General features: G+C 49.4%; 4 protein-coding genes across 14 annotated transcripts in view; 2 read left to right on the top strand and 2 right to left on the bottom strand.

Moving 5' to 3' along the window:
* The first annotated feature begins 16456 nt into the window (after nucleotides 1-16456).
* Gas6 (growth arrest specific 6) lies at nucleotides 16457-45618 on the top strand. Its single transcript, NM_019521.2, has 15 exons — nucleotides 16457-16731; nucleotides 16980-17146; nucleotides 25297-25321; nucleotides 27256-27318; nucleotides 31863-31985; nucleotides 32618-32740; nucleotides 33826-33948; nucleotides 34759-34880; nucleotides 35835-35953; nucleotides 36146-36335; nucleotides 39379-39543; nucleotides 40605-40773; nucleotides 42628-42800; nucleotides 44137-44365; nucleotides 45092-45618. Exons 1-15 carry the CDS (start codon nucleotides 16653-16655, stop codon nucleotides 45244-45246), a joined length of 2025 nt encoding a protein of 674 aa, NP_062394.2. The 5' UTR covers nucleotides 16457-16652; the 3' UTR covers nucleotides 45247-45618.
* Nucleotides 17558-75879, bottom strand: Tmem255b (transmembrane protein 255B). Of its 11 annotated transcripts, XR_003947296.1 has the most exons (12): nucleotides 75325-75562; nucleotides 69712-69854; nucleotides 66943-67005; nucleotides 59877-59966; nucleotides 56751-56831; nucleotides 55778-55863; nucleotides 54920-55079; nucleotides 53898-54041; nucleotides 27062-27789; nucleotides 26191-26294; nucleotides 22240-22414; nucleotides 17558-17640 (listed from the first exon to the last, which is right to left on the bottom strand). XR_003947296.1 is itself a non-coding variant. In XM_030243600.1 (9 exons), the coding sequence occupies exons 3-9, from the start codon at nucleotides 66943-66945 to the stop codon at nucleotides 27763-27765; spliced, it is 591 nt and encodes a 196-aa protein (XP_030099460.1). In that variant the 5' UTR covers nucleotides 66946-67005; nucleotides 69712-69854; nucleotides 75745-75879; the 3' UTR covers nucleotides 26332-27762. The 11 variants fall into 11 exon arrangements, 9 of the variants coding, with proteins under 9 accessions (XP_030099460.1, XP_006508878.1, XP_030099459.1 ...); XR_003947295.1 differs by having other exon boundaries at nucleotides 26191-27789; XM_030243600.1 differs by lacking the exons at nucleotides 17558-17640; nucleotides 22240-22414; nucleotides 26191-26294; nucleotides 75325-75562 and adding an exon at nucleotides 75745-75879 and having other exon boundaries at nucleotides 26332-27789.
* Nucleotides 75880-89040: 13161 nt separating this feature from the next.
* Nucleotides 89041-105911, bottom strand: Grk1 (G protein-coupled receptor kinase 1). Its single transcript, NM_011881.3, has 7 exons — nucleotides 105176-105911; nucleotides 103064-103191; nucleotides 101557-101714; nucleotides 101094-101177; nucleotides 97819-97943; nucleotides 96467-96668; nucleotides 89041-95038 (listed from the first exon to the last, which is right to left on the bottom strand). Exons 1-7 carry the CDS (start codon nucleotides 105872-105874, stop codon nucleotides 94740-94742), a joined length of 1695 nt encoding a protein of 564 aa, NP_036011.3. The 5' UTR covers nucleotides 105875-105911; the 3' UTR covers nucleotides 89041-94739.
* An 8302-nt stretch (nucleotides 105912-114213) lies between these two features.
* Nucleotides 114214-121896, top strand: part of Atp4b (ATPase, H+/K+ exchanging, beta polypeptide) — a 10570-nt gene continuing 2887 nt past the window's right edge. The window contains exons 1-4 of the mRNA NM_009724.2: nucleotides 114214-114350; nucleotides 117428-117556; nucleotides 120889-121002; nucleotides 121127-121326. Coding sequence (NP_033854.1) covers nucleotides 114239-114350; nucleotides 117428-117556; nucleotides 120889-121002; nucleotides 121127-121326 — 555 coding nt within the window. The 5' untranslated portion in view covers nucleotides 114214-114238. The remainder of the gene's footprint in view (nucleotides 114351-117427; nucleotides 117557-120888; nucleotides 121003-121126; nucleotides 121327-121896) is intronic.

Below are 121896 nucleotides of genomic sequence, written 5' to 3'. Positions count from 1 at the left end.
GTGTGTGTGTGTGTGTGTGTGTCTGTATGTATATGTTGAAAGATGACAAAGAGTTAGTACCAATAAAGCCTTTCTGTCCAGTATTAAGCAACTAAGAATTGTAGATGAGATGGCTTTTCAGTTAAGCCTACCCAGAGTCCATTCTTGTACTTTAATATATTAAACTCTTATTATAATAAATGTAATAATTTTACAATGTTATATTATAAAACAATATAAAATATTACAAAATAATAAATATGATAAAATGCTGTATAAATATATTATTATATAATATATTAGCTCTACAAACTTCTACACAGTGCATAAAGCTCGTGTGCACATTTCTATGCATTTCTAGTCATAGGGTTAAACATACTAAAGTCACCTAAAAATAGTTGTTTACAAAGTGGTCATTTAGAAAACTTTACTATAGACCCTTAAAGAAACCTTGACTCTATTAAGATACAATCAGTAAGAAGGAAATAATTGTATTAGTATAACATAAAATTGGGATAACTAAACTAGATACTAAAACATCTAATCTGATAACATTATTTACAATAGCATCTCTCTGCAATGAACTAATGTTGAACAATAACTATTATCCCAGTAGCACAGTTAACCCTTCTCAATACTGTCAAGACGTATATATATGTCATGTGGGGCAAAGCCTAGAAACTATTAAAGTGTCTCTAGAAATAAGCCTTTCTTAAAATTAATCCTTGAAATTTAAGTTTGCCTTTAAAAGGCAATTTTAAAATTTTTTCCAAGCCTTAACAAAAGCATAATTTAACAATGTAGTTACATATTTTGTAATTTCTATAACAACATTTTTCTCAGCTTTAGTTTCCAAAATTAATATTGAAAGTATCAGACACAAACCATTTTGCTAATAACCTCAAAATTAACATTTCAGTTAGTGAACATTTTAGTTAGGCCTGACTGAGATATTTATTTACATAAATGAATATATAATTAGATATTATACAAATAAAATATATGTAAATATGCCATGAATATTATATACATTACATAATTATGTGTTATATATTATATTACATAATATATAACATACACATACTGTGTAATATATTATGCATAACATATTTAATATATAATTATATATAACATTACATATTATATATAATGCATAAGCAATAGTTTCTATATATTATGTTGCTCCCAAACACTGATACTCATGCATAAATAAATTATATTCACCAGTAATGGTGCTCTTGCCTTGTACTAAGTTCAAAGAAATTTAAAATGATGTGTTATCAGAGGTCCGCTATTTAGTTACTTTCAGGAAAATGAGGGATAGATTGAGGGTTTTTTTCCCCATGTTCCTTTAGAAACAAAATGACACAAAAGAACATTAAACCATCACACGCTCGTAACAGCCTTGTCAACTAGCTGTCTCCCTAGGGAGCACCAAAGCACCCCGACTTCATGTTATCCATGGCTGCACAGGTCACCACAGAGATTCCCTCAGCTTGGTTTCCTGTCAAAGGCTCAACAAAACCCCTGTGACTCAGCAGGGTCCCAAAAAACCAACACCGGTTAACCTTCCCTGTCACGCCAGGTCACCGAATTAGTTCAAAAATCTTGCAAATTGATAAAGCCAGTCACATAAACACTGCAATGCCCAAATTCTTCAACAGAACCCCAGTGGCTCAGAATAAAACAGAAGACAAAGACAGTCACCAAATGACAGTCGTCGAATTGATTCAAAGTGAACAGCAGCTCCACAGAGCCCTGCACTAAAAGGATGAAGTGCTCAGAGTGCCCCACCCACCACAGAGACTCACCAGGGCCAGATTCTCTTGGGTCTGAGACCCAGCCCCGATCCCGTCTCTGCATCACCAGGCGTTGGCTGGGTGGTAGAACAAATGATCTCACCACTGTGGGAACTTTTCAGTCTTTCCTGTCTACTCAGGGTCAACTTGCTACAAGTGACTGATACCCAAAATGTGACCCCTCTCCCGGCTGGCTCACCAAGATTCTTATGAGCATTGATTGCCTCAGAGACCAGACCCTGGAAGCCCAACAAGCTAAACTCAGCCTCACATCCTCGGTCCACCGATTAGACAGACAAGTAATGGTGAGATGCAGAGAAAAGAGAATTGTTTAATGTGGCCACGTTGGGAAGAGGAATAAATGAAGAATTCAGTGTCCCGCAGACCCCAAAGCCCCTTCCCAAGTCCATCTTGAGCAATCTGTAGTGAAGTTCAGGTTTAAATAAAGGGAGGTTTAAATCCTGGTGAGGGTGTGGTCCACCCCTCATTTGCATCAATGTGTAGGCTCTAGATGTGCCTGCAAGGTGCTCTGAGAATTGTTTGAAATGTCTTCTGAGAGACAAATTCCTCCTCTAGCTAAACACAGGCTTCCTCCTCTCCCTTGTCCCAGTGTGAGATTCCTGGAATAATTCTAACTTCATGGGATCGTTGTTTCAACAATCTAATAACCCCAGGAGGGGCACAAGTGTTTATATTCACTTCCAGCCAAGCGTATACAAGGAGAAATGTCATCACACCCCTCCCCTGGTCTGCACAGGGCAGGCCCAAGCCTGGGGACCAAAATGACACCTGTGATGTGCACAGACACAGTGTAGAAGTCCAGGTAGTAATGTGGTAGCAAGAAGACAGGGCAAGCATCTGTGTTCTATGCCTGTGGAGTTTGTTTTTGTTTAAAAAGCATTACTGTTGTGGAAAAATTAGCTTCCATGATCACTCATTCCTGGAGTTTTATCCTCAAAACCCCCAGTCATGAACATCACTACACATAAGAATCGCCTATTAAACTCTATGCGGAACAAAGACCAAGTTACACTGAAGGCTCTCATTGGCCAAAGCATGTAATGACCTCCTTCCCGTCAGTAAAGGAACCAGGAGAATGTCTGCAGTGAATAGAGACATTCCTGGTGCTGCAAACCTCATGAGTTCATGACAGTTTTGAAAACAGCATCAACACGAGTCACCACTGGGGATGCTAAGAACTTACCTTTGTGAAAACTGGTAAACAGAGAGGGACAGCTGCTGAGAAGTACTACAGCCCATAGGACAGAAGAGGAAGGACAGAAACCAGCCTTGCTTTACACCTGTGCAATGGAGCAATTGCACACAAAGGATGCCCTGGGCACTGTAACCAATAGGAACAGCTGATGCGCTAGCATAGGGCTTCTGGCAAACAAGCCAGACCACAGGCAAGACACAGGACCCATACCAGGCCCAGAGCCAAGACAAGAGTCAAGGCATGCTCAAACACAAAATAAGACATAGCTGCCCTGAGGTAGGGAGCCGCTGACCAGACATCTGGGGCACACACACACACAAACACACACACACACACACACACCTGCTCCATTGCCATGTTTACAGAGAAAGTGCCTTCTTAGATCCCCACAATGCATGGTGGGAAAAGCAGATAAAAACTGGGCAAGAGCACCTTCTGCCAACATTCCAGTTCTGCTATAGCCAGGTACCTGTTTGTTCTCAGGGAAGCAAGAGAAAGCAGCCAACAGCCTTCTTGCCTGGTAGGTTCTATAGCAGTACTGAGACTCCCACATTTTTTTCAGCACAAACACATTTGATCCCAGAGACCACTCCCTCAAGGTATAAAGGCCAAACCCACAGTGTCAAACAAATGTAAATCTTTACTATTATCCTCCTTCTTGGTTAATGCCACCCTCCTTCCTTATATAATATCCTGCAGCGATGCAGGTGCCAACTACACTTGAACTTACTGCCCCTCTGTTAGTTTTTCCAAGTTCAGAGTCAGAAGCAAGAAGCCAAATCTGTGACCTCCTCAGTCAGGATTCAGCTCTTGATTTTGCAGCCCTGGCAGACAAATATAAACACACACACACACACACACACACACACACACACACACACACACACACACTGTCCAGGATGGCCTAATACCAGCCTTGCTGAGTCAGGATAGCACGTGGTAGGGCTGGCGGGTGGCCAAGGGCAGGCTGAGGTGCCCTCCTGAGCCAGCCAGCAAGGGAGGCAGTACTGGGGCACTGGCTGTCAGAGGTAACGTGTGAGTGGGAGCCCTGGGGAAGTCAAGGTCGCCATAATCCATCCTGTAGCCTCTCCAGCATGTCCCTGATAGCAAAGCCCCTATGACAAACCTTGCTTGGTAACAGAGAAAAGCCAAGCACAGTGACCTCAGGAAATATGGAATTGATTCTCAGTATCTTTACAAGGTTGCCAATCCCACATGGTCACCCTGACCCAGTCCTTCATGTCTTGCTGCTCTCCCATTTTTAGGGACACTTCTCAGTAGTGCTGGAGGCTATGAGCATCTGGCTCATAGCAGAGGAGTTGGGTGAGCCTGTGGCTCAGCCTTCAGTCCACAGCTCCCATCCCTTCCAGTTTGTGAGAACTAGGTATTGGCCATAACTCCCTGCAGCAAGAAGAAAGGACAGGTGCCAGGTCTAGCTCAAACCACTACTGTATCCAGGTTGCCTGTCACACTCCCTGATGACAAAGGCTGACTGTACAAGGACCAAAAAGATTGATGGGCAGGTTCCATTACTGGTCAGATCCGCATCTACTGAGTCCCATGATCTGATCATTCCTGTGTCCTTCATTTTATAAATTGTAGGAGTTAGGCAGTGACAAGGGACATTGTGCTTCTGAAGGGCACCAGGATACTGTAGCCACCTTTCTCTTAGAGAAAAGCCCCAGAATGAGGAGTTCTACAAAGGGAGCTAGACCTAGGTAGCATGCTCCATCTGGGCAGAGGATGCGCAAGCTTAGAAAAGCTGGAGTCAGGCTCTCCTTCCCTGCCCGGAGATGAGAGTTCCATGTGTGCTCTGCAGGGTGATGACAGGGGTGGCTTGGCTGGCTTACCCTAAGAACGTGACCAAATTAACTTTGTCAAGCTAGATTTTGGACACAGCCTTTTCCATGCCTGCCCTTAGCTTCCAATAGCAGTTTTAACAGGAATCCCTGATTCTCCTTGAAGATGGAATGCAGCCCAGGGACCTGGGGAGAAGAGTGGTCACCAGTGGTATTTCCACGCGTACCTGTATAGAATTCACCAAGCACATCAGCACATTTTGAAATTTGTAGATCAAGAATTCGAGGTTGGGTTTGGAGAGATGGTTCAGTTGCTGACAGCTCTTCCAGAAGACCCTGTTCTGATTCTCAGTGCCCGCATTGGGCCTTATGGCCAATTCCTGGGTGTTTGATGCCCTCATCTGACTTCCATGGGCACCAAACATACACATGATACACAAACAAATATGCAGAAACAAAACAAAACAAAAAACACCTATACACATAAAATAAATTTTAAAAACAGAATTTGTAGTTAAGGAATAAAACATGAAAATAGTATCTTCATGCCAGGAATGAAAAGTTCTTTCACCAAGGGTGCAGAGCTCATCCAACATTATGAAAAGTTCCCCAAAAGTCTGTGTGACAGGGACAATGGCCTCTTAGGTAGTGACACCCTTGTCTGACTGGGAAAGCAGACACAGCCCTGTCCCAGCCCACCAGGATGTTTGTCTCCTGGCAGGTGCCCTTGTTCACCTTGATACTTGCTATAACTACTTGCTAACTTTAAGTTACACATTAATCCACAGATCTTTTCCAGTAAAGAGTCACTTAATGTTTGCTCTCAGGAATAAATAAGCTTACAGGCCATGTCTCTATACATACAATGTCACTAAAGGACAAGAAGCCCTTTTGTACCTAACCAAGTGATCTGGATCTCATAGTCCTTTTTTGAATCTGGAGAACAGCCATTTATGCCTCAATTCACCTCTGGGACTACTTCTGTTTGCTCTCTGCCTCCTTCATTATCCAGCAAGTTGATAATTCTTCCACACCTTTTCATGCTATGTGCTTGAGAGCCAAGTTGAGGATCATAAACATGTACTTTTGTCCCTGAGAAGGAAAAGCAGACAAGAGCACAGCAATTCCTGGGCAATAGTGCCCAGAGGACCATTCACATCCATCCCAGCCAACCCCAGGAAATAGAGTTATAGATCACATCTTTGAGGCAAGCAAGGTGAGGATCCATACCCATGAGTCCTAGACCCCACAGCAGGGTCCTTTCTATTGTAATTAAAGTGAACTCATACTAGGATAAGATGTCACTGATCCAATAGAACTGTTGCTTTAGGAAGAGGAGAGACAGGTGCACCTGGAGAGAACACATACAAAAAGAGGCAGAGACCAAGTGTGAAACTAGGAACACAGAGGCACTTGGATGGTGGATGGATGGAGATGGAGAGGCAGAAAGGACCTCCTGGGAGATGTGGATTTTCTTGACTTTCAGCTTTGGGGCTACAGAACTCACAGAACAAATTTCGACTGTTTAAATATCCCCTACTAAATGCATCACTTGACTGTTCCAGGGCATTGGCATACCCAGAGCCTGTGTCCTCAAGGATATAGGTCTAGTTAGCAGAGCAGAGCTGCCCTTGAGCAGCCTAGCATTGACTGCCCATTCTAGAAGGAAAAAAAAAAAAAACCCACTGCTACACCAAAGTAGCTGTGTCAGTTCCAAAGATGTGTAGAGTTTCTGTAAATACCTTGGATACTCTCCAAATAGTATCTGTAGACCTCTTCCGGCTCTGCGTGGAGCCAGGTTCCTTTTTCTAAACCAGCGGATGCAAAGCTCATCACTTTGTTTTAACATGAGATGTCAGCAAACCACGGCCTCTACCAGGAGATGTCCACTACAGTCGAACCGCTTTCCTTACAGCTGCTCTGTGTACATTCTCCCAGCATTCATAACCCATGGCTTGATTCCTGTGGGCACTGGCTCTACTGGGCAGCATGGCTTAGTCACTGCAGACTCAATTCAAGCCAGGATGGCCTCCAGCTGGCCATGAAGGGCATTTCAGACTCAGCACAGCTTCACACAATGCCTGTGCTGGCTGCCCCGAGTCCTTCCCCAAAGGACAGATGACATGACAAACACATCGTCATGGGCAGAGAAGACCAAGGCCTGACCACATGGCCTGTGGATGCCCCTTTCTTCCAGATCACAAGGGCAGAGCTGAGCACAGCTGCCAGCCTTCCCTTCCTGGACAGAGGGAGATCTCTGGGCCAGAGCCTGGATGTATTCTTTGTAATTCTGTCCTGTATTCCTGTTATGCAAACTGTAGATAAAAAGCTGGCTTTTAGTCCATTGGTCTATTCAAGGAAACCTTCACCTGAGCTCCTGTCCCACAGACTCACAAGTGACCTTGATCACCAGGTTAGAGCTCAGAATCCCTACTCTGTAATGCTTTCATCAAAAAAGCCTCCAAATCTCACCATGGGAGCAACATGGCACACCTGATCTTTTCCACAAGTGATCTTCTTTCCTACATGGTGAGTCTTCAAAGACCTCTGAGGTCCACTGCAACAGGAGAGTGGTGCAGTCTCTACCAGGTGCAGTCTCTACCAGGTGCACTCTCTACCAGGTGCAGTCTTCACCAGGTGCACTCTCTACCAGGTGTGCTCTCTACCAGGTGCACTCTCTACCAGGTGTACTCTCTACCAGGTGCAGTCTCCACCAGGTGCAGTCTTCACCAGGTGCAGTTTCCACCAGGTGCAGTCTCTACCAGGTGCAGTCTCTACCAGGTGCACTCTCTACCAGATGCAGTCTCCACCAGGTGCACTCTCTACCAGGTGCAGTCTCCACCAGGTGCAGTCTCTCCCAGGTGCAGTCTCCACCATCTCCAGCTCTCCATCATTGCTAGGCCTCTTCAGCCCAAGACCAGACACACCAGCCACCTCAGCCCTAGAGAGCTGTGGGCATCTATCTCCCTTGAGTTTCTGTGGGATACTTGGGGCTGAGGTCCTCTCTGCTTCTATTGTGACTAACATGCCCTCGTTTCTCTCAATATCTCTTTCTGCAGGAAACATCAAAGCTTACTGCTGAGCTGCCTGGGTCTTTTTAAATCATGCTCATTAAAATGAAATACTTGGTCATTATAAAAAGAATTCAGATGAAAGCATGAGAAATGTCATAAAAATCCAGTTTCTTCTCCCTGGTAATGTGGGTGCAAGAGGTCTTATTAGCTCTGTGAGTGTATGGGAGTCAGAGCTCTACTCCCCAAAGGACCAGCAGAGACAACTTGTTTCTGCCCCTTGCCTGTGGGGCCACACACAAAGCTCCTTCCATATCCACAGGGGTTACTTTTCCTGTACTGGGCCCCTGCCTCGAGAGCAGGTACACTAGTCTGAACCCTCCCTTGCTCTCAGCTGTAACCAGTGCTTCTGTGTTGGAGGTACAGCCCTGGCTAAGTCTCTCAGGCAGCTCTGGGAGGCACGCCTCACTTTGAGGAACTTCAACAGGGTATGCTGTGTCTCACCTAGACTGAGCCTCTCCCTGCCTACTGCTGTCCACCCATCTGCCTTTGGCTAAGAGTTCTGCCTGCTGCTCTGCCTTGGCCCCAGCCAGTCTGTGTTTGAATTATGTTCCTCTGCTGAGGCTACCTAAGGCACAATTATTTTCATAAATCCTCTCCCCAGATCACCTCTGGCCTCTATTTACAATATTTTGATGAAGTGACCAGCGCAAGGAGAAACCGTTTATTACGACCACATTCACTGACTCCATTCTTCCAAACTCTGTAGAAAAGGAGACCTTGGCCTTTATTCTTTACATATTTGCCTCATCCTTGGCCAGGGCTCCAGACTTGATAGTCCTTAGAGGAGGCCCACCCTCCTCTAACCTCTGAGACACAGAGCTCCTGGGGTTCCTGCTTTCTTAGTATGCTTGGACCGCTGATGCAAATTATCACAGACCACATGGCTCAAATGTCACTTCTCATGGTGCTTGGGCCTTGAAGTCCAAGACCAAAATGTCAGGAGATTGGGTCTGGAGGCTTCCTAGAACATCTGGGTCTGGGTTAAGAGGCTACCTGGTTCAGAGTGGGAACTTTTTGGTATGTCCTCACATGATGGGAGGAAGTTTCAAGTTTCCTGTCTCCTCTTCTATGACATCGACCCCACCAGGGACTCTACCCTCATGACTTACACTTACCCCAACTTGTTACCCTGGTGGCTCCACCAATTGGCACCATCGGTATGGGTAACAACTGAATATAAGCATTTATTTGAAGAACACATGTATTCATTGCACAGCATTATTTTGATGTTATTTTGATGCTATTCAATAAGGACATTTTCCTGGACAGACCAGTTATCCTGGTTATCATATCTCCCAATAGAGAGCTGCTGGTCCTTTTCTAGCCGGAAGGCAATCTAGCGTTGGGACCCAACTATGCTGATGGTGAAGAGTCCTAGCTGCAGCAGGACTGGTGGGCATAATGTCTCCCATCACTGTACATCAAGGAGTTCATGTTTGCCATCTCCTCTAATTATCAGACTGAAACCTAAGCAAGGACATGCCTTACAACTTTCTTCATATAAGGAAATTTGGGTATGAATAGGGAAAATGGCTTTTAAAAGTCTAAAACAGTTCCTACTAGAGCCAGGACACCCCCACCTCCATCTCAGTCGTCAAGCACACAAATGATTATAGCCTAATCATTACTTGCACACAAGCAGACAGAGGGAAGTGGAAGATTCCCTCCCAGCTGGGAATAAGCCTTGTGAAGTGGAAGTTTCTGGTTGTGTCACATGATGCAGACTCATGTGGTGTTTTGCTGAGGCAAGACCCATGGGAGGACATGTGGTGTTTGGAGAAAATATAAGTAGGACTCAACGGATGGTGACACAGTGACAGGGCACTTCCATAGCTAGCTTTGCAATGCTTCATCGGTCTCTCATCTTTGCTTATCTTCACTGCTTCACTGAGAATCATGGCAGAGAACTCCTGGTGTCCTGGCTGATTCAACGGAGGCCTGGCAGTTTCTGCTGGATCGTGCCACAGCTGCTGATTGTGTTCAGTATCCTAACACTACTGAACTGGACTGCTGGTATCCTGACAAACAGAGATTGGAATCACCCCCAAAAAACCAACAGGTCCATACCCCCTTGTCCTATTAACCATCATTTCTCCCCTACCTTTGGATGGTGGGCTAGAAAGCATTTGGGAACCCTTATTAAAAGTAGGTTTTAAAAATATCTAAGCCTGCAGCCCTGTGGCTCTGCTTTGCACCTTAAGAAACCTATTAGTTAAGGACCTGTCGAGATGGTTCAGCAGTTAAGAGCACTGTCTGCTCTTTCTGAGAACCCAGGTCCAGTTCCCAATACCCACATGGTGGTTTATAACTGTCTGTAATTCCAGTTCCCAAAGATCTAATGCTCTCTTCTGGCCTCCCTGGGCACCAGACATGCATGTGATATGCAGATACACAAGCAGACAAAACACCCATGCACATAAAAATAAAATGAAATTATATTTTAAAATCACTTTTTAAATTCTACTGATTAGTAAAACACTAAATTAATTTTTATACTAGGCTGAGAAAACTGGCTGGGAAATGTTTTTCATTAAAACATGACATGGGGCGGAGGGGCTCAGAGGTTAAGGGTTCAAGACCTCTGCTCTTCCAGAGGTCCTGAGTTCAATTCCCAGAAACCACATGATGGCTCACAACCATCTGTAATGGGATCCCATGCCCTCTTCTGGTGTGTCTGAAGACAGTGTACTTACATAAAATAAATAAATAAAACCCATGACGGGGGATTTTTGCCTCTAGACAAGAGATAATATCAGGGTCTAGAGCTGCCTTTAAGTAATTAACAATAGACAGTCACAGGAAAGGACCACGGTTCAATTCCCTGCAGTCTCACGACAGCTCACAGGCATCTTTAGCTCCAGCTTCTAGACGTCTCAGTAGCTGGCGTCCATGGCCACCAAGCACACAAGCAGTGTACATAAACACATGCAGGCAAAATACTCACATACATAAAAATTAATTCTTTAAAATCCATGCTAGGCATGGTGGCACACACCTGTAGTGCCAGAACTGGAGCAACAAAGGAGGACCAGGGGGTTAGGTCTGGAGAAACAGCTCAGCAAAGCGTTAGCTGGGCAAGCATGAAGACTTGAGTTTGATCCCCCAACCCCGTTAAAAAGTGGGGCTTGTTTATTTGTTGTTTTGTATTCTTAATCCAGGCATGGAGTCAAATGCTTTTAATTCCAGCTCTAGAGACGTAGAGATAGGAAGATCTCTGGGGCTTGCAAACCAGCTCAGCTATTGGAAAATAAAAGACCCAGTCTCAACAAGTTACAAGTTAGACCTCTCCTGAAGAGGTTGACTTCTGGCTTATACACACACACACACACACACACAAGACAGGGTGGAGGTTTTTGAGGTCAGCCTGAACTGCATAATAAAACCCTGTACTAGGACTAAAACCCACTGAAACAGGATGAAACACCCAGGAACAAGTCTTGCTGAATACGCGCCACTTCTGACAATGAGCACTATGAAATGTTGCTGGGATAATAATAATATATTAATAATAATGTAATAAATATATGATGCTGACCATATCTACAGATCAGGAGATGGGAGACTGAAAAATGTTTTCTCTCCAGAAACAATTTATAGATTCAATGTAATCCTAATTAAAATTCAGCATATCTTTTTAGGAGAGCTGTTCTAAAAATTCATATGCAAATGAGAAAACAGACTAAACCAACAGTTTTAAGGAAGGAGGGAACATTTAAATATTCATACTACCTGGCTTCAATTATTATCATAAAGAAGTGTGGTATTAGTCAACTGTGGTGCACACCTTTAATTCCAGCTCTCAAGAGGCAGAAGCAGATGGATTTCTAAGTTGAAAGACAGCCTGGTGTACCGAAGTGAATTCCAGGACAGTGAGGGCTACACAGAGGAGGAGAAGGAAGAGGAGGAGGAGGAGGAGGAGGAGGAGGAGGAGGAGGAGGAGGAGGAGGAAGAGGAAGCATGGTACGAACTTTAAAGAGAAATAAATTTAATAGAACAGTCAATGAACAGACTCACACATGTAAAATCAATGGGTTACTGGTGACACAAAGACAAGTCACTAGAAGTAGAATAGTTTTCAGTAAACAATTCTGGGAGAGTTGTACCATCACACCACACCACACACACACACACACACACACACACACAGAAATCTACACCTCGCTCATCTATTCAGAATGCTACATAATGGGTCAACACTATTGATAACCAAATGACTATTCAGCTGAATAAAGTTTCACTAATTTAAAACAGATCATGTTCCTGAACACAAAACTTACCTTTGCAATAATATCTAGGATAAAACCTTTATGACATTTGATTGGACAAATATAACACCAGAAGCATAAAAGGGGGAGCCAGTAATTGACGAAGACCAGCTTCGCGAACGCCTTAAAGAAACAGACGGACTACCGCTCTGGTGGCAAGTAGCAAAGCTTTACTGATTCCTACAGCTTAAAAACATGGGGTATGACTTTGCAACTTTTGCTCAAAAAATAACATTTTTACTTAGTTGCACCTGGCAGACAATATTATCATTTTTGGAGTCATTTTCTCATAACAAGAACAAACTTCAGAAGAAGAAACTGTTATCTGAAGACCCAAGGACATCCTCCTCTCAGGGTAAATATTAACTCTTGACTAGGAACAAGGAAAAACTCTGGCCCACAGAAAGGCATGTTAGGACATCCCTCCCTTTCAGGAGGGACGACCCCTGAACTTTCTCCCAGTTAAAGGCTCTGACCCTTTCAGGCCAGAACCAAAGGTAAGCCATTGTTCTCCTCAAGTAATCTCAAACTTAAGACACCTGCTCTTTGAAAGACAGTTTGATAGAATGAAAACACAGGTACAGGCTGGAAATAAATATTTACAAACCACACATCTGATAAGGACCTTTTATCTGGACTATTTAAAGAATTCTTGAAACAATGATTAGAAAAGCAAACATCTCAAACAGGAAGGAAAGAGGGAGGGAGGGAGGGAGGGAGGGAGGGAGGGAGGGAGGAAGGAAATTTAAACATACACTTCAGCAGAGAAGCTATTTGGATGGCACAAGGCACACTAAGCTCTACTCAAAGTCATTAGTTATTACAGAAATGTGATTTTAAACAATAAGAGAAAGAGAGATTCCTACAGGTTATACACACACATACATGCACACACACATGCACACACACATGCACACACACACACACACTAAACAAACAAAATGTTTAAAAACCTTCAAGCTGCCCCTTCTGCTGCTGCCTGTGTGCGCCGTCAGTGCAGACCTGGCGCCTCGCTTGTGAAGTGGCAGCTGAGGAGACTGGTGCTCACCATGGCTGACCAGGAACTTGAGGAAAGAATCGGATTTGATCGACAAGCAGTCAATGAAATGGACACACCTGCACAGTTGGAAATGGCGGTGAAGATATGATTGGTGTGTTTCAGCAGCAGACAGGAGGCCTCTACTAAACAGGGAACCTGCTACTTCCTCCAGAATTTTGTTATAGACCAAATGCCACAGGAGCCACGGGAGCCACGGGAGCCACGGGAGCCACGGGAGCCACGGGAGCCACGGGAGCCACGGGAGCCACAGGAACTCTCACTCTCAACTAGAAAGCTGAGATTTGGTTCTGCCACATCCTGGCTACTACAGTACAGCTTTCTTTATTCCTTCATTTCCCTGTCCTCATTTCTTTATTGCACATAAAGTAACTGGTGTGTGTGCACAAGTATATTGCTTTTTTTTTTCTTTTTTAAACTAAGTGGCCAATGTTGTTTTGGTTGACATCAGATGGGGCTGGTCTGGGGTCGGTACTGGGTCTGTAAAAACATTCCCCCTTTCTCCATTAGTGGCTCCCTCATTCCACTCCTTGTGTTGCAGTAAGTTATTTTCTTCTCATCGTTTTGACAAAAGAACCCAACAACATAAAATCCATTCATACCTTGTTTGATGGGAGAATTTTAATGTTTTTACATCTACCATTGTAAAGCCAAGTACACTTTTATAACTTTTTTGTACATTATTGTTACAAGCAGGGCAATTTGTCTTTAAGTAGGGGTAAATTACTCTTGGACAAAATCATCCCTTCAAGTCAATCCTCTTGTTTAAATAAAGTTTTTATTAAAGTAAAAAGAAAGTTCAAGAGAAATGAAACCATATTGGCACGTGATAATTTATGCATAAATGGCCCATAAGTGTTCACAGTCTATTGTCTGATTTAAGAAAATAAGACAACTTGGGCTAGAGAGATGGTTTAGTGGTTAAGAGCACCAACTGATCTTCCAGATCACAACCATCTGTAATGGGATCCGATGCCCTCTTCTGGTGTGTCTGAATACAGCTATAGTGTACTCATACACATAAAATAAAGAAATAAATCTTTTTTTAAAAAACCTCTAATGTTCATCAATAAGTATATCCATAAAACTGAATATAGTGAGCAAAAATGAAAATATGCTGGTTGAAAAGGCCAAGCAAAAAATGTGGTTAATATAGATTTATGTAATGCTAGAAATTATGAGTTAATCTGTAGTAGCAGAAGCTGTTTTCTAGACTATGGGAACACAGGGGATGGGAGGGACATTGGGAAGGAAGAATTAGCAAAGGGGACAGGCACTCTTTGGATCCTGCTGTGTCATCTTGCTACACAGGTAAACACCTGGGCCTCAGGTACATCAAAAGCTATCTTATAGACACAACTTAAAGGCATTTCCATATATCGATAAGGCTATCGAACCCCAAACAGAAACCAAACTGAATGTTGGTTTGTTTCCAGGACAACTCATTTTAAAGAAGAACAAGAGCAATCTCAGTTCAAGTGTATTGCACAGAGAAGTGGCCTTGGGGACTGTGCAGAACTGGTTCCATCCAGACACAATGCTTCCACCCAATCTCCACAGCCCACCTGAGCTTATTCCTGACAAGAGAAGCAACCAGCTTTCCTTTCTGTAGCCAGATCATTCGCAACACCCCAGATGGCTCCAACCTCCTGCCCTGTGGGGCTGAGCCTCACCATTTCCATTGCAGGGCACTTCAAATGTGAAATATTTACCCGGGTCGTTTCTTACAGGTTTCCCATGGCTGCCTTGGAAAGGGAATTGTTTGTTTGTTTGTTTGTTTGTTTCATTTGTTTTGTTTGTTGTTTGTTTGTGTTGATGACTCGGTTGAGTGCCCTCCATCCAGCCTTCCACTTCCCTCCACATTTGCTTCCTCTTTGCTCTGTTTTCTAAGCCAAATCCAGGAGGATGCTCTCTCTTCATTAAACCAACGGTCTGTATAATGTGAGGCATCTTTACTGGGATGCCCAGCAGAAAGAATGCACTGGGAATGTAGGGGAGACTGAGGTCAAGGCTAAAGGAAGCCAAAAGATCTGGATAACTCCATCGAGCTGAGGTGGTGCTGGGTCCTGGTTGTCTGAGTCACGACCACACCATAGAAGCCAGAGAAGCTGTCTCTCATGGGGGGAGGGGGGAGGAAGGGATTCAAGTAACTAGAAAAATCAAATCATCTTTCCTCCAACCTTCCACAGGTGTACAGGCAGCAGCAACTGCAGACATGCAAACCACCTGACCTCCACCCATGCCCGTTCCTCAGAACCTTCAGAAATGGCGGACCTCTACTTGGCTTGGAATGAGTGTTCGTGAATAACCAACACCACTTTTGAAAACAGTGTTCCTTCTTAAGAAAGAGCAGAAAATTAATACGGCAAATATTCATTCCAAGCACATGGTGTCTGTAGGCCTGGGGCAGCCTTAGGAAATTCGGGGTGCTCTCTGGCTTCTGAAGTTCTTGGCTTGGTTTCCTGGGAGTGCCGTGATTCTGGTCTGGAAGCAGGCACAGCTTATCCAATTTTTAATTCCCTTTCAAGATGATTCCCATGGCAGTCATTTCTCTGAAATTAAGATATTTGTTAGCCCCACCTTCAAACGGATGACCTTAAAGAAGAATTCCACCAGTATTGACCTTGTGTGCTCCCAAGAATCTGGGTTGCATTCACCCAGAAAAGAGGGGGAGGGTGACTCCTTATCCTTTTCTATCAAAATGCTGAGGTAAGGATGTCTCAGGAACATCTACCCTATTGGGTTTTGGCAGGCTGCTGCATATCTGCATTCTGTGATTGGTCTGCAAGGTGTGTGTGTGTGTGTGTGTGTGTGTGTGTGTGTGTGCATCTATGACCTTGCAAAGTGCCCTGAGACAAGAGCCAGAAAGCTTTGGTACTGGAAAATACACAATGCTGCTTTCAGCCTGTGGTGTGGAAATCAGATTTCAGAGGGAATAACATCTTGCACCGTGGACCTCCACGCCACTGGGTGTGGCCACAGTTATTGTTTCCTTAGTGGATGTTGCATCTCTTTAGAAAATGTGCCCAAGAATGAAGATTCCGAAAACGATGTCTGCAGAGGAGGATAGAAAACGGTCAAATTGTACCTGGGCAGATGCCCAGATACAATTCTCCTTTCATTTTACCGCATTCTAGCAGTGAAATTTTGAGGATACTGGAGTCGAACCAGTCAGCCTGCCTTGCCTCACCCAGCTCGGCCCCGCCCCCAAAGGCCCCGCCCTACTCACACTAGGCCCCACCCCCACCCGCCCTAAGCCCCGCCCTCACCCGCTGCCTCCTTCACGGCCCAGAACCGCAGCGAGCGCCGGGTGCGGCGCTGCCGCCGCAGGGATGTGACCTTCACCGTCGCTTAGCCAGGATGACCGGAGCCCGTGTCTCGCGGCGTCCGCGCCTCGCTTCAGCCTCCCGGGTGCTCTGACCGCACGCTCCCGGCTGCTAGGCTCCCCGGCACCGGCCTCGCCATGCCGCCACCGCCCGGGCCCGCCGCCGCCCTGGGCACTGCGCTTCTGCTGCTCCTGCTGGCTTCCGAGTCTTCTCACAGTGAGTACCGCAGGGGTCCCCCAAACCCACTACCCCGTGGTGTGGGGCTCCAGGCCTGTACCCCGGCGCAGCATCCTGGTGCCGGGTACCCCAGACACCCTGGCATCCTGTCCCCGGACCTCTGAGCTCTAGGCATCACGGACCCGGAGCATCCCAGACACACAGGCATTACGATCCCCAGCATCCCAGACCCCCTACATTCCAGCCCCGAGTGGGTGTAGGTTGACCGTACACCCTTCTTTCTGCAGCTGTGCTGTTGCGGGCGCGTGAGGCGGCGCAGTTTCTGCGGCCCAGGCAGCGCCGCGCCTACCAAGTCTTCGAGGAGGCCAAGCAGGGCCACCTGGAACGGGAGTGCGTGGAGGAGGTGTGCAGCAAAGAGGAGGCCAGAGAGGTGTTCGAGAACGACCCCGAGACGGTGAGCGTGCGCCAGGGGTCGCGGGGTGGGTCCTGGGCGTCCCAGAACCCATACTTTTGGGGGCCGCAAGTTCCGACTCCCACCCTGTGAGGGTCCAGGAGACCCGGGGACTGTCGAATCCCAAACATCCTTTCTGGAGATGTAAGGATCCTTGTGTGGACCGCACCACCACGTGCACCCCAGAACTCTTAGACACTGAGCCTTCTTCGCACCCCCTTGCACTTCTCCATTCTTGAGCCCAAGTTTCTCAGTTGACCCACAAGTCCTCTCCTCTTCAGGAGTAGAAAGCGTATCCTTGAGTGGGCTCCACTGAGATCCCTTCAGTAGACTCTGAAACTAAATCTTCCCCTACCCTCGAAAAGAAAGTACCCGTGGGAAAAATCCGCAGTGATTTGAAACTCAAAGGCTTCCTAAGACTGCCAGTCCCTTTATTGGATTGGAGGTGAGGGGTGGGGCTCCTCTTTGGTCTTCCTCCGGAGGGACCCAGGGTTTTCCTGAAAGAGGAATTGAAAGATCTCAAAGCTGGAATTGCTTGCTGCAGCAGGTCCAAAAATACGATGGCTGGAATTGTGCTAAGAACATGCATACGGGCGGGTGGGGAGCAACGTGAGGAAGAGGGCCGGCACCTGCCTCTGCAAGGGCTGTGCTGGCCCAGGACAAACTTCTATTAATAATGTCCTTGGGGAATGGAGCAGGCGTACAGCCAACTGCAGCCAGCAGCCTATGTATGCACAGGACTCTCCCCAGAAGGTGCGCGTGGGGGCTGAGTGGATTCATGAGGGGAACACACCCCAGCGTAGGGCATGCGTGAGGTTGATTGAGATCTGGACTGGCCCACGGGTCTCCGTAGTGATGCAGAGCCCCCCCCCCACTCCCCCCCCCAACACCTGCCAAATCGGTATGGTTTCACAATGTTGGGTTCCGCTGGCATTTTCCCTTCAAAGAATTCTTCTGGGGTGAAGTAAGGATCACATGATGTTAGGATGGCGCTGTGTGAGCCATTGGGGCCTTTGCTTTGACTTGTGTCTAATCGGCTGACTGGACAATCCCTGTCAAAGCTGCTTTCCTGATAGCGGTGCTACAGCTGTTGAGTGTCACCATAGCTGCTTTGGCACTGTTACCCAGTGTGGAAGCCAAGATCAGGTGACAAGCTGTGCCCCACCCCTGCTCCCCCCTCCCCCACCCCACCTCCCACCCTCCCCTCACCATGGTGCTGCCCCAGGCATCTACAGCAGGATGGGGCAGATGGCTGATCTTTTTCTACCCTTGCTGCTGCTTCTCTGTTTTGATGATTGCTCTCGACCCAATGAGTTCTGCCATCGGCATTCTAGGGTAAGTCCCAGTCCTTGGTCACCTGGGCTGTGGGCTTAGGTGACTGGTTCTGTGTGTTACAACTCCACCCTCCCATGAAGCTTCCTGCCATTCAGTGTGGACAGGGCTTGTGGTGACAAGAGTTGAGAGAGAGCAGCAAGGCCACCACCCAGCGGTGGAGTCCCGCCCCTCTGCAGCCTGCCTGCCAGGGCAGACAGGCCCAAGCTGGCCCTCCTGACTGCCTGGACAGGGAACTGCTTTTCTTAGTTAGAGTCAAGTCCCTCTGGTTTTAATTGCTTGTATGTTTTAATTATGATCTTATTTGCAAAGGTCTGAAATGAAGACATGAAAGAGAGTAATGTCCTCAGGACCCCCACCTCCTCCAAATAACTTCTCTTCGGCCATGGGAGGGTTTCCCTTTTCTGTCAGCTTTTGGGTGAAACTCCTGACTATAATGCTCCAAAGGACAGACCCCTCTGGTCCTGTCAGAGCCTGTCTCCTTCAGGGCTTGGCGTACACCTCTTCCCATCAGCGCTATCTAAAACTGTCCCTCTGTAACCCCTACACCCTAACACGTGGACTTTCCTCTCATGAGCCAGCTTGGATACCTGACCTGTGCCTCTTGCCTGCAGTATGGAAACTGTTAACCCCGGCATCCAGTCCGCACGCACCTCACGTCACCTTGCAGAGTTCCAAATCAAAGCTCTTTCCTAGCTGCTAGCACCTTGATCTGGCTGCTAGTCGCTTTTCTCCTGGCGCCACAGATACCGGGCAAGCCTCAGGAAGAGGTAGTACCAAGCTGTGCTCTGGAGTCCCCGTGATCCTCTGCAGGGACCCATGGCTGGAGCCTCCCCTACTCCATACCCCTGGGGAGACCTAAGACCCGCGCCAGTGGATATACAAGCGCCAGTCACCTTCATAGCCTCAGAAGGAAGAGTGGGAAGAGATGTAACCTTCCTGTGAAAATGCTAGGTCAGCTTTCCTGGCCTTGAAATGTAGCTCATTGTAAGATGAGGCCCATGAGATGGTCTTGACAAGAGGCGTGGCTTCGGTTTACCTGCCCCACTCTTTGTGACAATGAGAAGCTGAGGTCTGCAGATCACCTACCAGAGCAGATTCTCACAATGGTCCTCGGGAATCCTTACTGGGCTGATCTGTGAGTGAAATTTTAGGGTAAAAGGACCACGTCTGGGAATGCCAAAGATCCAGGCTGTGCTGCCTGGGTAACTCTATCCATAGAGACTAGAAGTAGTGAGAAGCAGAAGGCAGAGATATAATGAGTCAGTGCACACCGAGGAAAGGAACAAGAGGCCCAGTGGCCTCACCTCAGGGCTGCCTTTGGGACGTGGATGTGAGCTTTAAATTTAAATAGACGGATTGGGCACAGTGTCTGAGATATGCTGAGCTGAGCAGGGCGTGTCAAGTGTGGTCCGGCTAATGCTGCCTCAGTACTGGTACTACAAAGTGATTAGAAGGAGTCCTTATTCCTCGAGGGGACAAGGGCGTCCTCAGGAGTGCAGGTTCCTTCATAATAACAGTTCTCAGTGATCTCTAAGACTCTGTTGTCCCTCGAGACCCTTAACTTCCCTTGGGGATCTGGGACAAGACAGAATGTTAACACATCCTTCCTATCTGCTTATCTGTGTGGTCAACCCTGCAGGGGGACGAGATGGGTATGCGGCTCCAGGCTTATGTAGCCGGTGCCCGAGGGATTAGCATGCCTCCATTGCAAAAAAAAAAAAAAAAAAAAAGCAAGTGACAGACTCATAATGCAAATAGAGGTGCCAGGCTTCCATCCAAGTCCTCTTGTCTCCTGTGGGTCTGAATGAGGAGTCAGTGTGGTTTTAGTGAAAGCTCTCAGTACTTGTTAAAACCCTGTTGTGTGTTCCCTGATGTTGTGGACATACCGTGCTGGAGTAGACCAGCCAGCCTCCTGTGGCTCCGAGTGGTATCCTGGCCAACTGTAGCTGATGCACACCTGCTCCTTATATCTGCTATTTCCAGGGCCCCCAGGGAGGGGATGACAGTGTGGTCCTGCCCTCCATACTGGGTGGGCCTAGATCGCTGGAAACAGGCCGACTCCCACATGATGAACCACATGGTTGTTTTGTTTTGTTTTGTTTTGTTTTCTCACTTTGTCTGGGAAGAGTCTGGCTCTGTTTAGTTAGCATTTCTTCTGACATTAGGAAAAAAGGGGCCAGATCTGAGCCCTCCAGTGGGCGGATACTGGTAGCTTCTTCCTGACTTTCTCTGGGGAGGAAATGCAGGATCCAGACAGCTACTGTGTGCCTCCACCCGCATTCCTCAGTGGCGGTGGCAGCTCCCCTGTGGTGGCAGCCCTGGCCACGTCTAATCTCTCTGTCCCTTCTCTCCACCACAGCCTCTCTGTTATCTGGTTTCCCTTTTTATTGTTACTGTCCCTTCCGGGCACTTCCTTCTCACTGGCTGGGTTCCCTGTCCCAGTTGCTAATTCCAGAGAGGCCCTGAGGTTGTAACTCTGCCCCAAGTGATCCTTTCTGCAGACTCTTCAGTAATATACCTAAGCCTTAAGGCTGCTCCCCAGCTTAGGATGCTGGCCTCTAGAGGTTCCTAATCAAGAAGTTAATCCCAGCTGGAGCCTCTGCCCCATACTTTGGTACAGGAAGGAAGACCTCAGGCCTGGTTGCTGATTCTCACCTTCTTTTTAAATTTTAAGATGCAAGATTCATAGTGGGTTGGCTGGCTGCTGCGGGGATTAATACTCCGGAAGCTGAATGAGAGACCCCCCTCCGCCCCCTCCCTCCCTGACTGTGTCTCAGCTTTCAGTGGTGGCTCTAATTCATTCTCCCTGCCTGCCCCCCAGACCCTTCTCTGCTGCTACTGCTGTACTCTCATGGGACTTTGGGGCACTGTTAGTTCTAAGGGTCTGGGACCTGGGTGACCATGTTTAAACCATGTCTACCCACTAAGGACATTTGTCCTGACATGGTGGGTTCTCCAAGGACAGCTCGGGGAAGGCCAGTGCCAGGGCAGGTAGAACACCTCCCATCCCATTTCCTTTTAGAATACTAGACAAGAGGAACGAGGCCCAGTGTGGGGAGGGAAAAATAAGAAAGGGGTGTCTTCTCAGGAAAAGAGACCTGAGAGTTGGAATTTGGACTCTTGGCAGAGAAGGGACATCTTAGGTGAAATACCTTGCGGAGGTGTCCCCAGAATTTGAAAGCTCTCCCTCGAAACTATGTCTTCTTGTCTGTGCTTAGAATGTTCCCCAAACTCAGATGAGCAGTACTGTGTACATCTTCAACTGTAACGCTCTGTGTGCAGAGCTGGTGAGGTAGAACATGTGTTTCCACCACCCTGAGCATCTGACGCTCAGAGTTCCCTGGGAGTGTGCACTCCACAAAGCCTGTCTATGAAGCAGCAAACAGCTAGGTACCCATGGCCTATGAGAGTCAGCAGCCATAGGGCAGAGGCACGGGTGTGAGCATTCTGTAAGCCCGATGCTGCCTGTGGAAGAGAGTTTGTGGTGGGCTTGTCATGTATGATGAGAAGTCAAAACTGAGGATGCTAGTAACATGCTCCCCCGACTACAAAAAAAGCCATTCCACTGCCTCATTTCGCTAGGCAGAGATGTCTTGGCCTCTAAGAGTCTGAGAGGACTTACAGACACAGGTGAGAATGGTGTTCTGCAGGTGGCAGCCGCAGTTTACTGTGCAGAATAATCTAGAACCTTCCCAGTTGTGTGGCATGGGCTGGCAGTTGGGCCATCCCGTTTGCAATCACAGGAAATGATGTCAGTTTACCTGCACCCTGCTTTGGGCTCAGATGTTTCTCCGTCTTGATAATGCGTGCATCCAGCATTGTCCTCTTGTGTGGGTTTTGTCTTTTGGGACATGAGCTGCCTTCAGATGTAGTCTGATCAGGCAGCCATGGAAGCTATCCAGCTTCAGCCCGGCTGGTGAGTTCCTCCAAGGAGGCCTGGAAGAAGGATTGATAGATAGCTGGAATCCAAGGGCAGGATCCTGCCTGGTCCTGGGCAGGGGGACAGGGAGATCAGTTCTGATCTGTCACTCTCAGGCAGCTGCAAAAGACACTGGGTCTTTCTGAGCTGGGTGTTAGAATTGCTACATCCTTCCAGGAGTCAAGTTGGCTTGTGCTGGCCTCAAGACAGACCTACAGCAGTACTACTGGAGTGTGGTTGATGCTTTTACCTTTGACCTTTCCATGTGTGTGGCTATGAAAGGCTCTTCCCTAACCATGTAAACACCAAACACACGAACTCCACCTCACGCCCGCTGGCTGCATCCCCACACTTGACTCTGTAACATGAAGGGCATTTGGTCATCTAAGTTCCTTCCAGATATTCTTTCTAAAACTGTAGAAAAGCACACCATCACCCCCTAGTCATGGGGACCTTCCTCCCACATGCTCCGCCCCTGTTACCTCTGCTCTCACCCACGTAGCCCCTCACTAGTGAGAGAGAGGTGAGAGAACACAAACAGGGACGTCTGTCACATTGCAGGTGAGGTGGGCGCTCTGCTGGGAGTCTGCAGCATTGGCCTGTTTGGCTGCCTGTTGCGTATATCATCCCTGAACAGGCCTCTACTCATCTGGTCACTGGCCTGGAATAGCCAGAGGGCTTGTATACACTGTACAGTGTGGGGATACAGAGACAGGAAAGAGCTCTTGTGAACAGATTTGTGCCTCGACTAGAAAATGTGTTTTTCCAAGATATTGTATGAAAATCAATGACTGGGGGGGGGGCATCTGAGGATGAAGAGAACTGTGCTAGATAGTTCTATGTCAACTTGACTCAGCTAGAATCATCTCAGAGAAGGGACCCTCAATTAAGAAAATGCCTCCATAAGATCTGGCAAGCTTGTAGGGCCTTTTCTTAATTAGTGATTGATATGGGAGGGCTCAGCCAGTCACCCTGAGTTCTATAAGAAAGCAGGCAGAGTAAGGCACAAGGAGCAAGCCAGTAAGCAGCATCCTTCCATGGCCTCCACGTTAGTTCCTGCCTCCAGCTCCTGCCCTGTTTGAGTCTCGGTCCTAGTTTCCTTCAATGGTAGATTATGATGTAGAAGTGTAAGCCAAATAAACTCTTTCCTCCCCAAGTTGCTTTTGGTCATGGCTTTTCATCACAGCGACAGAAACCCTGACTAAGACAAATTGGTACCAGGATAGTGGGATATTGCATTGACAGACCTGACTGTGTGTTTTGGGGAGGAGTGTGGAAGGACTTTGGGCTAGAAAAGCCATTGAGTGTTGAGGCTCAGTGAGCTGTTCTGTGGGAGCTTGGAAGATCATACTGTTGAGCACAGTGGAGACAACTTGTGAAGTTTCAGGGGGAAGGTTAAAGGCTCCACTGGGGCCTCTTGTTATTTTGAATTAGATTCTGTGGTTCTGGTTAGCTGAAGAGATACTGATGTGAAACCTTTGCTTTGCTGGGATACTCTCTTGATGCTGGTCAGCTGGTGCTGAGAAATTAACAGTGATTGAGCAGAGACCAGCATCACTGAGGTGAAATCTTCTGGAAAGTGTTTCCTGAGAGTCAACACACAGAAGCTCTGTTCCAGAGCTGTGCCTTGTGCTGGCAGGAGACCTCGGTAGTGTAAGAGGCAATGGGTGGCGCTGGTGTTGAATGTGTGACAGGGACATGGAGAGCAGCTGAGGCTTGACAATGTGTAGTAGAGTTGGCGTTTCTGAAGAGAGCACAGGAGAGGCTATTGGAGATAATGCAGCCCACTGCAGAGACCCAGCATTTGGGAGATCAGTACCATGGGATGACCACCAAGAACAGCAGCATCGGCGGAGTGCAGCCAGCTGGAGCCTAGACAATCTAATCTGTAAGTGCTGCAAAGGGCAGAGCCAGAGAAGTGACCTAAGCCCCTAGGAGAAGCCCACAGCTGAAAAAAAATTTCAAACATTTTTGGATTTTGAAGAGTCTGGGTATTTTAAAGGGACTGAACTTGTAATATCTTTGAATTTATAACTACTGTGGGACTTTTTAAAGTTATTTATGTTTTTAATGTGAGATCATGGGGATGAATGAGAGAGAAAGGGTTGGGACTTAAAGTGATGTGTGTGTGTCAGTTTGACAAGGGGTTTTATGTCAAGTTGACACACACTAACGCCATCTGAGAGGAGAGAACCTCAATTAAGAAAACGCCTCCATAAGCAGGGCTGTAGACGAGCCTGTAGCACGTTTTCTTAATTAGTGATCCAAGATGGAGGGCCCAGCCCATTGTAGGTGGTGCCACCCCTGGGCTGGAGGTTCTGGGTGCTGTACGAAAGTAGGTTGAGCAAGCCAGAAGAAGCAAATTAGCAAACACCCCACCGTAGCCTCTGCATCAGCTTCTGCCTCAGGTTCCTGTCCTGTTTGAGTTCCTGTCCATGGCGTGTAAGCCAAAAAATCCCTTTCCTTCCCAACTTGCTTTTGGTCATGGTGTTTTATCACAGCAATGGAAACCCTGAGACAAGAACTCTCTCTCCTTGGACTGAAACTGGGCTCCTACCTGGACTGTGTCTATCCTACAAGCATTTTCCCAGAAGACATGTGGAGAGTCACCCTCTATTTAGGTCTAGGTGACACCGATTTGCCTCCTCCTGAAGGTGACTACACAGTCATGCTTTGCAGTCATCTTGCAGAGGCTGAGTCAGCAGAGGCCTCTGGTTCCTCTGCTTCTTTCCGTGACATCCTTTCTGGACAGTGGCTTCCAAGCCCTACCTTTGAGGGAGCCACAGTGCAAGATTCGTGCTTCTGGGTTCCTGTCTCCGGGCTTGATGAGCCAGTAATAGCCCTTTTCAAAGGCCTCATGCTGTGCTGGTTAACTGTGTCCTTTCTTCTCTTTCCACAGGAGTATTTCTATCCACGATATCAAGGTGAGTTAAAGTTACTATAGTAGCTTCGTTGTCATACACACATATTTCATGCTGGGGAAATCCCATTACCATGTTACTTCTAGAAGAAGGGAGCTGTGAGATTAGAGCTGTCAACAATACTCATGTGTGAGTATTATACATGAATGTGTTTTTTATACCATCATTTTATTCTGAGTTGCCTGAGCCTCAGACTAATGCTGCTGTTTTGCAGATATCTTCAGTTGATCGCAGGCCCTGCCCACATCTGGAAGTATGGCTAATTGAGTGCTCTCCAACTTACTGGTGTCAGGACTTTGTACTTCTGAGATTATTGAGGACCCCACACACACACACCAAAAAAAAAAATAGTTTTGCTTGTATGTTGTGTGTTTATCAACATTTGCTCTATTATCAGTTAAAACTTAGAGCTTTACAGAAGGCTTTGTACATAGTTTGATGAACAGGAACACACACATAACTCTCAGCCACTGGAACAAGCACACAGTGACAAGGAAAATATCATAAGTTCTTTTGTTTGTTTATTTCCCTCTGTGGTTTCTCTGTGTAGCCCTGGCTGTCCTGGAACTCATTCTGTAGACCAGGCTGGCCTCAAACTCAACAATCCACCTGCCTCTGCCTCTAGACTGCTGGAATTAAAGGCATATACTAGCACTACCCTGCTCCAATATGCTTTTATAGGAGAGACAAAAAAAAAGATTAGGGTCCTAGTTTAGAGGATAGTCACCTTGCTTCTTTAAGAAGCCCTATATTCCCCTCTGAGCACTGTTTGTCTGGTGAACACCTGAAGTACTTTGGATCTATATTGCTTGTAAGAACTGTATATTCTTGGACTTTGGAGTTTTTACCACACATTTGGGAAAGATACTGACCTTCTGTTCCACAGGCACCTGCTTATAAATCCTATCTGGCAACAGCACAGGAGACCAGTGACTAGCCTGCTGTGACTCTCCAGGCTTGGGTACCACAATATTGGCTAGAGGAGACAAGAGAATAAAGAAATGACAGACATATACAGTCAAGCTGGGATTCATGGGGTTCTCCAAGACATAGACTATGACCCAGCACTTCAATCTATTTATTAGCTAAAACGCAGGGGAAGGGCTAGCTAATCTCAGTAGGAAGTCTCTGTAGATATCAGGCTGTAGACATGAGAGGAAGAGACCACAGTCGCTAGTCTTTATACACACTGATCCATCATTTGTAAACACTCGTTTTCAGAATCCCAAGAAAGCTTTGCCATTCCTCTTGATCCTGGCCCGTGGGGGTAATGGCTTTACCAATTTCCCATGGGTCAGTTGGCGTTGTAGTCTTCAGCGAATTGTGCCCATGTCACAATACACATTTACTCAGGGTGTCCTCTGAAGCCCCACACCAGCCCAAGAGCCTTGGGCCATCTCTCTGTTAACCTACACATGCATCCTAACTGTGCTTATGTTGTCCATGCTGCCTTCCCACATGTGGCCTACTGAAGGACCAGATAGAGTGGCTGAGCACACACGGCCATCACGTGTTGTATCTGTTCCAATGTCAATCTCCTGGCTCCCCTTGAAGAACACACTTGTGTGCCAGATCTAGTGCCCTCCAGGCTTAAGGTGCCTTAAGAGTGTTTCTGCCTGCAGACTAAGAACAGTACCCTTAGTTCTGCCTGAACCATCGTGATCTTGAAGCTCAGCTTTGGCCCTAATCACACTTGCACTGTAGCTTTTGCTGGTCTATATGGTGGGAGATTCCAGCACTCACCGGTCTGGGCCCGGTGTTCGGTCACACTGGTACACCTTCCTGCTGTCCCTGCCAGGCACTCCGTACTGACAGATTGGCATGCACTCACTGGAGATCCACGGTGTCCGCATGAAAAGAAACTGTCATCTGGCCCCAATTTGGATAACTGCTCCACCCCAGGAATGAAGAGTGACTGTGTTGTCTGTTTCTTGCAGAGTGCATGAGAAAATATGGCAGGCCTGAAGAAAAAAACCCAGATTTCGCCAAATGTGTTCAGAGTAAGTGTGCCCTCCTGCTTCACCTGAAGCATGTGCTGGGTAGCCAGGGGTAAGGCTGCTGAGGGAGAAGCTGTCCGACCCTCCCCAGTCAGCTTCTTGCCCTTTTAACTTTCTTTTTAACAAAGTGCATCTCGGTTTTGTTTCTAATGAACAATACATGTACACATTATAGAGAGTTAAATAGTCCGTGGGGTGTGAGGTATGTCCCCTACTACACATCATGTGGGCAAAACCCTCTTTCAGCTCTCTGCCTGCACCCGGAAATGCAGACATGGCTTTTGCACACCGGTGTCACCCTGTCCTTAGTCACCCTGATAGGAGTCCCTTCCCAGGCAAGTACAGTCACATCTCCTGTCAGATGTCAGCTTCTTTGGCTCAGCTTAAAGCAAGTTGATTGACCAGCGTTGGGGATTTGTTCCTGTTATCACAAGCTAGAATGATGTCCTATGCTTCTGTCCACAGTTCTGGTTCCTAAGAAAGGGTCAGAGACAATTTTTTTAATTAATGAGTTTATTTATTTACTTATGCACTTTACATCGGGCTCACGGCCCTTCTCCCAGTAAGCCCGCCCCACAACCCTTCCTCCACCCAAGGACGATCATTTCTTTCCTTATACTTTCTAATTTGTTGGTACATATGAAATTATTGTCCCCAGGCATTCACCTTTGCCCCCAGTGCTCTGAGGGATTATTCTATTGCTTTGGTTGGTGGCTAGAATTATGGCTTCGAACCCTCTTAAGATGTTTTGGATTGCAGTGACACCTTCCGGTGGGAGGGGCACATGATGTTCTGCTCCTTAGGTGGTAGGTGGCCTGGAAGAGGAGAATGGGCGTGTACTTCCAGAGCCTGTCCCTGAGCTGAACAGAGAAGAAAACCTCTGTGTCTGCTGGTGACAGATATGTTAAATTCATTTGCCAGATGCCTTGCTGGATTAGGGCTAACACAAAACTGCCTCCTGCCTGGCTCTGCTCGTCACAGGTCCCATGGGTGCCCACCTCAGCTGTCATTGTCTGTGCCCCTCCTGAAGGCTGTGCAAAAGTGCCCAATGACCCGCATATCCTCTTGCTGAGGCATGGGAAGATAAGGCCAAGGCCAAGCCTACCAGCTCTGCAGGCTGCTTCTCTTTGTACCTGGCTCCTCACCCTGCTGCCCATGGCATGTCATAGCCTGAGTTCTCTGGTTACCCATTTTCTGTTAAAAATTAAAGCAAAAGTTTTTGCAGGCCATCATTCTGGCAATTTCTAGAGAGCTCAGACCTAGCCCTAAACAAACCCTGGCCTGAGCAGGTCTTCTGGAAACCCATTACCTCACCCCATGGGAGCTGGTCACCATGCCAACAGCAACTAGAGTGACAGAGAGAAGCCATAGTCTAAGCATGGACTCTGCCCACTTGGTGCCAGGAAGAGCATTGGCTCCCATTCCATTCCTTTCTCACAAGCCATTCCTGGCTCCCTGTCATGTCCAATGTGATCCTCTGACAGACAACATCAAGCAGTGGTTGGTGAGTCAAGCCACTGGGATTTCCTAGGGGTCTGGGCTCCTTTCTGGGCCCACAACATAGGACCTGGATTGGACAGGATGGGTACCCAGGTCCTAACTTGCCACCTAGTGAGCCAGTTCACACTTCACACTCCACCTACAGCCACAAAAAAGACCCAGGGTAAACTGACAACGTAAGAATAGCTTGCCTGTGGAAAGCTAAGGGGGCTCCCTCAAGGCCTGCAAAACAGTGTCCACTCTTTCACCTTTCTGGAATGTGTCTAAGGAGAAACTCTGGGCACCTGCCAAGGGTCAAACATGGGACTTGGTAAATTCCCAACAGGAAAAGAAATGACATGTCGTGGGTGGTATTTCTCTAGGGACAGAGGGACAAAGGTTTTGGTATTGGCTCTGTGTTGGGACTCTCTTAAAAATAATATTACTCCATTGGAAGTTGGCACAGCGTCATCCCTCGGCCTAAGGACAGATTTTGCAATGGGTAGATGTGGCTCTCTTGGCCAAGTTAACCAACCCTTGTGCCAAATTTACCAGTGTAAACTTTAGAAATAAATTTAGGCCTCCAACCAGATACTTGAGTTAGCCAAACACCACGTCTTGGCCTCAGGTGGGCTTCCACAAGTCCACAGCAGTTGTAGAACAACAAGGCCCTCCAGTCCTGACCCCTCACTTACAGGCCACTCTGACTTTATCCAGCCAACACTTGCTTAAGGAAAAATGACATTTTATAATAATCTTCCAACAACCACTCTGAAGAAATCAAAAGTCGTTGAAGACTCACAGGCACACTGTTGGCTGTAATTTGTGCAAACCCAGCAGACTTTGGATGTAAACGTGGAAGGGCCATGGGGGGAGGGGGGAGGGGAATCAGATCGCACAGCTTCCCTGAGAAGCCTAGACTTGCTTCCCATGCCTGCCATGGGCTCGGCACCCAGCCCAGCTGGCTCAGGACAAGTGGAGGCTGCCAGGAATGAAGCTGACCTGAAAAGCCTGGATGGGCTCCTGCGTTGCATCTGGGAAATCCAGAGGTTGGCCCCTGCCTTATCTTACGCCTGGTGTGCCCCCGTCCCTGCCAGGCAGCAAGATTACCCTCTCTGTCTAGAGTTTAGGTGTGGGAGGCACCTGTGGAGAGGCCCCCAGGAATGGAGCAAACATGGTGTGGGTGACCTAGAAGACCTTCTAGCACCCTGCTAGGATGACCTCCTGGAGACAGTGGCCAGTGTTTCCAATCCCCCTCTGGCTTGGCCCGAAACTGCTCCCTGTAACTCAAGAAGGAACAAATGCTGGCTTCAGACCTATGTCGGCAGCAGATAGGCTAGGGATGCCCAAGAGCCGACACCAAGAATCAAAGTCAGAGATGTGAATTGTCATGACTCTCAAAATGGCTGCCTACTACCGAAAGCAGAGGAAGACCAAGGAAGCATCTCAAGGCTGCCTCCTCAGAGAGGGACAGCTCAGGCTTCCTATTGGTCCTAGGCTCTGGGGACAGCTCAGGCTTCCTATTGGTCCTCAGCTCTCGGGTCTCAGCTTTTCGTGCACCACAGAGGGCCCACCCAGCCCGGAACTTCCTGTTAGATACCCTTAGAGTGTAGCATCACCTGCCTGTGTGAGGCATGAGCTGATGGCAAAAAAATTTACAAGTACAGCTATGCTCCAGGAGTGCTGGATCACGTGTGACTACTGCCCTTGGATGCAGCTCCTGCGATGGGGGCTTGGGTGGCCAGCTGATGCTAACCACACTCTTGAAGACAGACAGGAGGGAAATGGGGTTGGTTACCTTCATCCAGTCAGAGCTCAGCATGTGCCGTCTGGAGGCAGCCCTATTTTATATCTTCTACTAGTGAAACTTTAGAGCCAGTCTTTGGTCTGGCAACAGATAGGCATACATACATCAAGGAGAAGGAATCGGGCAGCATGAAGATGCTTACCAAGTGGCATAAGATCTCTGGGTGAAAGAATGCCAGTTCACGTGGGTGACTAGTCTGGACTGATTAGGGCTAAGAAGTGGCACCCCTTGTAAGAGTGATAGGAGCTGATACCCCCATGTATCTAGACCCTCAAGAACAGCAGTTCTCAACTTGTAGGTTATGACCCCTTTGAGGTTGGATGATGCTCTCACAGGGGTCACCTAAAACCATCGGAAAACCTAAGTACTCATATTCACAACACAGCAAAATTACAGTTATAAAGTAGCAATGAAAATAATGTTATGGTTGGGGAGGGGGGTCACCACAACATGAGGAACTGTATTAGAGGGTCACAACATTAGGGAGGTTGAGAACCGCTACTTTAGAATGATCTAGCTTGTTGGTAGACAGGAGACCACCCACCCCATCCAGGCAGACTGTAGACTCCTTCAAATGGAGCAGAGTGAAGGGCCCAGGGTTCCTATCCTCTGGGTCATGCCCACATCTGTTCAACCTCTGAAAGGGTTCTTTGAGAACAGGATATAATAATGGCTCTCTCTTCCCAACCTTGGGGTTGAAGCACACGCAGAGTTTTCCTGCCTCCACGCAAGGCATGGTGCAGGCTGTGTCCGGAGGTCTCAGCCATGTTCCTAAGGTACTCTGTGGAGGGCGGTGACATTGAAAGATCTTTTAACTGCATGCTAGAAGCTAAAGACTGACGCTCTATGGCTCAGTCACCCCTGTGTCTTGTTTGTCTGACCACTGCACGCCTGACGTGATGCCCCAGTGCTGAGATCCTGTGTGTTTGGCAGTGGGCTCCACCAGTGCTGTGGAGAGAATGTGCCCAAGTCCTTCTCGGGGATCTTGAAGACCCATTTCCTGGGAGGCAGGAGCCAGCAGTCTCTCTTTGCATAGCTCAGTAGATCTGGGTGGTGGTGCTGGAACCGATCCCAGGGCTTTAAAAGTTCCTCATATTTGTTTCTGTCCCAAGGTAGGACCCTCCATCACAGCTCAGCCTTTTTTGGAACCCCTGGGAGCTTCACTGCCCCCCCCCAGGCTCTGACCACCCCCAGCTATATGAGACGGTGAGGCTTTCAGAGATATTCTGAGTGGTTTTCGTTTTTGTATTCTCCAACTCAGACTTGCCTGACCAGTGCACCCCAAACCCTTGTGATAAGAAGGGTACTCATATCTGCCAAGACCTCATGGGCAACTTCTTCTGCGTGTGCACAGATGGCTGGGGAGGCCGGCTCTGTGACAAAGGTGAGTCCACACCTTGCCCTCTCTCTGCCCCACCTACTCCTCACCCTCTACCCAAGACTGGGAGCTCAACCATCCCTACAGTCTTTTCTGTATCAGCATCCCTCTTGGGACCCCTTTGCAGGTCCAGGGTGGGCTGGTGCTCTGCCTGAGAACCTCCTGAATTCAGCAGCCCTGAGGTTCATCCTCTAGAGCTGCAGGCTCCTCAAGAGTTGAGGCTCCAGGGAGCTCTTTGGGAACCAGGATTGGAGTGAAGGAAATAGCACATGGCTCTTAGCACCCCAGCTGATGGGTCCCACCTTGATCTACTCTGGAGCAGGTGTGAGGTATTAGGTAAAGCTGCAAACAAGATGGCAGAGTCTGCCAAGCTTCTCACTCAACACAGCCCTGCGGTGTCCACAGGTCGTCTGGATAGATCTGTTCAGGGTGCTAGACTAGGCTGTGCATTGGTCTCATGACTGCTGGGCACTGATTGGTGGGTCCATTTTGTCCTTCACCCTGTCCCCTTGTGCACCTAGGGACCTCTAGAACCAAGTCTATGGCTTTCCCCACCAGCAGCAGCAGTTCATGTATTTACCATGAGGCCAGCAGGGAAGTGCCCGGGTAGGAGCCCCTCACTCTTTCTTCATGTCCAGATGTCAATGAGTGTGTCCAGAAGAATGGGGGCTGCAGCCAGGTCTGCCACAACAAACCAGGAAGCTTCCAATGTGCCTGCCATAGTGGCTTCTCGCTTGCATCAGACGGCCAGACCTGCCAAGGTAAGGCCCTGGCTGTGCAGTGATACCTCGCCTGACTTCCTATCCTGGGGAGGGGTGGTGGGATGAGTGTCCTTTGGAGATGGTCCAGTCCAGCATCATGGGCGATTCCCTACATCTGAGAGCAAGGGCAAGAGCTGGAGATGCCCATCCACACTTGTGCTTCCAAGGCACCTTCCCACCCACAGAACCTACAGACAGCCTGTGTAGTCACAAGGCCTAGACCCCTGCATGTGACTGCAGAGACCTCGAGGGGTGACAGTCCCCAGTACCTCTGTGCATCTGCCATACCTCCCAGCTCCCCTTACTCTACTCCCAAGAACACAGAAGCAGATGGGACCTCCCCACTGTGTGGTCCCATTTCCATTCAGTCCAGATCACCCAGAAAAACCATCTCAGTTGTCCATGTTTCAACCCTGTATTGATTTAGGATCTAGAGGAATGACAGTCCAACACAGATAGACCCAGAGTATCTGAGTCACTGAGGCTCACCAGGACCAGTGCACAGCAACCTTTGTGGGTGTTCCAGATGAATGCCTGGGTGTGAGAGGAACTCAGGATCTGAACACAGACATCATCAGACAAATGACGATTTCCCAAACCCAACGTGGGAAAGGGGGAAAGGTTTTATTTTTATCTTCCACAGAGTTCACCTCTGACCATCCCAAAGATTATTCTTAGGAGGTGTGATTGTAGGAGAACTGTCAATCACTGTGTCCTCGTAACTATGTGTAATATACAGGAGATGCATCTGGGGAGGTATAGGCCTCCCCTCCCATGTCCTCTCCATTCAAGGAACAGAGGTCCTCTCATTGTGGCTCTCATCCCTGGCCTTGGCCAAGGCTCATAGCTCCCACACTTTAGTAGCAGGTTGAGGACACCTGCCTTGCATTGTGAATCCTGAGCAATGACGTCTACAGTGTACACAATGTGGATGAGCAGCATGTGGTCCTTGGGCTCACTATCACTTGACACCCGTGGTGAAGGCATCGTGCCTTCCTCCCGTTCTCTACCCTCCTGCCCCAGTGGCTGCTGCAGCTGTCCAAGACCGACCTGTACTGCCTTAGCCTGGCTGCCTTTGCTTGCAGATATCGATGAATGCACAGACTCAGACACCTGTGGGGACGCGCGATGCAAGAACTTGCCAGGCTCCTACTCTTGCCTCTGCGATGAGGGATATACATACAGCTCCAAGGAGAAGACCTGCCAAGGTACCCAGGGTACTTCCTTCTTTGATGCTTAGCCTAGGACACATGTTGGTCACTGCCTGAACGTAGACCACCTTGCTTCATTGGTGGCAATCATTGGTCCAGTGTTCCAGGAAGTCTTTGTACACAGGAGGGTTGGGAAAATGTCAGAACCTCCTAGGAGAGTCTGTGTAGCTTCAATGAAGAGGACCCCTAAAGTGAGCCCTCTGTCTCATCCCCTTATCTGGCCCTATTGTATCCATGCATGTATGCACACAGACCATGCTGTCATGAGTGTGTGTGTGTTCCCATATGAACTCAAATGAGCACACACCCATGTGTTGTCAGCCTTCTCTAGCATGCAGTAGACAAAGGGAAGACCTTGGTAGACTTGTGTTGCACCCACAGTGGATGGAGAGTAATGTGGGCCTCTGCTCTCCTCCCACTTTGGAGGTTCACCATGTCCCAAGGGCAGAGACTCCCTCCACAGTCACTCCTGTCTAGGAGTTGCAGGAGACTCCAAAAGATTCCCTACAGGAGCTCTGGAGAAAAGCTGAGCCCTCAAGGAAGGGAGCACGGAGCTAAGAACTTGTGGGGATCCTGGCTCTGTACCACTCTCCACAACCTTGGTCCCTCCATGTCTGGGCTGGTCAGTCTGAGCACAGTCCTCAGACATCTTCAGTTCATTTCTCTCTAGAAAGTAGGGCCCTAAGAGATAGGCCTCCATGATAACAGGATAAACAGTGATGTCTACAGAGTCTCTAGGAGGAGTCAGGGGGTTGCACCGAGTGTTTGGCGCCTTCCCGTGCCTACTGTGAGTCCCTTTGTCGACAGATGTGGACGAGTGCCAGCAGGATCGCTGTGAGCAGACCTGTGTCAACTCCCCAGGCAGCTATACCTGCCACTGTGATGGGCGAGGGGGCCTAAAACTATCCCCAGACATGGATACTTGTGAGGTAGGTGACCGTAGTGTCCACTAGATGGCCTCGTGAAGCCCCCAGTGCCTGGCTTTGAATAGGACCCTTTGTTATTAATGGGTTATGGGAAGAAAGTTTCTAGAGACTTGGTTGACTGAAAACTCCTACTAGCTCCTAGGACCACACAGCTAGCAGAGCCTCTTTTGTTTTGTTGATGAAATTTCCATAGCAACTCCCCACTCTCAGCCACCTGGCCCACTGGTGTAGATCCAAGGTGTGATGTGTTCATACCAGGATAAGCATCATATGCATACACACACACACACACACACACACACTGTTCAGGGCTCTATATCAAGTAAACTGCAGGGCAGTTGTTCATTGATGGCATTTTCTGAACAACAGGAGCAAGGACTCTGGGTAACCAGGTACCATGATAACTCTGCAAGTCAGAGAGACCTATGAAGCTGGAGAACCATTTTTCAACTATGAGCCTGAAGTCCAAATCGTTAAGCTCAGTGTGGCAGTTCAGGGCCATTGTGTCCCTCAGGCTCCTGGAAGCCAGCTCAGCCTGCTTTAATTCCATCCTCGCTCTGGTCAGTGGGAAAGCCTACAGCAGAAAGCAGGGAAGACTCCAAGGTCTTCGTGTTCTGTTCGCTTTTTAATAGTATACTAAAAAATGATTTTATTATTCCCTGTGTTCCTCTGTGAGCTTGTCACATTTCATAATTTAAGCTCCAGTAGCAAATAAGAATAGATGAGACAAAAGGGTGATAATGGAAGGAAGAAATCAGAACCCTGGTCCCTGCCTGGAGGCACCGACATGAGCTGGGTCATATGGACTCTGTGATTTCTGGGAGCGGGCTAGCCTTGGGATTCTAGAAGGTCAGAGGAGACCTTCTAGACATCCAATGTGACCTAGGACCTCAAAGGTTACTTGAAAGGCATCCACAGGGCATCCCCACCCCCCAACACCATCCTATCTCATGGCAGGACATCTTACCATGTGTGCCCTTCAGCATGGCCAAGAGCGTGAAGTCCTTGTACCTGGGCCGCATGTTCAGCGGGACCCCCGTGATTAGACTACGCTTCAAGAGGCTTCAGCCTACCAGGTGAGAAGCGAGGCACACGGGACAGCAGAGCCCAGGTAAGAGAGCTGATCCAGGACCTCAGCTCCACCTCTGAGAGAACCAGCTCCCCATGTGGAAAGCACCACAGGGGCCAAACTCTACCTGGGCTCAGGGCCCAAGCAGCCCTGCACCATCTGCCTTGGGCCTCAGTTTGTCTCCTGGGTCTGTTTCCAGGCTGCTGGCTGAATTTGACTTCCGCACTTTTGACCCTGAAGGAGTCCTCTTCTTCGCTGGAGGCCGTTCAGACAGCACCTGGATTGTCCTGGGCCTAAGAGCTGGGCGGCTTGAGCTGCAGCTTCGGTACAATGGCGTTGGGCGCATCACCAGCAGCGGGCCAACCATCAACCACGGCATGTGGCAAACTGTAAGTGGAAGGCCAAGGCTATCCCTAGCATTTGGGGATGGGTGTGACCCATGGGCGGGGCTCCTGCTCTAGTTAGTCCAGAGCCTCTGCTTCATTGGCTGAGTGTGACTTACTCAGAAAGGGAGATATGTCGATGAAATCTCCATAGCAACTCCCTACTCTCAGCCACCTGGCCCGCTGGTGTAGACCCAAGGTATGATGTGTTCATACCAGGATATGCAACATATGCGCACGCGCACATACACACATGCCGTTCAGGGCTCTATATCACGTAAACATGAAGCTTTGGCCCAGAAGATACTGGAATAACTGCTTGAGGAAGGCCAAGCATTGTAAGATACCAGAGGACATAGATAACCAACTCAAAACACCCATGGGCCTGAGCTGGTGGGGCCAGACTCCTCCGTTCATCTGCTCATAGGCAATTCTTCTGCCCTCAGCTCTGACGGCTGTTCCCACCAGAGCTGGGGTGGTGCACACATGCGTGCACGAATGCACACACACACACACACACTGGAAACACATCCTATACTCCAGGCAGTAAAACAGGCTTGGAAGAAAAACAGACATGAGTTTTCCTCTTAGCAATGAAGAAAAAATGTTCCACTTTGTTGACAAGTAAGGACCCCTGCCGTCTCTCCAGTCACCAAGTGCTGTGTGTTCTTCTTCCTGGCATTGAGCAATTGGTGTCTCTGCAGCAGAGGAGGAAAGGGTCCACAACAAAAGAAGCTTGGGGGGGGGGGTCCCTCTACACAGCCCTGGGGACAACCCTGGAGTAGAACCCAGCTCCCAGCTGTCTGGGAGCAGTCACTGTGGCATGGTTCTGTCTAGGTGGCAGCTCACACACCGTCACTCATAGCTCAATAATAGAATGGCCCAGGAGGCCAAGGTCTGCCCCTTCCAGTGCTCCCTGACCAGCCATTCATAGCACACTCTGCCCTTCTGATAGATGGGGGCAGATACTAAGTACGCCCCCACCATATCGTATATAATTTAAGTTCCCACACAGGAATCTTCACTTCAAATCTTTCCTATGTGCCAAGTTTCTGAGGAATTTGCTTGATTATTCAACATTACTCCATCCTAGACACTAAATTGTTAGGGGGTTAGAAAACTTAAAACTACATATGCTCTTCTAACTACAGCAGCCGCATGAGTATTGCCACTCTGTAGACAGCTCATGGGCTGAGCGGAGGTGAGGCCAGAGGTGTTTAAGGTTGGGTACCTCAGGGCTGAGAGGATGAGCTCTGCTTCAGTAAGCATCAGAACCTTGTAAGTAGCAGAGATGTCATATAAGTTGAGGCAGGAGGTTACATAGGCCACAGTCATGTATACCATGGAGGTAGACACACCAATGAGAGAGCCAGAGTGAACTGACATTCAGGCCTAGACTGCACTGAAGAAATATTGGGGTTTCTGCTATAGAAATCTGGAAGCCAGTGAAGGCTGTGGGCGGGTGCAGGAAGTGATAGCTCTTCTTTAGCAATAATTGTCCTAGTCCCTTGGGCCATTATGGGCACCTAGCCACAGTCACCTGTGCTGGCCAGGTAGACCGACAGACCAGGTAAGCAAAAAGGTGGGGCCATGTCCTGGGTATGGGATTTACCTGACACCTTGGTAGTGAGCACAGTAAACACTCGCTTCTCATCAGAAGAAGAACAACAACAACACAGCATCTACTATCTAGACACAGTGCACACTGGGATCACCTTGGGCACAGCCAACAGTGCCTCATCCACTTTGGGATAAAAATCTTCCAGATTGGGATTCTCTGCAATGAGGGGCTATTCCTGGATCCCAGAGTCAATGTCACTCTTGGGTGGAAATTTCTCATCTGCATGACACTGGGTGAGAGGTGGCCAGGAGCTTCATTTTCTGGTTCTGGTCATCTAGAGCCTAGACAGCAGAAGACCCAGGGCTGAATCAAATGCGATTCAAATGTCAGCTTAGTACTGACATAGGACACACAGCCTGTGTCCAACCCATACTGATATCCTTCCCACAGCAGCTGTACTGGTGAGGGGGTCAAAGCTGAGAGACCCAAGCTTGTTTAATCAGGGAATTTTAGCTTGGTGACAAGCCTCTACAAAAGCTAGGGTCATAACGCCCTTGACAGTGTAGTCTGTGGCGTAGGCCGCAGGGCCTGGGCTGCAGCTGTTGGCTCTGTGAGGCTTCGCTGGGCTGTTATCTGACACCGTGTTTGTGTCACGTGTGTTGAGAACAGTTCAAACATGGAGCTGGCATTAGGTTCAGTCTGGCTCTGACCCAGCACTCTGCTGCCTTCAGGTTCCCCTTTGTAGCCTGGAGGTTCCTCATGGACACACAAGCTACCGAGAGCAGCTCTCTGTGCCAGTCCACAGTGTCCAGGGTCTCAGGTGTGAAGGACATCTTCCTTAGAAGAGAGACTGAGTGAGCAGGTCTTATCTCACTTTACCCGAGACCAGTTGGACTGTGGTTGGTACCCTGTGCTTGTCTTAGAGCAGGGACTGTATAGACAGCCAGGCTCCAGTTTCTTGTGAGGCTTGTGCCCCATCAGACACGACTCTCAAGTTCTTTTAAACCAGAATAAGCATCAATAGGACCTTTCTATGACTTCCTTCTGGAAAAAGCCGTGTGTTGTTTAATGCCAAAGGTATTGGCGAGACTAGCCTTCTTCACAGGATGATCCTGCCTCCACTTTCAGATCCCTGACCTCGTGAGGGGAGAGCCACAGTAGTGACTTCCTCTGAGGAAAGAAGGGTGTGGGGATAACCCAGGCCACAGTCTGAGAAAGGTTTAGCTCCTCCTGGACACAGGTGACATGGTGTGGTCTTGTGAGGTCAGACTTCCTAGACCAAATAACTTGGACATTGTTTCCCCTGAGGTCAGGTACCCTTGGCCCTGTAGACACCAGCATGGTCTCGTGGGTCAGGCTCCTTAAACACAGATAACGTGGGATGCCCGGCACTGAGGTCTGGTGCACTTGGTCCAGGTGATACACTCTGGGGCCTTACAGAAGTGACCGTCCACTTGATTCCCTCCCACCCCGCCTGACCCCCTCCAGATCTCCGTGGAAGAGCTGGAACGTAACCTTGTCATCAAGGTCAACAAAGATGCTGTAATGAAGATCGCGGTAGCTGGGGAGCTGTTTCAGCTGGAGAGGGGCCTCTATCACCTGAATCTCACCGTGGGCGGCATTCCCTTCAAGGAGAGTGAGCTCGTCCAGCCGGTAAGTCCATTCCCGACACGGGGCAGGATGCAGCTCAGGCTTGGCAGGGCCTACAGGGGTTTGTTTGCCCTGTGGCTGAGCCCAAGTCTTACAATAGCAGGGTTCCACCGAATCTTCCTGCTGGCAGCCGTTCATTGGACAGCAGTAACTATTGATGTATTATGCATCAATCACTGGCCACCTCTCATGATACTCATTTAAGTTTTCTTCTAGCTTGATAACAACCAAAAAAAATTTACTTTGCAGTAAAGATAAAACATGCCATTTTGACAAATGGAATAATAAATGCTTTGGATTGCTATCATTTTAGCTTGCTAGCCATACCTAGATTTCTAGTATGCTCTAATGTTTGGCCTTTTTTTTTTTTTTTTTTTTTTTTGCCATTTTTCAAAGTTCTGCTTCTTTCTGTCCTATGCCATGCCTGGCCTTTGTTCTTCATCTGTCTCTGAGCCCCATGGTCAGAACCCTCGTTTGGGGGATGACAACACCTGCTGCAGATGGAAACCTGCTTGGTAGCTCATAGTGACTCGGTCACCAAGAGAGTCCCAAGGGGGTAACATCCAACACACCGTTGCAGATCTGTGACACGTAAGGGTGGCCTGATTTGATGATGTAACAGTTTGCACACCGTAAGCATGTGGTTAAGCTGGGACTGGCATCCCTTCCCCTGGGCTGACTTCTCTACCTATGCTTTGTCGGCCCGAGTAAGGCAGAGGCAAGGTACAATCACAATAAAATGCCCCCGACTTACACAGTCAGGTGGCAGGTACCTTGTCCCTCTGCCCACAGTGACAGACAGAGCAGGTGGCTGCCTCACTGTTACGTGTGCCCCTGCCCTGCATGGATATAGGTGTCCTGAAATGTTCTGAAAACTGAAGAGCTCTCGTGAAAAACTCCCTAAAGTTGTGTTTACAATATAGATGCACACACACACACACATAAGCCAGAGGGCCCTGCCTGTAGATCCTGTAGTGCTAGGCTCGAAGCCTCTTTTGCTCTAATCTGCCATTATAGTGTCCTAGCTCTGGAAGCCACCAGGAGTCAGTCACCTGTCTTTCCAGATTAACCCTCGCCTGGATGGGTGCATGAGGAGTTGGAACTGGCTGAACGGGGAAGACAGCGCCATCCAGGAGACAGTCAAGGCAAACACAAAAATGCAGTGCTTCTCTGTGACAGAAAGGGGCTCCTTCTTCCCGGGGAATGGATTTGCTACCTACAGGCTCAACTACAGTAAGTGGGTGCCGCCCTACCCCTATCTGGGGCTGGCCGTGGTGGGACTGCTAGGCAGCTGTAGGCTGAAGTATAAGATCCATTTAAATGCTTCCTGTCTCCGTGAGTACCAGTGATGAACTGGTTACCCACAGGCTGGGGCAGGCCTCAGCAGGGCCAGCAAAGCCCAGCTCCCAGGACAGCTGCCTGGACCTCACATGTTAGCCATGGAAGAGAAAGTGATGGAGACACGGTCCAATAGTTAGAAGTGGACAGTCAACCTTGGACATGTCCAAACGCATGACATGTGCACAGAAGTGTGCCAAGCCTTCGCTGGCCAGGGACTTCATGAGGGTTGTAAATCAGAAATAAGTTTAGAGGAGGAAAGAAGATATAGCATGAAGACAGGAAGGAGGTCAGCCTTTATCACCCTTGGAAGGGGCCTGCACGGGTGCTCAGGCCCACAGGGAGACAAAACAGAAAGGGCCTGCAAAGTGTATCCTGCTGTGCTTCTCAGGCATGTGGCTGAGGAGGGGGGATGCATGGGGCCTGCCGTGATGGAAACGCTGTCCACCAGACCTGGGCGTGACCAAGGAGGCTCAGGCAGGTCTGGTACTCAGCTCGTAGGCTCCTTTATGCAAGAGCCCATAATTTCTTAAAGTACAATAGCCATTGAGGGTCATTTGGAGCCGCCCAACCTCAAGTTCTGAGAGAGAGTAAGGATGCCTGGTGACTCGCCAGGCTGAGAGAATGCACCAGACAGGCAGGGTCTGGTGTCTTGTCAGGCGCCTACCAGGTGAGATACACTTGGCCTCTTCTGTGAGGACAAAGTGTTTTTATTCTTACTTTTTTTTTCAATCTGTGTTCATACACTCGACAAACTATTGAGAATTAATCCTGTAGATGTCATCTAGTACAGAATAGAGGACTTGATTTGACCGTGGTGGGTGGAGAGATCAAGCTAGCTTTAGCACCCTCTAGTATACTACAGAGGGCAGTGAGGTGGACCCTGTCTCTGCCAACAACCCTGATTCACAGTGGCTTCCTCTATTCTGGAGTTGGTGAGGTACAGATGTAAATATCAAGACTAAGGGTTTTATGCGGCCTCCTGTAATCAGGACTTGCGTCACGCAGCTGCGCCAGCACCCACATGTGTTATATGGGAATATGTTCATGAGGCTCTGGAAGGCTCAGCCAAGGCACCCAGACCACAGATATACATAGGGCCTGCTGGAGCGATGCCTCCCACAGCATCTGTTCTCAGTCACCCACGAGTATGACCTCAAGTTCTCCAGCCAACTTGCATGCTGTAGGGTCTCCTGGAGCCAGCAGAAGGGAGGCTAGCGCATTGGCTGAGGCTGTGGACAGTGCTTTGAGAACAGCAGGGGGAGACGTGGGAATGAGGAGGCGGCAGATGGCCCTTTCTGCTGGGCTTGTAGCTCCCTGGATGGGTTGTTACCCAGAGGACACTTCGAGGTGAGGAGCAGCCATACTTAGGCATCCCCCGTGCCCACGGGTTGATAGTCTACATACAGTGCTGGAGTTCTTGACCCTGTTCTGCAGGCTGAGGAAATAAGGGTTGCAGCTCAGATTCACCTGACTGACTCAGGAGTGCTGCTAGCACTGGTGGGAGGGACAACGATGTCATCCCCCTCTCTGTGGCCCTGGCCGAGTACCACTCAGCAGATATGTTGACACACTGGCAGGTCTTGGGGTACAACCTGGTTGCATGCTCCCCACTCGCCTTCTTACCAGGAGGTGCCCTCCCAGAGCGTGCAGAGCTGTCGTCCCCTGTGATCGCTCCGGTCTGGGCTGCCACTCACTCTCGCCTCTCTGCCACTTGGATTGCCTTGTGATGGGCCGCTTTCATTGCAGCCCGAACATCGCTGGATGTCGGCACGGAAACCACCTGGGAAGTTAAAGTTGTGGCTCGGATCCGCCCTGCCACGGACACGGGGGTGCTGCTGGCGCTGGTGGGGGACGACGATGTCGTCCCCATCTCTGTGGCCCTAGTCGACTACCACTCTACAAAGAAGCTCAAGAAGCAGGTAGAATTGAATGGGGCCAGCTTTGACTAGGACACGCTGATCACCGAGCACCCCATCTCCACCCCCTTTGACCTCGGTGAAAACCTGAGACACACCCATTCATCCCTGGTACCAAGTAGCAAGGAAAGGTCCCCAGCCCCCACCCACTCTCTGGGATATTGACTTGTTGAACCCTGCCCTGCCCTGGAGACTCCTTCCCAGACCCAGGTCTGAGTGCACACAGCTAGGTGTCCCCTCTGGCTTTGGGGACATGGTTGCCATGCAGTCACATGGGCACAACTGTACAGCATGGGCTAAGGTGGCTGGTGGGGCAGTGAGCCTCTGCGGGGCCGTAAGCATGGAGTGTCTCACAGGGAGCCGTACATACAAGAGTCACATCATGTCACTAGCACTAGGAGATTTCCATATTCTTCCAGAGTCAGCTGCCCCTCAGGCAGAGCTCTGCTTCACCGCAGACTATGTCCAGTGTCCCCCAAGCCAGGCAACTATATCAAGCCTCCGACTCCAACTATTTGCTTATAGGAAACGAGGCTATTGAGAGAGAAAGGAAAAACCTTCCTCTCTCCCATGTTCCTAAGAGGGGTGTGCGTCAGACAGGAGGGTTTCTCTTTCCATCTGCCCAGGCCGTAGAGCCCTGCTTGCTACTTATACTAACCAGCAACAGGGTTAATTTCCATGATGCATACCACCAAGGGGTCCAGGCTTCATGCTGCCCAGCATCTCGACCCACCCCTAGCATGTGTGATCAACAGACCAAGGCCCTTGCTAGCAAAGACTGTTCACCCCAGAGAGGGCAGTGTGTCTGATCTTTCCCAGTGCTGGTACCACAGCGCTACAGCTGTATCCTGTTACATCCTTTTTGAGAAGTCAGCTCAGGCTGGGAAAGGGTAATTCAAGCCCTCGGTTTTCCAGGGACTGCAAAAGGTTTTGCATGTATGGGTGTTTGGCCTGCATGGCATGAATGGGCACCATGTGCCCGTGGAGACCAGGAGAGGGCAGCAGATCCCCTGGAACCGGTGTCAGAGATGGTTGTGATCCATATGGATGATAGAAGAGAACTCAAGTCCTCTATAAGAGCAGTATGCGCTCTAACCACTGAGCCATCTCCTCCTGTCACCTTCTGGCTGTCCCCTGCTTTACATTCAAAGAAACCAAGCCCAGGGGAGGAGAAAGCACAAGGGTTCCTAGACATCCTCAGAGCAAGGGTTACCAGACACCCTAAGAAGGGACTAGTGTACAAAGAGACTAGTAAGACAGGACAGCTAGCCTACGGGGCCAGCCTCGCCCAGGATAGGCAGACCCCTCTATAACTCCTCTGCCTCTCTATCCCCTGCAGTTGGTGGTCCTGGCAGTTGAGGATGTTGCCCTGGCACTGATGGAAATCAAGGTGTGCGACAGCCAGGAACACACGGTCACTGTCTCCCTGCGGGAGGGTGAGGCCACCCTAGAAGTGGATGGCACAAAGGGCCAGAGTGAAGTGAGCACTGCCCAGCTGCAGGAGCGACTGGACACACTTAAGACACATCTGCAAGGCTCTGTGCACACCTATGTTGGAGGCCTGCCAGGTAGGAGCACTCTGCCTGACTGGCTTCACATAGGGGCTGTGGTGCTGACTGGGAGACAGGGTTCTGCTCACAGGAACTATAAATGCAGGTTGCCCTATACTAGGGTTAGAGTGAGGGGGTCTTATCAGTTCAGTCCTTCATCTGGCAGACATAGCTCTAAGTCATCCATTGAAGAGTGTGTCTGAGAACCCAGGAGCCCAAACACAGAGGAGAAGGTTACCAGGCGATGCAAAATGAGGTACCTGGATACTGGCAGGCATCTGTAGCTTTAAGTAGCTGGCAGTGTAACTGCCTGCCCTTCGCACACTTCTACCAGAAGCTAGCAAGAGCAGCCAACAGCATCCTGCTTGCTTACACAGGCCCACAGGTGGGACTGGAACAGGGGTAGCAGGTATGCACAGGACTTGAGTTTTAGCAAACAGCAGACTCTCTGCCCCGCCTGGTAGGTATTTAGTTTTAACCAATCAGAATCAAAGGCATGGGGACTCACAATATAAGATATTCATGCATGCCTGGTGTGGGGGGTCGCGGTTAAGGGATGGGTTAAGGGATGCCGATGATGTCTTATGCCTCTAAGATCTGTGCCCCCATGGGATAATAACAGAAAGGGGACACACATCCTGCAGAGTGTGGGCAAGGCTGGCCCTCAGCTATATGGAGGGTGGGGAGCATCGTGTGGTCAGGATCAAGCTCCTTTGGTTCAGTGTTTGCCCTCCCCCTGCTCAGAAGTATCGGTGATTTCTGCACCCGTCACTGCGTTCTACCGCGGATGCATGACTCTGGAGGTAAACGGGAAAATCCTGGACCTGGATACGGCCTCGTACAAGCACAGTGACATCACCTCCCACTCCTGCCCGCCTGTGGAGCATGCCACCCCCTAGACCGAGCTGCAAGAGGGCTCCACACCTAAAGACAAAAATGAAGCAGGGTTTGGACACACAGCACTGGCTCCTCTCGCATGGTCCTGCAACACTGGAGCAGGTGGGCTACCGCCCTTGTGGTTTTTTTTTCTTGAGATCTTTCTTTTTGCCTTGTAACATATCTGTACATAATGGGACGGGTGTCGGGTCACCGGCTGCTCAGAGAGAGCCACGTGACCTGGTGGGAGCTGGCTGGAAGGGGCTGGGCTAGAGGGGCTGGCAGTTTGCAGCAGAACGGATGTGAAGAAAATAATTCTCTATTATTTTTATTACTACATGCTTCTTTCTGACTCTAAAATATGGAAAATAAAATATTTACAGAAACCTTTTTAACCCTGTGTTGGTCACTGTCTATCCTAGAAGATCTGTTTTGGGGGTAAATGCATTTTGAGAGCATTTGGGGCATAGGCCCCACAGCTGGATGTGTCTTTCCTGGGACCGCCAAGTCCCAGACCAGGCAGCTGTGGACTACCTAGGAGCCTCTCCTCACATGAATGATGGAAAGAGGTAAAGTCAGTGTTCACAGCAAACTGCAGACCCTCCATTTACTCTGCAAATGGAGACCAAGTTCTGCCCGGCTCTGTTGTCAGTCCCACATGTAGAACCCTTCTGCCCCTGACAACCAGAATGTGGGGAGGGCACCTGCATAGATTCTCCCCATCTTTCCCTATACCAGCCATTTGCCTCTTGGCTGCTATAGGGAAAGCCCCTGTTCCGTCTAGTTTGTTTCAAGGCTATGAGCACTGCCGAGAGAGCTAAACCCTCCCCAGACTACAGGACACACAAGAACACAATCGCTTTCTCAGTGTCTCCAAGTTGCAGTTTTTCTGAAAAGTTTGGGGAGACTGATTTTTAACCCTAGCACCCTGTAAGCTCTGGTGAAGATAGGGCAGGAACAACATTGTTGAGCACAGCTCCCAAAAGCACAGTCCTGCCCAGAACCCTGAGCCTGTCCGTTTGTCCTCAGGCAGCCTCAGAAGCCTACAACCCTCTAGAGGTCAGCTCTGTCTTCAGCTGGTGAGGCCGCATCCCCCTAGACCTTCAACGGTTTTCCCTTGCATTGGAGGCAACTCTGGAATGTTCTCATGGAATGTTCTCACGAATGTCCTCCAACCACCCCCAATTCTCTCCAGGTCATGGGGGCAAGAAAGAGTAGGAGGCATGCCGGTTTGGAACTAGACCACACAGACATGCAGGGAGCGGGGCACATACTTGGCATACCTTATCTGCCTTGGGGAGGCACCACTGTGGGAAGAACACAGACACCTCTCTTCTCTGATGGGGCATCCTCAGCCTCGGCTGGCACTAAGCCTTATACCAAAGAAAGCCATAATATGTCTGCCAGCTGCCTATCACTGGCATCTCTCTTCCCTAAGTTCAGGTGGCCAAACTACGGAGCCCCAGGGGGGAACATCAGAAACCTTTGAGGAGAGATGATGCAGACTTTGAAAGAAGAGAGTAGACTGAAGTGTGTGGTCTTTGTGGTCTGAATTGGTTACAAATTTGTCTTTTTAGGAAGGGCTTTTATCGTCTCCTTTGAGCTATATTCATTGTATCCTTGAGGTTGCTTTCTTGGGCCTGGGGCTCTCCCCATGCACGCAGGACCTTTGTCAGCACCCCATCCTCCCCTGGGCTCCATTACACCCCTCTCACAGACACTCTGATAAATATGTCTCCAATTTTTTTCCAGATGTACCCAGGGCAAAGTCACCTTTTAGGAACCACTGCTGCAGGGCTGACCATTTTACTGTGTTTTCCAAAACGCACAAAACCTGCAGGTCATACATTGAAACGGAAGGCTAAGTGATCTCACTGGAAGATACTGGAGACACCCAGGATCACATTGTCCAGAATAGACGATGACTTCCTACAGGTAGAGGGGCCAAGAGAGAAGCAAGTAGAGGACCCAAGCAGGCCCAGTAGAACAGCCTCGGCTGATCAGAAGGGACACGCACACAGAGGCATGCCCTCAGACCGATGCCGTCCATTGCCACACTATTGCTCCTGGGTCTTAGCAGAGCTATTATGGCGAAGTGACCCAAGAGAAGATAGATGGTCCAAGTGGAACCCCAACTCCAGCTGATCTGGTAAGGTGAAAGAACTCAGCTCAGTGTCTTTCACCAGTGGAGCATGGCCCACCCCATACTTGCCCCCCGCTCTCTCACAAGAGCAATCAGCAGGTGCCATAGCACAGACCCAGAAGCAACCCCATCTTCCATCAAACCAAAAGCAGCAGCAACTGATAGATTTGGTGACAAAATGAGTGGCCATGAGCAAATCTTACCACCCAGAGCAGAAGCCAAGCACAGGGCAGACCCTTGAGCAGTATTCGAAGAGGCAAAGCCATGGAGGGATGAGCCACTGAACATGCAGGCTCCAGCTGGCTTTCCAGCCTCGTCCACACAAAGGCAAGGACACTGTCGGCATATCCGGCCACACTGTAGATTAGTGTGGGTTGGGGAGGGCTGCTCTGGAGACTGGGGTGCAGGGCCTTACATTCTCTGTGGCTGGAATGAGGAAGACAGACATATTTGTGGCAAGGAGCAAGACTGTTAACCTTGGGAGTTCAATGTTTCTTAATAGTTCTTGGCTCCAGTGGGCACGGGCTCTATACCCAGACATGCAGTTTTGTTGGTCTGCAAAGGCCCTAGGGCCAGCCTTATGGCCTTCAGAGGTCGAGTCCCTTGGGCCCAGGGCACAGGACTACTGAATACAAAACTAGGGAGATGGAATCTAAAAAGAGCTAGAGAGAGGGTGTGAGACCCTGCACCAGGGAGGCACCGATGCCTTACAGACCCTCGCTTTCAGCAGCCTCCAGAGCTTGGCTCTTGTCTTTACAATCACTACACAGGTGAGGCAACCTTCGTCCCAGTCCTGGGGGGAGGGGGGGAGGGAAGCAGCCTACTGTGTGTGTCTTCATCAAGGATACCTCTCTGTACCTCTGGCCACCCACATCTTCCTGAACCTCACCCCACAAGGAACAGGAATCTTGCCATTGTCGTGTAGAATGCGTTCGTCCTCAGCCAGCACTGTAGCACGTCCCCTGTGAGAGCTACTTAACTGTACTCCCTCTGGATAGATGCCAAGGCAAGGGACAGAGCCAACTGACCCCTGACCCCGCTGAGGAGCCGTGCCCGAGGCGCCCTCCAAAGTCCAGGGATGGTTTTGGCCTATTGCCCTCAAGTGCAACTCCACGGAAGCTTTCACAACAGCCTCTGAAACTGTGGTCCTGGGAGGTATTAAATATCTTAGTACATACAGTGGTGTAAATATAAGTTGGCAGATTATTATGGATATTTATCCGGGGTCCTAGGGAGGCTGAAGCCAGGCTCCTGGAGGGTGTAGGGAAGCAACTGTGCTGGATCCAAGGTCAGTCATCATCAAACAGAAACCAAGACTCTCTCATCCTCAGGCTCCAAGGCCAAACTCAATAAGAAGGGTCGTGCACAGTTAGCAGTCCTCAGACCAGTGACTGTCTCAGCACTTCTGGGACCAGTGTGCGGCTCTTGGGTTTGCAGCACAGCTTCTGCACAGACAGACTTATCACCTCTCTGCTTGGAAATTGTGTTGTGGGTCTTTTGTAGGAAACTGTTTAGAAAACCTCTTCTAGCCTGCTTTGGTAAGATCTTCTGTTGGACAGCGTGGACTTGGCCAGCAGGGGGCGCTGGAGCAGGTCCTCCACCCCAAACTGCTAGTTCTGTCCAGCCTTAGAGAGGGAAAGGCAGGCTGGTGAGGTAGCCACACAACATCTAATCAATGACTAAATCAGTGGCCACAAAGCAACAGCGCATTACAGGGAGAAGCAAGTGTGAGATCCAGAGTCTACCAAAAGGGAGAGCTTGCACAGAGGCAGAACTCAAAAGCTAGTTTCCTTCTCAGAGACGTGCTCACAGAAGTCTGTCAACCTGTAACACATGTCCTGAGGGAACAACCCTCATTGAAAGAAATGCCTGGCTACCTTCTCTTTGCAGGGTGATAGCCATCACCATGGTAAGGGCAAAACGGAACTCTGAGCGATGGTCCATGCAGAGAAGTCCTTCCAGATGAGGAGGCTGCTGGGGTCTAGTACGGTTTGCTGCTGGTCTTCACGTAGGGAGAGGCAGTGAACAGCAGAGGTGGCATGGGGCCAGTCGGCTAGCTAGCTCTGCTCCTGCCTCTGGCCCTGACCTGTGCTGGAGAGGGTGTGCCCAAGGGAAGGCCAACAGCTTTGCGATCCTTTTGGAATTCTCTATGAGGCTGGCTGCAGAAGCGGGCTTTCTATATGCGGCTTTATTTTGTTGTTATATTTTGGGAAAAACCCAAACCACATTACTTTTTAGTCTACGACCTCCTCTGTGTCAGGGTGCGTAGGGGGGTGGCTTCTCCCCTGGGAGGAAGTAGGCTGGTGTGCAGGGTGAAGGAGCATGGGAACACCCACGGCTGGGCTGGCACTGGGAGGGAGACTCTGTGTCCTCAGGCAGAGAGAGGTCAGCAGAGGCCGAGGCTGGCGGGGCACTGGAGGGCTGCAATTAAACAGAGAGGCGTCCTCGATCAGCAGGTGGGGGGACTCAGCTACGCTGTCCAGCATATACACCAGCACCACCTTGACCCAGCAGCTTACCAGACCAGGAGGCACCGGCTCATCGGGCCTCTCAGAAGGCCTCTCCAGTCTAGAACAGCCAAGAGACGTCAGATGTCAGCCTGGACAGCATCTGATTGACACAGACCTGGCTTCTAAAGCTGTTGGGGACACAGGAAGGTCTCCAAACTCCTGGCTTGGTTGGCCTGCTTAGCCCAGTCAGCTTTCACTAGCACTAACTAGAAGATCCAGGGACAACTACAGCCAGGACTTGACACTCACTAAAGACAGCAAGACCATTAACATTCCCAACACAGCATGGTGATTATTGTGGTAGCAGCCAAATGTGGTCAGCCATAGTCTAGAAGTTTAAGGAAGTTATTTTTCAGATGTAATTAATCAGTGACTTTGAGTAAGCTGGTACCCTACTGTCAGGGCTTCTAGTCCAATCAGTTGCAGACCTTAAGAAAAAAGGCAGAGACCCTCAAGGAAAAAGAAACTCTTGCCCAAGTGTGACCATGAGTTACAGTCCCAACAGTACTTCCTTGGTCCTGAGGTCAGTGTACCATTGGACTGGAGAGATGGCTCAGCAGTTAAGAGCACTGGCTGCTCTTCCAGGGGTCCTGAATTCAATTCCCAGCAACCACATGGTGGCTCACAACCATCTGTAATGAGATCTGAAACCTTCTTTTCTCATGCAGGTGTACATGCAGGCAGAATGCTGTATACATGATAAATAAACCTTTAAAAACAATAAAGACAAATCTCTCTCCACATTTGCTGGGGTTGTATCTCTGACATCCCAATAAACACCCCCAAGATCAAAGATAAGTTAATATGAGAAGAAGAATTGGGGGACAGGACTGCTCTGAAGGAAATCTTTTCTAGTATTTTCTTTTCCCGTCTTAAGTACCAGAAGTTTAAAACTTAAAATCAGGGTTTGAATAAAGTGAGTTTGAAGTGAGTTTCTAAAGTGATTCCTGTGTGCTGTGTAGTGCTCTCCCTGGCTGCATCTTGGTCTCATGAGCAACTAGCTAGCTATGTTTTCCTGATACTGGAGTCAGGATCTGACAACCTGTCTATCCCAAAGTCACTTCCTCCCAGGGAAGGAAGACTGGAAGCTGAGAATGTCTCCCTGACTGGAGACAAATGTCACAAAAAGTTCACCGTCATATCTCAAACCTTCTCATTTCTCCCCGAGTCTGTGTGTGCATCCTTACGAGCACGGGAGCAATGTATTCCTAGAGATCGTCCTCTTAGGTCTACTAGGACGGGCTTCTCACGCTGTCCCCTCTGTTTTCTGAAATTAGTCAGATGCACAAGCCATGGAGCAAGCCCTTAGAAACCACAGAGCAAGCCACCAGGAACCTTAGCATAAACCACCAGGAACCACAGAGCCAACCACTGGGAAAGTTGGATGAAAGCAGCTCACTAAACAAGGCCCCATGAAGGCAGTTCCTGCCCACACAGAGGAGGCCAGGATTGCTGCCCCAGAACTGCCATTCAAGCTAACCTCTGCTGTCATTCTGGGCAAGCTGCTGGGTTAGGCATGGCCCCAATGTTTGCAGGCTGCTAATGACTTCAACAGGACACTTAAAATATCTCCTTCGGTCTCTGTTGGTCTGTAGAAACAGCATTCGTTCCATTGTTCCGAGGGAACACATGGCTCATCCGATATGCCAGTTTCTACAGAAATCTGACTGCTAAACATATATGCAATTGTACTCTCACACTTGCCACCATGAAAAGCTGCTCAGCCCAGAGGGCGGGGTCTCGGCCCAGAGAGCTGGGTCTAAGCCCTCCTCTTGGAGGAAGGGAAGCCTCCTTTCTGAAAACACAAAGGTCCCAGAAGGTAGGAGACGAGCAAGTGTCCATGGAACCTGGCAGGTCATCTTCTAGGTTCCCAAAAGTGTATCTGTGGTGATGGACTGTCTCTTATGTGCCACCACAGGGGGTGGGGGGTAATTTGTCCTTTTCCATGTGGAACAGGGAAGAACACCACATGGGGAGTCTCACATCCCATGAGAACAGGCCGGCAGCTCTCCACAGCTGTCCATTCTTCCTTAGGCCAGGCCTTCGAGACTGAGAGGCAGGAGGGCACCAGGACAGACTCCAGGCAGGAGGAAATGGAACCACACCTTCTGCATTGTTCATCATCCCCTGTGGAGCATCAGGTATTCATTCTGCCTGCACCGGCTGTGCTCTGGAATTGTGTTCATGGCATCTATGGGACTTCGTGGGTCTCTGTGTCCAAAGGCAGGCAGAGCAGCTAAGGGAACCCTATCAGGGCTACCAAGAGTAGCAACTAACAGTCTTGCATGTGGATTTGACAAAAAGCCAGGAGAACAGAGCAGGGTTTCAGGACGAGCTGCAGCCCGAGGTGAGAGCATCCTTCCTGAGGTGGAGACCAGGGAGATCCTCTCAAAGCCAAAACAGAAGTTCCATCAAAAGGCAGAGGCCTTGGAGCTGCAGCTGCTTCTGCTGGTGCCACCTGCCCTTGGAGTCACCACCAGGACCATCTCCTTCCCTGACCCTAGACATAGCTGCCTCCAGTGTTCCAGAGAGGAGAGAGTCAGTTCCAAGCCAGACTTTATCCCAAAAGGCCTTATGTCCCCTGATTAGGGGGTCCCTGTGGCTCCAGCAGATGAAGGTCCAGTTCCCTTTTGGGAAGCCCCACTAGCACCACCTGGGGATGTCACACTGAGAAACCAGACCCGTTCCCCAACATTGCAATGACCCACTGTAGCAGCCCTTCTCCAGAGCCTAAAGGACCCAAGCAGTTCAGCAGTTCCAGCCCCAGCTTCGTCTCTAGGCAACCAGAGGAAACTGAGGTACAGAGAAAAGGGGTGGGGTGAGACAGCAATACAGTGACCTCTCTGAGTCTGGAGCACCAGTGATCCCTGGAAAACAGAAACTACACTTTAAGGTCCCAGACACTGGGGGTTCCCACGCCTTCTTCCAGCTCTGTATGCTGTCAGTCCCCACTTCACAAATGTGGACCCCCGATGGTCACAAGACTCCCAAGTGCTGCTCACACATGGTCACAATGTTGGGTCAGTCCTAGGACTCTGGCAGCTCTTTCTATCCGAGATGGTCAGAGGTAGACATTCATGTCCTCCCCAAAGTGTCATTTTGCTTGGCAAGGCCTTGTACTTCGTGTCAGTATGGCTCATTAGACAGAGGTCTCCTGGGGGACATACCTGAGGACCTGTGACTTCAAAATAAATGATTTCATCCCATACAGCAGGCCCACAGGTCAAAGAGACTCAATTCAACATTTACTCAGCACAGCTCTGGGCATCTCATGACTGCCTCTGCTGGTGCTGTAAGACAAGCCACCTACCAGCCAGGCTGCAGGCCCGCCAGGCAGATGAGCAGGCATCGCTCCACTTAGAAAGGTCTGTCTAGACCTGGGATCTCAGTCTCCCCACAGGAGACACTGGGCAGCAGTTACAGATGATGCATTTGTCACGACGAGGGGTCTCGACAGGACATAGCTAACTAAAACACAAGCCAGGAGGCTCTCAAACCCCACAAGTCCACAATGGCAGGTCCAAGTCAGTACAGTACACTGGACAACTGGGGCCATCTTACCCACGGCCAGCAGAGCTTCACGGGACATGAACAAGCCAAAGCCAAGAATGGGAATAGGAGAGGCAAAGCCCTATTCAAACAGGATCTCGCAGACCACCTCCCCTGAGGTTCGCAGGGCCCGCAGCACTGGGCACATGAGCCCTATGGGATCGACACCTTTGTTGGCAAGTACCTGGCTCCATGTAGAACACTCACTGGTGTACAAGTATTCAGAACCCAGGCATCTGTTGGCGTCTTAAGTCCCCCGTACCAGTATGATAGCTAAAGTAATCAGCTTCTGAAATAACTCTCTCATGAGCCGTGAACAGCAATGAGCCTCGAAAATGGCGTGACCCAGCCCGTAAGGGTCCCCTTCCTTCCCCATTACTAACTATATCAAAGTCCACCCATCTCTACCTGCAGCCCTACCCTGCCTACCTGGAAGCCCACAGAAACAACACCAACGTCACAGCACACCTACCTGTAGCGGCAGAGGGTAGGAGGAACAGGTTGGCACACCCATAGACGGAGGACACAGGCCGGTGTAGGCGAGAATCTGCTGTGCAGGGTTATAGAGAATCTGAGGTGGCGGTGACGGGCCATAGGCCAGCTGAGACAGAGGGACCTGTGGAGAGAGACAGGGGCATGACCACCTAACCCTCACAGCCACTCGAGGGAGTATTCAGCCCTGCACCTGGCCTCCTGAGGAACCCTGACCCAAGCCACGAAGAGTAGGCCTGTCTTCTCTTCATGACCTCACAGAAAGGCCCAGCATCCTCTGCACATGGGCTCTAGACTGGAGTCACCACCTGGAGCTGCCACCTGAAGAGGCAGCCTGATAGAGCCCAGGGACCAGACTGAGGGAATTCGGGAGGTGCCAAGACATCCCCTAGCAACAAGAAACCTGAGAAGGAAGAGTTGAGCAGTGGTTCTAGGGTGGTAGTGAACAGAGCAACCAAGGGCCAATGCCCCTGGGACCACAGGACAAGCAAAACAAGAATGGCCCAGGCAGTGGTTTACAGCCCTGTGGACTTGGAAGGAACCCTAAAGGGTTTCCCATGGGCCCTGAGAGGACAAAGGGGAGGCTCTACCAGTGATGTAAGGCTAGGGCTCAAGGGCAGATCCAATAGGGCTGGCTCAGAGAGAAGGAGGTAGGGGTAGATTTCGGGTTTCTCATTCAGCTTGTTAAAATGGGGTCCAAGCCCTACTCAGAACCACCCCAACCAGGCAGCCATGAACCCCACAGTGACAGAGTGACATTTTTCTCTTAGATGGCAACAAGGTCTTCCTGCCTAAGTGGGTGGGAGAAGATTCACCCAGCGGGTTGTCAGGTGCTGTATCCAGAACCAGTGATTGGTGGTCCTAGTTGCCACCTGACGTGCAGGTGACTTGGGAGTTTGGATCCTCCTTCATTGAGGGAACCACTGGGCTCTCCTGAAGGGGAAGGCCCTGAACTCTGGGCTAGGGCTGACCGGCTGGAAACACACAGAAGCCATCACTCACCATGTCCTTGAAGGCCCCTAGGACTGCAGCTGTGACAATGCCCAGGCACAGGCCCAATACGTTCAGCACTGTGGATACCCAGAGCAGCCGGTACAGGTGGACCACGTCCTGGCAGCTACGCACGCCCACAAACTCATAGTAGGCAGGCGAGGGCTCAGTGCTGTAGGAGGGAGAATAGTTACTGCCCTCATTGCTAGACCATGGCCAGGTGACAGGACAAACCCTGGGGTTCCCAGTACCCGAGGCCACTGGCTCTAATAGTGCTGGTCTCCTCTTACACAGGTGAAAATGTCAGTTAGACAAGTTAGAGACCTCTGCTTCTCTATGGACTGGCCAGGGAAGCTCCACCAGACCTCACAGTGAGGCATCAGATGGGCACAGGATGTCCCAAATTACTAGCTCTGGGCCTCTAATGGCCAACTGGGACAGTGGCTGAGTTACCCTCCATGCCAGAATAGTAACCAAGCATTTTTTGTGTTTTCAGTTCTCCACGTGTATCCCAAGCTGTAGGTGGTTCTCTGCTCTGAGAGGAATAGCCCACAGCTGGAATGTGCTGGCTGCCACCTGGTGGCCAACTGTGGTCCTCCCTGGACCTTCAGGTACTTCCATACACTGGGCACCCTTGGATGGAAACCCAACCACTCCGAGGACCCACCCATCATTGTGATGCTGAAACAAGATCCAGAGGGAAGAAGCAGGAAATGCAAGTGGGTACAGGAAGGAAGAAATGGGGCCCCTCTAGCTCACAGACAGATGTCCTGTGCAGGGTCTTTCTTGTGCTCATGCACATGCATGTGTGTGTTTACATGTTGGGCATGTTTACATGTGTGTGTACACAGACTCCTAATGCAGCCTTACCTCCCACAGGCGTAGAGGTCGCAGCAGTAGCACGTGTTGCTCCTCACCTTCAACTGGCATCGACCATTCAAAGAGTAGCAGGTGACCTGGGGTAGAGTGACAGCCAGGCTCATACCTTATCCTACACAGGCAATCGGCAGCCTGTGTCCAAGACCTTCTCCTGCCCAGGAGCAGAGCTTCATTGCCAGGACCTTCACTGACCCGTGATAGGGTGGGACAGGGTGGGACTGGGTGGGTGAGGCAGAGCAAGACTAGGCAGGGCAGGACAACATGAGACTGGACAGGACTAGGCAGAGCAGAGCAGAACTGAGCAGGGCAGGGCTGGCAGAATCTCACCCCATCCCCCACAATATACAACAGCTCTTTTCTGGACTGCCCAGCCCTTCTGCCAGTCTGAAGACCCCAGAACATATCGATAAGAGAATCTGTGACCCATTTGCCTTCCTGATTCCTGCCTCGCCCTGGCCTGGGCAGTTGGTGTGAGCAGCCTTGTTCAGCTGAGCCAACAAATCTCCACAGCACTGGTGCAGAGCATCTGCCCACTGAACCACACTGCCAGTGCCCACCTGGGCCGGTCTCACGGGTCAGCTGCTGTGTGTGTGCTTGCTCTTCCTGGCATCTCACTCAAGAGTGAGGTCATACTTCAGCTGCCCCGGCCCAGAGAGCCAGAGAATCCCTTGAACACTGCACATGTGTTACCCCAGTGTTTCATGGCAGTGATTAAGTTAGTGAAAATGCTAATGGGAATGCTAATTAGCCAAGAAGGGCTGGGGAGATGAATCGTAACACTGTGCTAACACTGTGTCAAAGAGGAAGGCATGCAGCTGTGATCCCAGAGAGAACCCCAAGCATTGAACTCTCAAGGTCAGCTCCTGGCTCTCAATGCCTTCATATGCATACAGCAGAAGGTCTGTGTGAATTAATACAGCCATTTTAACTAGACACAGAAGGGGGATGCGCAAGGCATGCTCACCTCTGTCTGATAGACGTCATACAAGTACCCAGCCCCACTGGAGTAAAACTGGCATCTTCCCGCACTGAGAGGCCTTGGCTCCTAAAGAAATAAATGTAGATCGGTCAGACTGGTCATCCCCAACCAGGAATGGCCATTTCAGACTTGCCTTCCATGGACTGGGGCAGAACTGAGGCCACACGAGTTACTGCTTGCCATAGCAATTGTGTGTGGAGTCCACAGGGGAAAGGATTACAGACACCCTCCACCTGTCTGCTGGGCAGACATGGGCACAAGGACAAGGGCTTGGTGATGAATGGGCCAAGGGGTGTTCTACACCTCGCCAGGGGCACCAGGCTTCTGTCTTTCTAAAAGTAAAGCGAATTTCTCTTTCTAGGAAGGGACAAGGAAGATTTGGACTGATTCATTCATCCATCCTAAGTACCCATGTATTCATCCAATCACTCAGTCATCTATGCATCATCATCCATCATCCATGCATCTAGCCATTCAATCACCTATGTATCTGATCACTCAAACACCTATGCATCCAGCCATTCAATCAGCCATGCATCCAGTCACCAATCACCTATGCATCTAGTTACTCAACTCACCTATGCATCCAATCACTCAATCACCTATGCATCCGGTCATTCACCAATCACCTCTGCATCTGGTCACTCAATCACTTATGCATCCAGCCATCCAATCATCCCTGCATCCTTCCATCTGCCATGCGCCACCACTTGACATAAGCTCATCAATGTCTTATCTCACCATGTTCCCACCCCTGTGTTTCCAACAGTCATGGAACTGACTAGTGTTGAACCATGAGGAAGCCAAGGTAAGCCAGAGCTGTAGGTGAGTGAAGAGGGCAGATTAATGAGCAGGCAGTTGCTAAGGCAGCAGAGAGACAGCGGGTTCTGGGACTTGTAGAGTGTCATAAAGCCATACAATCTGTAAATGCACCTTTGGGGTCTTTACTATGCATCAGTGACATTTCTCAAAGCACTACTTCTGACCTAAGAGGAGTCTAGAAACCACCAGTAATGCTGGCAGCAAAGACAGGCATGAGAACCAGACAGCATAGAGCACAGCACCTGTGTGCCAGGCTTGGCGTGGATGGGTCAGTGGGAGGCGCTGGCCCCAGGTAGTACATGACGGGAACAGGTGGGATAGCGGCACAGAGCAGGAGGCTATAGTGGAGCTGAGAGCTGGCTCACACACTCTGAGGATGCTTCAGGGATGCCAGAATTACTTGGCCTCCATCACAAAATGGCAAGACACGGATCTTTCCCCCAGGGGACTTTTCAGGGAGAGATGATGGTGTGAAGTGGGAGTCTTCACACCATCCTCCTGCAGGATGGCAGCTTGGTGTGCATCTGCATGGTACCAACTCTCAATGACACTGGTCACTCTTCAGAGGCCCAAGACTGACCCATCAAGCTGCATAAGCAGGTGCACAGGGATGGGTATAAGTGGTGGGCATTGATAGATGGGCATACTCAGATGGATAAAGACAGATCGGTCTCCTAGGCTCTTCTCATCAATGAAGCCAGAAAGGATGAGTGATGTCCTCTCACACCTGTGGCTGCAGACAGGTGAATATGTGCCTGGAGTCAGAAGTTTTTAGAAGGTGACTTCTCTCAGCCAAGTGCTGAAGAGCTGCAAGGTTATACACTACCCAGGGACAGAATCTCAAGGCAAGGTTGGTACATACCTTGGGGAGCACTATAGTCTATATGCAGATGGCCAGATGCCTAAACACCCAGCTGTAGGTACTGGGGGAGCTACACATGCTTGTACACTCACTCATACACTGTGTTCATACATGCAAATACACATGCAAAGAATTCCCACCAGGTTATAATGGTGCATATAAAGTCACTCCACTATGTTATAATAGTGTTCCTCATGCCTCATGAGCACACCATGCCATAGCATGCTACATTCATCTCCTGTGTCACGGGACATCACACCACACCACACCATAGCATAGTACATATCATTCAGATCACATTGTACATTTGTCCCACTACACATCACAACATGTCATATCACATCACGTCCTCTGACATCACTGTGCATGTATTCTCTTCCAGCCACTGTATCACAGTGCACACATGTTCTACTGGGCCTTTTATATCATGCCATATCACGTCACAGCACGTGTCACAGCATAGTCTGTCACGTGACACCCTGGATGTACTTGTTTCTGAATTGTTTCCATCTCCTTCCCTAGGCCAGAACCCTGGCTGTTTCATCATTTGTCTGTGGCACCAGGGGGCCTGCCTGACCCTGCAGCAGTTAAACAGGTGAGTAAGCATGACTGTTCACTGTGGGGGCAAAGTTCAGATTGGCTACCAATGAAATGCAAACACGAGCAGTGTCATCTTCGTCTCCTCCTCCTCCTCCTTTTCATAACTACCTCACTAGTAGGACTGTCTATATCCTCTTAAAGTCCTTTTATAGATAAGGAGGTTTCTATTTTTTATATAAGTAGCCCCACATTAAGTAACAATCTTTGAAGAGAGACCATGAAACTGTGCACATACACAAGAGCAGAGTCTGAGATTTCATGGTGTGTTAAGTGTGAAGAGAGGCTGAGGACAGCCCCTGGACACAGAGCTCTGGAACTGTGGAGCGGGAACAAGGGTTCCCTAGTGCTGGGGTGAGGGTGGGTACTAAAATGATAAAGGATGCTTGCATCGGTTATGTGATATGTATGTTTCTAGCTGCTATGTGTTTGTGTCTGTTGTGTATGGTGTGTGTTGTTGTGCCTGCTAAGTGTGATATGTTTGTACTTACTGTGTGTGGCTGTGTATGTTTCTATCTGCTGTTTATGGTATGTGTGTGTCTGCTGTGTGTGTCTTGTGTGTTTGTGCCTGCTGTGTAAGGTGGGTGTATCTGCTGTGTATGGTTGTATTTGTGTCTTCTGTGTGTGGTACGTGTGCTTGCCGTGCATGTGTGGCCGGTGGGAGGCAGAGGATTCGGGTTGCTGGGGCCAGACTCAACAAGAGGACAGCAATGGCAGCTCACCTGGAGCCTGTGTGAAGATGTCAGAGCCCAGCTGTGTGACTGAGATGTTTTTCACATGGACACGGAGCACTAGGGACAGACTGTGGGCCATTCAAAGGCAGTACTCACAATGTGCCGCGCTGCGAACACGCTGTCGACTATGGCACAGCAGAACGCCGCCACCACCCCAAAGCTGAGGAACACGATGGCTGCCACCAACTAGAAGAAGAAGAAGAGAGAGGAGTGTGGAGTCTCAACCCAAAGAAACCCAGCCTTGAACACAGTCAGCCTGAGTGGAGTTGATGGCCAGACCATCGCTGATTTACTTCCATCCACCAGTGACTCCGCCCCAAGGAGTGGAGCCACACACTCACCCATGTGATACACTCTGTGGGATCTGTACCACGAGATGAAGGGGCAACCTCCGCACAGAAGTACACTGGGCGCCTCTGCACCCTCACCTCTGCACACCCACCTGCACCCTCACCTCTGCACACCCACCTGCACCGTGTTCCCACTTTCATACACACATGAGTACTTGCCCTGGGCTTCTAGCATAACTGGATTAATTCTGCACAATCCCTGCCTGCAAGGGTCCAGCGTCACATCTGCCTCAGACCATCCATTACCTGCCATGATGTTTAAACTGCCTGCTCTAGAGATTGGAAATGCTGTTTGTTAACGAACGGGCGTTTCTATAGGATAAACATGTATTATATCCTTGAACATGTGTTATAACCTAGTTCTTCAGCATGCATATTTAGGTTCTTTGTACTTTAACATTCTGAGACAGAATGCTACACTGTCCTATAAACATACCTAGCCACTGACCATAGAATGTCTACTTTCGCTTTTTCGTCACTAGAAGTCCAATGCGCTATCCACTGCACCACAGAGCCACCTGAATGTCTACTTTCTTGTATCCACAATGACATGAAATTGGTGCTTTAAAATGTTTGCCTGAGTTTACATTACTAATTATTAATTATTTCTATTTACATTTCTCAGACCACTAAGAAGGCTGAAAATCTTCTTATAGTTGTTGGCCACATTTATTTTCAGTTTTTCTTGTGACACAGTTCCAGATTGACCAAGCAGGCACACTGCTGCAGAAGATTTCCTGTTCAGGGGTGTGAAACTGAACCAAAAATCAGAGCTCAGGAGGAAGGAACAAAAGGATCATGAGCTCAAAGCAGCCTCAGCTACACACTGAGATCCTAGCTCAGAAGAGCAAGCCAGCATCTCCTGCCTGATCGCCCAGGAAGCATTCACACTTCCTAAACCCCATGCATGGTGCTCTCCTCATCTGTGATTCCTCCCCAAACAGGGGACATCTGCCAAGTATACAGGCTTGGCGCTCAGTCTAGGGAGATACATAAGGTCATCGGGATTGCCAGTCACAGGGAGGAAAGGCGAGGGGCAACCATCAAGAAGAAGCAAACAGGGGCAAGGCATGGTGGTGCACATCTATGATCCCAGCACCTGGGAGGCAGAAGGTGATGTATCTCTGTGAATTCAGGGGCAGACTGGTCTATATAGTGAGTTTAAGGCTAGACTGAGTTAAACAGTAAGACCCTGTCTCAAAAACAAAAGAAAGGCAGACAGACAGAAAGACAAAAAGAGCCACAGAGAGAAATGAAGGAAGGAGAGAAGGAAGAGAAAGGAAGAAAGAAAGAGAGGGGGAGGGAAGGGGAGGAGGAAAAAAGGAAGGAAGGTAAAAAGGAAGGAAGAGAGAGGGAGGGAGGGAAGGAGGGAGGGAGGGAGGAAGGAAGGGAGGGAGGGAGAAATAGCATGTACAGTAAGCAGCTCTCTCTTTAGCCCCAGTGTAGAGTCAGAGCTCTCTGGCCCCATGCTGGGCCATGCTCTGACAATGTGGTTGCTCTCTTGTGACAGTGTCACTGCTCTCTGGTGTCCTCTGCCTCTCTGTCCTCTCTCATCTCAGTTTTTTGTTTGACATGAACCCAAAAGTCAGAACTGTGCTGTGAGGAAGGCAAAATCAGAAGGCTCCTGTCAGCTTGCCCCAAGCCCTGCTATGTGTGTGACCTATATCCTGAATCCTGTCACCCAGGTTTCTAGCCAACCTGAACCATGGCTGCATCTGGAGTGCTGGCCACACTCTCCTCTCCTCCCCAGAGGAGCAGGCCAATTAATTTAGCAGTCGCCAGAGGCCAAGAGCCTTGGAAACAGATCCCAGCACCTTGCATTGTCAGTGCTTAGTTCAACATCAGAATTCACAGTGTGATGAAAACCTTGACATCCACCAAGGTGAAACTACACTCCTCTGATAGGGAGCTGTCTACACACCAACATACACCACATGTGTGCTCAGCACACGACCCCAACACAACCTCCCACCGCTGTCCTTTCTCAATCCATGCCAGTCACACACTGATGGAGACCCTTCCTCTTCCCCCACATTGCCACCCACCGGTCACAGCCCATCCTAGCTGGAAACACCTCCCAGGGACAACACGGAGCTTTCCTAATGGGAAAATCTCATCCCAGAGCCTCTGGGGCTACCACACTATCCTTGGACAATGCTGACCGCTCTCCCCCAGTCTCTGCCGGCCAACCAGGGTGGATCTACTCTGACCAGAATTCTACCTTCTTTAGCCTCCAGGTTGCCAGTCATCCTGGAACCTGAGGGCCATGTCATTAAGGCAGGAGGAAGTAGCAGTGACCAAAGAGGCTAAGTTCAAGAGAGGCAAGCGGCCAGCACACAGAGGCTGAGGGCAAGCGGGTTACCCACACCCTTGGGAAGAAAACACCATCCTCTTATGAACAAGGACCATAGATGAGTTACAAATTGTTGGGTCCCTAACCTTAATCAATGTCCCCAACAGAGGCTCTTGTCACCCTGCAGCATTAGGGCTGTGTGGGAGCTGTTCCAGGTGCTGAAAACGCACACATGTGACCTATTCTTTGGAGCAAGGTCTGGAGAGCCAAGTCCTTCTAAAACACAGAGCCACAGCGGGGCACACCATGTGTCCCATGTGCAGGAAGTCACCATTTCTGCTCTGGCCATCATGGTGCCTGGAAGTCCCCTAGCATGCTGAGACAAAGTAGATCACAGAGCTGATGTATGGCTGAGCTGGGTCTGGGTCTGAGTCAAAACGCATTAGAGAAAAAGTCAGCCAGAATCCCCTCCCCTCCCCTGACCCCATGGACGTGTATAAGAAACCCCTCAGTATGTCAGTCTGAGAGACAGACAGACAGACAGACAGACAGACAGAAAACAGAGACACAGAGAGAAAGAGAGACAGACACAGAAAGAGAAAGATTGGGAGAGAGAAAAATTAAGAGACAGCCAGCCCCTGTAAGAAAGAAAGGGCCTGGGACCCACAGCTCCAGGCTGATGGGACCCCCTCAACATCCTGGGATTCAGAAGGGACAACACACGGGTCACACCTGCATCAAATGGAGTTCTACTGTCGGGGGAGACTTAGTTGCTGTGTATACTTCTTGTGACAAATTGCCACAAGAATTTTGATAGTGCTGTTCCTCCCATAGAAGTGTCATCTTTGAGTCAGCAGGATGCTGAGAAGCCCAAGGGAGGAGAAATGGGAAGGAAAGAGGTAATGCTTAGACACTGGCAGGTAGCAGGAGCCCTCTCCAGAGAACATGATTTGTTCTCCTGGTAGAAGAGCCCTCCCTCTCCCTCTGAGTCCTTCTTTGGCTTCTACTGGATATTGTCATAATAATAGGCAGAGATAATGGGTGAACTCATTCCTAATTAGGTTTCACCCTCAGAGTGAGCAGATTGGAACAAGCACAAATCAAATAAGTGTCTGGGATTTGCTTCAAGCTCCCGTGGGAAGGAAAGTATAGAAGGAGACCAAAGGTTAGCTCTGAACTGAGGGATAGGTGATGGGTACCCATAGGCTCAGGTTTAAAGTGCCCAATACTGAAGCTTTTATTTCCTTAGTAGATTTCTCATAGGCCCCATGACCTATTCAGTCTCAGGTTCTGGGCCAGTTTAGAAGTGTCAGGTATGGATTCTATCCAATTTTAAAATAATGGTTGGTTATTCCCACACCATTGGTGCCAGTTTGTGCCACTGTATCTCACAGGCAAGTCACCATTGTAAGTCACCGCATTTATAGCTTGGCAATAACATTAATTTTCTCCCCTTGTATCATGGAGAGTACCCTCTACACCACGGAAGCTAATCAGAGGGGTGAGACTCCCATCTGGGTATCAGTACGGTGCACTACCCAATAGTACATTAATATTATATTGAAATGTGCGCTTGTCACACAAACTTAGCCCAAACAGAGTTTTCTAAAAAGGAGAGAAGAAAGATCATGCAGGAACCACAGGAGGCTGGTCAGGGACAAGGACGGGGACACACAAGGACACACTTGTCCACTGTGGACATGCTTCCCTCAACGGTAAATCATCTGAGTCTTTAGCATCCAACTGCCAAGGCCAGAGTAGTTACGGCCAGAGTTTCTGTACTCCACCAGGAAGGGTAAAGCTGCTGTCTGTAAGTAACACAGTCTCGCAGACCCAGTCTCAAGGAATCCACTGGAATTCCACCAGAAGCAGCAAATGAGCTCTGTGGCTTACAGGCTTGGAATGAACTTGGCACAGCCGGTGGTAATGATTCCACCAAAACAACGCCCACGCAGCAGCCTCAGAATGAATAAAAACCAGAAATAAGGCTAACAACAAAATCACAAAACTTATACTCAAACCTAAAACTATTTGTGAAAGACTTTTTTTTAAAAAACATGCTTGACAAATGGGGACTGGCTGTATTTCTGAAGCTGAGCCCTCAGCACCTCACTTAGCACAGTCCCTACCAGAGATCCTGGGGTTGACATTCACCCATGATGATCACAAGGGATCTTACTCAAGCCAAAAGCAGAATAAAGCTAGAAGACTCACATAATCCCAATTGTGGAATTTACGGCAAAGCTGCAGAAACCAAGCTCATGGTGTGGCTCATGGGTAGGCCCATAGGACCAGTGGAGCAGAACTGGGAGCCCAGTAACCAGTCACACATTTATGGTCAGATGACTGGTTTGATGGAGAGAGAACAAATCCCAGCCTCTCGTGCAGCACATCCAACCACTCAGCTCACTTCTGGATGCCTTGCACAAGGGCCAAGAAAGACAGCTACCTCCCAGCCATCGTCAGAGAAACTTGTCTTAGCAACAGATGAACAATGGCTCAGAGAACAAGAGATAATGAGGGTGCCAGCCCCAATTGACACGGGTAGAGCTCAAGGCTTGGAGGACAGCATGAAAGAGGAAGAAGAAAGACGAAGAGCCAGAGGACCAGAAAATCTACCGTGAGATTGTGTCTCTGCAAATGACAGGAAAGCTTCACCCATGGTAAAACAATATGGATACTTAAGTGAGACTTGAAGAGCACACTCATGTGGAGGAGGAAAATTTCATTGGGCCCCACAGACAAAGAACTCCAAGTAGCTAAGTGTCTTAGGGCTTTTATTGCTATGATGGAACACTATGACCAAAAAGCAAGTTAGGGAGGAAAGGTTTAAGTGGCTTACATATCCACATCATAGTCATTGAAGGAGGTCAGGACAGGCGCTCAAACAGGGCAGGAACCTGGAGGCAGGAGCTGATGCAGAGGCCATGGAGGGTGCTGCTTACTGGCTCTCTCAGCCTGCTTTCTTATAGAACCCAGGACCACCAGCCCAGGGTGGTGCCACCTACAGTGGGCTGGTCCCTCCCATATCAATTACTAATTAATAAAATGCCACGGGTTGCCTACAACCTGATCTTATGGAGGCAATTACTTAATTGAGGTTCCTAAGCTCAAATGACTCTAGCTAATGTCAAGTTGACACAGAACCATCCAGCACACTAAGGCATGCGGGAAGAGAGACAATTAGCCTTCCCTAGGGATGAGCAACCTTAATAGTTACGCAATACCACATGGGCATCCGTGAAACCATAGACATACAAGTAACACGAAATGGACTCAGTAGGGTATGTGTGTGTGTGTGTGTATGTGTGTGTGTGTATGTGTGTGTGTGTGTGTGTAATAAAAAGAGGCCGTGATTTCAAGAGGAAGGAAGGAGGTGTAAATGGGAGAGCATAGAGGGAGGAAAAGTAAGAGATAAAATGATATAATCTTATTTTAATTTTTTAAAAAATAAATAATATTTTATAATTACTTTAAAAAATGTTCTCTAACAAATGGTGTTCAGAGGAGGAAAACACGAAGAGATACCTGTAAGTTCTGCTTCACATCATTCATGCAAACTAAAGTGGGTCAAAAGCCTGAGTGAAATGGAAACACTAAAATGCCACCAAAAATGAAAGCTGGGGCTAGCAAGATCTCACAGGCAGTGAAGTTATGTGTCATGCAAGCATGGAGACCTGAACTCAGATCCCCAGCACCCATTTAAGATCAAGACCTGGTGATGTGTGTCTCTAACCCTAGCCCTGGATGGTATGGGGGTTGGAGGGGTGGAAACAGGAGATTCCCAGAGCACCCCAACAGGACCTACAAAAGCGATAGCCACTTCTATTTTACCGCAACAGTCCACAACACTGCACCAACAAAAAGAGTCCATAGTCCCCTGTACTGCACAGCTATTGATACTCTGTGAACTTGGACAAACAGCATCGTCTAAATGTCTACTGTTGTGGTGGTCTGAAGAAGACTGGTCCATATACACTCATATATTTGAATGCTTGGTCTACAGCTGGTGAAGCTGTTTGGGAAGGATTAGAGGTGTAGCCTTGTTGGAGGAGGTATATCTCTATCCCCCCCCCAACACCCTCCAACAACCTTGTGGATCAGGTATAAGCTCTCAGCTACTTCACCACCATATCTGTCTTGATCTAATGCCCTGCTGTCACTGTGATGATCATAGCCTCAATCTCTAAAACTGTAAGAGAGCCACCAATGTTGTAAATGTTTTATAGGTTGCCTTGGTTACTATGTCTCTTCACGGCAATAGAACAGTAACTATGTTTCTAATATCTGACCCCAGATCCCCTGCTCTGTTTTCATCTCTACCTCTCTCTGATCATCTGTGTAGTATGCTCAATTAGGCCCAAGTTGTGAATGGCACCAATTAGGCCCGAGTCTTGGGTTTTATACAGGTCCAGGGGTTTCAGGTGAATGTGGAGAGGAAACCCTGACTGTAGCATCCTACATTGAGGAACTAACACTCTCCACAAGCCCATGTTGCAAGAGACATGCGTCTTCTTACCATTTGTCTTCTATTCTCCACCAGGTGAATACCAATGATTCCCAGGAAGGACCCAAAGCCCAGCTGAGGTGAGAGGAAGAATGAGAGAAAGATGTTTGATTAGCATCATACTGACCCACCCACCACAGTTAATAATGGCCCCTGGGCTGCTGAGATGGCTCAGTATGCAAAGGCACTTGCTGGCAAGCACGATGACCTAAGTTCAATGCCCAGGACCCCACATGGTAGAAGGAGAGAACCAATTCCTCCGACCTTCACTCATATATCATAGCATAATGCTACTCTCCCCTCAAAATAAACAAATGGAATTTTAAATATTTAATAATTCACCCTTAAATGTTTTGTCCAGTTGAGTGCAGTAGCACTTGGGAAGTTGAGGCGGGAGGATGGCCAACTTGGGCTACCAAATGAGACCCTGTCTTTAAAAAGTTAATACTTTGTCAGGAAAAGAGTGTGGCCACCCTCACCATGCAGCATGGAGTTACTGTCCCTAGAGAGGGACAGTTCCCTCCTGTCCCCTCCAATGCCCACTGGGGAGGCAGAAGCTAATGCTTCTATATCAGCACACAAATCACAGAAATCAGAGCTAAGCCTTGGTCACCTTTGTAGGGACACGGAGCCCTCACACTGACCTTTTGACATGCCCTCTAAAGCCAGCCCAAGAAAGACGGAGATTTGGCAGGTGAAACATCTATGATGTTTCAACAGAAGGGATGTCAAGACTTTGCCTACACTAGAATCCAGATTGGACAGGACAGCAGGCAACCTGGGCATGTGAAAAAGGCAAGATGGAGGCTTGGGGTCCAGGAGGTCTCCCAGGCAGAGGGTCAGTCAGGTGCTAGCATCACCTCCTTGTGTCTGTCCTCATCCCAAAGCCTGGGCATTGGACCTGAGCTCCAGAGATGCTCTGAACACACTGCCCTGAGCCCATGATAATCTGACGGGTCAAGCACTGGCCCATATTGACTCCAAAGAATGGCATCTCTCTAAGTATCAACCTTTGAAGGCCACACTCCTTGCCCATAGTTCACAATTGTCAGACCCCATCCATCATAGAGATGTTAAAATATATAAGTTATACTAAGTTAAATTATTTTGGATGTGAAAACTTTTTTCCAAAAATGATGATTTTTTTTTTCATGCCCAGGCTACTCTCCTGAGGTAGCCAGCATCCCTCAGCTCTGTTGGATACAGTGTCTCTCTGATCTGACTTTCACTATCACCTCCATGAAGATACAAAATCTGAAACAAAGCTAATTCTGGTTAATATATTGTTATTTCATCCCCCAGGGCAATATCTCCTTGCTTGTTTCCTTCTGAGATTCTCTATGTTGGAAGATAATCTTGTGTGATGAGCTTTGCTTATCAACTTGTCACAACCTAAAATCACTTGGGGAAAGAGTCTCAAGGAAGGGTGGTCTACGTTGGGTTGGCCTGTGGGCATGTCTGTGGAAGACTTGCTTAAATTAATTGATGTAAGATGAGCCGGCCCACTGTGGGCAGCACCATTCCCTAGGAAGGAGGCCCTGAACTGTACAGGAATGGAGGAATCAAGCTGAATACAAACAGGAAGCAATCATCATGGACGCATTTATATCTTTCTGCTCTTGATTGTAGATGGGATGTGACCAGCTGCTTCAAGCTGCTGTTCCTGTGCCATCCCAGCAACAGTGGACTATACCCAGAATGTGAGTGAAAAATAAGCCTTCTCACCCATATGTTGGATTCTGTTGGGGTGTTATATCACAGCAACAAAATGAAACTAGAACTCCCTGAGGTGAGAATCTCAAATGAGTGTAGCTGGAGAACAGGCAGCGACTACCACTCCAGTCTGACCTTCACACTTTTCAGAGAATCAGAGATGCTACACCTTCACATAGTCTAGCTCATGAATTTCAGGATCCCCTCCTTGCCCTGGCAACATGGGAGAAGAGCCTTGTACAAAGGCCAGCATCTCTGGTATGCGCTTCATGCCATGTTACAATAAAACCATTGCTATATAGATGCTTTATAAACAGGGTTACCTGTGAATTATATCCAGGCAGATAACATGTAACTCATGTATCCAAATTGCATAAATAAGCAACAAAGATAAAATGAAAGTAAATATGTTTCAAGGGCTGAGAGTCCTGTGTTGCTGAAATCATTAGCGCTGTCCCTACAGTCATTTAACCTTTTGTGGGAAGTCAGCACACAACTCTCCTTCTTGTTTTCAATGGTGGCATCATGAACAACAGCTTCAACCCATGGCCTCCCATAGGGCTCTTGAGGCCACCAGCCCATCTAAGGCCACCAGCCCATCTACCAGGAATTATGCTGGGGCCACTGTATGTGTTAATGTCCAGGGGCAGCAGGGCTGGTCCCTCGGGCATCTGGGGAGAATGTGTTACCATTCTTCAGAGAGACTCTGGCTCGCCTCAGCTTCAGGCCCTCCCCACCTCTACTGTGTAACCTTACATGACCCTGAACCCTCTTTGCCATCACCAAGTCATACCCTTCTCCTGCCTGGTCTGCCTCCAAGGGGCCCTATGACAACACTGGCCTGCGAACATGGTACAAGACAATGACCTATCTTAGGGCCCTCTAACCAGCAGCCCTCAGCCTTCTTTCTTTGCTGGATACTTTCTCAGACACTAGGCATCAGGCTGGGGTCATTTTTCCCTAGGACTATGTCTCCTTCCCCCAGCAGAAGTTTCTAGCACTACAGACTATTAGGTCCACATAGATCACTGAACATCCTGCCCAGTCCCCCATAGGCCTTTGACTTACAATAATCCCTGGGTAGTAGCCGCCCACAGTCACATTCTCTGTCCTGGTGGTTGCAGCAAGGCCAATGGTCAGGATGAGAGTAGACACCAGCAGGAGAGAGCCCACAAACCACAGAGAGATCTTCTTCCTCCTGGCAAAGCCCTCTACGAGGAAAAGAAAGGTATTGGTGAGCTGAGGGCTAATTACCCACCTACCCACTATGCTCCAGATCAAGTCATTTGGAATCCTGTGATCTCCAGGCCGGTCTCCTACCAACGCAGGGAAAACATGGTCTAGGCTGGACTAGGCAGGTGAGCAGCCTACCCACTCCTTCCTCCTTGACGGTCCTGAGCCAAGCCAGGGGTCACTGCCTGAGGATGGAGAGTGGCTTGTCTTCATCCATCTCACCTCCAAGGAGAGAAGGGTTCCACAGGGTAAAGAAGAGGCATACAGGTGTCGTAAGTGTCGGGGGCAGCTGTGCCCCAGATGCTGGGCCCCTTTTGTCAGCTGCTGGGCCTCTGGGTGTAGAGCTACCCACCTGGCCAGAGGTTGCATCTGTAGCCTCAGGCTGTGAGACTGAGTTCTGAACATGCTACAGCCCAGCAGAGCTCGCTGGACTCAGGAACATTTCAGGGAGCTCAGCTTGGCTTCTGTCCTGCCTCCTGCCTGAGATACAAATACAATAGCCGGGCCCTGCAACTGCTTTGGAATATGAGACTCTGGAATGAAGTCGCAGGTAGAGAAAATGAGAGGGAATACCACTGAGTATCCTCCAGCCGTTATCAGACAAAGCCGAGCGCCACAGAGTGCTCCTCTGGACACCTGCTCTATGCAGCCCAACTCCAGGAGTTACACAGCTCTCACAGGAAAGGGTTCCGCCCTCCACTGTACCCCCTTGAGCCTGACTCTACCCTGATGGTCTGGGGAGGATAGAACAGCTTTTCCATTGGCTGCCACCTGCCTTCCTTAGTCACTACACACCCACACGTGAAACACAGGCTATGGCCAACGCCAAGTGAGAAGAGACATTCAACTCTAATCCAGCCAAGCATCTGACCACATCGCTGCAAACACAACTGGAGTGAAAGAAAAGTCTGGTGGCCTCCTCCTCTTCCAGAGTCCTACAAGTCAACAGTTTGTGAGTGTGCACACACATGCAAGTGTGTGTACTCATGTGTGCCTATATGTGTGTCCACACAGCACAGTACCTGCATCACCGGAAGTAGCCTGCCTATCCAAGTATACCTCCTTTCAAATGCCCACTGGAGCCAAGCATGGTAGAACATGCCTTTAACTTCAACACTCAGGAGGCAGAGGCAGGTGGATAGATCTCTGAGCGACAAGGTTAGCCTGGTCTACAGGGTGAGTTTCAGGACAGCCAGGGCTACACAGAGAAACCATGTCTCAAAAAAAAACAAAGAAAATGGCCAGTGGCTTGAGAGGGTGGACCTTCACGCCCTGTTAGGTTCTCATCTGAAGATGTCACACGTCTTTGATCTCACCAGTGAAGCTTAACACGAGTCAAGGTTATGACACTCAAGGAAAGGACAGTTACAGACTCAAGACATAAATTTTAAAAGCACCACCGATGGGTTCTCACATCCCACATTTTTCAGCTGACCTGAGAAAGCCTTTTTTATCTGACCCAGCAAGGGCACATCTCCAGGAGCAAGACCCATTTCCAGAGGTCTTGCTCATCTCTCTTCAGCCTCTTCAACCGGAAGTGATAGGTTTCTCCTGAGAATCTCCTCTTAAACCACCCTTTGTCCCCACAGAGAGGTGACACCACCCATTCCTCAACCCAGCAATCGCTGGATCCCAGGAGCTGGTAACAGTCACCCTCTTTACCTCTGTCCTTACTGCTTCCAAAGTCCCCAAGGGTTGGTAGAAGATGGAGCTCTTTGCAAGTCCTGACCTCCAATATGGGTTCAGTCTTCCCTCCCCCCCATTCCCCACTCTTTTGCCTGAGAGGGTGGTTTATGTCAGAATCCACAGGACCCTTGTACCTGCCTCAGCTCACTTCAATGTCAGTTGCAGAAATGTGGTCACACGTGTTCACTCCCCCCACTCACCCCTCTGCTTTCCCTCCTCATTGCCACTCATGTCCCAGGTTCCCATCCCCCACTTGAGTTTTCATTGTGTGCAGATGCCTTCAGATCTGAGACTCACTGCCAGGTAAGATCACATTACGTGATCTTCTACCCTCACTAGGAGCTTCTTGTTTGGGGATAAGATGAGCCATGGCACATTTAGACTTTATAAAGTGCCACATTCCACAGGGCCAGGGACAAGGAGAGTACAGAATGGGGTGTGGGAACACCACCCAGGAAAGGAGCCCCTGAGGTGTTTGGGGAGTGGCTCCAGCTGGCCCTGAGAAAGCCCTGAGGTTGGGGGTGGTAGGTGGGCTGGGAGCTGAAGAATGGGGAGCCGGGGAGGAAACTGCAGCAGGATGAGCAGTTCCACCTTCTCCTGTGTCCACAACCTCTGTGTAAATGTAAGGGGAGTGAGGCAGGCTGAATGGATGGCCCAGGCCAGTGAGATGTGACTCGGGCCAGTAGGAGCCAAAGACAATGCCTTGTTTTGAAAACACCAGGAACAGGGCACAGAGCACCCTTGACAGAACATGGAAGGCCTGGAGCAGCCCCTTGCTTCTCCACGGTGCCCACAGTCCTAATAAGACCGTGCACACAGCCTCAGGAGTGAGCCAAGGAGGCTGGGGCCACCTGCAATAGCATGGGCCTTGGTACCATCCGGTCATACCACACAGTGCATGTCTGCAGAGGTACCGAGCAAGCACATGCTGGATTAGCAGGTAGTAACCAGCCCTGCAGCGGACCAGGCAGGTGCTTTCTTCCCTAAAGGATTTCACTTCCTCCATTCACCTAAGTGCATCACACACCAACTATGTTCCAAACAACTGCTAGTGACCCAACATGGCTGAGATCTGGATGAACCTTTCTGCTGAAACTTCTTTCACCTCGGGTGGCACCAGCGCACAGCAGCCTGGACCACGCACGTCCTCTCTGTTGCCTCACTAGCATGACATCCTAGGCTGGTGGCACTTGGCACTGTTAAAGGGCTATGGCTTCTGACATGCAAAAACAGTTGGTCAAAGGTCAAGCCCTTGAAATTATACTGTCACCTATTTATAGCCATTCGCCCCTTACCAGTCCTTTCCTTAGTCTGACTTTCCCCTGGAGTATTCTGTAATAAACCCCAGAGACATGAGAGAGGTCAGGGGCCAGCGTTTCTGTCCACAGTTCCCAGGTTAGGACAGGGTCTGGAAAGTTGCATGGTTGCTGGACAGGCAGGGATGCATCCCTTTCTGACTACTTGGATTGGAGTTAATGGACTCCCACTGAAAATACAAGGAGAAAGAGAGTCCTACCCAAAGTGTCTCTTATAAATACATCTGAATATTCAGTATGGCATAAAGTTAAAAACAAAAAACAAAAAACAAGACAAGAAGGCAGGGTGTCTGAAATCCCCAGATACAAGCATTTCCACAGCAGGTTGTGGAGATAAAAGGCTCTTCCCATATGAGAGATACCTAGACAATTACCACACCATCTCCTCTGTCCCTTATCTCATCCACAAGATGCTACTTTCCTGTGCCTAGACAGCTCCTGGCTGCTAATTAAACCACTGCTACCAGGTTAGTTACTGTAGGAGATGACCAAGCTCGGGCCCACAAGGAGGAAGAAGGTCAAGCGGGGCCATGCCTCTCACTCTCAGGATTGCCAGTGTCCTGCTCACACTGGGAAGAGGGGACACCTGGTGTGGTGTAAGTAATAAGACTTCACCTAGGGAGAGAGAGAAAGACAGCAACCTGATAGACTGAGTCTATTAGATGGTCCTCAGAGCTGGTCTGTGAAAGCCCTCCTCATCAAAAAACCACAGGGCTGTTCTGAGGGTGCCATTAAGGCGGCCATGGGGACTCTCCTAACTGTCTAGTGTTTCTGTCTATTCCATCCCAGGTATGCACTCCCCACACACCTCAGCACACCACCTGGTTGCTTTCTGCCCACCCATCCCCACCTCACCCCTCATTTTTAAATGCTGTCCTCTTTCCCAGGCCTCTGCCTATCTTGGCTACAACTGCTGACCCAAGGTCCTCATAGCTCCACTTGGTCACCCAGAAGGTGCAGGCACTGATGGACAACAGGCCATCCTCTGTGCTGGACCATGGGAAGAGATACCTCAGCCTGGAGGACAAGACCCAGCAGGGTTCGTCTTTATGACCTTGCTATCTATAGGGCCAGAAATCCCGAGTGAGCTCGATCCTCTGGGTCAAATATAGCCTGGGTCTATAGTCTTGAGTACTGAGGATGCTGAGGTAAAAGGGTCATTTGAGCCTGGGGGTTTGAGACCAGCCTAGGAGATCCAATGAGGGCTGGTCCTGTAGTAGAGACCAAGCTAGGCACTGCTCAGTCACCAGGTTCTGATTTTATATATAGCACCATGCCAAGCTGTAAGCAAAGAAGGGTCGATATAAAATGGTCACAGCCTGGAGCCACGCAGACCTTTAGTTGCTTTTAAGACTCTGTCTCAATAAAAACAAACACCTCCCACAAACCATTTCAAAGTCTGGAGTTTCTTATCAGAAGAAAATTCAGGTGTAAACCAAGTCACCCTAACATAACAGCATTGGCAGCTGGAAACATAACAGCTGCTGGTCAACGCTAGCTATCAGCTAGGAGAATGAACGGATGACCACAGAGCAACTGGCCTTACAGAAGAGAAGGTACGGCAGTCTCTCTCAGAAAGAAGCCAGACTCCTCCTCCTCCTCTTCATCATCATCATCATCATCATCATCATCATCATTATTATTAAACAGCACTAACCAATCAGACTACCCAGAAGTTTTTCCACCAGGGTTTCCAACGATCACCAGGGGTTCTGAAAGGATCATCAAGAGCCACCCCCACCCATTCTGACCTAATCCCTTAATCCCACAGCAGAGGGTCACCATGTAAATCTCCCCCACCCTCTGCCCTGCAGGAACAATGGCCCGCATCCCTCCAGGGTCAGGCTGCCTCCCAGAAGAGCACCCATGCTTAAGCGGCTGGAGCCAGAGCTTGCACCAGGTTTCCTGTTTTCCCAGACGGACCTGGCTTTCAGCTGTGTCGGGCTTGATTCGGGAAAGGGAACAATTAGAGATGGAGAGGCTGGGGTGTGAAGCGGGTGGAAGCCCTCGCTGGTTCCAACTCTAAAATCCCTGAGCACCTTTCCCTGCCCCCCTCAGGCAGGATGTGCTCCCTGGTTCTTTCAAACATTTCCCTGAAAAGTTTAGAAACTGAAAGAAATGCAGTAGGGCTGGAAAGGTGTTGGTCTGGGATTTAACCGCTTATAAGGACTTGGGTCTGTTAACAAAAAGATAACACGGGGGACAGAAACAGAAGGGGAGAGTGGATAGGTCAGTGTGGAGAAGGATGAGGCACCAATGGATAGGTGATCTGTACCACATGAAACCAGACCTAGTCCCAGCCCCAAACCCCAAAGGAGTCCTGTGCCCAGAGTCCTGAGCTGTGCAGGTAGTTCCCCTCTTAGAGCTGCTAGAAACTTGTAACCCAGCTCCCGGGTCCCCAAATTGCCTGCCAGCGGCAGAGATACCAACGATGCCCTTAGCTAACCTGTGGTGTCCAGCAGAGCCAGAGGGCCTGGCACGGGCGGTGGGAGCGGCTGCATTCCCGAAGTGCCCTCCACTGGGAGGGCAGTGCCCCGAAGCTCCTCCTGCCCGGTGATTAGGTTTCAGAGTCCCAGCAGTTTCAAGAAATGCAGCCCTGTGTCCGCTCTCCTCTACTCCACCGCGCTTCTTTCTACCTCTCCTTTGGTCATTTCCCTTCTCCCTCCACCTCCCCTCTGCCCCCACCATCTCCTACACCTCCCTTCCTCCCTCCAAGGTCCTGGTGCCTGCCAGCAGCTCCTCCTTCTCTTCTCCCCCTCCTTTTTCTCCTCCCCCCTCTTCCCCTTCCAGTCTCTAGTCCCTGGAAATTAAGAGTCTAAGAAAAGACCCACCGACCCACCCACCGAGCCAGTGAGAAAGAATGTACCTGAAGAAACACTGTAGACCGCTGGCCTGAGCCCAACGCTCGGTCAGAGGTGGCCCCGCAGACCAAGGACTGGGTGGCTCAGGTGGAGGGAAACAGAAAGACAGCAGGTGCAGAGCAGGAATTCTCCACACAGCTGGAAAGGACTCAAGCCCCGCCTACTTCAGACCCCCAGCTGAGCCCTCCCGCATCAATCATTAAGAAAATGCTCTACAGACTTGCACACAGGTGATGTGATGGACCGAGGCATCTTCTCAGTTGGGGTTCGGGGGAAGGGGGTCTGCATATAGCATGGAAACTCAGGTTCTGTTGTGAGCATGCCCCAACCCAGCAGCTAAAGTTCAGAGTGAAGGCTGCTATGGGAAGCCAGAGAGGGGCTGCAAGAAAACAGGCAAGCAGACTGGGCATGTCTTATTTAAGTTCCTTAGTTAAGTTCCTGTTGCTTCAATAAAGACACCATGGCCAAAAGCAGCCTGGCAAGGAAAGAGCTCCTTGGGCTTATATGTCTGATCACAGTCCACCATTGGAAGAGCCAAGGCAGGTACGGAAGCAGCAACCACGGACAGGCTCTGCTTACTGGCTTGTGTCTCATAGTTTGCTCAGTCTGCTTTCTTAGACCACCCAAGACCACCTACTCAGGGGTGGCACCTCCCCCAGTGAGCTGGGCCCTTCCACACCAGTCCTTAACTCAGAAAATGCTCAGTAGTCTTGCCCACAGGTGATAGGACAGAGGCAGTTTCTCAGGTGATATTCCTCTTCTAAGATTACTCTAGCTTGGGTCAAGTTGGCAAAAAACTAACCAAGACGGAGTACCATGCATGGCAGCAGTAGGGGAAAGTAAGTCTTTTAAAGACTATTAATGCATTGCTTAAAAGGTTTTGAGAACCAGGAGTATAGTACTCAATGGTGAAGTGCTTACATAGCTCAGTGTTATAGTAGTTACACAGTTCCATAGTAGGGTGCTTACATAGCTCAGGGGTAGAGTACTTACACAGTTCCATAGTAGGGTGCTTACATAGCTCAGGGGTAGAGTACTTACACAGTTCCATAGCAGAGTGCTTACATATAACTCAGTTGTAGGGTACTTACACAGTTCTTTAGTAGAGTGCTTACGTATAACTACTCAGTGGCAAAATGCATACACAGTTCCATAGTAGAGTGCTTAAATAGCTCAGTGGTAGAGGACTTACACAGTTCCATAATAGAGTGCTTACACAATTCCATAGTAGAGTCCTTACATAGCTCAGTGATAGGGTGCTTACATAGTTCCACAATAGGGTGCTTACATATCTCAATGGTAGGGTACTTACACAGTTCCATAGTTGAGTACTTACATATCTCAGTGGTAGGGTACTTACACAGTTCCATAGTAGAGTGCTTATACAGCTCAGTAGTACTTACACAGTTCCATGGTAGGGTGCTTACATATCTCAGTGGTAGGGTACTTACACAGTTCCATAGTTGAGTGCTTACATAGCACAGTGGTAGAGTACTTACACAGGTCCATAGTAGGGTGCTTACATAGCTCAGTAGTAGAGTACTCACACAGTTCTTTAGTAGGGTGCTTACATAGTATGTATGGTAAGCATGAGGCTGCCTGCTTGATCTCTAGCTGCAAAAACAGAGGCAGACGGGTGGGAAGGAGGGAGGATGCGAGTGATGGAAATCAACCCCTCCTCACCAAGGAAGGCACTTGAGGGCTGTTTCCTTAGCAAGACACGGTTGACGATTAGGTCATTTTTTGGCAGGCTGAGTGAAGGCTGCTGGGGGGGAGCGGGGGTAGGGTGGGGTGGGGTGGGGTGGGGTGGGGTGGGGTCACGGCAGGAAACAAGTGAGCAGACAAGGCACATCTTAACCAAAAGCAGCTTGAGAAGAAAAGCTTCTCTGGCTTATGCATCTGACCACAGTCCACCATTGGAAGAAGCCGAGGCAGGAACTGAAGCAGCAACCTTGGAGGAACCCTGCTTGCTAGCTTGCTAACAGTAAAGGGAACTTAGGAGCCTGCCTCTGAGAGACCAGACCAGCTCCATCTTGGGTTCAGACCCCATCTTCAAGAACTTGACCTAAGGTTGAATTCGGGTTAACCAACAAGCCTGCACCTAGCACTAGCCTCCAGGTCACTCCTTAACAACCAGCCATCAGGAGGAAGGCAGACGCTACAGTTGCACCTAAAGATATTTACTTATGGAAATTTATAGTTTGGCTCCCAGCACCAGGCAATCATTTTAAAGGGCAACAAATTCCATAATAGCCCCCCAATCAGATGTGTGCCAAGCTGGACACCCCATTGCTGGTTTGCTTGCCTCTATTAATGCTTGCTTGAGACTGGGCTTGGGGCTTCACCTTCCTGTCCTGCTGCATCAGTGACTACAGTGTGGCCCAAGCTTGAGCTTGAATAAAGACCCTGGTGCACAACACATCCACAATGAAGGGGTGGATTGCCCCTGTACAAACAAACACTCAGCAAGCTCGATTTAGGCACACAGGATATTCCCACAAGGCAGTAGCCTTTAAGGGTATCCCAAGAACAGCTCTTTAGGAAATCCCTTGGAAGAACTGTGGTTCAGCAAGGCTGGTGCTGCCAGGATCCTCCAGCATCTTTTCAAATCACCATTGTGCTGAATGTCTGTCAATGGGGAAGAAAGAAGTCAAGGCAGCCAGGGAAACCACACTGTACCTACAGTGAAGGAGTCATACAACTCAATCTAAATAGTTATCAAAGAAACTAGTTATCAGTGAAAGTGAAATCTCCTATGACCACAGAGACCGCAGGGCAGTTTCTAGTCGCAGAGCCTCCATCTTGTTCTAGACACTGCTCCAGGGGCTGGGGTGTGGGAAGCCACATGTGCAGTTGCAGAGTGGCACTGACTACTGCTGGCCACCACGCATAAGTTTGGACAAACAACCAATGTGTACATATGCAGTAAAGTTTTTTGCAAAGACACTGCCTGGCCCGGGTATGATAATGAGGCTTTGAGAGTATAACCAATCAGATGTGAGACATGCAAATGAGGTATGATAATGAGTCTCTGTGAGGTACAGAGAGAGAGAGAGTAGCCAATCAGATGAGGAACATGCAAATGAGGCGTAGTGCATAACCAATCCGGGTGTGAGACACGCCTCTCCTAGGCCTATATAAGCAGCACCAGTTCTGGGCTCGGGGTGTCTTCGGCTCTGCAATCAAGCTCTCCCAATAAACGTGTGCAGAAGGATCCTGTTGCAGCATCGTTACTGCTGGCCAGTCTGCCATGCGCAAGACTGGGGGAGGCAGATCAGTAAACAAAGCAGATGAAGACACTGGTGGATCAAGATAAGGTGTGTCTCCAGGGGCTCAGGCATTGGCAGCTTGGAGAAGGTCAGCATGCTGGAAAGTGCAGAATTTACCATTTAATAAGCTCAAAGGTCTCTGAGCCTTTTCTAAGGACTGGGGCTTGGGGGAGGTTGCTTAGGCTACTGTAGGAGTCAAGATCTGTGTTAGGAGGTCATGATCCAATAAAGTGAGACCTGGCCTGACCAGGATAGAGACATGAAGTTGGTGAAGCATGGGTAGGTCAGAGATGCACTATGCTGGTGTGTGACTTCAAGGGATGCAGTAACCTGCATGTGACCCTCAGGGGCACTGAGGTCAGTACATAGTCACCAGAGATGGTGAATGGCCACCTGGGCACTGAGGCTGGTTTGTAACTATCAGAAACATTGAGGCCAGTACATAACCAATAACAGAGATTCTGCAAGCAGTGGTTAGTGCCCTGGTTGCTGGGGCCACTACATAGATGCTGTTGAGTATTATCTAGAGATACAAATATCATGAATTAAGCTGCAAATGGTGTCTCACACCTGTAATACATTCAGTACTCAGAAGACTGAAGAAGGAACATTTCCATGAGTTTGAGGCTAGCCTGGGCTACAGGGGGAAACCTTGCCCGGTATTTGTTTGAGGTACAAAGAAGCCTGTAGTACCTACCCTAACACATGTCACTCCTCTAATCAGAAGGCTTCTGTGAAGTGTTTTTTGTTTCTTTTTTTGAGGCCAAGTGCAGAGAAGAGAGATTTCCAGTCCCATAAACCACAAATGAGAACAGTCCAGGAACAGAGCCTTTTCCCAGATCACCAGTTGTTTGCAGGATGAGAAGGGAGGTGGCTTATTTTGCTCTGGGGAAGCTGTCCCCTCCCAGATCCAGAGGAGCTATTCTAAGTGCCAGTTTCCACAGAGCCAGCCAAGGTATTTGAAGGAAAAGAGAAATCTGGTAAATGTGAGCCCCACCCCAGTATCCCAGCCTTCCTTCATCTGCTACCCATGGGCACCCAGGGACTTTGCCACAACCTTGCTAACTCTCCAAGGCCCCATGGTATCTAAGCCAACCAGAAAAGGGGAGAGCACTATCTGTGGGGGGAAGTAGAGGCGGCAGCAGCAGACAAGCAAGGTGGGTACCTTTGTTCTGAGCGCTGAGGGTTCAGACCTGGCTCTGAGTTGCTCACTGCAAGCAGAGAGATGGTCCAGCTTGGCTCTGAAGGAGCCCAGACACTGGTAGGGATGCAGATGTGGAGGCAGATGGCCTCTAAAGAGACGCTGGGTATGTTTCCAGATCAGCCAAGAACAGAGGACAGGGAACGGGCAGGTGCTACACGCAGCTGCAGGAACCAGGCAGGCTCCACAGGGGCCTGGAGCTGGAGCTAACAGGAGCTTTCCCAGGGGGTCTGTGGGCACCAGATGCCTGGTTGCCTTGGCCCAAACTCCAGGAAGTGGGAGAGATGCCAGGTATTTTACAAAATTGGCCGCAATCTGGCTGTCCTGCTTCTAAAGGGTCGTGTTTACTACACAGCTCGGTATAACTGAGTTTGGGGATGACTGGTGCAGGTCAGAGGCTGACTTTCTTATTATGTCTTAGGAGTCCTTGCAGACTGCAGTGAGGTGTGTATGTGTGTGTGAGCACTCCTAGAAGCTGCCTTTGGCAAAAGCTGATTGGAATACACCAAACTGTACTTTTTGGAGTGGAGAATTAATAGATATTTAAATATACATATTTATGTATATATGCATGCATATATACATGCAGTTGTGATTTATTTGTGAATGCATGCATATATATATATATATGTGTGTGTGTGTATATATGTGTGTGTATATGTGTATGTGTGTGTAGTTGTGGTTTATTTGTATATGCGTGCATATATACATGTAGTTGTGCATGCACGCTCTTCTATGTGCCATGTCACAAGCATGGTGGTCATAGGGTGGTTTGTGGGGCTTGATCCTCTCTTTCTACCATCCAGGACTTTGAACGCAGTTCACCTGCTGAGCCATATTCTCAGCCCCATGTCAAAGACATGAACACCCACAAAGTCAGCAGCACAGTAATGATGGGGAACACATCTGCTTACCACTCTAGTTGGCGGTGTGAACCTGGGAGAGCGGGGCCTAAAAATAAGGCGGAGTTAAAGTCTCGTGCACTAGACGACTTTATTCCAAGCATCAGACAACTTATACTCTGAGGGTTAAGTAGAGTCACCTGAGTAAAGTGTCCAATCACAAGAGTAAGCTGCACATGGCAAAACCATGTTTTGCCATAGAGCCACATGAATAACAACAGCTGAAGTAAAGGCACTCCTGTCCCTGAGAGGGGCACCAAAACACACTCTTAATAATGTTCCTGTGCTCCGAAGAAACAAGAGGTCCCAAGATTCCTGCCTTGTTTTCTTGGCGCTTTCTCACAAGCACTCAGGATCTCCTCACACTCCTCTGTTCTTTAGCCGTGTTCTGACGCACATCCTTTGTAGCTATGTTGGTAGACGAGAGGATATTTTTAAAAAACAAATTCTCATGAGTATTAAATGAATGGACCCTGAGGAGTTAAAATTTCCCTGAGACTCTGGTGTGGAGGGAAGGGAAAGGCTGGGACCCTGATGCCAGCCAGAGAGGGAACTTTCTCCCAGAAAGAGACTTCATGCAGTTCTGTCAACTTAAGAGACCATCTCTCAGGAGAGACCAGAGCTGAGACACTGATCCGTCAACTGTGAGTAGAACCGCCTAGACCAGGGCTACTTAACTGACTCGTGCTCTCTTGATAACCCTAAACCTCACAGCCGCCCTGCAGACAGACTTGAGGTCGCTGGATATACTTGTTTGCTCCTCTTGCTGTGGCCCCATTGAATAAACCTTTTTCTGTTTTTCACATATGTTTCTTTAATTGCTGTACTAGCGACAGAAGCCAAACCAAGGTTGTTAGGACTGCCAGAGCCCAGGTTTGCACCCTAAAAACTCCAGTAATACCACTGAAAGACCCACAGCGTGAGGACTCCCCCACGTTCTGACTCAGGAGAGGCGACACCTCAAATCACTCACAAGAAACGGTCTTAATGCAAACTGCCAGAGGTTTATTCAGGAAAGACCAGTGCACTGGGGACGACTTGTATCCCACGCAGGGGTAGAGGAGTCAACCACGAGCTCAAGGGGTCGGGAAAACAAAGGACGAGACACAGACAAACAAGAGCAGTGCACTGGGGACGACTCGTATTCCACACAGGGGTAGAGGAGTCGACAACAAGCTCAAGGGGTTTATATAGACACACAAACCACAAACACCCAGCATTGGGCTATAAAGGCAAAACCCGCAAACACCTGGCAAAAACCGCCATTCTGGAACAATGGGGCTATTTTGGACACAGGTCTGGGGGCTTAAATAATTTTTTATTCTCTGTCAGGACCTTTTACCGTCACTTCCAGGTTTCCTCCTGTGTCTTTTGAAGCTCCTTTCACAGCTGACTCCGTGCCACTGATAACTGCTGGTACTTAGCACAGCACAGCATTTTAGAACTGATTGCAATGTGTTTCTTTGCTGTGGTTTCTTCCGTTCAGCTCCATGAGTTGAAGTTCACAGGTGCAGTTACTGCCTCACATTGGGCTGTGTCACTGCAGCGATGTGTGCTCCCACCCACTCGGGGGACAGTTAGGCGCTCAGCAAGGTCAGGATGTTCAACGCAGAGCTTCCAGGAATGGCTCCCATTACGTAGGAGCGGGCTCTTCCTTCTTCTGAGTGGTGGACTTGGTTGGTTAGAGTGTGTAGACATAATCTAACCTCACACAACTGTGTAGCTAGAAAACGAAGGGAGATTTTTAAGCACCCTTTTCATAATATTGAGGCTGCTGGTGACTGTTGTTACAGATGTCAGCTTGACTGCAGTGACAGGTACCACCATAGCTCCAAGGACTTATTTATGGGTACATCTGGAAGGGTGTCCTCAGGAAAATTCCAGTAGGAGGGGGATAGGCTTTTAGTGTTGGGCATGGTGTACAGTGCACAAGACTTGCTGGTAAATGGCTGTGCTGGTTTTATGTGTTTATCACACCATTTGTTATTTTAGAACGTGTCCCTCTACCACATGAAAAAGTTTACTGTACAGAAGTACATTACATGCTGCCCGAGATGGCCTCCTCCACCTCCCTCGTGCCATCATGATGCCCAAAGCCCAGCCCTGGCTGCAGCAGGCTTAACTCCATAGGGAGCAATAGTCTGGAATCTGGGTATTTTTAAAATGTAATCTAATTTAGATTTCATAACAAGCAATTGTGAGGGCTGAAGAAATCTGTCTTCTGCCGGCCTGAAGTTAATCAGAGAGACCTGCAAATTGCTTTGACATTTGGAAAGTAACTAAGTGGTTATGACAAAGGCACACACTTCCTCGCCAGCCCCAGATTCCTTCCTGTTTGGAGCAAAGTATTTACCACAGCCCCAGGTTTCCTGCATTGACTTCCTTTCAGGGACCATGGGCTCACGGGGTTACCTCAGGAACGAGGTTCCTAGCGGCTCCCCATCCCAAAACCTTCATTAAAGGCAACCCATGCTTTCAGAGTGCTCTAGGAACCAAAGAGTCAGACACAGACAGGCCTCGCCCTGGTTGAGCGCAGTGCCTGGCACTGTGACTACACTTTTCACATACTGTCTATTTCATCAATGCCGTGGGATCATAGATGAGAAAATCAAGGCACTGAATAAACATTTCCAAAGACAAGTGATTGGTCAGGAGGAGAAACACTGTATAAATCAGGTAGGTCTGATTTCAAAACTTAACACCGTCTTCTGAGGAGAGCAGGTACTCACTTGAATACTGATTTTCAATTCAACCTTGACTCATTCACGCAACAGAATAATTGCTCATTCCATCTGCTCTCAATGGAGGAGAGTGGCAAAGAGAAGTCACACAAAGCTGCCCTTGAAGAACTTAGCTACAATTATAGAGGAGCAGAGGCCAGCAAAGCAACTCATTCAGGAAGTGCCTCCCATGCCAACTAGTTTTGAAAGGTTACATGGAGGCTGGTGCCCAGTACTAGGTAAAGTGTATGAATGGAGACAGTAATTGGATTCCATGAGCAGTCTGCTTCATAGTGCCTGCTTTTCTGGCAGGAGAACTGAACAAGAAGCAGGGAATCACAAGATCAGGTGTGAAGAGTGGAGCTGTGTTAGGGTACCATGCAGGTCTCCAGCTCTGGACCATGGCCACACTTGCGGGGAGGCTCCTGCCTTTGTTCTCCACAGCAGGGCCTTTCCTGAAGAAAAGGATCCACACACACACACTGACCTGGGCCCTGTCTAGCATGGGAAAATGGCAGGGGCTTGGGGTTTGACCCTGGCACAGGAACTTCAGTCAGGCTGTTGACCTTGTGGGTCTCCCACACAGGCTCACGTGGGTACCAGAGTGCACAGGCTTACACTGCTCACAGACAGGCTCACACAGGCTCACATACACACAACATAGACATACATACACACACACACACACACACACACACACACAGACACTGCTCAGACGCTAAGATGGCTCTTAGTCCACAGAGCTGTGTCTCAGTGGCGATGACAGATGGGCAGAGGCACATCTGACACAATCCAGACATTGCTTCCTGGTATCCAGCCTGGGCTCAGGAGCCCTAGGTGACCTCCCTCCACTCCTCCTGCTGCTGAGGCTGAGCCTCTCCCAGTCCCCATCCTCAGTGTCTGTCCTCAACTCCAGGAGAGTCCTTCCTTCCTGCTTTTTAAAGAACACTCTCTCTGCCTGTGGTCCTTCTACTGTTGCTCACTGCTGCTCTGGTTTCAGGCTTCGGAGAAACCAAAAAGGAAAGACTTAGAAAATGTCCACGGTCCCTCTGCCACAAGCTTCCTCCTAGAGTCATGACCATCAGAGTAACAAAGTACTGTGCACTGTGGCCAGCTGGACATGCAGCCTTCGCTCTTGGCTTATAGTCAGGTCCTCTAGCCACCTCAGGAGGAGCAGGTGAGCTGGCCTGGGTATCCAGGAAGCCCAGAGTGCTGGGACTCAAGGTTTATCTCTCATGAGTGAGAAAGGATGTGGAGAGTTGAGGAACATGATGGCCATCAGTCCTATAATCCAAGAAGATCTACTGGGAGGGACCTTCGCCCCATTTCTTCTCTTCTTAGGTGGACTCTGGATCAGGAGAGACCCAACAATATGCCGGAGGATGACCCACTACACTTCCTCCAGACTCTGGGTTAGCCTCTGCCACCTGCCAGGTAAAAACTTAAGACCAACACTCTGAGCAAGCCTCATGTCAGTGTGATTGCTACGACCCCCCCCCCCCCACTGATTTGAGGAGACAGGTGGCAACTGGACCCTGAAACAAAGATATGGGCTTCACCTGCTCACAGCCTCAGCCACTGTCCTGAGCCACATCCATGGTCTGACTTCTCCCGGCAGCTCTTTGGATGGCACTTGCCAGAGCCCTATGTCATCTGCTGGCTTAGAGCTGGAGAACTGGGTGGTGCTGACACACACGTAAACCCTCCTGAAACTAAATAGCCTGTGAAATGAATCTGGAGATGAATAATGCAGAACAGCAGCTGGGAAACAGACCGGGCCACCCTCCTACCTGGACAGGTGGGAGATGAGAACAGGAATGAGGTGTCCTCAGAGGCATGAATTTTTAAAATCAATAACATTTCAGAGCTCTGCTGGAAGATTTTGCAGCTGTGATACACTCCGGCTGAAAGTCAGGAGTCAGTCTCTCGTGGCTCACGTTTCCACAGGATGAATGACACCCATTCATCCCATCCCACTGAATAGGGTAGTTCCAGGCAAATGGGGTTTGTACAACATCTTGGTTTAGTCATATGTCTATGTGTACCATGTGCAGCAGCCCTATCCCATTGCTGAAAGGAGAGAACTCGCCACTGGCCAGCTGGGAAACAAGACCCAGCTACTCACCAGGCCCCGGGCACCCAGAGCATATCAAATATTGACCTGCCTAGGAGGAACAGCGGGTACAAGTTCTACATACAGCCAGCACCATGATTCTGGCTAGGACCTCTAGCCCATGTGTCTAGAAAATGACCAGGTTTCATTTTCTTAAAGAAATATTGCTATGTGGCTAGAGCTTTAGAGTTGGTTCTTAAAACATCAGATCAAACTTCACCTTGAACGTCTGAATAATCACATTTATTTTCAACATCATGTTTTCAAGGATATCTTCCTTCCCACCCTCCTTCCAGTGGCTGTGTGATACCTGGTTCCTGGTGGAGCATGGTGCACAGAAAGGAGGCAAATGAGACAAACTCTGATGTGACAGAATGGGGTGCCATAGAAAGATGGTAGTCTTCAGAGACTTATTTCAGCCAAGCTTGTGTCCAGTACACTGTGTGTCTGACAGACCCAGAGAGGACATCAACCAAAGAAAAGCCAGCAGAGTACCACAACATAGCAGTCCCATGGAGGAGACTGAAGTGCTAATATGCCCATATTTGGCTTGTGGGACAGGAACCCAACCTTACCCACAGTTCCTTGGGGTGGGGATCTGGCCGTGCCCAGACTGGATACCAAGCTGAACAGTTAACCCTTTCTTGTTCTCCTCTACCCTTCCCTGGCAAAGGTTAGGATCCCTCCACCCAGCCACAAGGATGGGCTAAACGCTTTGTAGACCCTATTGTCTATAGACCCCTGCTGACAGATCTGTAAACAGCCTTCCACACTGGATGCTACCAGTCAGAGATGGCTGCTTCAAGATGAGGGGATGGCGGCAGTAGAACGTTGAGTCCCTGAGTTTCCAAGCCATGTGCACACAAATACAGCCACCGATCTTCTAATCAAGCCCCACCATCTACAGTTATATCTTCTTAGTTTTGGAACAACTAGCATTGACCTCCCAGACAGTTCCAGAAATGTGACACATTCATAGTGCTGAACATTTTCAATGCTGTCGATCAAATTGCCACACCTCTGGCCAAACCGTCCTGGACAGATGGAAACAAATACAGCACTTCCAAAGCTGACGTGGGAAAGGCAGTTCCCGCTGATATGCCTCACTAGAAATGCTCAAGGAACCCCTGTGGCCATGTGACCAAAGCCCAGAACAGACACATGGCACCACTTAGCACCCTGCCTGCCCTCCCACCTCCCCACCAGGCAGCATCTAGAACCCAAAGAAGGAAATTAAAGACATGCCAAATGTTTAAAGAGGGTAAATAGAAGCAGGAATAGTGGGCCTCATGTCTATTTAGGAAATGAGCTTGTATGAACCAAAACCTGTACTGTGGGGTTGGCCTTATAGTGCACACATATGGAACATATGTGTCGATGTGTCATGGGTAGATGGGATGATTGGAAAAGCTAGCACAAAGAAGGGACCATAAAGCTGTGTGGTTTGCTTTTGCACTTTAGGGATTTGCTCTGGGCCAAATGCAGATTGCAACAAGCAGGTGAATTCAGTGTTGGGCCACAGCTAAGAAATAACTGAAAACCATTAAAATACCAGGTGTCCCTTGTCCCTTCAGCTTCCAGTGGGCCATGCTGCCAGCCCCTCCTCTCTAGATGACTTCCAATAAATGGAAGCTGATGGAGAAACATCCCCTGGAGGCTTTGGAGATCTGGGCTTACTCATATGCACTGAGGGATGGGTGTCCAATCAGCTTGCATGACACCCAGCTCTGTCCTGGCCCTTCTTCCCAAACCGCAATCTACCTGAGACTCACTTCATGGGTGTCTTTTTTTTTCCCCCGAGACAGGGTCTCTCTGTATAGCCCTGGTTGTCCTGGAACTCACTCTGTAGACCAGGCTGGCCTCGAACTCAGAAATCCACCTGCCTCTGCCTCCCAAGAGCTGGGATTAAAGGCGTGTGCCACCACGCCTGGCTTCATGGGTGTCTTGATGAGTCTTCTATTGCCATGAAAATAAAATGCTATGACCAAGGAAAGTTATAAGAGAAAACATTTAATTTGGGTCTCACACTTGCAGAGAATTGGGGTCTATGACTGTCACACAGTGAGAAGGTCATCACAGGCAAACACAGCACTGGAGACGTAGCTAAGTGCTTACGTCTGGTCCACAAGCTGGGGGCAAAGAGCGCTAACTGGGAATAGTGTGGGTCTTTGAAACCTCAAACTCTATCTCTAGTGACACACACCCCCTACAAGGCTACGCCTCCTAATCCTTCTCAAACAGTTCCACCAACTGGAAACCAAGCATTCAAGTATATGAATCTATGGGGGCCAGTCTCATTCAAAGCACCACAGTGGGGCTTTTAAAACTCCATGTGTTGAGACCAACCATGTCAGCTGTAGAAAAGCATGGATATTTCTAGAACATGGCTGTGACTTCCTTGCACCATCTTTTGTAGACCTCCTGATGAGCCCCACCCCCACCCCAGATCTTTCCTGAGAAGTGGACTTTCTATCAAGACAACCTAGTAGATTCAGTCATAACCTCTGCCTTCCCCATTTCAAACTTCCTTGCTGGCTGTCTTATCTCTGCCGCACTCACTACCTACCACCTGATACTCTAGAAAATTACAAGTTACATGGATGCTTTTTATATCCCACAGAATCAGCCACATGAGCAGGATTTTGTCTGAACTCACCCTTGGCCATGGCCTAGGCTAGACACTACTTTGTGACACATCAGGTAGGAGTTGCTGGTGGAGAATAGTGGTTAACACAGGATGGTTACCCCAGTAGCGAGCTCAGCAAATCTTTCCCCATCTGTCTCTTGCCTGTGTGGACAACCTACCCTAAGAGTTCCCTTCATGGACTCCAAGGGATGCCTCCATCCTTCCTCACTCATCACCTGACTTGGGTTAGCAGCGAGTTCTAGTCTAGTCTCCTTTGTAAAGTATCTCCATACTTGGGGGGATGAAGAAAAGATATACGTGTGTGTGCTTGACATCAGTGGATCCACAAGTCTAATGCTCACCTGAGGGCACCACTCAGGGGGTTAGCTGTACCTACTTGAAGAGACATGGAAAATGTGTATCTAAGCTAGTGTCCTTTTGCTGTGAAGAAACACCATGACCACGGCAACTTTTATAAAGGAAAGCATTTAATTGGGGCTAGCTTACAGTTCAGAGGTTTAGTCCATTATCATGGTGGGAAGTATGACAGCGTGCAGGTAGATGTGGTGCTGGAGAGGTAGCTGAGAGTTCTACATCCAGATACGCAGGCAGCAGGAAGAGAATGACACTGGGCCTGGCTTGAGCATTTGAAACCCCCAAAGCCCATCCCCAATGACACACTTCCTCCAACAAGGCCACACCCACTCCAACAAGGACACATCCACTCCAAAAAGGTCACACTCACTCCAAGACCATACCTCGTAATCTCTCTCAAGTAGCTACTCCTTAATGACCAAACATTCAAATATTGAGCCTATGGGGGCCATTCCTACTCAAACCACCACATTCCACTCCCTGACCCCCATAGATGTATAGCTATAGTGCAAAAATGCATTCAGTCCACCTTCAAAAGTCCCTACAGTCTATTACAGTCTCAACACTGCCTAAAAGTCCAAAGGTCAAAGTCTCTTCTGAGACTCATGGCAATCTCTTAACGGTAATCCCCTATAAAATTCAAAACCAAAAAGGAGATCACATACTTGCAACATACAATGGCACAAAAATATACATCACCATTCCAAAAGGGAGGAAGGGAAGCATAGTGAGAAAATACCAAAGCAAGACAGACAGACAGACAACCAGGCGGACAAGCTCCAAAGTCTGCATCTCTATGGCTGACGTCAACGCGTTCTTCAGATCTCCAACTCCTTCCAGCTTTGTTGACTACACACACTTCTCCCTTGTGGGCTGGCTCCACTCCATGTGAGAGCTTTCCTTGGCAGGTACCCCATGGCTCTGGCAGCCCCAAGCTCTTGGGGTTTCCAAGGCAACCCAGGCTTCACCTTCACAGCTTCAAGCCATGGACTCTCTGGGTCTCCTCGAAGGGACACCCTTGATGCACGCCTTGCCTCAGTGGCTTCCCTTAATTTTGGAGGAGGATTTCATGTATCCTTGTATCTTTCTTGTATCCTTGACCCTAAAGCCAAACCGTGCGGCAGAAGCTGCCGAGTTCTTCTGCTGCTGATTGCTGGGGCTGGAACATGGCTCCTCATTCGATTACATCTGCACCGGCTTTCTGTTGTTGACCATTTCCTTCGGTGCCTCGGAGTTTCTTTAATTCCTTTTTACAAGTTGGAAGCTGAGCTGGGCGGGGTCTTGTCCTGAGGTCGCCCCTCCTTTTATTCCATCTGACTCCATCACACTTTCTGGGGCCCCTTTCTCCTCAAACTGTGCGTTTTTAACTTTTCCTTGCTCAACTTGCCCCTCTTCCTTATAGATCTGCATAAGACTGACTGGCAACACAGTCAATACTAGGCTGTTTTAACTCTCCTCTGCCAATGCCATCAATCCAAAATGCTTATATTTAGCCTCGGGCAGACTCTTCAGACAAGGGCAAAAAGCAGCCACATTCTTTGCCAAAATATTACAAGAGCAGTCTCTAGGCCACTTACTAATATTCTTCTCCTCTGGAAGCTCTTGACCTGGGAATCAGAATCTAGATTGCCCTCAGCACCCTGTCTTCCATGTTTCTACGAGTATGGCCCATTAAACCCCAAAAGCGTTCCACGGCTTTTCTAATCCAAACTTCACATTCTGCCTACAAGCAGCACAGTCCAGCCTATCATAGCGACACCCTGCTCCCTGGCACCAACTTCCTTCTCTCTTAGTGAGTGTTCTATTGCTGTGAGGAGACACTAAGACTATGACAACGCTTAGAAAGGAAAACATTTCCCTGGAGCTTGCTTGTAGTTTCAGAGGTCTAGTCCACTATTGTCATGGCAGGAGGCATGACAGCATAGAGGCAGACATGAATCTGGAGAAATAGTTCAGAGTTCTACATCTGGATCCACAGGCAGCAGGAAGAGAGAGCCATTGGGTCTGTCCTGAGTATTTGAAACCCCAAGACCATGCCCAGTAATACACTCCCTCTAACAAGGCCACACCTCCTTTAATAAGACCACACCTCCTAATCCCCATCAAGTAACTCTCAAGGAACTCCACTCCCTAATAACCATTCAAATATATGAGCCTATGGAGACCATTCCTATTGAACCACGACAATATGTGTATATACCATCTTGTCTGGAAACAGAAGTCTACTTTGAATCGGTTTAAGATTCTAAAGTTGACAGTCACTTTCCATTGCTATAACAAAATGCCTCAGCAGGGTAATTTGTGAAAAGGCTTATTTACCCCCACAGTTTGGAGGTTGGGTAGCTGAGATGAGTGGCCCCATTTGTTTGGCCTCTAGTGACAGCCTTAGCATCACAGGCTCAGCTGAGAGCTCACACAGCTGTGTAAGAGGTGGACAGACAGGGAGGCAAGGGGCTTGGAGGTCAGACTCAGGCCTGTAGAGGAACCTACTCTCTTTCAGACCAGACACAGCCCCACAGAAATAGCTAAGTCTTTCCAAATCACTTCCCTGAAGACCAAGGCTCTGTTCCTGGGCTCTGTTCCCACCACTACCCACACTACCTCACTGGAGGTACAACTTGCAAAACATAGACTTTCAGGAAAGCACTAAACCTTCCTCAAACCATAGCCAGGGACTTGAATGCTTAGTCTCCAAGACCACTTGTGACATGACTTTGAATTTGGGAAGAGCTCCAAGGCCTGCTGGAGAATTTCATCACCCTTGATTATAGGAATAAAGTCCAAATCCAGTTGACCAATGTACGGCAGAAGCTGACACACCCTACTGTTCATAGCATGTTCCTGCCTTTCATTAGATGACCTTCAACTCCCAGAGTCATCTCTGTCTATCTGAGGTGCCTCTCTGACGGGTCCCTCTTGAAGATGAAGAATTATTAGAGTCATTGCAGAAATGAAGCTTACCATAGTTATATATCTCTGATCATAAGTGAAGCCATTTTACAGCTCACTGGTGACCAGGATACAAGTCAACCTACATCTCACAGAGCTCCCAAGTTGGCTTCCAGTCCTAGGGATAACTCCCCATGTTCAGGAGGTCCTCTTTGGCAGAGGTACTAGAACAGACCTGTACAGCAGCATCCATGGTGTCCTGTAATTGGTGATGACTCTCTGCTCTCTGTCTTCCTGGGAGAGATTATAACCAAGGTGGCCAACAAGTGCCAGAATCAAAGTGGGCACATTGAAGTTCCGTGGGGTCAGTGTCCAGGCAAGACTTGAGCTCTAGGACCTAGGAGTCTATAAGCTCTAGGTGTGAGGAGAGACAGTAGTGATGGGGACATCTCTTCAGGCAAAGGGTTACTGTCCCTGAGAGAATACCTACAGCGGAGCCCCAAAAACAGTCCAAGAAACCTCTAGGATGAGGAGTTGGCTAAAATTTCCACCCAGAGAACACAGAGCAAGCAACTCACCCTTCTCCTCTCAGCATCACCTCTGATGAAGCCAGCAGTGACCTGCAGGTACAACCAGGCACAGGGCAGCTGGAGGTCCCAAAGTGAGTCTCTCTGAGTAACACTCGAGCTTACGTCTGTGAATGGGCCAGAGTGAGAAAAGACCTCTCCTGATTAGACCCTAAGAGACACAGAAGCAAAGCAGCATTGCCCCCAACAATTTCATCCCTGCTTGTTGGTGAATCTGCAGTGGGCCGGCTAGATTTAGATTTTAAAAAGACCTACAGATCATCTGGTGAAATCTGAATTTCCAACAAACAATGAATGGTTTTAGTATAAGTCTGTCCCCAAATACTGCTGAGACCTTACACTGTCAAAGTATTCGCTATTTGTCTGAAATTTAAACTGGACTATCTTGCTCTTTTATCTACAGTGCAGGGTTGGGGAACCTGACTCTGAGCCTATGTAGTCACCAGGCCCCATCATCGATGCCAGGAGTTCTAGGCAAACCAAGCAGGGATGAGGGCTGGTGTATAACAAGGACCAGGCCTTCCTGAAACCAGCTATGGCTGCTGGAATTCACCTTTTCACACACATACCCCGTGCCCCAGTGAAGCCCAGGATGAGACCACCAATCTTCGAGGGTCTTCAACCCAGAGCACATTAATTTGAGCTCCAGAACACATTGAAATGAAATATACATCCAAGTATTTGATACATGTGTGCTGCCTGGGGCTAGAGGACGGAGTGAAGTAGAAAGGGAGGACGGAAGATTTGTCTTATCTACAGTTCTCAGCACTAATTAGCCACATGACTACTGGGTCCCAAAGATTCCCAGACCATGGTCCAGGAGGTGTAGTCACCTCCCCAAGGCCCTTCCAGAGCGCGCCAAATTGCACAGTGTTTGATTCTCTGGGAAGAGCAGGAATCTAGTGTGGACTTCTTTAGCATCCAGCATTAGTCCCCAGGATATCCGTGTGTGCAAGGCACCTCTATAGCAACATCTGGAACCTTCCACAATACAGCTGGCCTGGGTTTTATTGATGACATATTCTTGACAGTTGCTTGTGCCCCATACAATTTAGGGACACTGGTCCAGTGTTGTGTTCCAGTATTGGCTTCATCCAGCAATCTTTCAAAAATTTGGGGTATGTGTAGGGCGCCTTCCTTCCCAAAAAGCTCTGGAGGCTGGGGGGTACAAAGATGGCCTGAGAACACAGACACTCATTACAGGTGCAATGGCCATGTAAGGACTCAGGCAATAGCCACATATGGCCATGGCTTTGCTCAGGCATCCACCACACATGTCATTAACATGTAAGGACTTACAGTCAGCTAATGGATGGATCATAGGGCTCCCAATGGAGGAGCTAGAGAAAGTAGCCAAGGAGCTAAAGGGATCTGCAACCCTATAGGTGGAACAACATTATGAACTAACCAGTACCCCGGAGCTCTTGACTCTAGCTGCATATATATCAAAAGATGGCCTAGTCGGCCATCACTGGAAAGAGAGGCTCATTGGACTTGCAAACTTTATATGCCCCAGTACAGGGGAACACCAGGGCCAAAAAGGGGGAGTGGGTGGGCAGGGGAGTGGGGGTGGGTGGATATGGGGGACTTTTGGTATAGCATTGGAAATGTAAATGAGTTAAATACCTAATAAAAAATGGAAAAAAAAAAACATGTAAGGACTTGGGCCCCCCATCACATGTGATGTGACTGTGACAATTTGGATATACACCGCATGTAATGTCGACTGATGACGGAGACCGTAGCTGCCAGAGGTAGCTGTCTCTGCTTCTTGAGAGAGGCCCTTCCATCCTTTCCATTCTCTAAAGACTTAACATCCCCACATTGGGGTCCCTGAGAGCAGGCAGTGACCAGTAAAGGCAGCTTAGGAGGCAGGAACCAGGCAAGGAGGGGTCATGTGGGTACTCTAAGTACAGCCCTCTTTGGGGTACACAAGTGCCTGCAACCCTGAGCTGACCAGGAGCAAACAGGTCTGCCCTGAAATATTAAGTCCAAGTACCAGGAGATTGACATTGAATGTGAGTCTGATCACCAAGCTCCTGGCCTGGCCGCACATCTATACATAGAAGTTCTTTGAGCATTTACACCTTCACCTTATTATTCCATCTGTGGCCTTTTTTGTCTCTTTTGAATGAAATAGGACAAATAGGACTGTCATGTCTGTAGGGTCTAGACCGAAAGTCTTGCTTGCTCCACATGGAGACACAGTTGCATGGTGACCTGGTTGGAGTGGGATACCAGGGTCACTCTCTTCCCCTGGGCTCTGTACACTTTCCTCTCTTTATACAACCAGCTCCATGCTTTCCTCTGACACTTAGCTAGGAGATGAGACACATTCCCGACTTGGCTGTAGGGGCTGCCTCCTCCGTGGTGATTCCCTTCATGTCATCCGGCATCTGACCATCTGCGCGCCACACATTTAGGTCCCCAAAGAGCCCAGTCTCGATCATCTCCTCCTGCCAGGGAATGGAGCAGTTGCCAGAGGCGAATTCTTGGAAGAACTCTGTGTCCGCTTTGTCAAAAACCACACCCTTGACTGTGGAAAAGGCACCCACGTCCTGAATGTTCTTGGCATAGACAGTCCTAGAGTCTGGGATGAATGGAGGAATGAGCATCCCTGCAAAGAAACAGGAAACAGACCAGAGAGACTCGTGGTGAGGAAACTGCAGAGCCAAAGGGTCCCCACAGACACACAGAAGACCTGCTGCTCTTCCTATGGCTGACAGAAAAGGCCAGCATCCTTAAGCAATCCCATGCTACATGCTCAGTACTCACAGACTGGATGGTGGACAGAGTGAAAGATGCCCAGATATGATTAAAAAGGTGTGCAGGTGTGTAGGTGGATGTGGGTAGATGGATGTTTTCCAGGCTGGCCTGAAATGACAATCTTTCTGCCTCCGCTACCCAGTGCTGGTATTACAACTCTGATTCACTATGTCAGCTAGGAAGTCTCTTAAAAGAAATCTCAGCCCTTGCCTCCCATACCTTCCCAAGACCCACCCCTAAAGTCTCTTCACGAGACAAGCATCTTGAAACCCCTTAGGCCAGGGCTCTCAGTCCCTCCCATGGCAACTGCACCTTCTCTGCAGCCCCAAACTCAGAGCTCTTGTCTGGCCCCAGGTAGGCATCAGAATGGCAGATATCAGGTGAGCTCCGGCATGCTCCCTCCCCAGCCAGCTGCACTTTGTAACAGAAGCTACAAGATGCAGGGTGCTGTTGGTCTTGTAGAGCCCAGATGTCAACTCAACTCACCTAACCTCCTGGCCTGGCTTCCTTGGGGCAATATGACCCTAACTTTGCAATCCTGCCTGTGCTGGTCCGGGCTGGCTGCTCACACCAAAGCATGACCTCCTGTGCCCCACTACTCCCTCGCCCCTCAGAAGACAGTCCTTAGACCTCCTGAGCCAGCCAGGACCCTTCCTGGCCTCAGAGCCTCATGACAGCTATGCCAAGTATAGCCCATCTTCAGATGAGGTCCTTAGCTCTCCTGCCCAAAAGTAACTGCTCTTAGGAGAGTCCTCTCCTCCTCCCTACGGCTCCAGCCTCATCCTGAAATCCACACCCTATATTCCAGAGATCCAAGGATTCGAGGGAGGCAGAGTCTGTCTGACTGTGCGAAGTTCATTCACTCCACAGCGTCTGTCATGACACTGCAGCCACGGGATACCGTGTGTGCAACATGTGTCCGTGTGTCTGTCTCCATGCGTGCATAGCTGCTTGTGTGTGAGCCCTTGCATGTATACATCCTCATGTGTATATGCACTGGCCTGTGCATGCCTGTAGGTCCATCTAGTGTCTGTGTGTGATGTGGCATGGTACATGCATGGGTGTGTGCACACGCATGTGTGCCTGTGTATCCCTGAAAGTGTATATGCACGTGCATTTTCAAGGATGAATATAAGGAAAATACTATGAAGCAGGCTCAGAGCTTCCACACTAGCTTGTCAGCCACGTTTCCCACCTGACTTCAGTCTGCCCGACCGCATGGATAACATATGCCATCAGGGGTCCCTGTGCCCTCTCAGGCTTATGGTAACACCCATACCGGCTTCGAGCTGCCTCCAGCTGATATCTTTGAAGAGGACGTTTGCCCGAAGCGCATCACAGGTTCCATCCCGGAAGCCCAGGCGCTTCTCCGGGTCCTTCTCCAACAGCTGCTCACAGAAGTCCTTGCTGGCCTGGCTGAACTTCTCTGGGTACTTCACAGGCTCTGAGATGATACGTTGCTTAAGCTCCTTGTTCTCTACCTGCACGGTAGGTAAATGCACCACTTCACTTGAGCCCTGGCCAAGCCTCAAGCCTTAGGACTTGGTGCTCACCCTCACTGGGGTGGGTGTGGGCAGTGGGCGTGACCGGTGGGCGTGGCCAATGTCATCCGGTGGGCCCCTCCCAGGTGGCTTGGCTTTGAAAGGCTCCCATCTCAGGACGGAGAAACAAAGTCAAAAAGTGAAGTCTCCAGCCACACTCTCCAGCTGTTTTAAAGGGTGGTGCCGGTTGACTTATCCACATGTTTACACAGCTGGACAGCCACTGCACAGACTATGACCAGAAGCGAACGTTGTTGCCTGAGAGCTTGACTGAGCATGGTGTTACAAAACCATGAGAAGCCTAAGAAATAGGCTTGCCTTACTTCTGGTCAGCTTTGGTGGAGTCTCCTAAACAAAGCTCCCCACACCTAAAGTGTATGACGAAGACAGTGTGGCTTGCTCCCCAGGCATCCCCCATAGCAAAGCCGGTGCTCATCATCTCTCTGGCAGGCACAGGCAGAACAAACGCAGCATGTGGAACCTGAACGAATGTTCACGCACACAGGCCTAACTAAGGTCTGTCACTGTGGAGGCCTGTGAGACTCAGACACTTCTCCACGTTTGGCCAGGATCACATGACAACATAGAGCTGTAAGCTCAGGCGAGGTCAAGGTAGCCACAAGTAGGTGGACACTGTCCCTACTGGGACATAAAATAGCTTCTGGCCCAGACCAACCTCTGTGTGTAAACAGAAATGAAGAGCAGAGAAACTATATAGGGTGGTTGTCCGAGGCCCCAAGAGCAATGTCCTGGTGGCCACTGCTAGCTAGGGACCCGGCAGTGGCCTCCTTGTGAAGTCAGCACCAAAAGGACCTAATGATAGAAGCCACTGTCAAACCAGGGAGAGAGGTCCAGTCTCAGCTAGAGCATGTTTGCTCTGCCACCTGCTGGCCGTGGTGTGCAAAGACAGTTAGAATCTTCCAACAGCTCTACTCTCAGGTCTCAAGAACAGGCAGGCTTTGGGACAGAATATCCTGCAGGACCAGGAACCCAGAGCCTGTGCTCCTTATATAGTCCTTGGCACAACCCAACCCATCCATGTCTGCCCCAGAATGGACCCTTTCAGGGGTTCCTGCCAGACGGCACCTACCTTCTCTCCTCGGGCTCGGAAGGGTCCTCTGGCTGCGATCATCTCGTACAATGTGACCCCCAGGGCAAAGTAGTCCACAGAGAAGTCGTATTCTTCACCTCGCAGGAGCTCAGGGGCCATGAAACCTGCCGCCACGAACATATGTAGGTTCATAGATGCACCTGCTTTCCCACAGCGTGGCTCCTACCCAGTACTCACAGCCCTACTGAGGCTCTAGTGATACCCTACCCCCAGGGGAGTGAGTGGTCTCCCCACCAGTGACTTGGAGGCCAAAAACCTCTTTGTTGTCATTTCAGGACATTGAGCATTACCCTGGCCACTACCCACTGGATGCCCACAGTGCTAACAACCAAAAACGTCTTCCAGCCTAGCCAAAGATTCCTAGGAGCAGAATTGCCGGGGTCAGGAATCTCACTAATGTGGGATATGAAGCCTCCACTCAGATTCAGGACAGTGTGCTTATGCTGTGTGTGACTCCTGGGTTAGACGAACGTGACAGATGCTGCTGGGACCTTCTCACTCTCCTCTTATAAGGATACAGACGTGAGCTCTGTGTCCTGTAATCCAGAGTGAGCCCAGTGACCCAGGCGCTGTGGCCAAAGCCTGAGGAACACGGGTGATGGGGTCACAGTCCTATGCTGTCCTCAGTCACTTTGTTCCTTGAACCTTCTTTTATTACCTACAGTGAAGCTATAGCTGAATGCACTCAAAGAACAGCACCTGATAGCATAGCCACTGTGTGGCCTTCTCCACAAGCGTGGCCTCCCTGGTCCTCCTAGCTGCCTGCTCACAACCAGACCATTTTCATGAAAATCTCAACCCCTTACAACCCACCACACATATTAGTACCCAGCGTCTGCAACCCAGTGTATAGACCATCTCCTCCCGCCCATTCTGTTGGCTTCTCCGCCCCATGTAACAGGCCATGGAATTGCTCCTGCACTCCTAGCCCTTCTGGAAGGTGAATTGTCCAGCATCCCTTTCCGGAGCCACGCGCACCACCTCTCCACTTCAGGATGCCACCAGTGTCCACCCAGTGCCACCCCCGGTAGTGTCAGACTATACTCTGACCATGCCACCCTTTGCCTTCATGTTTTGGGTTTTTACAAAGAATATTGTTGTTCCAGAGCCAGCACCCATGGGTCACTGGATGAGGGAGCAAGTGTGTTTCTTGTCTCATTGTCTCCTGGAATGCAAGCTTCTAGTTTGCACCCTAACTCAGCATTTCCAGAGCCTACACTGCGGTCAGGATTTACACTGTGGTCCCAGGCAAAGGATTTACGAGGTAGGGTTGCCACTGCATCTCAGTAAGCTCAGGAAGGTAAAGATTAGGCAAGCAATGGCGCCCTCTACTGGCCAAGCTGGGCCAGCAGTCCAGAAAGGGACCAGTTCTAGTCTTGAGGTTCTTTAAATCTTGCTCCAGCAAATCCGGGACTTGTAGTGAACTGAGGAGATCCAAGTAAAGTTTGAGCTATCTCATGAAAGAAAGCACAGCCATGTCTTCACGAGGCTGTGCAGTGGCTTCAAGCCAAGCTGTTTCCAGAATCCTTTTCTCAGATCTCCTTCACCCCGTGCCTGCACAGAGCCCTCAGCACCCACCAACCAGCTACCAAGGCTAGACAAGCACCACCGCCCGGGGGTCAGTATGGATTTGTCCTACTCCAAAGTCGAAGGGGAACGTTCTTGTCTCTCTACCCACCATGGCATCAGGGACACTCTCAGATGGTACCTAAGGCACAAAGCAGGATCCTGTCGCCACTCTGTTTACATCCCAGATAGCCCAGGGAAGAAGATACACATCTAAGAAGTCCTGTCAGAACTCAGCCTGAATACAAGACCATCCAGAATATGGAGAAAGGGAGACTCAAGTGCAGATATCTAAAGCATGCAAATGCCGGGTATGCAATGGTCACGTCACAGCCTCATACGCCCATGTGGTAAGTGTTAAAGCCAAAGACTCTGACAGACTAAGGACACCATCTGAGGTCACAGAGCCAGGAAGTATGGGCCTGGACCTCGCACCTGCTCCAGCTGACTCGAGTCTCTGCTTTCCTCTATGCGTGCTGCCTCTCACCCTTCCTCTGAGGGGGACGAAGGCAGAAGAACACACAGGTCTGCATGTGTATGTACACTTAGACACAGATACATCTACAGTCACTCATATGTGTTCAAGAGTGGTGTACACAAAACCTATACACACAGAGACGCATGCCCATGTGTGCACAGATACGTGTACTAAGCATACACACAGAGGTGCCTGTACACATTCACACATAGGTATACACACACACACACACACACATACATACATATATATATATATATATATATGCATGAAATAGCACATATACAGATGTGCTTATAGACATGTACATACACAAAGACACATTTGTGAAGATGCACACACGTATTTGCATGTGTGCACACAGAGACTGTCATGGGTGCATGCATACTGAGAGGTACCTTCATACACATACATGCATGCTTCACACAGAGGGAGCTGTGTGCCTACATACATGTACAGATACGTGCAGATGCACATATGTGCACAGGTGCACATGCACATACAGGCTCGTGCATATCCACGCATGGGCTTACACATAAAGACCCCCCCCCGTGTGCATACTCAGTCACACCTACAAGACATACAACTGTGCACACCACATGAGAGCAAGCACACATGTAGGAATGTGTGCACACGGGTATGCATGCCCACAGAAAGATAACACATGCGCATAGCCTGCCTGTGAGTGGCTACCTACCAGAGTTGTGCTAAAGCCTAGCAAGAGCTGGCTGAGGAAAGCCTCTGTCCCCTGTGCACTGCGGTGTGACCTACACAATAAGTCCTTGGGTCCAGCTCTTCCATAAGATACCCCAGGCAAACTCATCTGCCAATGCACAGGACACCACTCTCTGTGCTCTCTCTGCCCATCAAGGTACCAGGGAGGCAGCTCTGACAAGCTAGTGAGACTGTTAAGGCCGGGGAGGGCCTGTCCTTGAAGGGAATAAACAGTTCTTGAGCTGCTGAGTAGAACCTGATTGCTACTGTTTGCTCTAGAGGATAAGGAGCCCTGCTTCACAACCCCCACTCTGTCACCACTTAGGTCTCGAGGCTCCTGCTGCCTCAAGTTCTGGGAGAGAGGATGACCCCAAGGCCTCTTCTTGGATGCCAAGCCTACTCCTGCTGCCTCAAGTTCTGGGAGAGAGGATGACCCCAAGGCCTCTTCTTGGATGCCAAGCCTTCTCAGCCCCCTCCCCCAACGCTCAGACCTTACCTGGGGTCCCTGCGTAGCCCTTGGTCTTATTCTGCCCTTCCTTCAGCTCCACAGCCAGTCCAAGGTCAGAAATTCGGATATTGCCTAAAAGTTGAGACAAGCTGAGTTTACACATATTCCATAGAACAGAGGTACCAGGTGACCAGGGCTTAGCAGTGTTCCCCGGCACAACAGCAAAACACATGCTATATGTACATACATACCACACTCTATACACGCATATCCATTTCCCACAAAGATGTATCATACACATAGTAGGCATACCACATATACCTTACACATACATGCATGCACACCTATATGCATATGCACATACATACATACATACACATATAGCTTACACCACTGTCCTTTATGCCCTAATACTACTAAGCCCTCCTTCAGTGACTTTCAACGAGGCTGAAGAAACCATACTTTGGGCCCTCCAAAGCCACCGTAACCTGCATCCACCCCACGGGCTCACCATCATTGTCCAATAGCACATTCTCTGGCTTGAGGTCACGGTAGACAATGCGTCTCTGATGCAGGTGCTCCAGGCCACTGATGATCTGTGCTGTGTAATAGATGGCCCGTGGTTCTGAGAAGCCGGGGTTATCCTCATCCACATTGTAGATGTGGTACCTGGGGGTAGAACACCATGGGAGGCATGCACACGGGTTTTAAGGGCAGTAAAATGCAGAAACAGAGAGCCTGGATCTTAGCGCACACACACATACACACATGTATCAGCATAGCGTGGTCCCCTTGGGACCAGGCATCAATGCTTCCCTGGAGAAGCCCAAGGCTAGTGGCCTCAGATGCCACCTTACCCATAACTGATTGAGAGACAATGGTTAAAAGGACATAGAAGCTTGTCACCTGACACCTCCTTCCTCTGACTCCATGGCAGTGACAAGACAGAGCCAAGAGAGGAGAGTCACCCCCCAGTTTTTTTAAAGCACAAGCAACCCCCAAATCTCTGAGTATACCTGTTGTCTGCTCCACCAGACTCTGAACCCCTGGATGGGTTTGACAGTAGCATTTCCTTCCCGGCCCTTTTCCGCAGGACCCTGGAGTGCGTCCATTTTTGTATTCTACTGTACACTTGCTGCCTCAACCCTTTACAGGGAAACGAAGCCCATAGCCAGAAGCTGTGAATGGCCTAAGCTGTGTTGAAGGCGGGTGGGGGAGGCGGGAGAGAGGCTGCAGACTAGGGGTTTGGAAGAAAATCAGAGGGTCCCTGGGAAGGGGGTGGGGACAGAACTTGCAATAATGCCTCAGCATTCCTTACAGGCCTCTTCCCCTTCTCAAAGATGGGTTATCTAGACCTAACGTTATTCATCTGAAGAAAAGGCAGTTGGCTTTGCTGGGGTGGCAGTGAGCTGAGAGACACAGGGATTTGCAAGTTACAGCTCCCTTTAGTAGCACTCTGCATTCCCAAGGCACCCCAGGGTCTCACTGTGTAAGCCTTGTGTACTAGGTACCCAGGGGTCTCATGGAGCTAACCATGTGTGTCAGCTACTCCAGGGACTCACCTCCTCATCCTCCTGACACTGACTTGGTCACTATTGTTTGTCTCTATTTTACAGAACAGGAAACTGAGCTAAGAGTGGTGAAGTCACCCAGCCAAAGAAAGCCATTAACCTAACATCCCTAAGAATGCAGGACCAACCTCTGAGCACCGTGAGGCGTGGCTAGCCCAGGCGCCATCAGAGTGGGTACCCTCCTACTCTAGGCAAGCCTCTAGACAATCATCCAGCTCTCTAGACCTATAGCATTGGACACCGATGGAATTGTTAATGTTCACTTCTTAGCCCTCTCGACTTACAGTATCCCACCACAGCTATCTACGACATCACATGCCCTCTGTCGCCTGTCCCCAGTAATCACGGAGAGTCGTAAGCGTGTACAATGACAGGCAAACCCCAAGTCCTGGACCCCACCAGACGTGAACCCTAGTTGAAAGCAGTCCCAAGTCCGGACACCTTTACCTCACGTCACCTCCGTTCATGATGGTCATCACCAGACAGAGGTCCGTCTTGGTCTCGAACGCATAGGCCAGAGACACAATGAACCTGCTGTGTACTTTAGTCAGAATCCTCTTCTCAACAATGGCGCCCTGGAAGCAGAGTTGTGATCTTCAGTCCTCGGGAATACACTGTGGAGAGCAGCCTGCATGCTGGGCACAGCGCGGGACAGGCTTGCAATCTGTCTGAAATCTGCTACGCATTCACTCAGGGACATAGCCTTGGCATTGACTGGGACATCTCTGTCACTGCCCTGTCCACCCTCCCCTCCCCTGCACGACCATAGCCCCACCATCCAGTTCTTGCTTGCATCCAGACAGCTCCCAATGCAGCCTGACCTTCCAGGAGAGCCTGCTTTATGTGAGAACCGCAGGTCATGTCCCCTGGGGATACTAAAGTCTGAAAAGTGTTATATGGGGTTACAGGTCTGTGTGGGTGGCCCAGAACTCCAATTACAGTTCCAGAAAGCTGCAGTTATTTGTGTGTTTGTCATTTTGAGACATGGGCTCACTGTGTAGCCCTGGCTCTCCTAGAACTCTCCATGTGGGCCCAGTGTGAGTTCAGTACTCATACAAGCCCAGCCACCACCTCTACCTCTAAAGGTGTGTGAGACCATACACAAGCTTAAAGGTGCTATTTTTTTTAAGTATGCAGTTTTGTCCCTTTTAATTGAGATACTTTATTTTTAATTTATTTATTTTACGTATGTGAGTACACTTTAGCTGTCTTCAGACACACCCGAAGAGGGCATTGGATCCCATTACAGGTGGTTGTGAGCTACCATGTGGTTGCTGGGAATTGAACTCAGGACCTCTGGGAGAGCAGTCAGTGCTCTAAACCACTGTGCCATTTCTCCAGCCCCTAATTGAGATACTTTAAATAAAAATGAAAAAGCTAAATCATTTTCCAATTTTATGAATAGTTCCAAATTCAAAACAAAATCAGTCACCATGGCCTTTTTTCTAAAAGGCCCTATTTTCTAAAAATATACCTTCAGCAGGGCCGTGGTGGCGCACGCCTTTAATCCCAGCACTCAGGAGGCAGAGGCAGGGGGAACTCTATGAGTTTGAGACCAGCCTGGTCTACAGAGTGGATTACAGGACAGCCAGGTCTACACAGAGACATCCTGTCTTGAAAAACAAGGGGGGGAAAAGAAGAAAAAGAGAAAAGGAAGGAAGGAAGGAAGGAAAGGAGGGAGGGAGGGAGGGAGGGAGGGAGGGAGGGAGGGAGGAAGGAAGGAAGGAAGGAAGGAAGGAAGGAAGGAAGGAAGGAAGGAAGGAAGGAAGGAAGGAAGGAAGAAACTCTATCTTCCACATTCCATGACCTCTTTCTCTCTTCTGTCATACGTTACATCCTAAACATAGTTTTTCCTCCGTCCACTCCTCCCTGTCTCTCCCCGCTCTCCCTTCTCCCATAAAGATCAACATTTAAAGATCAACATTAGACCACCATGAGGTGCATCTCCAAGGCCCCTGGTAAAGACCCCTGGATTTGCCTGACACCTCTCCACTTGCACCTGCTATTTGAACAGGGACCTGCTGGGGGCTAGCATTCATCCCTAAGAGTTTCACAGCATTATCTGTACTGTACAGCCGGGCTGTGGAGGGCTGTGTTCCCTGGACAATAAGCTGCTTTCGCTGATCCTGCCTTAATTAGACACTGACGCCATCAAAGGAGGAATGAAAACATGGCAGCCTGCCTATGTCCTCCACTCATTCTTGTCCCCTAGAAACCTGTGTTCAGGAAAAGTGGTCCTGCACTGCGGCATCACAGATGGCTTCTGCCGCTTGTGAACAGTACCTGATGATGGAAGACTGCCTCACTCTCCTGTATGTAATCACAACAGGAGCCAGAATGTACAGAGAGGTTTCTAGATAACTAGGTACATGCTCCATTGCAGCTCTCCCTCTGAACTGCTCCTGAGCATGGTACAGATGGACTATAGCCCTGCCAGTGGCGGCCTGTGTCGGGGGAGTCCAAATGGCAGCACACATGCGCAGTAGCTAAGGCCCGTGTAGACCTCCGCAGGAAATTCCTCTAGCCTAAGGGCATCCTACTGCTTGCTGGGCTCCCTACCTGGTAGCCCTTCCTCTTCTTCAGCCGTTTCTTGTTGAGCTTCTTGCAGGCATACATCTTGCCAGTCGCCTTCATCTGACAGGCAGACACTTCCCCGAAGCCCCCCTTTCCCAGGACCCTGAAGTCCAAGAACCAGTCTTCACCTATGGGCTGGGCTTCCAACCACTTCCACTGAAGAAACCGCAGGAAATACAAGCTTTCTAGGTACTCCTGGAAGGGCGCCTGGCTCAAGTGCTCCATTGTGGCCTGGAGCAAAGGCTGGAAGAGGCCGTCCTGGCTCCCAGTTGGCCCTTCTTTCACCCTTGTCACCATGCCCTGGTCCAGAAAGTTGCAGAAGAGTGTGCCCTGTGGGTCCAGGTACTCAGCCAGGATGGCTTGTGCCTTCTGTGGCCTCAGGTCATCATCAGCAGTGTCATAGTCCTCAATGTCCTTCCAGAGCTCCAGAGCTGGCACATGTCTCTCGTCTGTCTTCAAGAACTGTTGGAAGAGCCTCTTGCCGATGGGTTGCTCTGAGCACAGGCTCTCAAACTCCAAGCTGAGGTTGTCACGGAGACCCTCACACTTGGACAGTGGGGGCAACCGGAGCTTGGCCAGATATTTCTTGTCTCGGGAAGACGGTGTGCTGCTTCCGTCAAAACTGCCCCGGGCAGCGATGAAGGCAGAGTTGGCCACCACGGTCTCCAAGGACCCGAAATCCATCCTGCTGATGCCCTGTGTCCACTTCAAGTATTAAGACCCATAAGCTGAAGTCATTCTCAAGGCACCAGCAGCCAAAGCAGGCTTGACCCTACGCCCTTGGCCTATGGCCTGTCCCTGCCCTTGTAGGACAAGGGAGATATGCAGCCTTGGCCAGGGTGCTTGGGAACCCACTGAGAGGCCCAGGGAGACCAGGGCTGACAAGTATCTAACTAAATCCCAGCCCTGGGGTCACTGAGGACACCTTAGGGGTGACCAGAAGGTGCCAGAAAAAGACAATCCCCTAAGCTGCTCCAAATCGGATTAGAGTTCAGCTCAGTTGTCTCCCTCTGGTGCTGCCTTCTTGCTCCCTAGGGAAGGGCACACCAAAGGCTCCGGGAAGGCCATAGGGAACAGTTCTATCCTCCCCTGGCCTTGGCAGGTGGACAGGACTTGTCTGTGTCCTGCTGAGACGTGAGTCTGGGGTAGAAGGTAGTCTGTCAGTCCCAGGAGAAACTCCATTTGTATGTGGCTTCCAGGTTGTTTTCTATACGATTTTTTTTAAAGATTTATTTTATTTATGTAAGTACACTGTCACTGTCATCAGACACACCAGAAGAGGACATTGGATCCCATTACAGATGGTTGTGAGCCACCATGTGGTTACTGGGAATTGAACTCAGGACCTCTGGAAGAGCAGTCAGTGCTTTTAACCACTGAGCCATCTCTCCAGCCCAGTCCCCCTGTGCCACCCCCACATACTTTTTAATTTTTATCCTTAAGAAAGTAGCCAGGAAGAAGCCTCCTGATATCAGGAATCTAGAGGGGAAGCCCACAGTGACCAGGGTCCCTGTCTGTAGGCGAAACCGCAGGCACATGTTGAGGAAGCAAGTGTTCTCCTTGCAGACTTGCCAAAGACAGAGGACAAGGATAGGGTACAGGAGACCCACAGGACATCATGTCAAGTTCCCTGTTGAGCCAGAAGATGCATGAGACATGTGCCCAGGGTGCATCTAGGACTCAGGGCAAGGGTGCACCGAAGACAGATATGACACAGCAGGGACTCATCTGGGCATACTGGGGACCCAGCTCAGACCCTGGTCACATCCAGGACACACCTGGGCATGTCACCATCTCCTGGGGACCACGTCTGTCATGTCTGTAGGTACTGCTGACAGTGTGAGGGGGAGCCACAGGAGTGAGCACTTACAGGGAGGAGAAAGGTGTGTGAGAATAAAGGAAACCTGGGAAACCCGAGTCAGGAGGTTAAAGAAATATTCAGCCCACCCCCCTTTCTCTGAAGGGCAGTGGGGCGCTTCAGGTGGGGGCAGGGCCTTCTGTTGTGACTAAGGCCATGAACGGAGAGCCTTCTGGTGAATGACAACCCCCACCCCTGCCACACACACCCACCACCTAGCAAGGGCTTGTGACAGGAAGACTGGCAAGTAAATATTTGAGGTAAACGCGATCTCATTCTCTTGGGGTGACCTGTGCTAGTCCCAGCCCTGCCACCTAAGTAGCTGGTGACCTTGGACAAGACCGTAGCTGACTCCCACACCAATCATGACCAAAGGGGACATGGTGCTTTACCATGGGGTACCTTGCTAGGAGAGCCACCCAGAGCACTGAAATCCATATTCCACCTGCCTCAGAGGGCCTGGGGGAGCTCAGGCCTCCGTCTCTAGCAGGTTCCCAGGTGACTCACATCGAAGCTGCAGAACAGGACCAGGAGAGGGTTGGGGCTGAGGAATCCCAGGCAACCTTCATACCAGGAAGGTCCATGGTAGAAGGGGCTGAGGAGAATTTGCCACCAAAGTAGGATGAGTTCGGTTCCCGGGCCAGACTATTCAGAGGGGGGAGGGTATACTCTCTGAGTATCCTTGTTCAGTTAAACTCTTGAGATAATGGCAGAGCACATACAGTTGTGGGGGTGAGGGAGGAGAGAGGAAGGAGGTAAAGTAGGGAGAGGGGTGCCTCCACAGTAATAGCTCCCCAATTTTCACCACAGCATCTCAGCAGTGGACTCAGCAAGGCACCAGAGCCCTTGAGCTGCCCTTGGTAGACAAAGCCTTTCCCACACCCACTGCCCCCAGGGACCCACAGGCCTGCTCCCTGTGGTTGAACTGTACCACTGGAAGGGGGCTGTGTGAGCGTGGGCCCTTTTGGGAACTACTTTTGGGAGAGCTTTTCCCTCTTGAAGAATCCTCTAGGAATGGAAGGGAGGTGCCCATGGGTCTCTCCTTCTTGTGGCTGAATGTTGTTCCATGTTCTGTGTAGTTGCTCTGTGTCCTAACCAGTCACCCAGGTTTAAATTGTTACACATAATGTGTGTGTGTGTGTGTGTGTGTGTGTGTGTGTGTGTGTGTAAATTCCTTCTTCTCCGGGAAAAATGTCTGGGAGTGTAATTCTGGGTAGCTCTGTGTTTGCGATAAGAAACTGACAAACTGATTTCCAGCTTGTCTATCTTCCTGTCTCACCAGCAGCCCTCAGAGCCTGACACCCACATTCTCACCAGGATTGGCCATTCTACCCTGCTAATGTTTTTCATTAACACATATTAATTGTACAAGACAGTGAGCTTCACTGTGACATTTTCATGCATGTGTAACATTCTCTGAGCACATTCCCTCCCTATTAACTCTCTGGCCTCCTGTCCTCTCCCCAGTGATTTCCCTCCTAGTGCTCCCTCTTCTACTCCCATTCCAGGGAGTGTTTTTGCTCCGATTTTATCTACCTTCTGTATATGTTAGAAAGCCTGCGGCACTTGTCTTTCTGACTGCCTTATTTCACTTAACATGCTGAGCTCTGACTCCACCCATTTTCCTGAACATGAAATTATGTCTTTGTTCTTTATGATTTTAATTTGCCTTTCCCCAAGAGTGAGCCACACAGAGCACTTTCCTATAGGCCAGAGGGACAGCCATGCCTCCACTTTGAAGTATCTAGTATCTTTCCACCATATTGTAACTGGGAGACTGCTTGGGTTTTGAATCTGAAGAATCCTTCACATGTTGGTCGCGTGCCCAGCCCGTTGTCGGATGGTGCCCTTCAGGTGTCTTCTCCACCTGAGGTGGTGGGTTTGTTGGTTTGGTTTGGTTTGGCTCCTCCCACGTCTTCCCTAACGGCTTTTTACTTCCTCTGTTAATGCAAGCTCGCAATCCACCTCCGTCTGGGGGAAAGGCTTGAAACTCAGCTGAGGCATTTTTTTTCGAATGAAGGTCCAACTGTGTACCGGCTGGTTCTGTGTGTTCACTTGACACAGGCTGGAGTTACCACAGAGAAAGGAGCCTCCCTTGAGGAAATGCCTCCATGAGATCCAGCTGTAGGGCATTTTCTCAATCAGTGATCAAGGGGGGAGGGCCCCTTGTGGGTGGTGCTATCCCTGGGCTGGTAGTCTTGGGTTCTATAAGAAAGCAAACTGAGCAAGCCAGGGTAAGCAAGCCAGTAAGTAACATCCCTCCATAGCCTCTGCATCAGCTCCTGCTTCCTGACCTGCTTGAGTTCCAGTCCTGACTTCCTTTGCTGATGAACAGCAATGTGGAAGTGTAAGCTGAATAAACCCTTTCCTCCCCAACTTGCTTCTTGGTCATGATGCTTTGTGCAGGAATAGAAACCCTGACTAAGATAAACTACTTCAGCACCATTTGTTAAAATGTAAAGGTAGAAGGGGGGGGGGAACCAACTCCACAAGCCTGTACACTCACATATTCTCTCTCTCTCTCTCTCTCTCTCTCACACACACACACACACACACACACACACACACACACACTAATAATAAGTATTATTTTTTTTTAATTAAAAAGATCAGAATTTACAGTACTTTGGGCTGGCGAGAGGGCTCAATAGGTAGGGGTGCTTGCTGCCAAGCCTGACAGCCTGAGCCTGATCCCTGGCTCAGGGTCACATGGCAGAAGGAGAAAGCCTCCTTCCTCCAGTTGCCCTCTGACTGCCACATGCATGACCCCTCTCCCAGTAAATGAATACAAATATGAACTTAAAAATATGAGGGAGGGGGTGGAGTCAGGGGAAACCTCTTGAAAGTCCCAGAGACCTGGGGTGTGAGAGGCTCCCAGGACCCAGTGGGGGTGACCTAAAAGAAATGCCCAACAGTGGGAAGAGGGAGCCTGAAGGGACCACCTCCAGTAGATAGACAGGGCCACCAGCAGAAGGATGGGGTCACCAACCTACCTTCACATTTTTTGACCCAGAATTGTTCCTGTCTAAAAGAAATGCAAGGACAAAAATGGGGAAGAGACTGAAGGAAAAGCCATCCAATGACAGGCCCAACTTGGGATCCAGCCCATAGGCAGGCTCCAAACCCTGACACTATCACTGATGCCATGTTGTGCTTACAGACAGGAGCCTAGCAGGGCTGTCCTCTGAGAGGCTCTGCCAACAGCTGACTGAGACAGATGCAGATACTTACAGCCAATGATTGGACTAAGGTCTCAGACCTATGGGAGGGTTAGGGGAAGGAGTGAAGGAGCTGAAGGGGATGGCAACCCCACAGAAGACCAAGAGTGTCAACTAACCCAGGCTCCTCAGAGCTCCCAGAGACTAAACCACCAACCAACGAGCATACATGGGCTGGTCTGTGGCCCCTGGCACATGTGTAGCAGAGGACTGACTGCCTTGTCTGGCCTCAGTGGGAGAGGATAAGCCTAGTCCTGTAGAGACTTGATGTCCCAGGGAAGAGGGTGAGGTAGATGTAGGTGAGGGGGTTAAGGGAGAGCACCCTCTCAGAGGTAAAGGGGAGAGGGCGCCGGAAAGGGGGACAACATTTGGAGTGTAAATAAATAAAACAATAATTTAAAAAAAGAACCAATGCCCAACTTTAAAGAATATACTGTGGAGGGTGATTTCAAAAGAACACTCATGCTGGGCGTGGTGGTGCACGCCTTTAATCCCAGCACTCAGAAGGCAGAGGCAGGCAGATTTCTGAGTTCAAGGCCAGCCTGGTCTACAAAGTGAGTTTCAGGACAGCCAGGGCTACACAGAGAAACCCTGTCTCAAAAAAACAAAAAAAAAGTACAAAGTCTTTAAGAGTAACAAAGAAATGACCAGACCTGAATTGCAAAAGAAAATAAAAAGAACACTTGTCTCCAAAAATGCCACATTGCCTCTTCCTCTAACGACACCATAACCACACTATCTCTCTTGGGGTTTTGGAATTTGCTAGCAGAGGGCTGACTGGTTGTATCTAAATTTACAAGTGTAATAGACTCATATACAAGGGAGCACAAAGCAGGGTGGCATGTGCCCCACACACACACCTCACACACACACACACCACCAGCAGACATTCACCTCGGACTGGGGGAAGGGATACAGCATGAGGGGAACCTGTAACAAAGCAGTTCTCATAAAATACAGAACTAAGCCAACCATAGCTGTGCACACCTTTGATCCCCGCACATGAGAGGCAGAGGCAAGCAGATCTCTGTGAGTTCAAGGCCAGCCTGGTCTACAGAGTGAGTTCTAGGATAGCCAGGCCACAGAGAAACCCTGTCTCAAAAAAACAAAACAAAACAAAATAATCATGGAAACTATAAGCCTTGTATACAGATGCTGTGCAAGTTTACTGTAATGATGGAAAACATCACCAACATGGCACCGCTAGAGCCTCATGGGCCTGTGTCGTGTTTTACTTGTGACCTCCAGGTGGAAACGCCTTTAGCACACCTTGTTCCAAATCCCACCATGGCTGGACCCAGGGCCACACACCATAGGTTCTCTTTTTGGATGGAATTGGAGTGCTGTCTGGGAGTGTGTGTGTGTGTGTGTGTGTGTGTGCGCCCGCATGTGCTCAAGACTGTATTAATTCATTTGATTATTTCCAGTTACATCTTTACATCTCTTCTTGAAAACGGCATAATTTGCAGCTGACAGAAATCCATTGTGTGTATCCGCTAACCATTGCTCTGTTGTCAAACACTTAAGTTGCACCTATAACTCGGCTATTGTGAATACAGCTACAATAAACACTGATGTGCAGGTATCTCTGGCATGTGCAGAGTCCTTTGGGTGTAGAATGAGGAGTGGTATAGCAGGGTCATGTGGAAGATCTGCTCTAAGATATCTTTTTAATTTCCTGTCTTCTCTCTGTAGTTCCTGCTCCTGTTTAATGGAAGGCGTCCGTGGCGGCAGGTGGTTTCTTGGGTCTTTCCCCTCCTGGCCAAAGTCCAGCGGAAATAACTCCATGGGGTCACTAGAGGTTAATCGTCATATGACCCTCCCTTACCAGCAGCCCTCATGGCTGACTGTTCAGGTGACACTCAGTGTACTTCTTAAACTGTCTATTGACATTGTGTGCCTTGTATGGAAACAGGGCTTCACAGTCAGCCATGGTCTCTCACCCGTTCTCCATTTCTGTTTTCCATGGTCTGAAGCTGACTTCAAGGAAGTTCTTCCTATCTTCAGGTTGAGAAGGGCCCAGACCTGCCCTAAAATCTTCCTACTTCTCTCGTACAGCCAAAAGCAAGGAGCCTGAGAGCCTGGCCTCATACAAAGCCATATTGGGGAATAAGGAGAACAAAGATCCCGTTTGCTTGTGGCTCAGGGCACAGCTTGAGTGGCTTCTCAGGACACCGTCTTCCCGGCCTATGTTTCCAGAGCCCATCTTGATTGCCTCCCACACCCAAGGGCATGACCACTGAGCCTCTTGTCATCTCTTTGGACAGGTCTGTCGGCAGCACATTCTCTGACTTTTCCTTCATTTGACAATGTCTAGATTTTCCTTTTACTCCTAAAGATTTTTCTAGATGTGGGGTTCTGGCTTGATCACCCTTTCCTTTCAGCACTTAAAAAAAAAGATTTAATTTTCTCTTATGCATATAAGTGTTTTGCCTGAACGTATGTAAGTGCACTACTTAGATACACATATATAAGTGCACACTACACGTGCCCGTGAAGGTCAGAAGAGAGAATTCGAACTCCAGGAATTAAAGTCACAGATGGTTGTAAGCTGCCATGTGGATGCTGAGAACTAAACCCAGGTCCTTTGTAAGAGCAGCAAGAGCTCTTAACCACCAAGCCATGTCTTCAATTTCCTCTTCCAGCACTAAAAAAATCATTGTGGGCTGAGCGATGGTGGCACACGCCTTTAATCCCAGCACTTGGGAAGAAGAGGCAGGTAGATTTCTGAGTTCAAGGCCAGCCTGGTCTACAAAGTGAGTTCCAGGACAGCCAGGGCTACACAGAGAAACCCTATCTCGAAAACAAACAAACAAGCAAACAAAAAAAAAAATCATTATGAAATTTTATTCAGGCCTCTAACACCATGTGTGGAAGAGAGGGGAATTTTACAACTTCCGGGTGGGGTAAAGGTCTAGAGCTCTTTCCTCTGGGTCTGTTTGGTGGAACACACAGTTCTGTGTTCTCACACAGTAGAGAAACAGCCTCAGCCCTCCTCCCACAGACACACGATCAGGTCATGCTGACAATCCATGTATGGTCCAGACCCTACTCATGCTTCCAGAACCTCAGAGGTGGAGTTAGGGAAATGGAGCTTTAAAAAGCTCAGTAATAACTCAGCATTTTGTTCACACATGGAGCGCCTCCATGCTCACTGAGAGACAATGGCTGTGACTCTAAGATACCTTCATGCTCTTGGTTGCCAGACCCCAGGCTTGGGTTTGCATACACAAGCTAGCTCTAACCACCCAGGTAATTTCAGGTGCCCAGACCTCTGACTCCAGGCCTACAGGCAATTTCCAGGCCCTGAATACCTAGATCCAGGTTTGTCTAACATGCTCTCTCTCTCTCTCTCTCTCTAAATATATATATATATATATATATATATGTGTGTGTGTGTGTGTGTGTGTGTGTGTGTGTGTGTGTGTGTATATATATATATATATATATATATATATATATATATATATACACATGGGTATGCATATCTCCACAGGAGAATACTGAGGACAGGGCTGTGGGGCCACTCCAGGTAGTTGTAGGCACACTTTAAGCACCTTCTCCACCATCTTGAGGAGGAGGGGAGTCTCCAGGAAGCAGTTCGAGGTCCCAGGGACCTGAGTGGTGAGGTGGCAGGTCTCAGGCCTAGGGCATTTGACCTAGAAGCTGCCAGTATGTGTTTTCCCTCCTGAAGGGCAGGTGAGGCACAACCCAGAGGCTGTTCACATCAGACATGCTTCCCTTCAGCTAACATCAGGGTAGATGAAGTTGCCAGCCAAGGGCACCCCAAGGACCAACTGACTTCTGGGACAGCGGAGGGCAGATAGCAAGCAAGCTCCAACCCTCCCTTGTGTTTGTAGAGGCGATAGTAGAGAACTGATAGCCGGTTCTGATGCCTTTGGCCTCACACAGAGGAGACTATAAGCCCTAGAGGACGCTTCCTGGGCCCAGTCCAGGCAAGCAGGAGAGGACATGGCAGCCCTGCAGGAGAAGAAGTCATGCAGCCAGCGCATGGCCGAATTCCGGCACTACTGTTGGAACCCGGACACTGGGCAAATGCTGGGCCGCACCCCAGCCCGGTGGGGTAGGTGTGGGCCATGTGAAGGGGGGATGGGGTGAGGCAGAGGGCTAGCAGCCAGCAGGACCCAGGCCCTGCTGGGATACCTGGAAACACTCTACAGGCCATGCCTCACCTCTCAGCAGGAAGTTAGGGTCCCCAGATGGCCCTGAGGCTCAGACTCCAGAGAGACTGCCATGCAGGTCCGAGACTGGCCCCAAGTTCACCCATAATTTGGAAACAGCATTTTAAAGCTGTTTCTGAAACTAATATTTTAAGTTATAGAAAGTGATGATAGTTTCTTGTTCAGGTCACTTGGGGGGCAGGGATTTATTTCAGTGATCTTATCCTATGGTGAGAGTTGCCATGACTCTAACATCCCAGGTGTGGTTGGAGATATCCCCGGTTTCCAGGCTATATCTGAAAATAGCCCTGTGTAGCTATCGTTCTTAGGTATGGACTAGGTAGGCTAGGCAGGTATATTCAGAGGGTTTTTTTCCCTTATGCCTGCCCTGTGGCGACCTGGGAGGTGGTCAGGTGGGGGGACACTTCCTTCTGGGGCTACTATAGGAGCAGAAAAGTCCTCACTCCCAGGAGGCTGTGCACCTGTTCAGAATACCCCCCCCCCAACACACACACACAGAGTAAGTCTTCCACAAACATGAAGTACTCCTGAGACCCCAAAGAGTAAATATCTTTCAAGTTCTCCAGGACCCATGGCGTGGGAGCTACAGACAGCGCTGGGGAGGGCAGTGAAGGCTTTACAGGGCTATACACTGGAGAATACAAACACAGGGTGGGTGCCGCCTTACTCCTTAGAAGGCAGGTCCCAGGGCCTGTCCTTTTGTGTTCCCACAGCAGCCATAGGGGTCTATAGTCCAAGGTCCTCCAGGTCTGCGCACAAATTAAAGGCCGTTTTGGCTGACCCACGCAGACCCATCTCGGGGGCTCGGGAACTGAGATGAGGTTCACAGAGAGAGGAACCTGCTGATTCAGCTAGCCCCAGCTCAGCCTGGACAGACTACTACATGGAAAACACACTGTTCATGCAGAGGGAGATGTGGTACACCCCCCTCAAGCCTCTGAGACCCCCTAGGGCAGAGAGCGCCCCTGAGTCCCAGGTGACTTAGGAAAATACAACCAGTTCCAAGGCGGAGAAGAAACAGTCCACCAGTGGGAAACAGAAGCAGAGCTGGTTCTGGGACCATCCCAGGAAGTGGGTCACCTGAAGAAGGGACAGCAGATAGAGCCCTGAGGCAAATGACAGATGGGGGTGGGTTGCCAACTATCCCCTCGGGAAGCTTGTACAGAGGCCATTGTAGCTGCCAAGCCTCCTTGATGACTATAATGCCACTCAGAACTTTCTGGAATGGATTCACAGCCTGATCAGAAGACATGGACTGGGTGTCTAGCGATGACAATCTCAGGAAGAAAGCATACTTCCAGTGAAATGACAGAATCCAAGTTACTCTTAGGGGAGGAGGCACACACAGAGGAAACGGGGGGTGGGGGGGACAGAGATCATAGACTGAGAACAGCATACATAAGTCTCAGTGACTTGGGGCACACCCAGCCACCTGGGCCACACTCTCTGTGTGGCATGGAACTCTAACCAACAGTGGCTCTCGGGCTGTGGGGTTCCACGGCATTGCCCACGTGAGGAATCAGACTTGATGGTGGCAAGGTTGGGATCCTTCGACTGGAGATGTTGAGCCCTGGCTCACAGCTGGTAAGTCAGTAAGTGGGTCTATGAGGGGGACGGACAAGCAGCAAAGCTGAGGTTCCTCCCTGTGGGAGCTTGGGTCCCGGGAAGGTAGATGAGTTGGCCAGAAGCCACATAGGGAACTGTAGTGAGCACGCCAGCCCTCCGATGGGAAATGCCCTATGCTGGTCCTTTCAGAACAAGCTTGGACATTCGCCCCTGTAGACCATGCAGCTAAGTAGGTATACAATGCTGTCAATCATATGAGCACAAGGCCAGGCGATTGGATGCTACAACAGCCAAACCCAAGAGGAGTACAGCGTCTCCGTGGAACCACAGTTCTGAGACAAGCCACTGCTGCTCTGGCCCTCCAGGGAGGCCCTGTTGGTCCCACAGCTGGCCTCTCGCCTGCAACCTCCCCACCGTCTCGCATGCCCTGCTCTCATGCCCTCTCTGCTTAGGCCTGCTCTTTAGTAACTTTTGGAGGTCACTGGAGAATGACACACCCACTCTGCCGTGCATTCAGAAGATTTTCTGAGCACACATTTTCTTAAGAGATCTTCCCAGGAAGCCAAAGTCAAGAGCAGCACAAAAGACTTTTCCTGCCAGCATATTTCTTCGCTTGGCTAGAAATTATCAAAACATGACGGTGGGCACTTCACAGTATCCCAAGCCCAAGGCTGTGCCCCAGAAGAGTGCGGATCAGACTTGAATTTGAAAGAAATGTCACCGGGAAGTCTTCAGTCAGGAGCCCATGGAGCCTGGCTCACATCCGGGTTGGAACACTTGCTGCTAACCATGGCTCCTCTACAGATGATGTCTGAAGCAACAGTGTTGAGAGCTGTAGGAGCCGCACCCACCTGGCATGCCCTATGTCCCTCTTCTCTGTAGGTCATGGGGCAAACTCCTGCCAGGTCCTCGGCACAGCCTGATACATACCCAGCCACAGTCCTACCCGATCAGATCGTGCACTGGGGGCCTCCTTGGTCAGCAGCTGCCTTTGTCTTCCTGTAATATGAACAGAAGAGACTCCAGGGTGTGGAGGGATAGGCTCTGGGATTCAGCCTTGCTGGTGATCAGTATACCAAGCACACAGGGTTGTCACTAACATGCAAGGGCAGTGAGTGACAGGAGCCACGCAAGGCCATGCACATGCCCTGTAGCTCTGGAGTAGAACAGTGAGTTCCAGGGCCAGGGAGTGAGGGTAAAGGGGGCACCAAAGAGCTCAGAGATTCTGCTTGGGTGAGAAAGCTCTGGAACTTGGTAGGGGTGCTGCTGGTGCAGCATCATGAGAGCATTGCACGGCACAACCTGTGTGCTGGGCTGGAAGTGGAGAAAGCGTGGCTCAGTGCCATATACCTTGCCATGGCTCAGGTGGCTCCTTCCAACTCTCTCTTCACAGTGTGGATCAGCCTGTACTACGCAGGTTTCTATGTGGTCATGACCGGGCTCTTTGCCTTGTGCATCTATGTGCTGATGCAGACCATTGACCCCTACACCCCAGACTACCAGGACCAGTTAAAGTCACCAGGTAAGCATTGGGAGGGCTTCGGCAATGCTCTTGGGGCAACATACAGTAGACCATAGCAGAGTATCTTTCTCCCTACACCTGGGACAGGGGTCCCCACAGATTCCTGAGAGGAACAATGACCCCAAATTGCCAAGTCTGACTTAGACTTTAGTTTTATGTAATAGGAGTGGCTTCAGGGGGATGGTCACAGAGACAAGAAACCTTTGCGTTCATGTTATATGTTATATGCTTATGCACACACAGGAGAGTTTCTGGGAGGGTACAGAAGAGGTTGCTGGCAGGGAGTAGGCCTGGTGACTCCAGAAGGATCTAGGGTGGAGATGCCCCCTAGCTCATTAGTCCCTGGGACAGAAGAGAGAAGAGATGAAGCTGCGCCGTCTGAGGCTGAGAAACGCGAAAACAAGTCCTTCCCGCTTTGAGCCCCGTACAGCTGCTCTCCTCGTAACACCCATAGAAGCAGCAAAGCCCTGTCCACTCCCACTGTGTGGTTCCAGGCATTGCACTCAGAGCATCGGGCTTGGTGGCAAGCTCCTTTTACCTGCCAAGCCCTCTTGCTGCACAAGGGAAAAAACATATTTTTACGATTTTGGGTTTGGTGGGTTTTTTTTTTCTTTGTTTTATGTGCATGGCTGTTGTCTTAGTCAGGGTTTCTATTCCTGCACAAACAGCATGACCAAGAAACAAGTTGGGGAGGAAAGGGTTTATTTGGCTTACACTTCCATGCTGCTGTTCATCACCATAGGAAGTCAGGACTGGAACTCAAACAGGGCAGGGAGCAGGAGCTGATGCAGAGGCCATGGAGGGATGTTCTTTACTAGCCTGCCTCTCCTGGCTTGCTCAGCCTGCTCTCTTATAGAACCCAAGACTACCAGCCCAGAGATGGCACCACCCACAAGGGGCCTTTCCCCCTTGATCACTAATTGAGAAAATGCCTTACAGTTGGATCTCATGGAGGCATTTCCTCAACTGAAGCTCCTTTCTCTGTGATAACTCCAGCTGTGTCAAGTTGACACAAAACTAGCCAGTACAATTGACCCCTTGTCAACTTGACACACAAACACATCACTAGTAAGCCTCAACCCTTACATTCTTATTCATCCCCAAGATCTAAACAACTTTAAAAGTCCCACAGTCTTTACATATTCTTAAATTTTCAATCTCTTTAAAATATCCATCTCTTTTAAAATCCAAACTCTTTTTACAATTAAAAGTCTCTTAACTGTGGGCTCCACTAAAACAGTTTCTTCCTTCAAGAGGGAAAATATCAGGGCACAGTCACAATCAAAGCAAAAATCAATCTCCAACCATCCAATGTCTGGGATCCAACTCACGATCTTCTGGGCTCCTCCAAGGGCTTGGGTCACTTCTCCAGCCATGCCCTTTGTAGCACAGGCGTCATCCTCTAGGCTCCAGATGCCTGTACTCCACTGCTGCTGCTGCTCTTGGTGGTCATCTCATGGTACTGGCATCTCCAAAACACTGCATGGTCCCTTCAGTCCTGGGCCTTCAATTGCAACTGAGGCTGCACCGTCACCAATGGCCTTCCATGGCCTCTCACAGTGCCGAGCCTCAGCTGCTCTGCATGACCCCTTCATGCCTTCAAAACCAGTACCACCTGGGTGACCCTTACATATTACCAAGTCCTGCTGCAGCAGGAGTACAACCTTGGCTATCTCTGGAACACAGCCTCTTTGTGCTTTCAGAAAACACTTCCCAGAAGATGTCACCTCAATGATGCTGGTCTCTTCTTAATCACCGCTAATTTCTTAACTCCAGCTAACCAGCATCAATAGTCCCAGTAATGTAAAGTTTTTGCTTTAGTAGTTCTGGTATCTTGTTAATCACAGCTGATTCTTCAGCCCCAGCTAACCAGAACTACAGAATCTTCACAATCAAAACAGCAATGGCCCTGAAAAGAGTCTTTAATTTTCCCTCTGAAATTTCACAAGCCAGGCCTCCATCTTCTGCACTGTTCTCAACATTATCTTCCAAGCTCCCACACAACATCCCACAGAGCTCTTAACAACGAATGGATCTTCAAGACCAAAGTTCCAAAGTCCTTCCACAGACCTCCCCAAAACATGGTCAGGTTGTCACAGGAATACCCCACTCTGCTGGTACCAATTTGTCTTAGTCAGGGTTTCTATTCCTGCACAAACAGCATGACCAAGAAACAAGTTGGGGAGGAAAGGGTTTATTTGGCTTACACTTCCATGCTGCTGTTCATCACCATAGGAAGTCAGGACTGGAACTCAAACAGGGCAGGGAGCAGGAGCTGATGCAGAGGCCATGGAGGGATGTTCTTTACTGGCTTGCTTCCCCTGGCTTGCTCAGCCTGCTCTCTTATAGAACCCAAGACTACCAGCCCAGAGATGGCACCACCCACAAGGGGCCTTTCCCCCTTGATCACTAATTGAGAAAATGCCTTACAGTTGGATCTCATGGAGGCATTTCCTCAACTGAAGCTCCTTTCTCTGTGATAACTCCAGCTGTGTCAAGTTGACACAAAACTAGCCAGTACAGCTGTTTTGCCTGCATGTGCACCACCTGTGTGCCAAGTCCCTGCAGAGGCCAGAAGAGGGCATCAGATGCCCCAGAACTTGAGTTACAGCTGGTTGTGAGTTGATATGTGGCTGCTGGGGATCTAATCAGGGTCCTCTGGAAGAGCAGCCAGTGATCTTAAACGTTAAGCCATTTCCCCAGTCCCCAATGAAAACCCTTTTATTTTTTTCCCATTGAGACAGAATATCTTTATGTAGCCCTGGATATCCCGAAACTCTATGTAAATCAGGCTGGGCCCCAAACAGAGATCTGCCTGCCTCTGCCTCCCAAGTGCTGGGATTAAAGGTGCAAGCCACAACATGTGTTTCCCAAGTGAAAAATGTGACATGTGACATGTTCAGATGCCTTTCCCCTAGAGACCCACCTGCAGGCTAGAAACCCTCCCCAGAGGTCAGCATCTACTGCACCAATCCTGCTCATGACCCTCACCGCCCCCCAGGCTCAGAGTCCCCCAAACACCAAGTGTCACTATTGCTGGGCTGGGCATCCAGAGTCTCAGGCACAGGACAGGCCTTGACGCCCACTGTGCTGCATTCTGCAGAGGTCAGGGGCCCCAGGCCAGTGTCCTCAGAGGCTGTGGCCTTCTTTAGAGCATTATCGCCAAGCTTGTTCAGCTACAGGGAGTCTGCTCTGCGGTCCCCACCTAGGAGGGCGTCAGGGGCAGCTGCCTATGGTCGGTGCTTACGGGAGTCTCAACAACCTCAGAGCCAAGGGCTTTGTGTAAGTGAGTGTTAGGAGAAACTGATCAAGGAGGCTTGCTTTCCTTGCAGGGGTAACCTTGAGACCGGACGTGTATGGGGAAAGAGGGCTGAAGATTTCCTACAATGTCTCTGAAAACAGTTCCTGGGCTGGCCTCACACACACCCTGCACAGCTTCTTAGCAGGTGAGTGACCACAAATGTAGCAGCGTGTCTGCTTCCTACGAGAATGGCTGGGGATGCAGGACCTCCTTCATGGACCGTGGGGGTCAGGGAGGGGCTGGCTGCTGAGAGGATGTGTGTTCTACAGGCTATACCCCAGCATCCCAGCAGGACAGCATCAACTGTACATCTGAAAAGTACTTCTTCCAGGAGAGCTTTGCAGCTCCAAACCACACCAAGTTCTCCTGCAAGTTCACTGCAGACATGCTACAAAACTGCTCAGGCCTGGCGGACCCCAGCTTCGGCTTCGAGGAGGGGAAGCCCTGCTTCATTATTAAAATGAACAGAGTGAGTTACAAGGGTCCTGCTCTGGAAATGGCCCCTCCCCACACTCAACGATGGGGGACTGGGCCCTTCATCTACCCACCCGGACTCCACACACACTCATCATGTTCTGCTCTTAAGAAATCTTAGCCAGCAGGGGTCTTGAGTTGTTGATTCAGACTGGAGAAGCAGGGGGTATTCTACATGGGCTCCTTCTGCATCAGAGACAGGAATCTGTCAGGGTAAATCCTATAGGAACCACTGAGGTTCTGGTGGTATCAGAAGCCAAGGGACAGCAAGTCCCGTCAATGCCCTAAGAACACCGACACAGTAAGCAAGAGGCAGAAATGCAGTCAAACTGAGTGACACTCAGACGACAGGGGCTCAGGGTCACTGTTGAAGAGACCAAGTGGCCTCACTTCCTACTTCCACTTTATGGGGCCTTAGAAAGCCACACACACGTGTACTGAACCCACCATGAAGCCCTGTGACTGGGGGGGGGGGTCTCCCCAGAGATGCCTGGCAAGCAGGTGGTGATCAGAGCTCCACGGGTCCATGCCCCAGTTGCCACTCCTGCCAAAGGCAGGTCCTGCA

Source organism: Mus musculus, chromosome 8 (assembly GCF_000001635.26).
Source record: "Mus musculus strain C57BL/6J chromosome 8, GRCm38.p6 C57BL/6J".
NCBI lineage: Eukaryota > Metazoa > Chordata > Mammalia > Rodentia > Muridae > Mus > Mus musculus.
Note: the sequence above shows the minus strand (reverse complement) of the source record. Positions and strands in the feature narration are given on the sequence as shown.

Coding starts and splice junctions, on each gene's coding strand:
- Gas6 (NM_019521.2), top strand. CDS start 16,653: ATGCCGCCACCGCCCGGGCCCGCCGCCGCCCTGGGCACTGCGCTTCTG. Junction 36,336..39,378: donor ACCACGGCATGTGGCAAACT/GTAAGTGGAAGG, acceptor GACCCCCTCCAG/ATCTCCGTGGAAGAGCTGGA. Junction 40,774..42,627: donor TACCTACAGGCTCAACTACA/GTAAGTGGGTGC, acceptor CTTTCATTGCAG/CCCGAACATCGCTGGATGTC.
- Tmem255b (XM_006508810.4), bottom strand. CDS start 75,379: ATGCAGCCGCTCCCACCGCCCGTGCCAGGCCCTCTGGCTCTGCTGGAC. Junction 56,832..59,876: donor TGTTCGCAGCGCGGCACATT/GTGAGTACTGCC, acceptor TTATTTCTTTAG/GAGCCAAGGCCTCTCAGTGC. Junction 54,042..54,919: donor TAGGGGCCTTCAAGGACATG/GTGAGTGATGGC, acceptor CTCTCTCCACAG/GTCCCTCTGTCTCAGCTGGC.
- Grk1 (NM_011881.3), bottom strand. CDS start 105,874: ATGGATTTCGGGTCCTTGGAGACCGTGGTGGCCAACTCTGCCTTCATC. Junction 101,715..103,063: donor ATGAACGGAGGTGACGTGAG/GTAAAGGTGTCC, acceptor TTCTACCCCCAG/GTACCACATCTACAATGTGG. Junction 95,039..96,466: donor CTGGAGGCAGCTCGAAGCCG/GTATGGGTGTTA, acceptor GTTTCTTTGCAG/GGATGCTCATTCCTCCATTC.